This window comes from Cucurbita maxima, unplaced genomic scaffold, assembly GCF_002738345.1.
Source record: "Cucurbita maxima cultivar Rimu unplaced genomic scaffold, Cmax_1.0 Cma_Scf00023, whole genome shotgun sequence".
Classification (NCBI taxonomy): domain Eukaryota; kingdom Viridiplantae; phylum Streptophyta; class Magnoliopsida; order Cucurbitales; family Cucurbitaceae; genus Cucurbita; species Cucurbita maxima.
Window position 1 is genome coordinate 2,530,574 of NW_019272039.1, and position 132,578 is coordinate 2,663,151.

A 132,578-nucleotide genomic window follows, 5' to 3' on the forward strand; every position below is an offset into this window, starting at 1 on the left:
AATTGTAATTCTGAAATCATAATACCAGACAATATGGACTTTCTGAAAATGGACATCATAGAAAATAGTACCTAAAATTTTTACTCTCGTCTCTGCTTATGATTAATTGTAGATGTTTCTCATATAAAATAGTACCTAAAACAATCGCAGGATGGCAGACAATTGACAAAAGTTGTTGCGAAGAATTAGTTACAGTAACGAAATGTTAGTAACCACTCTAATATAATCTTGTATGGATGTAGGCGACAACCCCAGAATACAAAGCGTATCAAGAGCATGTTCTTAGGAATTGCTCAAAATTTGCAGAGGTATCTATATCTATTTCTATGAGATTGTCACCCAAGACATTTTCATACCAGGTACTGAGTTTATTTAACTTGCTGCGATATTTTGGCTGACTATATTCATAAAATAATGCAGTCTCTCGTTGAGAATGGCTATGAACTTGTTTCTGGTGGAACTGAGAATCATTTGGTTCTAGTCAATTTGAAGAATAAGGTAAGAGACACTACTTTCTCTAATCTAGCCACTTGAAGAAACTTTCTTGCTTCGGAGTTCTTGATGAATTGAAATGCTTATAGTTAGCATAGCTCCGTGCTAATAGAGGACTAAAATTAAACTGATAATCTTATGTTTAGTTTTCCCTCAAGAAGATACTCTCAATAGAAAAGTAAACATTAGACTATTATTTAAAATAACTCCGTACAGGGTATTGATGGATCAAGAGTAGAAAAGGTGTTGGAATCAGTTCATATCGCAGCCAACAAAAACACTGTTCCTGGAGACGTCTCAGCTATGGTTCCTGGTGGTATCAGAATGGGTATAATATTCCAAAATTGAGAAACCCTTTTCTGATACGTTTCTATTACTTTAGCTGATATCCATCTATCATTCAGGAACTCCGGCTCTTACTTCCAGAGGATTTGTTGAGGAGGATTTCGCTAAGGTAGCAGAGTTCTTTGATGCTGCAGTGAAGTTAGCTGTAAAGATCAAAGCAGAATCTAAAGGTTCCTAAAGATCTTTTCAATTTAATTTAATTTAATTTTACTGACACTTGGCATTTATTTATTCTAGCCAATTCTGGGGTAACTCTCCTAACATAAGATTTCTAATCTTGTTATACCAGGAACAAAATTGAAGGACTTCTTGACCACTATGCAGTCTACACCTTCCATCCAATCCGAGATTGAAAAGCTACGATATGATGTTGAGGAATATGCAAAGAAATTTCCTACAATTGGTTTCGAAAAGGAAACTATGAAGTACAAGAGCTGAAAAAGATGTCATGTCTGGTATGAGATCATTATAGAAGATAACTGGATAGTTGTTTTCTTTGTTTCAAGAAAGACTTAAAAATTTTGGAAGATTATAAATTCTTATAAAATACCCAAAAACAAAAACTTTATAATTTTTAGTTTTGAAAAGTTAGGCTTAGCTTTTGAAATTTTAAAAGGTTTGATAGCATAACATACAAAGAATAGAATCTGAGTTTGTAAGTTTAATTTTCAAAATTAGAAAATTAAAGACGGCATGGTTATCAAGCTGGGTTTAATTTAATTATCTTTTTAACGAGACAAATATAAAGTGGAATCAATTATAGTTATATATGTTTGCTGAGATCTAAAATGCTGGTGTTCTCTAATATGCATGGAACAGGGATGAAGCAGTCAAGAAATCGAAGCGAAGAAATTCTAGGGCCATATGTCTAAGTGTGTAAGTTCTAATTATTTTGAGTGCTTAAGTTTAGCAGATTTTGATTGGGCCTGAGATGTATATATGCATATTGAAGTTATCAAACAAAATAAACTGGTCGGTACCAGCTACTTTCTTCCTTTCTCAAGAGTTTGTCATCATTCAGAATATGGATATATATATATATATAAAATAAGGAAATGTTTATTTATAGCCTTAACCTTATAAAATAAAAAGTAAAAAATCAAGCGTAAATTATTTTGATTTTAGATTTTTTTAATAAAAATATCCATTGATAATAAATGGGGCTCGGAATCCAGGTTTAAATAAATGGAGAATGAGGAAAAGGGTGTTGTAGAGATTTCTACTCAGATAAATTGGAACAAGGACGAAAAATTATATTTTATTACTTATATATTACAATATCTAAGGTTTTGGCACTCATTAGAATATTTTTTTTAGGTGAAAGATTATATTGTAATATTAAAATTTAATTTTTTTTTTGGTGTGTTACATTAAATTAGATTTTGTTTACATTTTTTTTTAAAAGAACTATGGTGTGAAATGAAAATTATGTTTTAAAAAAGTTTTTATGGAAGAATAATTTTAAAAACTATGGAGAAAAATTTCTTGTGGGAACTTGATCCTTTCGATTGCTCTCATCCTTATAAAACCATATTCATTGTTGAGAAGAATCATTCTGATCTTCACAAAAATAATTGAGAAATATTACAGGGATGAAAAATTAATAAAATAGTAAAAATGGGAATGAAGAATGTTTTTCATCCTTCATTTAAGAAGCTTAAAGTACAAAATAATAATAATAATAATAATAAAATACCCAAATAATATGAGGTTTTATCAAATAGTTTCATTCGATTGTTTTATCTAAATGATATTTTTCTTGTGTTAATTTATTTGTATTTACATAAATATTAATGGTTAGATTTATAGTTACCTTAGACATAGTTCAATATTATACATTCAAGTGAAAGTTTGGTAATGCCCAACGTTTCACCAAATTAAAAGCAAAGTTCTCAAAAAAAAAACGTAAAATCCACTACACGATGGTAGAGCGGCACCGGCCAAAGCAATCACCAATAACAATAAGTTGTTTACAATGCAATTTTCTAAAGATTCATCCACAAAATAAAAATTGAGATAAAATACTTGTCTAAGTACACGTGTCAGTATTTTTTCAATATTTACTCTCTGACTTTTATTTTTAACCTTGTTTTTACTTGCAGAAAAAATAAAAATTAAATACGGTTTTCATGGTAAGGATTAAGTTTTGTTGATGATGGTAAAGCCCGGTCCACTCCTCCAGCACAATCAAGTCGCTTCGGCTGGTGGTGCTGTTGAAACTTGAAGAATCCAAGCGGTTTGCCTCTTGGGATCTGCGCATCTGAGTTCGCGGCATAGATAAAATCTCGGCGGTGGACGAAAAGTACATTGGGCGATGGCTAGAGCTGGAGGAATTACTAACGCCGTAAACGTAGGGATAGCGGTTCAAGCTGATTGGGAGAACCGCGAGTTCATATCCCATATTTCAATTAATATTCGTCGTCTCTTTGATTTTCTCGTCCATTTTGGTAATCATCCTCGTTTCTCTCTATGTTTCTTTTGTGTTCTCTTACATCTATCTGTTATTGAGTGTTAGATCTCGTTATTTGATATTTGAACTTGACATTCTTGGAAATTTCCTTATATGAAATATCTGATTTGCTGATGTTGTTCTAATTAGTTTCCTTTTAAAAACGATGCGTTGGTAGTCTGATTCTGGAACTTTTGATTCCTTCATTTTAAGATTGAGAATTGCATCCCATGGTTCTTGATTTTTTCAATGAAGCGACTGTGATTGTTTTATCTTCCGGAAATTGGTTGGCTGAGCACCAACTTGCCCTACGAAGTTTCAACCTCCGGGAATGATATGGAAATTAGAACTCAGTGGTGCTGTATTTTACTTGATGATCGGTTTCTAGGAACAGGAATATCCAGGTTTCTAACTTATTTCCTTGTTCCATCAGAGGCAACAACAAAGAGCAAGTTGGCATCTTTGAACGAGAAGCTCGATACGCTGGAGCGGCGGCTTGAAATGCTTGAAGTCCAAGTCAGTACTGCATCTGCTAATCCATCTCTTTTTACCACTTAAATGTTTACTCCACCTTGTATAAAAAGAGATAGCCCCCTTGTATCTTTTATCTTGTTATCGTTGGTGCAAACAAAATATTAGGATCTTCCGATCTTGTGTAACCCAGTTTATGAGTTCAAATTGATAGTAAAGCCATATCTGTATGGTGCTCGTGCTTTTATGCTGATCTTCTTGAATTCAGATATATGTTGTGTGCTTAGACTAAGAATATTTACTATTATGATAAGAGGGAAAAGTATATTTGATGTCAATGGAACAAGATGACTGTTCGTTGAGCCTGTTACCATAGCATTGTTGCATTAGAACTTAACATAACTTCTCCAGGATTGACAAGACTTTCATTTTAGTTTCTTTGGCTCAACTTTTTTCATGTTTGTTTCATGGGATGTGATTTCTCAATAGCGATGCATTTCATAAATTCACCCAAAATTAAGTATAGGAATATGCAAGCGACCCAGATCCATTTGAATATGAACCTTCCTAGTATGGATATAGTTTATTATATCTCCTGAATTTGTTTGTCCAAACTCAAGAACTTCATAGCTGTTATTTTAACTTTGGTTTCTCCGAGGAAATAGAGAAGTCATTTCTTTACTGAAGTTTCACTGATGTAAGAACTTGGTTTTCCAATACAAGAAAAACGAGGGCAATTGTAAGAAAATTTCATTCTGAATTGATTCAGCAATATGAAAAAGGAACCAGTTCGTTACCACATCCTTGATTCTTCACGTCCTCTGGTTTTTGGATGCAAAACGAAGTATTAGGTAGAATAAAATCCTATAAAGCACAGCCCAACCAAGCATCACCAGCACATTTTCCCACTTTTTGGTTGAATCAGTTTTGATATGGAGACTCTCCAATATGTTGATACCAGTAATAACAGTTCCGTTCGATTGATTCCCGAAAATAATGGAAGTCTGATACTCATTCATCAAAAGCCCTTCATATGGATATGTCATCGTGGAAATCTTGTTCATCCACTTCCAGTAAGGAGGAAGGTCGTGGCTGTTTAAGAAGTACCCGCAAAACAAGAAAAAGAGGGCAGTGAAAGCAATCACAGCTGCATATCCCAGGATATAGTTCGGTACTACTGAGCTAATGAATACAACGAATGAATTTGTTGAAAGAAGGGACATGTAGAGGACTATCAGGAAATATATGAAAGATCCTCGAAGTTTCAAAGCAAACCAAACTATCCCAGCATAGACCAGAGCTTGCAGGGCAAGAAAAGGCAGGTGAGTAAGCAGCCCAGCTATGGTGTACGATGATGCTCTGTAAGCATTGTGGGAAGTTTCGCGGATGAAAATGAATCGTTCTTGTATGAATGCTGGGACAGCATCATTGGAAGAGAAAAAGAAGAGACAGACGGTAAAGATGAAGAAGCTGAGACGGTCTGTAATTCCTTGGGTATTCTCTTTTGGATTCATAAACATTGTAGCCATCGTAAACCCCATAACTGTGAGGACCATCATCCTTGAGAGGAACAGCTCGGGGGTTCTTGAGATGATATTGAAATTTCTACGCATAAGAATCCAGGTCTCAGAGAAGAATGAGTTTGAAATCTTTTTGCCAAGGTTATTGTGAAGAGTTGGAGCAGATTTTGAACCGATATTTGAAGTCAGGTAGTCATTTTCATTCACTGTGTAATCACTGCTATGAGGTGTTGGTGTGCCATGCAGGACATCAGATGAATATGCATAAGAAGCAGACGAACTGCAAATCAAGAAAAACTAGAGATTATAGTTCTGAGTAGTAGGCTTTGATGCTGTTTTGAATGGATTTTAACAGTAATGTTAATGAAATGCAACTTTTAAGCAATTGAATTGCCGTTGATTGATTTGATGTACCTCATTTGATTATGCAGCTTTGCTCCTTGTTGTCTTTGTGGCAGCCTCAATGCCTGCATAACCACACTATTGTTCGCACTCCATGATCTTGATGTATTATAAGGGCTTCTCAAACTATGACCGTAATCATTCAACGCACGGGAATTAGTTTGCAAGTGGAGCCGTTTTCCAGTTATAATGTTGCTTGTTTTATCTACACCAGACTGAAAAGATGAAGTCGGCGAGGCTTGTATGGTAGAAAGTGAAATCTCTTCATCAGTCAAGTGGGGTGGTTTAGTTCCTGTTCTAGCGAACTCAGCGAGTGCCTCCACTCCAAATTCAGATTGATCATATGCTCGAATAACATCCATAAGATATTCAATTGGGCTTTCTCCTTGAGGTACTTTTCTCTTCATTTGACTGAGATGGTGATTAACATCCTTTGGTGGCCCTTGAAACATAAGCTGCCCTCGAGCAAGGACGATAAGATGGTCAAAGAATGATAGGATTCGAGACGATGGCTGGTGGATTGTAAGGATCACAGTGCTGCCAGTGCGAGCTATGTTATGAACCTTTTCAATGACACTATAAGCACTGGTGGAGTCTAGTCCTGAAGTTGGCTCATCAAGGAAGAGCAGTGATGGCCCATGGATGATGTCCACCCCAATTGATACTCTTCTTCGTTCGCCACCAGACACCCCTCTTGTTCCTTCATCTCCAATATACGTGTTTCTAGCCGACTACAACCAGCAACCAGTAAATTCTTTGGTTAGATATTGAAATATTGCAATAACAGAAAAAGGAAAAAGCCAACGATCTGCTTACAGATAACCCAAGCTGCTCAATCAAGTTCTCCACCCGATGTATTTTTTCATTCGATGGAATTGAACCTAGCCGGAAGTCTGCCGCAAACATCAGAGTCTCATAAACAGTGAGCTTGGGGAAGAGCCTGTCATCTTGCATGATATATGCAGAAGTTCTTTTAATCAAACCTGGGCTCATTTCCATGCCATCCAAAGAAACTCTACCCTTCAGGCTTCCACTTGCAATTCTTCCCGCGAGACCATCCAAAAAGGTAGATTTTCCAGCCCCACTGGGACCTAGTACTGCGGTGACACTTCCTTTTGGTGAATACCCCGAAATTCTGTGCAACAAGTCTACTTCTTGCTTCACAAGTTTCCCTTCGTGTTCCTTGTCTTTTATCACAGTATAAGTAAGGTCGTAAAACTCAAGCCCACCATTAAACTTTGCAGTTCTTCCAATGTCAATCGTTGTATCACGACGTTGACCACCACCACCATGTGCCATGTTTCCTGTTTAGTGTAGCGAGCTTTGTAAGAATGAAAACTAAAACAGCATTGAAAAAGGGAGATGAAGGATTTCAGGTACGTTTTATTTTCCTTCTTTGGGCGTTTCCCAATTTTTTGGCTTTAGGAGGCCGAAGGGGAGTTAAATGGAAGCTAAGGCTAGGTGGGGTCAGCGTAGAAGAGGAGCAAAATCCAAAATGGAAATCAAATTCCATTCTTTGAAGAATCCGTAGGGGATCGTATTGGTTCTCAAAGAACAAGAAACTTTCTAGTTTTCTTCATCGCCTGGTTTTTGGCTTGTGCCTAGCGTCTGTGTTTTTCATTGGAATTCCTGTTGGGATTAACATCCCGACGACAGGTGGGATTTGGAGTTTGTCATTTGTGACCACGACAGCATTGCAACAACGTTTTGTTCTCTGTCATCAGTGTAGGAAAAATCGGTCTACTTGGCAGTAAACAAAAGGAAAATACAGTTTACAATCTTGAAGCAATGAGGTCGTTATTATTTTATCTATTTGATTGTGAAATATTTGTTGCAGTTTAAGTTCTACGGTTAAATCTGTCAGTTTTTGGTAATGTCGAACGTCTGTGAGTTCGTCGTGATTTCACCTAGTTCTTACAGGATTGGACTGCACTTTATTGACTGCTCTACCTAGAGAGGCTTGACTCAGGTAAATATTGAGTTCTTACCTGAACTGAGGATCTAGTATTAAATTTGCTGTAAATGTTGATTTGTATTGTACCTAAATTACATAATGTAGATTACAAATATTATCATATTTACTTGATGTGACAAAAACAATATTTAAGAAATAAATTAAGATGAAGAAGATAAGCTTGATGAACTTTTATATGAATGTTCGGAACCCTAACTTTATTATATAACATCTTTTCCTCATAGATACCTCTAGTTTATGTCTTACATAATGATGAAGTTTAAACAGAGAAAGGTTATCTAGAAGGCGAACAGCCAGAAGGGGTCACAGCACCAGCAGCACTGGTCAACGAGACAGCAGCAGCATAGCGCAGCAAGACTGCAAACCATGAATAACTCCCCAACAAGAGAAAGGAAACGTTAAGTTGGTTAAACAGAGGAAAACGAGTAATATTTTATTTAAGTGGGGTTGGTTGGATTATTGAAATTACCAAGCCTCCAGGCATCCCGGTCCCTGCGGAGGAGCGGCTGCATATTGTGGCGGCGCCACCACCGGAGGCGGTGGCCCCTGGTAGTAACCTCCACTGTAGTAGGGATAAGCGTACTTGCTATGGCTCTGGCTCTGGCTCTGGCTCATCTTAGCAAAGCTTGTTTGGTCTTTTGTTGATCGATCAGTTGATATCAGCATTTGGCTTTATGTTGGTTTCCATCAGAAAGTCGCCCAACGTGGCTATAGTCTATTGAAATGTTGGTGACAGGTACCCATTCTTGCCGCCTCCAGAATAAACGTGTGACATATTTAAAATTAAAAAAAAAAAAAACTATTAGATATAAAATTAAATTACACGGTAAGATTCCATGTCGGTTGGAAAGGAGAACAAAACATTTCTTGTGAGGGTGTAGAAACTTCTCTCAAGCAGACAGATTTTAAAATCGTGAGACTACGATACGTAACAAGTCAAAACACACACAATCGGCTAACGGAGACTTGAGCTATTACAATAATATTGTCACAATTGAGGTAAATTTAGTAGGACCATTACAAGCAACAAATGAACTTACAAGACCTGAATTGACAGAACATGCTCTAAATCTCCCAAGCTTATTATATGATCACCAAGAGGTATCACTCTTGTTCCAGATTCATCAGCCATACTAACATGGTTACAAGGATCCACCAATATGCTGCTTTCAGCTGCTTGCTGTCTCTTTACATGCAAGCGCTCAAAGCCAATCAGCTGCCGTTGAGGAGTGCCTCTCAAGACCTTTGGAAACTCAGAGAACAGCATCACCACATGGCTTCCATCAAACTCACCAATGTTGGCCACTAATAACTTGACGTAGAATTTCAGCAGATCACAGGATTCTACATCCTCAACTTCCATATAACTCACATTCGCTCCATCTCCTACATGAGGAACTCTTTTTCTGCTAGACTTTGCCTTAAAATTCCCTAAAAGACTCAACTTCTGTGGTGCTGATAGCAACTTATACTTGAAACTTGTATAACTCAAGCCTTGTCCGAATCCATAGACTCTATCTCCTGTGTAGAATCGATATGTTCTACCAGGGTAACCACGAGATGGGTCGGCTCTCATGTGCATATCGTTCATAGGAACATTAGTGAATGACTGTGGATACCATGTTACAGGCAATCGTCCACCTGAGAATTCATCAAGAAGAATATCAAGTGGCTTGTGTGCAAACTATCAGTAGTAATCTTGTGAAGATACAAACCTGGGTTGATGTCTCCAAAGATGACTTCAGCTAGAGCTTTTCCACCGGATTCGCCGGGGTACCCGATCCAAAGAATGCTTGCAACTCCTGAGTCCTTTTTAGCTAAAGATATATCGAGTGGCCCACCACCGGTGAGCACGAGAATGATCGGTTTCTTACTTACCGATGCCAAGGAAGATATGAGGGTCATTTGTTTACCGGGTAGTACAAGACTAACTCGGTCTAGATCTTCGTGTTCTTGAGATAAATCAAGTCCAGCCACTACAATAACAAAATCAGCTCTTTTGGCTATAAGAATTGCTTCATCGAATCCATCATCTGATGCACAAGACACATCGAGGCAACCCGATGCGAAGAATATCGTTTCAACATATTCTTGAAATCCCTCAAGAAGACTCATTGGGCTGCAGGGAACTCCTGATCAACAAAACAAATATTGTGAATGCTTTAGCTCACTAAGATGAGTGATTACAGAAGGAACAAAGCAAGCAAGCATGTAAAGAATAACCTACCTACATAATCTCCAAGCAAATTGCTCACATTGTTAGCCAAAGATCCAATAACAGCTAACGAAGAAATGGCATTCTTATTCAATGGAAGAAATCTATTTTCATTCTTCAAGAGCACAATTCCCTGCCTTGCAGCTTCAAGAGCCAGAGTTTTGTGTTGTTCAGTGCAAACATTTTGTGCTCCCAGCTCCCCAAACTTCCCCTCTCTTGGATCCCCATCAAACAGACCAAGACGGATTCGAACCGAAAACAGATTGAGGAGAGCACGATCTATCTCTTCTTCTTTCACCTTCCTCTGATCGACCGCGGATTTAGTATTCCGAAGCATGAATGTTCCACAGTTAATATCCATTCCTACAGGCAATGATGTTCTTATCATCACTTCAATGGCATAGAGGTATCTAATCCATGGCAGGCATAACAATACCTGCTTTGAGAACATCAGCTATAGCATCCTCACGGTTGGTGGTGTAATTTTGATATTCAAAAACTGTAGCTACTGCATCACAGTCTGAGGTGATGTACCTTTATTTGATTGAAACAAAGGATAAACCCAAAATAGCTTATTAACTCGTTCATATAGAGAAGTGGATAGATATTCAAAGTTTCAAATCCAGGGAAGTGTTTACCCTTTGAAGCCCCAATCAGTTCGAGCTTTCTGAAGAAGTTCGGGCTTCGCACATGCAGGCACCCCATTAACCGCATTGTAAGAACACATCAAACAGCTAGCCTTTCCTTGTTGAACACAGCTTCGGAATGGTGGTTGATATGTATCCACAAGGTCTTGCTCTGTTACCTACTAAAACGAGGACATTCAATTATGTTGTACCAATAGCGGAAGGAAGATCGAATGTACACACATCCACAAACAGAAATTAAATAAAGAGACAAAGATTTAGGTGGGTCGGTGAGAAAAAATTCCCCTACATCTACATGTAGCAACCAATCTTTATAATCAAAGTGTTTACCAGTGACATCTATCCAAACTTACTCTAGCAAAGCTCAAATCAGCTGTGGTTTGTCTTTAACCTCACAATAATAATCAAGATGATTATGTATAAACAGTTGAAATCATAGTGGGTTGTTTCAAATCTTGATCAGGAACCAAATTACACGAATGAACAAAGCTAAAATTGGTTGATGAACTGCGAGAAAGAAAGTAAATCTTACCACAGAATTGAAGGTATACCTAGTGAAATTCTTCCATTTCTCCAAGTCGTAAGCAGTAAGATGCTTGCAGCAAGCGGAGACCATTAAACTTTCCATCCCATCATCTTCCTCCATTGGACCAATTTCACGTTCTCTCCTCCAATTCCCGCTCTGAAGGCCTCTCACGAACTCAATCGAATAAGCCGAGGCGACCATGGGGTCTTCACCGGGAGTCTCCTGGCCTCTTCCCCATCTGGGATCCCTAAAATTGTTGATGTTAGGGGCCCAAATTGTTAACCCACATTGCCCAACATTGAACATTGATCTAGCCTCGACTCCGATCGCCGACCCAATTAAGTACCACAGAGTCCTATTAAATGAAGCGGCAGTGACGAGGACTTGTGGAAAGGTCGTGGCCGAACTTATGGGGCCGACGAAGGACACACCGGGACCGTTGGTGGCTATGCCGTGGAGCCCCTCGGACCACCACTCGTATGAAGGAATGCCGAGCCGAGGAATGGCAGAGGCGTTATTTGAGAGCTGTTGGATCTTTTCTTCGAGAGTAAGCAAGGAGACTATGGACTGAGCTCTGGCTGTGACGGAGAGGGATTTGTTGCAGAAGGGATAAGGACTATTAAGAGACGGATTACATGGAAACTGGAGCTCTGAGGATGATATGGAGTTGATGTTGCAGAACTGGAACAAGATGAAGAAGAAGAAGATCGATTTCCGCAAATTTGACATATCTTAGCATGGGATCTTAAGAATTTTGAGCTCCAAGAGAATGAGACAGCCAGTGGAGCTTAATGAGCAGTCATGGCGGCCATTGATTCATTCAATCGCAAGAACAGCGATTTTCCTTTTTTCTTGAAATGGGTCCATTACAGATGATATGATGACTGATTCCACTGAAATTATCTCATTTGGTATATTCATGAAATGTAGAGATGGACGATTGCGTTGAACCATTTGAACTGCAGCGGGCGATGGAACAATCGACTTCATAATTATATCCTAATATAAAAATTTGATGATCCAGATTTCCCAATACGGTGATTTTGAATCTCAAAAAGGCTTAAAATCTTTGATTTGCATCAAAGTATTGATCAGATCGAAAATAAATAATAAGTAGAAGAAAACATTGGATTAACAATATGATCAAAGCCGGAAAGAGAATCTGATAAGGATATGGGCCAATTATATTGTTACTGAAAATGGGCCAAGATTGTGTGAAAACAGGCCAAGATTGGGCCACAATATATTGTTACTAAAAATGGACCAAAGATTATATTGAAAACGGGCCAATATTGGGCCACAATATATTATTAAGTAAAATGGCCCAAAGATTGTGTTGAAAACGGGCCATGATTGGGCCACAATATATGTTACTGAAAATGGGCCGAAGATTATGTTGAAAACGGGCCAAGATGGGCCACAGTATATTGTTAAATGAAAATGGGCCAAAGATTGTGTTGAAAACGGGCCACGATTGGGCCAGCAGTTAGTAAATCAAATCTAACTCACAGGCCCAAGCAGTACACACTTAAAACCGTGAGGCGTATCGGATATTAAAATGATGTGGATAAATACCCATAAATGAGAAGACTTTATAGTTCATTTTTCTTTCCTTATTTTCATTTGCAGCTGATGGAAGAATTAATTTTAAGATTCAAACAATAAACGTTAATTTTACATTATTCTTTTAATAAAAATATAAAAATTGACAAAAGTGCCCTTTTTCTTCTATTATTGCATCTAAAGCTCGCAGTTATCTTATACGATTGGATATAAATTCAAAATTTACAAGTCCTCACCTTCCGATACAAATTCGACGTGCTTAACTCTTACCTCCTTATAAACCCACGATCATTTCTTTAACTAGCCAATGTGACGCTCCTTCCTAACCATCCTTGTAATAACAAGACATGATTTTGAAATGTCATAAATCCATGTCGCTCTCGAAGGCACAGATGCAGAAGAAAACAGTCAAACAAAATGCCAAGATTGAAATCATAATAAAATACAAAACCAGCTGTAAAATTAAATCATTGAATTTGGTGTTGCTTTGTTCAAACAAGGCATACAACTTGTTTGTATCTCAAACTTCAACTACACAATTATTTAATGCCATCTTTTATTTTATTTTGCTCTGCTCCTTCCTTTTTTGTGATGGCTACCGTTCAAAATATCATAATTTTCAGAGATTTTCAACATTAATCATCTCAAGAACACAAACTTAATGCTGAGATAGAAACCCAAACATGTTCATCTAAATTCAATCACAAAATTGCATGAATTCAAGTTTGTCGATCACAAGACTGCTGAACTGTGGATGAGCCAAACTTATGTCTGATCGAGAACTATCTGACATTTTTGTCTTCAAAACTGTTTGGCAGAGTTACTATGATGAAGGCTACGGAAAAGTTGAAGCTAAGCTACTATTGAGCTGACATAAATAATTGGACACACACAACTTCGTGTTTTTTTTTTTTTTTTTTTTTTTTTTTTTTTTTTTTTTTTTTTTTTTTTTTTTTTTTTTTTTTTTTTTTTTTTTTTTTTTTTTTTTTTTTTTTTTTTTTTTTTTTGAGTATTCCAACTTCCAAACGCCGTTTAAAAGATTCAAATCTGAGAGTGAATGAAATATGGGTTTGGGCAAAAGTTAAAAAAGAAAAGGAAATGAGCTTGTTTCTCTTATTGCTGTCAGGTTTGATGCTCTTATTATAACAAAACCCTAAATGTTCTATGCATGTGGTATAACAAATCCCTAAAACCCTAAATATTCTATGCATATTGTATAACAAAACCCTAAAACTCTAAATATTCTATGCATATTGTATAACAAAACCCTAAACCCCTAAATATTCTATGCATATGTCATAACAAAACCCTACAACCCTAAATATTCTATGCATTATGTATAACAAAACCCTAAAACCCTAAATATTCTATGCATTGCATCATTTTGTTTGGATATTGCACATCTTTCCAAACCAATCAATTTCTTGCCAAATTTGTTTGGATTTTTGTTTTTTTTGTTTTCTTCTAGGTCGGGTCAAAGTCAAAGTCAAAGTCAAAGTTCGATGCTAAGTTCCAAAATATTTCTTAAAAAAGTTGCTTTACAAGATTTGTCATTCATGTTTTTAGCATGTTAATAATTATTTTTAAGTCAATATTTGAAATGAGAAATTTAAGCATTTGCTTCTTTGTTCGAGATTATAAATTGATTATGGTTCAGCTATATTCTTTTAACTTAAAATAAAAGGTTTACCCAAAACATGGATTCTATGTTTGTAAAGAAATTTCAATCCAACAAACAGTAATGCTCAAGCTTCTTACCAATGCCACGTGATGCTGACATGGCATCCACGTAAGCATACTAACCTTTTACCCTAAGAATAAATATTTTAAATCTTATTTAACAAGTTGGTTAGAAAAATGAAGTGGATTTTATTTCTGGGGGAAAAAATGGTGAAAAATAATAATAATAATAAAAAAAAGATAATGGAAGAATGCAGTGGGGGTTGGTGATGGCAATTTCAGAGGGCATTATATTAATATTCAAAAAGCCAACGGCCTTTTCTTCTCAATAATGCTCCGCCCGACATAAAATACTTACCTTACCACCTCATCAACTTTACAACATATCAAAATTGCACCTCAAACCATAATATTTTAATGCATCTTTCTACGTAAAAAACCCCACATTTATATCCTACCATATAATATACAGTTTATACATTATTGTTTTCATTCGTTTCGTATTTAAAAAAATGATACTGAATTAAAAGATAAACGTTTTTTCCCGACACTGTCAAAAAGGCATATCGAGAGAGATCTCCTTTGAGATAAATACATAATATTATAAACAATTGAGTTAGGTTAAACTTTTATAATAAATAACATATCCTAGTACGAATATAAATAGTTGTATTATAAAGACGATTTAAAAAAGAAATCAAAATCTTGCCAGATTAAGGTCATCATAATTAAAAAATATTATTAATTGTTTAAAAAATTAAGAAAAATGGAAAAACAACCTGGGACAGGGATACTACTACAGGATGGTGTTTTTTTTTTTTTTTTTCAGATTTGTGGGTCAAAGCTATCTTGAGTTGTTTATTTGAATAAAGAGAACAAAATTTGTCTGATTGATAAGTTGGGTGAAAGAGACATAAATTCACAGACGAGAGAGAAGATCTCAAAAAGCAGATTCCTTTTTTATTTTATTTTTTTTTATTTTATTTTTTTGTTTCCATAGGCCCTAGCCGGCTAGCCCTACCCTCAGTCAGTACATCACCATCATTTTCTTTTTCAAATAACCCTTCCTTTCTCCTTTATATGTTTATAATATTTCCCCAACTTGGTGCAATTCCATGTTCCTACTACTCTGTTTTCCACTTTCTTCACACCCGAAGAGGGAAGAAAATGGAGCTCACTCAGTATGGTTTCTTAGAGGAGTTATTAGCTTCAACGCCTTGGACCTCCTCCTCCTCCTCCTCCACCTATTCAAATGGGTTCAATGATTTCTTCCCAAATGGCTGCAATTTCAGTTCTTTTGATGAAATTCCCCAAATGGGTACCTCTATTTCACCCCATTTTCCCGGTTTCCAAACGCCTACTGACTTTTCTTTCGCCGACCAGCACCTCTACGGCAGTTTTCTTGAAGGGTTTGCATTGCCGGAGGTGGATTCTTCATCGTACACTAAGAACAACGAAACCCCACCATTTGTTTCGGTAGAGGAGATTAGTAATAAGAACAGTGGTTTCCCTCCGACGGCGATGGAGGAGGAGGAGGAAGAACTTGGTTTTATGGAGTGTGAAGCGGCACCAAATGTTTGCAAACAGGAAATGGAGGTAATGGGTGGGCGTGAAACTAATGATTCTAAAATGGGTGTGGCAGAATTGGGGAAAAGAAGAAGCAACAAGGCTAAGAAGCTTGATGGACAGCCTTCGAAGAATTTAATGGCGGAAAGAAGAAGAAGGAGACGGTTGAATGATCGGCTTTCAATGCTTAGAGCAATAGTTCCTAAAATAAGCAAGGTCAAAATGAATCCATACCTTCTTCTTTTTCTGTTCTCTGTGTCTTCATAGAAATTTCCATTGATTTTTTCTGTACTTTTGCATGTAAACCAGATGGATAGAACGTCTATTCTTGGAGACACGATCGATTACGTGAAAGAGCTGCTTGAAAGAATCAATAACTTGAAAGAAGAAGATTCAAATCATGCAAGTCTAAATGGGATCTCCAAGGAAAGGAAGTCCAATCAAGTTCTGGTGAGAAATTCATGTCTGTCACTGTTAAGTTTCAGTCCGCCATTGTTGAGTTAATGATAGCAGTTTTGTTGTCGCACAGTTCGACGTTGAAAGGAAAGAGAGGGAGACTCGGATCGGCATTTGCTGTACGACGAGGCCAGGATTATTGCTATCCACCGTCAACACATTAGAGGCATTGGGCCTAGAGATTCAGCAGTGTGTTATTAGCTGCTTCAATGATTTCTCAATGCAAGCTTCTTGTTCAGAGGTTTTGTTTCTTTCAATATCTTTCAATATCTGGCCGTCTCTTTTTCTGAATGAAAATATGTTGGTTCTATTTCTGTGTCAGCAGGGAAGTTCTCAGAAAGCAGTGCCAAGTTCTGATGATATAAAGGAGGCATTGTTCAGAAATGCAGGCTATGGAGGGAAGTGCTTGTAGTGAAGAACATTCATGGCGTTCTTCAAATAACTGATCCGGAAGGCTTTTTCCAACAATTAATCGCGATTAGACTTTGATATACTGAAAACGTCACTCCAATAATGTACTGAACCAGATGAAGTAAAGAGTTCCATTTCTTATGATAATTTCTTCTTCTTATAGCTGTCGCTTGTTCTTGTTTTCCAGACTCTTTCATTACGCAACTGTACAATCAATTAGCAACGCCCCAACGCCTTCAAAAAACTGTGGCTTACATAGATTACAACTTCTAAAGTCTGATTATACACACATGAATGGATGTTTCATATTTCATCTTCATTTTCACTATCGACATTGTCATATAAATCGTCGTCGAAATCGGGAGAATCGTTTATGCCATTGGCTTGCACGTGTTGTAACTGATGGATGGCATCCCTTGCATCAGAAATCAAAGCATTTTTAGCAGCTCTGAGATCATTAGTTCTTTCAGCATGGACTTCCTTTAAGCCCTTGTCTTCGGAGATGCATTTTTTTGTGCATTTTGCCATTGATTTTCTCTTTGCCTCCCTGCAATGTAACTGGTCGATATACTTCTCGTGCAAGGCTTTGTTCTTGACCTGTTTCAGTACCAGTGGACTAACGACTCTCTCAACTGAGGTGCTAAATCTCGAAAGGGGCTTCTTGTGATTTGACAAGGATCTCTCATGGAGGAATCCTTGGTTTCCCTGCAAATCCTTAGTGATAGAGAGTTGTTTACTAGGTAGAGGAGAATGGTTAGAGCGATTAACATTTGGCTCGAGTTGTGAGAACAAATCGGCCTCACTGCTAACTGCCCTCTGGAACTTCTTCTCCAACAAATATCTCACAGTCTTCTGCGCATTTTGGCTTCTCTGAGTCTTGCGGATAGGCTTTCTAGATTTCGCGCCATTAGGATTTAGAAGTTTATCCTCTGAAAGAGAGGAGAGTTCAATTTGACATGATTTTGAGCCCTGTGTTCTGGAACGAGGTCGAGGTTGAGGAGGGGTCAAATGGTCGGAATGAACTTTATCAAAGCAATCTTGGGCAGACTTTCCAGGTACCTGTGAGTTGCAATCCACATAACACAAGGTTAAAAAGTAGATTTAGTTTCCTTTTTTCAACAGAATGATCAAAAGATGTTGCCAGCCAGAAAAGTAGACTTCACGGACCTACTAACCAACTAAGGCAATGAACGTTCAAGAAGAAATTGGGAAACAGAAAAGAAACGTGGTAAAAAAAAATTATGAACACCCTAGGGCAATACTTAAACAGTGCATTTTTGTATTTACACCCTACGGATCGTGTCATAAATAGAAAAACTACATCAGTTTCCATGCTAGAAATCCTGGCCCATTGCGAACCGAACGTTAAAGGAAAAGGGGAGTTGATATCAGTATCTTCATTGAGTTCATGTCCAAGTTATCATTATCGAAATTAGCCATCGTTAATAAAAGTTCAGGGGCTAAATAGACATGCACTTGATGGTTCAGTAACTAAATTTGTAATTCGCCCAATAAAGCTCTTAAATACTATCAGCACAGTCAAAGTGTACCTTCTGAAGTGCAAAAAAAGAATACTGATACACTAAGTATCAACAGCTGGACATAGCACCACTAAGTATCAACACAATCCTATGCATAGCAACTTTTGTTCTAAAAGAGATCCAACTGGAATCAACCTCTAACACATTTCAATTCTCAATTATTTCTTAGAAAACTGTTCATAATATAATGCAAAAACAGTAGTATATCAAATGTCTATTAGTGAAAACGATAGACAAGCAGTAGACTAAGACGTCAAATCTATTATGAAAAGCTAAAGAAGAGGAAATACCAGTTTGGAAACCTTCTTCCAAAATTGGGGAGTGGGCTTGGCAGCATAATAAGCTCTCTGTAATGCAGCTTCCTGTTCTTTAGTCCACCCTTGTCTAATCCCAACCACACCATCCTCTCGCTTTCTTTTCCTTATAGCCACCGACTTCTTTTCCATTTCACCACCTACTACTTCTGTTCCTCCACCTTCTGTTGCAATACCCTCGTGATCAGCAGAATTTCCTTTCCTCCTCTCTCCTCCTTCTACCAAATTTTCCTCATGTGAGTTTTCCCTCGTAACAACATTCTGGACATTCAATAACACTGTTTTCTTATCCAAACTCCTGGACCTCTCCCGTTTCCGGCTACTTTTCTCAAGAGCATCTTGCTGGCCCAAAACAAGTTGGGATTTAACGATACTTTGATGCCCCTCAACTTCATTATTGAGTCTTGGGTGCTTTAAATCTTTCGAACGCACTCCGGAAGTAATTGAACTTTTCAAAACTTTTGTGTTCTTCCCATCATGCGGATTGTCAATCTTCGGCGCATAGGATAACCTAGAGGACCGTCTTGGAGTTTGCATTCTCTCAATCCCATTTTCGAATGTCGAAGACTTTCTCGACCCTGTATTTGAATGCTTTAAATCTTTCAAATGCCTTTCGAAAGTAATTGAACTCTTTGAAACTTTTGAGTTCTTCCCCTCGTGCACATTGTCAATCTTCGGCGCACAGGATAACCTAGAGGACCGTCTTGGAGTTTGTATTCCTTCAAACCCGTCTTCGAATGTTGAAGACTTTTTCGACCCTGTATTTGAATGCTTCAAATCTCTCGAACGCCCTCCGAAAGTAATTGAATTCTTTGAAACTTTTGCGTCCTTTCCCTCGAAGGCATTGTCAATCTTGGGTGCATATGATAACCTAGATGACCGTCTTGTAGTCTGTATTCCCTCAAACCGGTTTTCGAATGTCGAAGACTCTTTTGATCCTGTATTTGAATGCTTTAAATCTGTCAAACGCCCTTCGAAAGTACTTGAACTCTTTGAAATTTTTGAATTCTTACCCTCGAGCGCACTGTCAATCTTCTGCGCATAGGATAACCTAGAGGACCGTCTTGGAGTTTGTATTCCCTCAGACCCGTCTTCGAATACCGAAGACTTCTTCGATCCTATATTTGAATGCTTCAAATCTCTTGAACGCCCTCCGAAAGTAATTGAACTCTTTGAGACTTCGGCGTTCTTCCTCTCAAGCGCATTATCAGACTTTGGCGCATGTGATAACCTAGAGGACCGTCTTGGAGTTTGTATACCCTCAAGCCCGTCTTCGAATGTGGAATCCCTTTTCGACCCTGCATTTGAATGCTTCAAATCTCTCGAACGCCCTCCAAAATTAATTGAACCCTTTGAAACTTCTGCGTTCTTCCCCTCGCATGCATTGTCAATCTTTGGCGCACATGATAACCTAGAGGACCGTCTTGGAGTTTGTATTCCCTCAAACCCATTTCCAAATGTCGAAGACTTTTTCAACCCAGAGTTTGAATCTTTGTTTTCACTCGAAACAACACTAGGTTTCTTCGATTTTTTCGGGGTATTTACAAGAACCGGCTTGGGAGTTTTAGAAGAAACATTCTTTGAAGGACTGAGACAAGTGTGGGAAGGGTGTACCTGGCGGATTGCAGAGTGAGAGCGGCGGGGCTCCGGGAGCGTGGGAGGTGAAATGTCCTTCTTTTGAAGAAATCTCAGAGATCTTCGTGTAGAAGGGCATTCGTGTTGCCCTGGGGGTGCAGTAGGAGCGAGAAGCCTTGGAGATCTTCGTAGAGCTTTGATATCCACGGAGCTGGCGATGGAGTTTGAGCTGGGCATTCTCACAAACAGTTTGTAGGCATCCTTGGTTTGAATGTGAAGGAAATACGCGCTACCACCAGGAAACTATAAAAATAAAAAATAAAAAATAAAAAATAAAAATCTATCGGCTTTTATCATAAGCCCAATACTGACATTTTGTTGGGCTGATTGAAATTAATTCTAATGGACCAAAATCAATTTTTCTTAATCTTTCAACTAAGTTTAAAAGGATGAGAAAAAATAACAATAGAAAATAAATAGTTTGGGTTCTTTTTTATTATTCGGTATTATTGTATAAAATATTTCAATTTAGTTTCTTATATTTTTAGCATTTTTCTAATTTAGTCTTGTTGAATGTTAAAAAATAAATAATATATAAAAAATTTCAAACATGTTAAAAAGTAAATAATTTTTACGTATTTTCTCTTTTTACTCGTGATACAACTAATATCAGTCATATTGTAATAACCTAAAATAATGATAATATGTATTTTGTATTTATTTGTTGTTGTGTTTGTTAATAATAATAATTTAAAAAACCGAAAAACAAAAACACAGCAGCTACTGTAAAGGAGGATGAGGGGCAATGGACGCATACACTGGAGGCGTGGGAATGATGAAGGGTTTGCTAGATGGTGTCTCTCAGAAAACAGAGGAGGAAAAAAAAAATTCTGAGATTTCGAGTTCGGGTTGGTTAAGTTTGGTTGTCAATCGAGGGTAAGGAAAGAGAGGTTGTTGCTAAGGAATCATTTGAGGAAGGGGATACGGCCACGAGCTGAATCAGATGGTTATTCAAAGGTAACGAAAAACCCATATCACCGAACATTTAAATTTCGATATCTTGGTTCATATTGCATAATAAATTATGAAATAGGGCTTGTGAGAACCGTAATTAGGAAATCTATAAAGTTGTAGAAGAAATCAGAACGAAATCCAAGCTGTAGAGATGGAATATTGCTTCAGGATACAACGGGTATTATTAAAGGAAAAGTTTGGGAAAAAATTGCAAGAAACAGAGGTTGAAGACGAGCGCGTGGGAGGCCGCGAGTGAAAGTGCGACTGTGTGCGGACCAAGCGCGTGAGAAACTATCCCCCGAACTTGTGTTGGTGCGTGAGGGCGCGCGAGAAATTATTTTGGCTCCCGGTTTGTCCCGTTCGACTCCTTTTGACTTGTCTTATCAAAATTGGTTTATACTTATGCTGAAATTGGTAAAATATAGGTCTAATAGGAAGGAATTGTGTTGGAAAACCTATTAAACGTACATTCAAGGGGAAAAAGAGTTTGAAACCAAGTAAGTACATATCGATCTTTGAACTAGTTCTTAATTTGTTTTACAACATGTGAGTAATGTTGTTTACCTGATTAAGAGCTTAGTATGTTAAAATGAGCTTTGATGATATTGAATAATTATTATATTTCGTGATTGCTTGTCTGTGATGTAAGCATGATATAAATGATCACTAAAATGTTCTATGTGTTGAACGTGATAAATGTATGAAAGCATGCAGTAAATGTGAGTATGTTATGCGTGTTAATGGAAAGTTATGACTCTAAGATATGCTTGTTGATTGTTGAACCGTGACTTATTTATATGAGTATGATAGTCTACTAATTCCCGCGGAGTTCCTGGCCAACACGTTGTGTGCTAAGTTAGGGAGCATGAGTACTCCTGACCGTTGGTATATTAGATAAACAGGCCGCCAGAAAAATTAGTAGACGGGCCGTATTTGACTGAGAGCGAGTTTTATATACGAGTTCGAAAATTCTAGATAAGCATATGAAAAGAGAGTCAGTAATGGAGGTAGCTAAGATACTGACCCTAGTAAGAGAAACTAGGAGTTAATGAGTTAATGTGAATAAAACTTAAAAACACCTGGAAAGATTAGTTATGAACTCATGAATGATAAGCTAGCTATTTATGGGTAATCTAATTACTCATTAAAATTATTTTTAACTTTGCAAGCCACTAAACCAGCTCGCTAGAGACTACTGGGAATCCATGTCTGGATCTGTTTATATAATTATGCTTTCGTTATCAAGTATTTATTTTAGTCATTTTAATATTTGAAAAGTACTAGTTTTAAATGTTTTACGGGATGTTTTTTTTTAAAAAATATTTTGAGATTTATGATTGGATATCAGAGTTTGTTATCGTTATCGATGGTAACTTCGGTTAATCGCATTGTCGATGAGCGGGTGTTACACATATACAGATTGACATTAAAAAAATTATATTAGCAATATATTACCAATCATGGAATTAATGACAAAAAAATCATTTATATTTTGGGTTGACATGATATATGAATAATAAACAAACGACAAACACTAATTTCTATTAAATTTTAAGAAATTAATTTCATAAATTTAAAAGATATAATATTATATTCAAGACGAAAAGTTTGAACCATTGAATTCTACAATAATGGAGGTGAAATACAAGTGTACAATAAATAGAGCTTCACATGCACTGATTGAGGCAATGCATTGAAAGGGCATAATTGAAATTCAATATACCCATAGGGGCAAAAATGACATTTTGTAGCTTAAGAAGTTTATAAAATCGTCTTTTTTACTTTTTCTCTTTTTGGAATGCGTTAAAAGAATATATATACACAAAAAAGATTTTTTTTATTTATTTATTTATTTACGGATTATAGAGAATTAATTAAAGATTTAAGCATCTAATAAACTATATGGAATTAGATGCCTACATCATTACTTTTATTCAACCCCAAGAACAACCCATTATTATAATCCACAAAGGAATTTTTTATATTCGTAAATTAAAAAATATTTAAATATAAAAAGAAAATGCAAAGAAAAAGTAGCTTTTTGAATAATATTTGTACCTAATTTGGTCACTAAGAGCTCCCACTACAACTGCTCATATTTGTATGCAAGTGGCTGTTTGAATTCGATATGCTCTGTAGTATCCCACTCTCTCCTATTACCTAATTTCCCTATTTTCCTCTTATTTTATATATTATCTTTATTTTTTTAAAATTTTATTTTTCCAATATGACTTCAACTAAATAGTACCCAGTTTGATGCTTGTCGTTTTCCAATTTTATTTTTTAATTAAATTAGTTCAAACGTCATTAATAAAAAATTCCCAAAAAAGAAAATTCAGAATATTACTTTTTTAAGTGCACGGAATTTTTTTATTGGAAGATGGAGCGGCTGAAATGGATTAAGTGATGACAAAAATAATTACTCAAAAATAATTCTAACCGTCAGAAATGGTGTCGAATTCGACAATACTAATGACGTGGCATGATAACTGCCGAACACTTGGCATGTTCGAGAGTTTCTTAAAAATTTGCAATGTTTGAGTAAGCATCCAAAATAAATTAAGTATTTTGGATCATTATTTGAAAGTGATTTTTACCATTTTAAAAAAAAAAGTATTATTTTATATTAAATAATGTAAAATAAATGAATTGAGCTAAAATGATTTATATTATTATTTTTGAAGATAATGAAAGAAAAAGGGACATATGAAATTGAATGATTTAATTAAGATATGAGATTTGATTTGATTGATTGATTTGTGGGACAATTAATGCGTAGAAATTTGGGAAGAAATGAATAAAAAGAAATTGAGATCCAGAAATTGAAATAAATAAAATGCCAAAACCAGGTTCTAGATGATAAGTGGTCGAAAGCAAGCACCCTGAAATCAAGGTCCTAATTATAATTATTATGACTGGGGACAAGCTTAAGACAAAGTAAGCAATACCATAATTAATAATTAATAATGATTTAAATATAAATGTCTAAAAGAAAAATGAAGAAAATAAAATTATTTAAAATTTTAGTAAAGTGGTTGTTAATTATTAAGGGGTCTTTTAAGTGGTACGAAGGGGTTTGAAATGGCGGTTTGGTTGGGCGGTACATGCGGAAGATGTACTTTGGGAATATGCTCCATTAATCATGAGCATCAGAAAATTATTAAATTGTTTTTTTTTTTTAAAGACGGTTTTATTTTTCCAACTTCCACCTTCGATCAAAATGGTCAATGGTTTGTGCTACGGATCATGAAGACTCCACCAAAGTGCTCGACAATGAAATCTTCTCATGTTCAGAATTATCATTCTATTATGACATTAATAAAATGAAATTTCAATTTAATCATATTTTATTCTCAGATGGGATCGAATTTAATTATTTTGAAGATCACTTTCTTTTGAATATTATCTATTTTTCTCTACGGGTATGTTGATAGGTAAGTGTTTGTCATCATTTTGAACTATGCCTTTTTCCCCACGTCCCATAATCTCATCCTCATCATGTGCATACTTGCACAACGTTCAGTTTAAGATAAGAAAATCTACATAAAATTGCTGTCACAATCTTTCTTTGTTCAAATGATTTGAAACCATGAATTGGTATTTAATATATCAACTAATATGTTTATAGTGCGTGTGTTTTGATTTTCGCCATTTAATTCTGGATCCATTAACTTTGTGACTTAATGATTCGCCACTTCTGACTTCATTTTTTTTTAATTAATTTAATAATAATAATAATAATAATAAAAAGTGGTTGAAATTCAATAAAACTACCGGCTTGGGCTTTACCAGCTTTCATTCTCCTCGTTTTAATTATAGGTTTTACTAAATTAAATAAAATCGAGTTCATTGAATTTTTAAATGTATTAAACATTAAAACGCTTTAATTTAAATAAAATCACATGCTATTCGGCTTTAATTTTTTTTAATTTCCATAAATATTTAAATATGAAGTTAAAAGAAATTATAAGTTTTAAATAAAATGAAGATTCAATGTTTTAAACTTTTTATTTGACCAATTTTAAAAATTAAAACAATTCGAAGGTATCTTGTTCTGTCTGTCTTTTCTGTTTTGGAATATTTTTAGGTTGCTTGTACTTAATGCCCAAGTATGCTAATATTATTGGTTCTATCAAAGATGATACATGACAAAACCTTCTTTTTAACCGTTGATTTTTTTAAAATTTTTGTGATTAGAGAAACATTTATGGTAAGAGTATGAAACAGTGATGCATTTTAAAATTTTGAATAAAAGTTGAGAGGACAATAAATATTAGCAAGAGATTTACTTTTTCAGAAATGTCAAAAATATTTAACTTTTATTATATTTTTTTTATAAATCAAATGAACTAGTGAGTGAGGTTTAATTACTCAGAAAATAAGTTTTAATTATCTTCCTGTAACATTTATTTTTTTATGATTTATCGTATGTAATTTCATTTTATATTTAGGGATTTAATAATGTTTTAAACATATTAAAAAGGGTTTATTGAATATAGTTTAATTTGATTAATCACTTTTTAAAAGTAAGTATTCAGAATTAAAATAGTATGTACGGTGAGAGTTTCACATATTAATCTCTTAATCTCTTAATATCTTAATGCTGATATTAGTTAATTTTGTGTTTTAAAAATGATGAAATAATATTAGGTTAAATTAGCGACGAAACTGGTTGTAATATACACACAACGAAATTGGAGCCGATGAAATTGTATTTCCGGAGGGAAGATGAAAGATGAAACTGAAAAAGAATTAATTTCCTTCTACTATGTACACAGATGAATCAATGGTGATTCTGAATCTGCTAATAGAAAGGAATCGCGATTCGCGGCGGTTTCGGCGGCTTCTCCACTATCACCTGAATCATCTCCGGCCGAGGCGGCTCTCTAGGGCACGGCATCGCGATGAATTTGGGAATCGAATCCCCAGGCATCACCACCGATAAGCTCTCTCTTTGATTCTTCTCCAAATCCTATTCCAACAAATCAATTCCTCGTTTAAACAATCGAAAGAACGAAAGGAAATGATGAAGGAGCAGCGAAATTAAAATTACCAGTGCAGTAGAGTTGGATTTGGATGGAGACGAAGGGAGGAGGTGATGATCGTGATGTAGTGCTTGGGCAGCGGAACGGCGGATGGATCTGAGTTTATCCCAATGGTAACAGCAGGAGAAGATTCCGCTCAAGGTGAAGATGACGAGAAGGAGGAGAGCAGTGCCGAGAGGAAAGCCTAAGGAGGGTCTGGATGCGTCGGCGTGAGGCGGCGAGAAATCGGGAGTCTCCATGTGGAATGTGTCATGTGTTGGGAGAAAGAACAAGAAACGAAAATTGAAAAAAGCTCCAAATGCCAAATCGAGAAGAAAATGAAGAATGGAATGAGAAAATGGGAGCGCACTTGGGGAATTTATAATGGAAAACAGAGCCAAGTGGAGGAAGAAAAGCAAAGAAAAGTATGTGTACATTGCAAGGGTACAGCTAAGTACGGAAAAAAAAAAAAAGGAGGAGAACAAGAAATGGAGCCCACCCACCAGCCTTCTGCACTCGACGCTCACAATTTTGTAAGTGAAAAAAAAATGTTTGTTCTTTAATCTTTGAATCTGTGTAGAAAATGCGATGGAAAAATGAATGTTTAAGATAGGATTTGATTGGGCTTTTTCCTTTGGTTTGAACTGAGATATGTGGCGTGTGGAACTGGGATTTGTTTGAAGAAAGTGGGAAGGATTTGGGTTCTTGAATGTCTTGAGTTTGGTAGGCATAACGAAAAAAGAGTACCAAATGGAAGTGAATGGGAAGGGGGCAAGTTGTTGTGAATGGGCATGACATGGAAAGGATAGGGACGAAAGCGAAAGGCGAAGGGTATCCAGTTGTTGCTGCTGCCTAATGGGCCACACCCTTGGGGAACAAAGACGCCGCTCTGGGTTGGCTCCCAATATCTGACCCTTCGCTCTACCTCCAATTTCACCCTCTCCTATTCCCTTTTTTTTTTTTCTTTTTTCTTCATTTTCTTCCATTTAATCAAACCATGACTTACCCAACCCATTTTTTCAATATGTTAAAAGAACCCGAGTTGATTCTTAAGAATATTTGAGCCATTCGACTCTGAATTTAGGAGTAGAAGTCTAGAAGATATTAGAGCTTATCTATCTTCTTTGTCCACTTTGAACATAATCCCGGGTACTCATCTGTCCAGTTGGCTCTACTTGGTAATATTCTATACTGCTGTGTATGAAATCATATAGTTTTGGATAAAAAGCTGTCATAATGAGAAAAAAAAAAGGTGGTGTTTTCCTCAGAGGGAGAGAATATTTGGAAAAGAAAGAAAAGAAAAGAACGTGCAATTTGGAGTTACAAAGTTTGAAAAGTGAGGTTTGGGCAAAGGCCCATATGCTTCTCGCCCGTGGCTTTATCGAAAGGACTACAATCCTTGATCTGCTTAGGGTCCACTCTAAATATCAACACCAAAAAAGAAAAAAAAAAAAGAAAAAAAAAGTCAGAACTCAAATGACATTTTTCTTTCCACCAAGGGGAATGTGTGGAATTAATTCTTCTGCCGGCACCCTTTCTTGGATATTTTTTTTACAAATATCAATTACATTTAGTGCATTTATTAATTCAAATATATATTTTTTTCTTTTTGACTTAAACAAATTGTCTTTTTCAGTACACTTTCCCTCCCCTTCTTTACTGAAGGATGAGGTGAAGAGAATGGGCCGGGCCGCGGCCCATTCATAAAAATAAACGGGTTCTCAACTTCTTCGGGCTTAGCCTCCTACATTCTAGCAACGGGCAGTTTATGGGTCAGCCCATAATAGTAGTACGTTGCACATATTTTTATCAGATTTTTTTTATATAAATAAATATTAATAATTTTGTTTGATTTTCGCAAATGCTTTGAAAGTATTTATTACACAAGTTAATTAATCAGTTTCATTTAGTATTGGAGATGAATTAAGTGAGCATTTAAATAGATGATTAAATTAAAAAAAAAATTGATTTGTTGTGACACGTGTGGAGGGAGGGAGGGGGGACAAGTAAAAAACGTGTGTAAGAAGTGGACCCCAGGGTGTCGGTGTTCAGAGTGGAGAAGAGAAGCCCAATTTGATTTTCATGTCAGTGGTCACCATCCACCATCCTGCCATGTCACCGTTTTCCAAGCACTGAAAAAATAAAAAATAAAAAATAAAGAAATGGGCTTTGGAATTGGGCCGGCAGTGAATCGGTTGGTTTAGGGTTAGAAAGATAGAGGGTATTTTGGGAAGGACAGAAAAGGAAAAAGGGTGGTTTTAAGAGTTGAAGAGTGAAGAGAAGGATGATGAGAAGGAGAGGGAAGCGTGGAAGAAGAAGGTTTGTAAGTATGGGAGAAACACGCGTGGGAAACCGGTAGCAGCTAAGCTCATCATGCCATGCCGGAGCACCGACCAGCTCTGCCCTCTCTCTCTCTCTTATTTATTTATTTATTAAACAGTCTTATTATTAATAAAAACAAAAGCAATTAAGTAGAGAGAGAAGAGAGAGAGAGGGTAAAATGGGTAATGATGATTGTGGTAAGAAGAAGTGAAGGGTGAGGAACCGGCAAAAGAAGTTGAAAGTAGCGCTTTATTGTCCCCCCAGCAAGTTTCTTCCTCTTGCTTCCCTGTTTTCTTCTGTCCCCCCTTCTCCTCTCTCCATTTAATGCACTCTCCCCCTTTCTTCTTCCATTTTTGCCCTTTCCTTTCTCTCTTCTCCCACCCATTTTTGATATTGACCGCTAATTACATATGGGTGTCAGTCTCATAATTTTAAGAAAAACACATTAATTAGAAAAAAATTTCATGTGAAATCCCACGTTGACATTGGTTAGAGAGAATAATAAAATATTTTTTTTCATAACCGTGTTAAGGCTTCTCTCTAGATATGTTTTAAAATTTTGAAGGAACCTCTAAAAGTAAAAACTCAATTAAGATAATATCTACTAACGATTGGTTTGAGCTGTTACATTTTCCTATCCATATAAAAAAATATTTAGTTTATCCCTTCCTACCCTTATAAAAAATATTATTTACCTTTAAAAATATTGATACAAAAATATATGCCAAGTTTGTGGCTTTTGATAATAATAATTTAGTTGTTTGTTTGTGACAAAAAAAAAAAAAAAATTATGAATACTTAGATTTATTTATAAATGAATTTGTTGGTTATCTTCTGTTAATGAATGTTTTCAAACTGCGAGCCATTATGATTAAAAAATGTTATTAATTATTGTAAAGATATTGAATATCTTTTTAGAAAATGGTATTCGAAATTTAACAAATATCAGTCCAGCGAGGCAATAAATGTCAATCATAAACTATCTTCTTTTTTTTTTTTTTTTTTTTTTTTTGTCCCTCCTAATTAATTACCAAGCAGCACTGAAATTTAATTTATTGCTACAATTCTCACCTTTTTGTTTGCTTTTACATATGATATAATTATAACACGTGTCACGTAAACATTGTGACCAAAAATTCCAAAATAATTAATAATGATAATGGAGATTAAAATGAATAATAAGAAGAAGAAGAAGAAGAAAAGTTGTAAGGTGGCGGTGGGAGAAGAAGGGTAAAGTGGGGATTTTGAGGCGGACAAGCGCATTTTAGGACTCGCCACTGAATTTAGGATTCGAAGATGATTTTTGCTGCCATACCACGGCATACAAAAGGATACACTCTATGATTTATTTCTGCGGGTATCAAGAACCTTCCAACACAGTCACTCCATCTCAGCCGTCCACCTGTTTTTTCTTTTTACATTTAAAAAAAAATATCCTAATATTAATTAAATTTTCTAATGAATTTGACTCTTTGGTTTTACTTTAGCATTTATTATTTTCATTAGTATAATTTAGTAAAACTGGAAATCATCAATTTCTCCATTTTTTTATTCGTCTTTGTAAACTCATTATTATAGTAAAAATTTATTAAGTTTGATGTACTTAACTTAAATAAATATTATTAACTTCAATTAAAATATAAAAAAATATAAATATTTGCTTGTGTTTATGAAGATAAAATTATATAACAAAAATTATTGTTGAGCTATGTCATTTATTTTATTTTTTCAAAAAAATATTTATATTATTTTAACACTCTAATGTTATTTTTAATTTTTGTAAATATTTGAAAATTATCATTGCATTTTTTTAACTTGAGAATGAAAATATTATTTTTAGGAAAAAAAAGAAAAGAATTGGGTGGGAATTATATATATATTCCACATATACACTTTTTGGATATAATGATTATGAACATGTACGTTAATGCTGACAAACTAAAAATGGACAAAATTAATGGAAAAAGAAGGGGCAGAGTTTTAAGACTTATTTTCGAGTTTGCCCCTTCCCTCTTTTTTAATTTTCCGAGCTTCGTGTTTCTCGGGGAACAAACACACAAATACTCTTTTGTTGCTTTCTGCTTAATGGAAGGCCCTTAAACTCTCTCTCTCTCTCTCTCTCTCGCTCTCGCTCTGCGGTTCCTGCAATTTTCTTTCGTTCAGACAGCAAATTAATCACCCTCCCGATCTTCGCCTCTGATCTACGACTCCTTGTAGGTAACTCCTATAGTCTTCTTCCTTCTTTTTCTTCTTCTTCCTTCACCTGCTTCCTTATATTCTTCTTTTTTTATGCTTCAAATGAGCTTGCCTTGCTTATGTTTGGAATCCATTTTCTTCTTCTTTTTCCTTGTCTGCTCGGAGGTGAGTTCTTCAGTGTTCTTATGAGTTTAACTGTTAATCTCTGTCTTTCTGTGCGTCAAGCAACTCAGAATATTGAAGACACCAGCACACTATTTTAATGAAATGAAAAGAAAAATGAACTTTAAGCGTACTACTGGTGTTTTAGCAGTTGCAGATTTCAGATTCTTCTACTTGAAATAAGTGCGTTGAAAATTACTACCTGTACTTTTCTGGAAACAAGAGAAGTTTTATTCACTAGTTTCTTGTATTTTTTTTTTCCATCTGGTAAGCGCCGGCTTGTTGTATTTTACAGGCTGTTTATTGATTTTCTTTCCTTTTACATTTCATTGCGATCAGAAGCTGCTGGTATCTGTTTCTGTTTTTCGTTTGGTTCGTTTTTATTTTCTGCTTTTCTTTTCGAATCAAGCCATGCAGTTGTGGTACTTAGTGGTGTTAAAGTGAAGCCAGTTTTACAGTGTATGCAGGGTCAAAGCATCTTCATCAAATGCTGTTTTTTAGCCGGTTGATTCTCGAATCACAAAATTCTTCTGTAGTTTTTTTTAATAATCGATGCTATTGGCTAGTTTAAAAGGATCTTTGACTTTTTTATCCCGATGAAAGGAGATTGATCCTGTGATCCATTAATTTTGAATAGCTGTTGACCGATTTCAATATTGCTTGCCCTTGTTCTTTTAAACTGTTGAAATTGGATCCTATTTGCCTTAATAACTACGTAGTTTCTTTTTTAATATAGTTTTAATCTTTATGTACTGTTGATCTGGTTTTGCATATTTCAGGCTATAGGATCGTTTGAATATATTGTATCAACCTAGACTCGTCGAGATATTTGAAGTCCATATGTCACTCCCACTGCTCAATTCTGAAGAGGAGGTTCATGGCAATGTCCCTGTAGTGGCTGCTTCATCTTCTATGGACTGTCTTTCCCAAAATGGTGCCAAGTTTAGAGAGCGCAACTACCTCCGGCTATCGCCCTGTTCTTCAGTGGACAGCTCTGCCATGTCAAACTTGTCCGAGGAGAACAAAAGAAATCTCAATTTAAAAGCTACAGAATTGAGACTTGGTCTACCTGGATCTATGTCACCTGAAAGAGAACAGGAAATTAGCTTGATGAGCGCTGGAGAACCTGATGAGAAAACTCTACTTCAATTGCTCCCTTCAAAGGATGGGTATAGTGTGGCTTCACAGAAAAATATTGTTTCTGGCAACAAAAGAGGTTTTTCTGATACCATGGAAGGGTACTCAGAGGTTAAAGGTCCCCTTTACACAGAAAGAAATTGGATGTTTCATGCAGCCAGTTCCGATCCTGAGTCTTCATATCCTGTGAGCCAAGGGAAATTTCATGCTAATTCAGGGCTAAATGCAATGCTATCGTCAAGGCCTTCTGGACCTCAGCCAAATGCAACCAAAGAATTTCCCTTAAAGGGATTACAGGAATGGCCTTGTGAAACTAAAGGAACTGGCCATGTCCATAAAGGTGCTTCAAATGACCACAATAACTCTCCAGCTTCAAGGTAAATGAAACTGGTTGTGGTAGATGGGTCCCCAAAATTTTGATAGTAGGAACTATGGTATTAACTAGGAAAGCAGTCATTTGAGTTCACCTGATGACAGATTGCCAACTCTCCTCCTTTACTTACAGGGCGCAGGTTGTTGGTTGGCCACCTATTAAATCATTCCGCAAGAATTCATTGGTCGCTAACTCTAAAAACAATGATGAGGTTGATGGAAAACCAGGTTCAGGTGCCCTTTTTGTCAAGGTGAGCATGGAGGGTGCTCCATATTTGAGGAAGGTTGATCTGAGAACATACTCCACGTATCAGGAATTATCTTCTGCTCTTGAGAAGATGTTTAGCTGTTTTACTATAGGTGAGCTCCAATTATTTTCAACCTAGTAGCATGCCAGTTTTTTTTTTTTTTTTAACCATGAGACAAATAATATTTAATGTTTTACTGTTGTCAAACTCAGAATATGGATAGTATGGGTGGTTGTGATCTACATTTTCTTGTTGAATAACAAGAATACCATGTTTTTCTATGGATCTCGTGGTGCAGGTCAGTGTGGATCCCATGGAGCTCCAGGGAGAGATATACTAAGTGAGAGCAAGTTGAGGGATCATTTACATGGATCTGAATATGTGCTTACATATGAAGATAGGGATGGTGACTGGATGCTTGTTGGCGAAATCCCCTGGGAGTAAGTTCGTTGACTTCAATCATTTAATTGCGCACTTATTTCTGTCAATGTAAGCTCTTTAGTTAATGTAACAAGAATACTATGTTGAATTAGATGGCACCAGGACATGTTTTTGAAGTTTCATCCTTTTATATCTAGAAAGGATTGTCTGGATTTAGCCCTTTTAATTGCTTTTTGTCTCCATCACAATATCATCCATTTCTACGATTAATTGCATTCAATTGTATTATATGATGTTTCAAGATTCAGGCCAAGTATTCTGCATATAATTTCATGCACTTTTATTGCAGGATGTTCATTGATTCATGCAAAAGGCTGAAAATCATGAAGGGCTCTGATGCAATTGGCTTAGGTACAGTGTAGTAAGTTGATTTATCACAGTACGATAATTTTTATCTGCCAGAACTCAGTCCCTAGGTAGGCTACGTTTTTGCCGTTTTCTCAATTATCTGATTGGAAGGGTAGTTGAGACTATCAATATCACTTCATTCTTTTTATGGGCTTGGGAGTAGTAGGAGGGGTAGAAGAGATACATAGAAGTGACACTAAACAACTAATTTATGCAGTGAAACAAATAAATATATTCTTATTTCTTCCTTAATTCTAGGTCTGAGGTTTCCATCATCTCATGTGACAATAGTTTGTATATACTTTGAACACGTTTTTATCCCTCAGAGTTACTTGAGCATATTGGAATCTATTGCTATAAATATCCATTGGAGTGAAAGTATCCATAATTTCTTATTTCTTTGTACGGTCTCCTTCACTTTAAGTGGTGAAATTTGATCCTTATGTATATGTAATGCATATGGAAGACCCTTTCAATGTCAGTAATTTGAGAAGAACATGACCTCGGTGATCTTAACTCTATAAGCCGAGGACCAATTAATGTGTATAACTTGTTCATTTGCATCGTGTATTAGATCCCTTGGTCTTTTCATCCACTATTAGTTGTTTGACTTCTGTGGGTGTTGTCTGGTTCACATGTCTTGTAGATTGTGGTTGATAAGTTACGGTACTAATTAATTGCACTTTCTTCTGTAGCCCCAAGAGCAATGGAGAAAACCAAAAATAGGATTTAGCTATTGCTGAAGTGACGACTCCTCTACCAAGTTCAGAGTGGTGGTGTGAAGGAGAGATGTGAAAGTTAAAAAGAAGTTAGAAAATGACTGGAATGTTTATGCTGCGCTGGATGGCATTTGTGGTCCAGATGCTTACCTTGTCCTTTTTCATATTTTGACTCCTTGAAATTTGTCCTCTTTGATCTATTTTTGTCTTTGTCCTTTACTATTAACCATTATCTAGTCACTATGATAATTGGTGTTTGTGGATCTGATGAACTATCTATGAATCTTATCGTTCAGATAATTTGTATTTATTGAATGCACTTGTTTAGAAGACTGGATATTTTCTGCTTAATTCACTGTCCAAGTTTCCCTTGCTTTGAAGTTTTAGCTTTGTGTTAGAACAAAGAGTACCCAATTAGCTATGGTTGTCATTGTTTGGTAGTGAAGTGATTAGTTCCATTGCAATCTGAGATATCTGATTGGTATAGAACTTAGTCCAATAGTAATCTGCTAATCTCATTATGCGAATAGAATTTATGAAAGTAACTCTGCTATTAATTGTAATAAATGCAGGTTTAGTTCGTTACTTGAAATTATGATAGATCTTACTTTTTCCATGTTTGATTAGGTCTGTTGACTGTCATTGAATGAATAAGTAAGCATCTAGCTTTACTTATCTGAAATAGTATCCGTGTGAGTGGTAGTAATAGTATCAATCATATTGCCATGTCAACCTTTTTGGTCTGATTATATGTGAATCACATGTCATCTCAACGCTTCCCTCCATCTCCCTTTTTGTTTGATTCGACTATTATATATGAGAACATATTTGGTTTACCTTTCGGCCTTTTCCTTTAGAAATTGCCTAAAAATGTTCAACTCTGCATCATAAACAATTACAATTTCATGGATTTGATTCTTTAATTGTAATTATTGGTTATAAGTTAGTGCAGTGTAAATCATGGCAAGCCCTCTAAAGTTAGTAAGAACAAAAGAATGGGGTCTTTTGATGGGACCTGTTAGCTCTAGATTATACGAACTATTATATATTTCTTTCAATTATTTAGACATTGAACGGTGCCTTTTTGTTGTTTACCATTGAAATCTCAATTTCTGAATCTCTTTCCCAACGCCCACCGGTTGGAGCTTTCTTTTTCAGGGAAACAGTGCCTATCTCCAAGGTGCGTTATATTTTAGTTGACGAAGTTAATGTTTTAGTTCATAAAGCTTTTAATCATGGTAATTTTGACTCTGTGGAAGTGATTTTTTTATCCATCCGACTTGTATCAAGTGGGTACTGTTCGAGTATTGTTTTGGCTGGAGATGCTGACACAACAGGACTTATCGAGGTAGAATTCTTCCATTATTGTGTGGTATTGATTTTTTTTTACCTTTATTTGTGAGTGGTTATATTCCTAGGTTTTGGAAGATTTTGACATTTGAATGGTATCACGTGTCCCAGAACTTACGAGGATGTCTCATTATTGATATCAGTTTTTTAAACTACGTTTGGATACTTGCTTTGGCATGGGGAAATTTGATTCTTCACTTTTGTTTTCTAATTACTTTAGTGAGTCAAGTTTTAACTTTAAAATTTTATTTTCTTCTTATAAATCTTGAACTTGTTTCGAGTGTATTTTGTTTGAGTTTTGAGTTTCATTTCCCTTTTTTTCGTTGAGTTTGAGCATTTTGGTTTCAGAATTGATTTCTTTTAAGGGTTGACTTTTTGGGCAAGATTTTAGTTAATTGATCTTTTATTGTTTTAAATTAAAATTTAATATTATTGATATTAAGTTTGAAATTAAAATTTTAAGGTTAAAATTGGTACGTGTTCTCCATTTTCCCAAAAATTTCTTTGATGTATATTTCATTATTCTATTTTGATACGTATTATTCCTCTTTTTTATAAAGAAAATTCCCCAATAATTTTATAGGACTGATTCCTATTCAATACCTACATCACTTTCAATATATTGTTCTCTCCCTCGAGACGCTTTTACTGTATTATATGTTTCTGCCTACTTTTTGTTATTTTTTATAGCTACTTTTTTATACTATTTTTTATTACTCTTTTCATTCATTTGTCTTCTCAAAAACCCTGAAAAGAAAATAATTTTTAGCCTAAAACGAACATATATGGTTCAACTTTTTTGTTTGTAACCATTATGAACAGAATAAACAAAAGTAGGGTTCAAACAAGTTCTTATTCTCAATTAAAACTCAAACCATAAATTACAAGAAATCATAGTATATCCAACACAAATGGTTCATAAACATATCAAAATAGTTACTTCAAAAGCATATAAATTTACTCAACCCTACAAACTCAAAGATGAACAAGTTGATGAGCAGAAAATAGTAAGGTTCATTTGAAAGAGACCCAACCCTAGAAAATGGGTGGCTGTGGGTATAGATGTTCTTGCTAATCAATTAGAGATCTAACTCTCTAACAACTTGAGGAGCATTTTGTCCATATAAGTAGCAGAATGAAATGGCAATAATAAAACACAATACAAGAAAGAAGCTCCATAAAAAAACCAGAAGAAAAAGACATTAAACTGCAGACAAGGACGCCTAGCAATGGACAGATAATGAAGCAAACACGTTTGTGAAAAATCCCTGATGGAAAACAAGGGCCTTAGGCTTTTTTTTTGTGGACAGTCCCTACAATTCTGATGCCCATATTAACGTCGATGTGTACTCTCATCACTGCAGCATTTAAAAAAAAAAAAAAAAAAAAAAAAAAAAAAAAAAAAAAAAAAAAAAAAAAAAAAAAAAAAAAAAAAAAAAAAAGATGATAATTTTTGAATGGCTTCTGTTCTTCTTCTCTTCACCATGTGCCCCCACATTCCCTTGATGGCTCACAGAGAGAAACCAAAGATTTGACATTCCAAAACCAAAACTTGGCCATCCAATATTTCAATTCAAATAGGTACATGAAAGTTTCTCGTGTTCCTCAGCCACTGCTCCACGCGTTCTTCCCACCACCCCATCCTGTTTGCTAACCTTTCATGTCAATCAATAGAGACTCCACAATGTGTGCTGTTTTTTAATCACTTGATGTCGATGTGTTTCTTAAAGTGTCTGAAGACGAGAAACTTGAGTTTGCAATTCTTTTGAAGATCAGATGCAAATAACTTGGTGAAATAAATATTGCTTGAGAAAAATGAGATGTTTTTTAAGTCACATCCTACCAAAAATTTATTCAATAAAACTATCACAATAGTGTGATAATAGTTGAATGTAGATGTGAATAATTTTTATACTTTCAGAAGCTGGAAAGACAAACCCTTGGAAAAAGGGGCTAAAAGTCATTTTTTATTTACATACCTCTGTTGAAAGAACAATTTAGCTAAACATTCATTTAGTCAACTGGTGAATATATTTAGTCTCTATGAAAAAGTGAGTATTTCAAATCTTTTAACGTTGTTTCGTAGTAAAAATTTAAAAAGTAGACGAGGAAAAAACGTGGTAAACTTTATCTTTTCTCCTGTCATTGTTGAAGTAGGTGCAAGAAATGGCTACGTTGCTGTTCTACATTTATTTCTTCATGTCTCTGATGTTGAGAGATGCTCAAACTACCACCATAGAAAATCACCATCCTCGTAATCATGCAATGGTAAATGCAGTTTATACTGATATTTCCTTTCATTCAATTGCTCCACCTTCTTCCTTTTTATAATCATGAATAATTAATCACTTCTCATCATATATTACTTCATATTTATTTTGTACGAATGTCTGACTTAATTGAACGTTGAGAAACTGAACCTACTTTTTTCTAAGTGTAGATTTTGTTGAGAGGATGAACGGCTCCGAAAGTAGAGGGGTTCTGAGTGGATTCATGGAGTTACCGCTTGAATTCATTGAAAGGTAAGAGAGTCATTTGTCTGGTCTCGTAGTTCACTCACTCCCGTTATGAAAATAAAATGACGTCTCAGCTCAACTCGAGATAAAGACTCTTTATAACTTGGAACATGGAGCAGGTTGATTTATTAATTAAGAGACAGCCAAAGATTGATTAGAAAAACAGCCTACTGCCCCTCAGCCTTAGCTCGATCGAGGTCGACGAGTGTAGTCGAGAAGTGATCTCACGAACTACATACTATCATTAGAAGAACTTCGCCTTGTATACTACGTATTACTTTACAGATCATTAAGCCCAGAATCCAATAAAATGGGTTAGGACTTTGTACAAATCTAGTATACCAACTCCAAACTTCATACATTCAATTTAGAAAAAAGTAAGTCAAACATATCTTTTAAGCACTATGATAATGTCAGTATGTTGCATTGTTTCAGATTCTGGGCATGTCAGGCTTAATCTCAAACTCTGGATTATAGCTCCATTCATGCATCATAATGGGAATCACTCGAAAACCTGTTGGTCTCTCCCAGAGGTAACAGAGGTTAGTGGTTTAATTTCTCAAAAAGCGAATGATATTATTAATGCCCTGTTTTGGGCCTAATGCAGCCAAATTTATGAGTTATATGCTTCTCAAAAACTCTACACTTTTTTACCAAACCATTATTCAAATTCCTCCTCCACCTTCATTTGCAGTACTTTTGAGCCTTCTAGCAATTAAAAATTATTCTTATGCTCCAAAAAATGTAAGCATATTGACAATTTAATGCATAGTTGGAGGGATTGTGTCATGAAACATGGAAGCAGCAAATTAGAAATTTACAGAAATAAATAAAAATGGGTTTAGGAACAAATGAACATTAAGGAAATTTTAATGTTGGGTTTGGTTAAAAAAGATAAATTAAAAAAAGATTCATCCTCGCATGTGTTGTGTGGAGATTTTGTTTATTTAATAATCAAAATCAACTTAAATTCTGGTTGCCATTTGTCTTGGAATCATATGCTTCAATTCACTTCATTGGGCTCTTTTTTTAATTAAAAAGAAAAGAAAAAGAGGCATTTAATTAATTTTTTTAAAAAGAAAGTGGGAAGAATCGCAATGATATTTGGTGGGAAATCAAATCCATTTGAATTAATTAATATATAATTAATTAATGGTGATTTAATGTTTGAGAGGATTAATAATTAGGAGGTGGGTGGGTGCATTTTGCTTTGTATCCCACTGGTTGAGTGGACTTAGCTCCATTTCTTTTTTATCGATTTTATTTCTGCTTTTACATCTTTGTGGATGCAAATCAGATTATTATTAGCCTCTTTCCAAACCACATCAAATCATTATTTTTCTTTTCTTTTCTGTTCTTTTTAATTACCTTTTAAATTAATAATCTTTCACTTAATTAATTGTTTTTGTTCCTTTTACAACACTTTTAATATTATTCTTTTTCTTTTCTCACCCTTCGTCTTGGTCCCTCCACTTTTATACATTTATTTTATTTAAATTCTTAAAATTTTAAAAATATTTATTTTAAGTTTTTAATATTAAACGTAGAAAATGATCTTTGAAATACCATATCGATCGAAAAAAGGAACAAAAACATTTCTTACATTAACAATTGAGCTTAAAATATTAAGGTTTGAATATTTAAAAATTTAAAAATGTATATTTTGAACTATGAATACATGAATATAGCATAATTCAGAAAGAGAGAGAATAAGGGGAAAAAGGGAAATAATGAATTAAAAAAAAAAAAAAGGGATTGTTCCTAAATATGATTGGCAACACTTCTTTTTATATTTATTTGACCTTCTTAATATTGTTTTATATAAAGATGACAAAAACCCTTGTGGGCCCTTCAAATAGGCGCTAAGATTCCTTCTTAAAGTGGGTTAAATTTGGGTAATTTTTTTAATTAAGATTTAAAATTTATATTTGAATTATAATTTAAGTTGGTTTGAACTATCAGATTATTTTAATAAATGTGACATGTATTAACTTATTAAACTATGAGAAAATTAATATATTAATTTAATTTTTGTTCTCCTTTTTGTAAAATCTCTTGTTGTTGTTGAAATAATTATAAAAATGAATTGAATAAATAGATAAAAAAAATTGAAATGTAACGTGACAAATTTGTAGGGACGTTAAAAAAAAAAAAAAAAGATGAGAGCATTGATTGATTGATAGGAGGGACGTGGACACTGAATTTCCATCAATTTCCATCAATCACGTGCTGCCCCAATTTCACGTTGAGTGCAAATAATTGAACTCTAAACTCTGTCCGTTGCCCTTTTTTCTCATTTATTATTGATTTACCTTAAAAACCCGAAAAAGAAAAATAAATAGTGGGGTTCAATTAAAAATAAGTTAAACTATAAAATTTGTAAAACATTGAGTTAATAATTTATTAGGCTTTAGTTTTAACTTTTATAACTAAACTCAAATAGGCATTTAAAGAAGTATTTCATTTTTTACGGTACAATTACTGTTTCAGTCTATTATTAGAAGAGGACAACTGCTAGCTCCTTGATTCTTTTATAGTTAAATTATCAATATATATATATATATATATTTGAAATTTTTATAATCAATACGATTTTAATTTTGTCTGAAATTAATGGAGGTTGATTTAAATTCCATTCCCACCCATTGTTCTATATAATTTATAAATTACGTGATGTTTTAACTATTTTATAATTCGCTAAATACCAATATTGGTTAATTAAATAATGATCACATATTAACAAAATTAATAATTTTTGGATGGAGAATAATGTAATAATAATAATTTATGAAATTTAACGTAATAACCTAACCATGAAAATTAAAACAAGGCTTAAATTAGTGAAGAAATGAATGTTTGAAAGACAAGCTAAGAGTTCGCTGTCAATCCGTACGCACGAGTTAATCTCATGCATGGATTAAAAGTGTAATCATTAGAGAGAGAGAGACAGATCCCAACAGACGCCACGTCATTTACCCCCAGCCGGTAACCGGTAACCGGTCACTCTCTGGAAACACAATCAAACCACGAGGTGAGGATCCACACGAACCCCATTTCCCAATATTAACACAAACCCTAATTATTTTCCACTAATTACCCTCACTTTTTTTTATTTTTTTTACCGTCGCCCACCGTCCCATAGACCGACCCGTTTACCGTCCGTTCCGTTACTAGTGGATCGTGGGTAATTATCTTCTAGAACTCCGTAATACTCTAAGATCCACGGCTGCGATTTCATCTCCTCCAAATTTAAATAAATAAATAAAAGAAAAAGGGTTTTATAGAAAAAAAAAAAAAAAAAAGAGTAAGGTATAAGAAGGGTTTTGCTGCCAATAATGCGACAGCAATAAGTACGCCATGTTACCCCCCACAAATTTTAATCAAACCCATTCTCTTTCTCTCTCTACTCATAAATTTTAATGCATATATATATATATATATTTTTACTTAGTAGCTAATTAAATTGTTAATCTCAGCATAAGCTAAAATGGAATAATTGAATTGGATTGGAATGAATAATTCATATAAATGTGGACACACAGAGAGAGGCGTCAACTGAATAATGGCGGATTCACATTAATGCTTCACCTAAGTTTGCAATACCCCATTACTGAAGCCACCACAAATATATATATATTATATATTTATATGATGTAATAAAATAATATATTGGAAAGTGGCTTGAAAATCAAGCTATTTTCTTTAATAAACATTGTGGATCTCTATCAACTTATTTTAAAAGAAATTGAGGTTTTTGGGTTTAATAATAAGTCAAAATTGGAAAATTGGAATTAATGAGCATTGGAGTTTGGAAATCATGTGAACTCAATCCAATGAGTCAACATCCCCCCTGAACTCTACCAAATTGCAACTATTTCATTTTTATGACTAACATTTTTTATTTTTTAAATTAGTAATTGATTTTTTGTTTTACCTAATGGGTTTTTTATTTTATTTTAAAAAAGTTGTCATTATCTTTTTAAAAGAACAATTAAAAACGGTATAAAACCAAAAAAAGCCAAAAAGTTGTGTAAAACCAATAATTAAAGAGGGAAGCAGCAAACTCAAAAAAGCCAAAAATAAATTATTAATGGAAAACAAAATCTGGAAGATCTCATCAAATTAATGACCTTAAACGTGCAATAGAATGGACTTTTTTTTTTTTTTTTTAAATTTCCTGTCTTTTAAGTAATTTTAAAAAATCATGTAACCAGATTTATTCTTATCGTTCCTAATAGAAAAAAAAAAGTTACATCAAATATCAAATCAAACTATTTTCTAAAGTTTATTATATTTAATATATATATATATATATTTTTTACTGCAAACTAAAATGGGTATAAATTATAATATGTTAATTATTTAATAGAATACTAAATAACGATTAGAACCGAGCGCGTTGACCTGTAATAATAGGCGGTAACCGGCAGAGTTTGGAGAGAGAGAGAGAGAGAGAGAGAGAGTTTGAATTTGGAAGCAACAGTGTGGGCTTTTGATTGCAGGGCCTCTCCTTTGATTGCAGCATCGGCGACTTAGAACATATAGAGAAATCACAGAACAAGAAATATAATATGCTATCCATTTTCTTCTTCTTCTTCTTCTTCTTCTTCGCAACAACCTTTCTGCAATTTCTTCGACCTTCCTTAGTTCGTTCTTCAGCTTTTCTCTGGATTCTGATTCTTCCCTTGCAATGACGGGTTGGAGAAGAGCGTTTTGCACTTCCATTCCTAAGCATACGGACACCAATGAAGCCCAAACCCCACGAATCACCTCCTCTAAATTTGGGTTTTTCTCTAACCCATCAACGCCTCGCTCGCAGCCGGAGCCGCCGGGCCTCGGTCTCCGCTGCAGAACCTCTGTTGCTACTGATTCTGCAGATTCATCCACGCCCAATCTTAACCAGAAGATAAGCAGTGGCTCCAGATTCTTTCAGTTTTCGAACCCTTCTTCACCCAAATCCCCTTCCACTTTCTCCTTTGTTAAAGCTGGATTACGGCTGTCTAAGGTAATTCACCTGTTCTGTATCTCTCTGATATGCTCTGTTCTTTAGGGTTCAATGAAATTGTGTCTAATTCACTCAACTTCTCTCGCTTTCACTTTGCAGAGTAGGTGTGGAATCTGCTTGCAAAGCGTGAAAAGAGGACAAGGAACCGCCATTTTCACGTCAGAATGCTCCCACTCATTTCACTTTCCTTGCATCTCTGCGCACATCAAGAAGCATCGGACTGTGGCTTGTCCTGTTTGCAGCTCCCTATGGAACGATGCTCCGTTGCTTGATAATCAGAACCCACAGAATCAACCAATCCACACGGAGAAGACGAGAGGAGTCCAACCGATCAAACTCGGAGAGATGAAATCGAAGCCGCTGAAAGTTTACAACGATGACGAGCCTTTGATGTCCCCAACTTCCGGTGGTCGATTCAATCCAATACCGGAATCGGACGAAAACGAAGACGATGAAGAGCAGGATAGCGCAGTTGAGTTTCAAGGTTTCTTTGCTACATCTGCACTATTAGCGTCTCCGAGATTACGTAACATTGTGAAAAATGTAGAAGTGAGTTTATTGCCTGAGGCGGCGGTGGTCGCAGCCGGTCGGAGCTATGAGACCTATGCGGTGGTATTGAAGGTGAAGGCGCCGGCAAGATCCGTAACGACGTCGTCTTCGCCGACCAATCGGAACCTTCGTCCGCCGATTGATTTGGTAACCGTTTTAGATGTTAGTGCGAGCGCGAACAGCGCCAAACTCCAGATGGTTAAACGCACTATGCGGTTGATTCTTTCTTCGCTAAGTTGCTCGGATCGCCTATCGATTGTGGCGTTCTCTTCCAGTTCCAAACGGTTGTTGTCTCTACGGAGAATGACATCCAGTGGCCGCCTATCGGCGCGTCGAATCGTCGACTTGCTCTGCGAAGTTGGCCAAGGAGCGTGTGTTAACGACGCAATCAAGAAGGCAGCGAAAGTTCTCGAAGATAGGCGTGAGAGGAATCCCGCCGCCAGTATCATCCTCATTTCTGACGGACAAGATGACCTTGTCGGAGCTTCTTACTCCGGCAATAGCAAACGATCGGCTCCGGTCGTGTGCTCCACGCGCTTCTCGCACCTTGAGATTCCCGTTCACGCCATTTCCTTCGGCGATGGCCCCGCGCCGCCGGAAGACGCGTTGGCAAAATGTGTTAGCGGCTTGTTGAGCGTGGTGGTACAAGATCTCAGACTCCAACTCGGGTTCGTATCCGGTTCATCTCCGGCCGAAATTACAGCGGTCTATTCCCTCTCCACTCGCCCGACGGCTCTCGAACCCGGTTCAATCCGGATTGGAGATCTCTCTTCTGAAGAAGTCCGAGAAATGCTTGTGGAATTGAAAGTGCCAGTTTCGTCGCTAGGGACTTGCCCCCTATTGTCCGTACGATCCACGTTCAGGGACACGTCATCACAATCTCAAGGCCTTATTTGTTCTAAACAAGTAATGCCAGTACCCAGGCCGCGGGCCGTCCGATCATCTGGCTCCAACATTGAACGGTTGAGGAATCTCCACGTTACGATCCGAGCTGTAGCCGAATCGCAGCGGTTGATGGAACACCATGATTTTTCGTCAGCTCAACACTTGCTGTCATCGGCTCGAGCCTTGCTTATGAAACAATCCGGCTCCACATCAGCTAGCGAATACTTAAAAGGCTTGGACGCCGAGTCAGCCGCGGTGAGCCGCCGAAAACAGGTACATATGCAAAGCCAAAGGCAGAACCAGAACATCATGGGAGGACGAGATGCAAGCCGAGTAGACGAAAAGTATGAGCCACTTACGCCGACGTCGGCTTGGCGTGCCGCGGAAAGACTAGCTAAAGTAGCGATTATGAGGAAGTCGATGAACAGAGTCAGCGATTTGCACGGGTTCGAAGATGCCAGATTTTAATTCAAAATCAAAACAATAATAAAAAAAATCATAAATCATTCTTGGAAATAAAAAAATAATTTAAAAAAATTATGATTGGACTAGTGGGAATGGGCCCGGGCCTAGAATATGGACAAGAGTACAAGACGGCTTGGCCCTTTTCCCTTTTTTTTTTTTTTTTTTTAATTTAATTTTTTTCCTTTTCTTTTTATTTCTTTTCTTTTTGGGCATTGGCAGAGGAAAGGAACAGTAAAGTGGGAGTAAAAAAGGGGACCCAGCAAAGAAGAGAGATAGAAGAGTGAGGTGATGGACTGAGTTACCAGAAGAAATTGCATTATTTTGAAGCCTAAGTATCAAAAAACTCGGGCTGCCCCATTCTGTTTGTTTCTTCCTCCTTACAATATTCCCCATCTTTTCTTTCCCCCTCTCCTATGGAGGAGTCTTGTAAAAATTTGAAGATATGATAAAAAGCTATTATATTATCAAATGAACTTCCAGCATCTCTCAAGTTTTGTACGTTTGTTTGGAAATTTGAAGAACTCTTTCCTTGAAACTGGATTTGTTTTCGGAGCATTTAAGAATTTGGGATTAGTTGGAAGCGTGATGAGAAGGGTTTATATTAATCACAAAGGGTATTTGCTTGGACTCATTAATGAAGCAAAGCAAAGTATCTGCTTACACTACACAGCATTTGGATTTGGAAGTGATTGATATGATATTGTCTAAAGGCATATATATGAATGGGTTGATATTTGGATATCAATATCTTGGCCTCACTATCTCACATGTGGCGCACTACCATTTCTTTACTCTCTCAAATGTCAAAAAAGAAGAAAAGGAAACACACTCTGGATAGCCTCAAACATCATCAGTAGAGAGAGAAGAAGAAGTAGAAGAAAATGAAAGTGCTGTATCCATATCCATATCTGTTTCACATCTTTCAGAAGAGACCGAAAGAGGAATTTGAGACCAAAATACAATATAAAAGCTGATCCCCTTCTTTTCTGGAGTCTTCATTTCTTTTCCCCTGTCAAACCCAACCATTTTTCTTGATTTTTACTACCCATTACTTAAATAATATGTATATATATATATATAAACTTAACAAAGACTTGCAATGGGATAAGTGTAATGGACAGGAGTACAGAACAAGGCAAATAAACTATTCCCCATACCAATTATTAAAAATTGATTCAGAAAATTAATTATTTCCATCTCCAACTCGACCATATTTCAAATGGAAATTCACCATGGTCGGAAAAGGACTTACCTATAGTTGGGTTAGTAAGAGCTTTCTGCTACAAATATGAGAGAAATACACAAAAGGAGGGGGGGAAAAAAGCCAGATTTTTAGGGATGGCATTAGCTTGTTAGGTCGAGAGGGAAGTTTTGATCTTCAAGGTACAACCCCACAAGTTTTTAGGGATGATATGAGCTTGTTCGAGGAGAAAAATAATGAATCAGTAAGGTCTATGGCTCTTGGTCTACGACTTCAATAGCTACATTAAACTGCAAGCATTATTATAAGAAAGAATCTTCGTACTATATTATAGGCTTAGAGATGAATAAATTCTAGAGAAAGATTCCCATTCCACCGTCAAAAACATTCCCAGTCCCACTTTTTAAACAAATCACAGGGAGGGACTGAATATCTTTGATATCAAGGCCAGCACAAAACTCAACACATTAATGGGGAAAAAATGCCTTTTCAACGGCCTTTCAAAACTAAAAAAGGAGGGAAGGTAAGAAAAGGATTGGGCTGAGAGGGGAGGCTTTTCTAAGCTTTCATTTCCTGAGGGTTTCTTTACTGCGCTTTTTTGAGGGTAATGACCTCCTTAATTTGCGCAGACTTTTGGAACCAATTATGATGAGTGGTTTAAGCTCTTTTGCTTTAGTTTTGATAATGCATTGGCTGAAGGAGCATGAATCATGTCGGTGAATAATTCAATAATAAGAGTAGTGTGTGTGGGTATCGACATCCCCCTTAGTGCTCACTGCCCATTCTATTTATTCAAATAAAAAAATGGGGAGAGTGCTCCATCATCATCATCCCTACGTCTGTGGGCGCAGACAAGGTCTCCATTTTATGAGACACAACAAGATGAGAAGATGTAAAAGTTGGTAATCAGGAAGTAAATTTTACTCCTCGAGTATTTCATTTTTTCCCTCCAATTTTCATGTGTCCTCCTCTATGGTATGTCACATGAATCATTCTGTTCAGAATATACAATAGTAGAGGAACAAGTAAAATCATTGGCTATAGATTTCAAAGAAATGTATGAACTTTTCAATATACACAGGTAAGAGAAGAATGATCGGTTTTGACATAACTTTCAAAACAGTGGCAATTGGTTTTAGACTTTTGGTTGGTAAGTACCTATAAAAGTTTAAAAAAGTACTCCAAAACATTACTAGAAGAAATAAGCTCTTTCTTCAAAAGTATTGATAAAAAGAATTCCTTCACTTAAAAGTACTATTATGAACTCACCTTCAATATTCTCCTCGGATGTGTTCTGCTGTAGCCCGTCTCTGATTGGAATAGTGGGGTTTACTGGGAGCATGGATCTGTAATGGTCTAACCACAAATCCACCATCGCCATCGTCAAGGCCGAATGATGATGAAATTAGGCCCATGGCCAACCAACACCTGAAGAAAAGGCCACAAAAACACCCAAGAGCTGATATATAAATGTCTCAATTGATAAAAATCTAATATCTAAGATTAGTGCTCATGCTTCCCTGATCTCAATTATACTTTGTAGGAAAGAAAAATGGAGAAAATATATTTATTTGATAGGAGATGAGCTCCAGAAGCAGCTAAGCAAACTCCCATGCTGTAAATCTACCGAACTTAAAAGATGTCTGTGGAGTGAGTTGCTCTAAATTCCCAACACGTAGAAAGAATATGTATTTACAACCAATACAGCAACAAACAGTACACAACTGACCATCATTTCCCCCCATTTCACACCCCCTTTGTTACACCATACAACTAAATCCAGCAAATATCGGTTCAGTTGAAGAGAGAAAGTTTCATACAACATTAACCATGACTTTTGTGTGTGTCAAAAGTACAATTGCCTACACCGTGTAGCATCGATGTCTGTTGGACAATACGGGCACTTAAACGATTTTGTGCTGTTTTTAGACATCTTCATGATAGACTGCTTACAGAGGACATGTCCACACAGCATCAACATTGGTGGATTTTCTTCAGTTGACTGTTCCTTTGACACCGGACAAACAAAGATGGAGTGGAACTGAAATTCTCTGCCCAACTCCACCGGCACAGGCAACTGCTTCATAGATTGCCATTCCTGTTTCTTCCCAGCCATGACATTCATAAATTTCAAGAGGGGAGGCAAGCCCTGGACCCCTGCTGCAACTGTTACGCCCAATGGGCTCTCGTAGGACTGACCAAGAAAATTGCAGAACTGCCTTATAAGCTCCTCAGCAACATTTTCCCAATTGGTTACTGACAATAATTGTGATTGGGAATATGGGGAGCAATCAAGCCTTCCAGTCCACAAGAGGCAAGCCATAAGCTTCTGAAGTTCAGCCAGGTGGTTTGATGCAAGAGGGGCCAGGTACGTCCTAGCATACTTCAAAGCGTCATGTCTATCTCCATTCTGTAGAATCTCCATGAACTGCATGCTATGAAGTTTGAGCAAAAGATCTGACCCACATTCATTAAGTTTATTTGAGTTATTCAGTGCCCAGTTCAGAGCTGGGTCTAGATTCCGGGACTTCATGGCTTCAAGGATCTGATACATTTCCTGAAATGGAGATCTCATCGAGGCAGCAGATTCTGATTCGCCAGCCTCACTAATAAAGCAGTCACCAAGTTCAAACATACCCTGACGATAGAAATGACTAGCAATAATCTGGTTAACAGTATGCCTATCAAAATCAACATTTCTATAAGCTTTTGATATATCTGGATTGAAAGATTTCTCAACAAGCTTTGGATACTTGGTCAGAGCGGTATTCAACTCCTTCTGCGTGCTTTCAAGCTGAGTGAGTGGGGCAATATCTTTTAATTTAGTTTTGAGTTCAGAAAAAACCGACTTAAGATTAACTGGACATTCAGGATTATCAGCCAACTGTATTTTTTGTAGCACTTGCTCCAGTTCCAGATGAATTTGATCAACTACTTCATGACTTTTGGAAGAAGATAATTTCTGCTTCTTCGTCACACGATCAAATGCATCTTTAATGCTGTCCAACTCCATTTCTTAGACTAATTCCTGCAAAGAAATTCCCATGTCAAACAAATTGGAGCAGAAAGATATCAAGAAGCTAAAAAAGCCAGAGACAAAAATGACAAGAAATACTAATAGAAAGGAAAGGAGGGAAAAGAGAAAGCATACAATATGCCATTAATTTATTAGAGTTCTACTAAGGAAAGAGAAGATCAGACTCTAAAGTAGAATCATTTACCTACTTTTTAGCTGAAAATCCAAATAAGTAATAGGAGAAAATCCAGTAGATTGTAATAGACCAAAATGTTTCCACCGCTTCAGTTTCCCATTTTATTTATTTTAGTAAGAGTAGGGGTTCCACAACCCTACTACCTTCAAGGGAGGTTGTGAATGCCTAATTTGTTCAGCTCGGCTAAGTGGACAGTTTTCCGCTTTAATAGACCAATGAGCTCCCAAGTTATTGGGATTCAACTAAGTTATGTACTAATTGAATAAAAAAAAAAAAAAAAAGTAAAGAACCCAAACCTACAGATCACTGGTCATCAAGAGCAAATATAAATATAAAGCGCTAACAGAGCTCAAATACAAGTCTTTCTCTTTGCCACTTTATTAGACTTACAGCTACAAAATCACATCTACAAATCCAAAAGTTAAAGACGTAACATCACTATCCCACTCCCATTTGCCACACCATTCAAATCACTGCCCTCTAAACCTTCCTCTTGGGTCTCATCACCATTATTTTACCAAATCTATTGGAGAGAAGGAGAATCAAGTAAGAGGCTGATTTTCCTTTTCTTGACTCAATTTAACCCTAGTTTAACAACAAATGCTGTAATAAAGCAATAATTGTGAACAATGTGAGGCACCACACCTACTGCCAGGAACAGAAGAGCATAGTTTGCTCGGGCGTTATAAAATAGCGATCAAGACAACCTGGGGTTCTTTACCAAATACTTGCTATGCATTTAATTCAAAAACTTGGACCAATGAGCTCCCAAAATATCTAAACCCAACGGTATTTGCATGTTGTTTGAAGCCAAAATTAAAGAAAGAATCTAAATCTACAGGTCAATAGTCATGAAAAAAAACTCTAAATAAAAATACTTATAAGGATCTTTTGAAAAGCTTGAAGTTCAAACACTTCTGCAGAATATGCATTACTACAGAGATCCTTTCCAATATTGGGAAAAAAAACTCTATTTTCAATTTTCACCTAAGTAAAAGGCAACTGCACATTTAGAATATAATATAGACGATCATTTGCTTAAGACAACAGAAGTAGCAGAGCTGACTGAAGTCTATCCAGTGTCAATCACTTTTTAACATTTTTTTTTTTTTCCTGAGAGTCAATCACTTCTATCTGAAAGATACACTTCAAACACCAGATGAACAATAGATGAGGAGATAAGTGGTGGAAAAAGGGAAGGGAATATAAATCAATTTTCATTCTCAACCACAGTTTTGTTAGGGACCGATTTGGCAGTGGCACAAAATCTTCTGCAACAAGCTTAATGCATAAACAAGATCAAGTAATTGGGAGCCCAAGTGATAGTGAGACCAAATTACGGATGAGGAAAAACAAAGTAATTGTACAGAATATATTAATCGATAATGAAGAGCTGTCATACATGAATATGTGGTATTTGAAGATAAAATACCCTCGCAAAGTGTGTATACTAAAACTATTAAAATGAAATTTGTACCGTGAGAGTGCAACCATCCGAAACACTGGATATAAAGAAAATTAAATGGTAGAAACTGCTCCCTTGAAAATTTATAACGAAAGAAAAAGATACCGATGTCAAATACAATCTATCAGTCGATAATTACCTAGCGATTGAACAGTAGGTTGAACACAGAAACTACTAACATATGCACTAGACGATATCCAAAGTAAGACGATATAAGCCGAGGAAAAGAACTTCGAGGATAATGAACTAACTTGCACAACCCCAAAAATTGGGGAACAAAAGAAAACAAAACACTCAAAGCCAAAAAACACAAAAATCTATAATTCGCACTCCAAAAGAAGTTCCCAACATCTGTAATCACCTCGAAATCTTGATAAATATATGTTCTTATGAAACCGAAACAAGTAAACATATAAAAAAAACAAAACTCAAAGACAAGAAATTGAAGGATTGGAATCAAGGCAAAGAAGAGATGCGAATCTGAAAATAGAAAGCGAGAGCAAATCGATTCAGATAGGAAAAGAAATTTATCCCGAAAAGAAGATGAATCTCGATTCAACAGAAATGCAAGAACATATAAAAATTAGATCTGAATATAGTATGAGGAAAATGAAGGGCATACATAGATCAGCAAGAAGAGGAGAGAAGAAACCTTGGTAGGAAGCAAGGACCCGAATGAGAGGGATTTTTCCCTTTCCGTTTCCGTATACAGCTTTTATATAAAATTGAAGAAAATACGGATAATTATGTTTTATTTATTTAAATAATTAATTTTTGTATACATTATAAAGATTCTTCCAACAAAATAAATCTCAACTTGTCGTTTTCTTTTTATTTATATGCAATTAGATTATTAATGTTCTAATAATTCATATTTTTTTAATAAAAATTTCCGTGGTTTTTATTTTACTTATAATTTTAAAAATCTTATTAAAGTTAGAATTTTAAAATGAATGCGATTAATAGTAAATTCTCATATACTTATTTATATGATATTTAAATTTATTTATTTTTTTTCAAACTATTTTTAAATGTATTTTCTTGTTCATGTTTTTTAAAATATTTTTTTTTTCATAAACACAACTTGAGGCTTAAACATACACCAACGTTATCCGCGAAGTCTAAATTTTTCACGGACAACATGTTTGATGGATTAAAGCAAATGCTGCACAATTATTATCCTGCTGCCGCAAGAGTATTGATTGTGACAAATGGAATTAGAGGCTTGAACACAATTATTGAGCATTCAACTAATGAGTGCTCGCTCCATGGACAAATTAGAAGATTGTAATGGTAATTAGATAGAAAATTTGGCAAACTTATGGTATGGGTCGTGTCAATTTGGTCAAATGTTTACGAGTAAAATGAATTCATGATTGGTGTTTTTATCCCAAGACTAATTTTAAAAGATATTAACCCATTGATTGATTGAATGATTGACTGAAATCAACGAACTGGATGAATTTGGCAACAATAAGCCAAAGCTTTCAACTTGGAACATCCTAGAACCATAAATACGCATTCCAGAAAAGCAAATAAAGCCAGGCATCATGTGCGGCAGCTTAATAACTCTGTGTTTTTTACACGACAAGAATGAAAGGGTAAGAAATATGTTGTTAGTATTGAGCTGCTGTAGAGCACATCCAACTTCTCCATAACTAATAAAATGGGTTTTACTGAGAGAGTACCGAGGTTGTTCGTTTCTCAGTTTCCATGTCGAAGCAATGAGCAGCGCCTCTGATCTGAACGCAGCGCCTCTGATCCGAACTACGAACGACGTCATCTACTTCCATCGAACAAACGCTTCTCTTGAACAAATTGATTGTACTTTTCCTCACCATAAAGTTTCCTATATATCATACATAAAATAAAAGAGGCATGATTAGCTTCCAACTAACGTGCTATATCAGTTCAAATGCAATTAAAATTAAAATGATCACGAAGAACGTCTAGCATCCCACAAGATGGCACTATTAATTATAAATTAACAGCAAAAAAATAAAGAAAAAAACTTACGCTAGATCTGCCAATGTATCAGATTTTATCACGGCCTTTCCTTCTGGCAGTTCAAGGCAAGAATAATGCATTATCATTTCTTTTAGCGTGTGCTTTGTACTTTTGATATCATTGTCCCACAAGATGCTCTGAGTTCAACACAACAAATCAGTCGCTTCAAATTCAGTTCGTGAATGTGTGTCTGCATCTATATATACTTACAAGGGCAGTGTACAGCTCTAAAGCATCAACTCTAATTGATTCATTGACTAAATGTACTGCGTACATGATATGTACCTCACCTTTCTAACATATTCTCTTTTCACCTCTTCCCATGGTAATTTGCCATCTTCAGAGAAGATTGAAGCATTCCAAAGCGCTCCTCGAGCAACCATTACTGACGAAGCACCTTGAGCAATACCAAATTGTTTTAATATATAAAGCAAGAGATCATGAACGGACAACTAAAAACTTTAACGGCTTGAAATAGCATCTCAATCAGCCCAACCATATTATTTGAAACCATCATATTCAAATAATATAGAGTTAAACCATATATGCAAACTTTTTATTATAATATCTTAACCGGTTAAATTATATTTTCAGGTTGGGATCATATTCAAATAATTTTGATCATATTCAAAGAAATTCAGGCATCATCAAGAAATCCATAAAACTGTGCCTTTTGAGCAAACCTGTAGCAACTTTGATATGGTGAAAATCTTCGTACTCAAATATATCACCGTTCGCAATAACCGGGACAGACAATGCTGCCACGACATCTGCAATCTCACTCCACTTAGCTGGATCTCTGGGCCTATCTGCAACTCTTCTGCAAGTTATCGAGCACGACTACAAAGACATATTAAAATAAAATGAAAACAAAGAGCACATACAGAACTTATAGAAGTATCACTTGGAACTAAAAGGTCTGGCCAAATCTAATTTACTCTTTCTCCCTGATGAAATACAACTCGGTATTTTTTATTTTTTATTTTTCCTTTTGTCTTTCTAACTGATGTAATACAATTCAGTGTCAACCCAAAATGATACAATCTGCCTCCTTTACTTATAAACAAGCAGCCTCTCACAGTAGTCTCCTAGAAATCTCTCAAACCTACTATCCCCTTATGAAAAAAAAAATTGTAAGCCTTAAAATGCAAGAGACTCATCCAAATTACTACCCTCCTTAAAGCATGAAATTATATCTAATAGTTTCTAGCTAATGAACGTCCACAAAATTACATCTAAATAACTAGCTAGTGAACGGACATATGACATATCTGCTTCTACCGTTTGAGCCTTTCTTTCATTGTTCTGTACAACAGAATTCAGTCTTTTAAGGTTGATACATATTTATCACCTCCACTCTCAGATAGCATGTTTAAGAAAACGTCAACAATGTCAGTGTGAGCTTAAAATGAAATGGCCATGTTAACATTGAGAACAATGCACTAACATAGACGACCAAACCAATCCAATTTTACCAAGAAAGGGAAAAGGGATCAATTTGCATGAGAAGAACCATTCTCAATCGATTCCAGAAAGCATAAATTTCTTGAAGAAGTTCGCTAGTCCATGATAGTATTAAATAGAAGGAAACTGCAGAAACCAGAAGATCACCTTCCATGAACAGCAAGAGCTGAAACGCCAGTAGTCTCTATTCGCCTAGCTAACTCCACTGTATCCTGAGATGAATTTAAAAGTCGAATCTTACAGGTAATTGGAATGTCCAAATTCCTCCTCAATGTTGTCAAAATCTAAATTAAGAAAACATACAAATAAAAGGTGAATAGGTAAGTAACATGTTACAAATATAGAAGAAAGAGAATAATTTAGAAAACTATATCAATTCGTAACGATAAGAATTGCGTACATCATGAATAAGGTCTGGCTTCTTCAACAGTGCAGCACCCATGCCCCCACTGATGGAAAATGACTTAGGGCAACCCATATTGATATCTATTGCAGCAACGTCTTGACATCTAAAAAGGAAAATTCTCCATCACTTATACAAATATAGCTTCATTAGAAAAAGAAACATTCTTCTCTGACTAAAGACCTAATTCTCTCATATCATAAAAAATGGTAATTAAATCAGCTTGAAATAACTAAGGTCCGGTTTCAAAACAATTTTATTTTTGGTTTTCTGCATTTCAAAAATTACAAGTGTCTCCTCACGAGTTTTTAGTAAGTTTTTCTCCTTCTTTAACAACACATTTGATTTCTAGACAAAATTTCAAAAGCAAAGCAAAATCAAGCTTTTTAACACTACCTTATTTTTGGTTTCCAAAATTTGGGTTGGAACTTCTAAATGTTTTTAGAAAATAGGTGATAAAGAAAAAAAAAAGTACACGTGAAAACAGTGTTTACAAGTTTAATTTTCAAAATCAGAAAACCAAAAACAAAATGATCATCAAATAGGGCCTAAAGAAAGTATAGACTTCAATAACAATATAGTACAATGATGACACATGACTTATAATAAGTAAACCAAGCAAAGCAATAAAACAGAGAACGCTAAAGTACAAATAGCCTGCACCAAAAACCTAGCAATATAATGCAACAGCTCACAGAAATCAACTTTCAATTACTAAGAGAACATTTAAAAGCATCAATAAATAACCCATTCTTACAGTCAAATTGAATAGGAACTCTCTTAATTTGCCAAAATTTTGTACCACAGGTTCGATCTGTTATAATAGCAACCATTGGATGTTGCTTTGGCAGACGAACTGAACAAGTTTGGCTAAACCTTAACTAAAAGCCTATAGCCGAGGGAAAGACAATGAAAACAAACAGTTCTATCAAGGAACAAAAACCTATCATAATGTTTATTCACACAAAATAAGACCATTTACCCACATCCAATCTTGGGTAGCAATCTATGCCTAATCGATTAATAGGTTTCATTTTGTAAGAAATTGGACTGAAAATTTCTTAATTGTTCCCAATTAGTACCTAATCAAAACCTAAAATGAAAGAGAACAGGAAATAATCAACTTAGCCAATAGAATCTCATGAAGTTATCACGAGCATCACATTAAATGAATAAAAAAAGAGAACTAGCGACTAAAAAACAAGTTCTATCCATAACTGAGCCTGTTAAGAAAGAAAAATCAAATCCATCCCGTTAATTGAATAACTTTTTAAAAAATACTAAAATTACTACCAAAATTTAGTTCGATCTATAACAGAGCCTATTAATAAAGACACTTAGTTGCAGAATAAAAAAAATTATTACAAATTTGTGCGGAGTAAGGAACAGGCAGGCTGGGACTTGATACTCGCAGGATCATAAAAGCATCAAAATTGCAAGAATTAGGCTGTATAATCAAAGAAAAATTGGGAGTAACGAACTTACACTAGTTGAGCAGCACTTAAAGCCCTCACAGCATTAGAAGTACCCATTTGAAAAACAACTTGATTTTTTTCTAGGCTGCAAGTCCTGAAAACAACATTGTCTGTCCCCTTTTCTACGAAGTCAACTGCACCGACGTGCTCTAGATGACAAAGAGAAGTATCAGAAGTTTTATAATTGGTGAAGAAAAGGGAAAAGGCTATGCTTATTGTGACCTTCATTTTCTCAGCCACTTACCAAGCACAACATTTTTTCTTCTAATTGAAGTCGTATTTATAGAAGAAAGGTAAAAATTCCAACATATTGTTTGGGCTTTGGATAAATAATTGAAAGATGGATAAATGATAGTGTCCAACAAACACATTCATAAATATCAATAGAATGAGAAAAGGCCTGGATTTCTCCCAATTTCGAAGTTATGGTTGAATTCAACACATCATTTTATCGGATCAAAATTCCATTTTAGTGCCCCTAACATAAAGGCGAGTTTTTCTAGTTGGGTGCATTTCCGCTGCCTGCGTTCATTTTTGAGTCCGTTCGTATTGCAAAGCTTTTCTCAGTGAAAAAGACTTCATACGAAGATAGTAACACTTGTATTTCATGATTTTTGCACTTAGTGAGAAAGTACAATTGAAAACCAATACCTTAAAAAAACTTCAACAATAGAGAGGAGGAAAAGTACCATTTATTCTACGCTCGCATTTGATCATCTTATGGTCAATAATTTCCTCTCCATAGGTGATGTCTGCACCGTATTGTGCAGCTAATAATCTAAACGGCAAAGTCCCCTGAAAACAAGAAGGACCAATCACAAAAGACTACACGAAAAAGATTTAATTGGCGGGAATTTTGCAAGAAATAACTACGATTGAAAGATATACTGATAAAGCAAGCAGAGGAACCTAAACAACACGAACTAAGCTAAATCCCATAACATTGCTTGACGTCGAAACCGAAACAATCGAGCGAGAATTTTGCAAGAAATAACTCCTAAGATTAAGAGAGATACTTGACTAAGTAACAAGAATAACTCAAGCAGTGGATACGATAATTTCGTCGAACTTACAACGCGAACCATAGGAGCAAGGACGAGCTTGTTCTCGTAATCCATCTTAACCGTGAGCGTTCGGACCAGAAAATCAAGCAATTATTTCTACGTCTTCTCCTCCGGCTAACCGTAGGCCGGAAAACTGAAATGTAGAACAGAGTTCACAATGGGCTGGACTCTGACCTGGGCTTTCGGTCTATTTGATCACTCTTTTAAATCTCTATTTCCTTAAATTGTATCTGTGCCATTCCACTAGCGGGACTTTTTTTTTGGGGGGGGGGGTCTACTTTTCATGTTTCATCTCAGGTCCTTCTAAAAAATTATTTCGTACTCTTTTTCGATTAATGTGAGTTTTCACAATTCATCTCTTTATAACTCAATTTCTTCATTGGCTTCTCCAAAAGGTTTTTAATACACAATTGGGAGAGAGTTTCACACTCTTATATAAAGAATTTTTAATTATACTCCCCAACTACAACTAACTTTGAATATCACAATTCACAATTCACCTCTTATGAAACAAAGTTCAAGTTGATACTCATTCATCTCTCTTGATATCTCGTCTATTAATTACACCTTCTTAATATTTTATATAACTATCTATTGGAATTTCTAATATTTTGAACTAATAATCAAAATATCAATATTAAATAAAAATGCTAAATTAACCAACTATTTTTTGTTTAGGGAAAGAAATTCAATCTAAAAATTCAGGGTTAATATAGATACGATTCTAACCATTTTAATTTATGAATTCTTAAAATGTGTGTTATATTGTATCTAAACTCTTTAAGAATTTAATTAGTATGGTTAATTTTGACGACAAAAAAAAAAATAATAATAATAATAATAAAAATAATAAATAAAAAGGGCTGAAAGCAAATAAATAAATAATTTTCGGTTCAACCGAACCAATTTAGCAGGCAAACATGAAAAATTCTGCATCTTCCCAACAATCAGGTGGGTTGACCTTATTTGGCAAAAGACCAAAGAAAGAGATACAATGATTCCGAGACCACCGGATCTTACATTCCCAAAATCCAAACTTTAGGCCCACCCGTGTATGTCGCATGGTTAGAAAGCGGTGTGCTCGTGAAGCCTTTAAAAGGGCATCCATCCCCACGACACTAATCACGCATTCATCAAACTTCTTCACTCTTTTCAAAGCCTCTAAAGAACCGTTCGTAGCAACGAGATGGCCGATAAGAAGATGGCGAACGGGAGCGGGAATGAAGTTTGCCACGACGACAGCTCGTCGCCGATCAAGGCTCAAACCATCGACGAACTTCATTGCCTACAAAAGAAGCGATCGTCACCCAGTACTCCGATCGACTCGTCTCCGGGCGCCGTCGCTGCGCTTTCCGAAGAAGATCGCCAAAGGCAACAGCTCCAGTCAATCAGGTACAGACAAAACCACGATTTGTTTTGCCGTATGATAATATCATTATTTTAATATTTCTTTGGTTGGAATCCAGTGCTTCGTTAGCATCGTTGACAAGAGAAACCGGGCCGAATGTGGTTAAAGGAGACCCGGCCCGGAAAACTGGAAGATCCAAGGTTGCACACATGGCGCAGCATCAACTTGTACCCACTATTAATATCAGCGACAGCTCTATGAAATTCACACACGTGCTTTATAACCTCTCCCCTGCAGGTTTTAAATCAATATTTAATATTATACCGTATGAAATGACGTCATAGTTAAGGTCAACGTAGACGGTGTCGTTTTACAGAGTTGTACGAGCAGGCCATAAGGCATGAGAAGGGGTCGTTTATGACATCCACTGGAGCATTGGCGACGCTGTCGGGAGCGAAGACCGGGCGATCTCCGAGAGACAAGCGAGTTGTTAAGGATGAGAATACCACAAAAGAGCTCTGGTGGGGAAAGTAAGTAAAAACGACGCCGTCTTAGATTGATTTCCTTTACTAAATTAGGTCATGATCTCTTATTTGTTATGGGTTGCAGGGGATCTCCAAACATTGAAATGGATGAGCACACTTTCATGATCAACAGAGAGAGAGCCGTTGATTACTTGAACTCTCTTGACAAGGTCTTTGTCAACGACCAATTCTTGAATTGGGATCCCGAGAACAGAATCAAAGTTCGAATTGTCTCCGCGAGAGCTTACCACTCGCTGTTTATGCACAACATGTAAGTAAATTAGAAATCACGAATTTACAACAATAATATAATATTGTCTACTTTTAAGTATAAGTTTTTTTTATCACAGGTGCATTCGACCAACTGACGCAGAGTTAACGAACTTTGGGCGACCAGATTTCACTATATACAATGCTGGGCAGTTCCCATGCAACCGTTTCACTCATTACATGACATCTTCAACTAGCATAGATATGAATCTGGCAAGGAAGGAAATGGTGATCCTTGGAACCCAATACGCTGGTGAGATGAAGAAAGGGTTGTTTAGTCTCATGCATTATCTCATGCCCAAGCGAGAGATTCTCTCCTTGCATTCTGGCTGCAATATGGGCAAAAACGGCGACGTAGCCCTCTTCTTTGGATTATCGGGTATGCCATAACCTATTAAGCCTCCGAATACCTCAATCCATCTAACGTTTTTTAACGATAATATGTTTGTTTTAGGGACGGGAAAGACTACTTTATCCACAGATCACAACCGATATTTAATTGGTGATGACGAACATTGTTGGACTAACACCGGCGTATCGAACATCGAAGGAGGTTGCTATGCTAAATGCATTGACCTTTCTCGTGAGAAAGAACCTGATATTTGGAACGCCATCAAATTCGGAACCGGTAATAATAATAATAATAATAATAATTTTTGAAGTATTTAATCCTGATAACTAATCCTCGCTAAAATTATTTGGATGAACAGTGTTGGAGAATGTAGTGTTCGAAGAGCACACTAGAGAGGTTGACTATTCGGACAATTCAGTTACAGGTATAACTGAATTAGACGTTAATTAAATTAATTTTATTATTATTAATTATTTAATATTTTTTATACAGAGAACACCCGAGCAGCGTATCCAATCGAGTACATACCGAACGCTAAGATACCATGTGTGGGCCCACACCCAAAGAACGTTATATTATTGGCTTGCGACGCATTTGGTGTTCTTCCTCCCGTGAGCAAGCTCAATTTGGCTCAAACCATGTACCATTTCATCAGTGGATACACTGCATTGGTAAAAAAAAAAATCACTTTTTTTACGGTGACTTTGTTTTTTTTTACTGTTTACTCTTTGTTGGAATTGAGTGAAATTGGAAATTATAGGTGGCTGGAACTGAAGACGGCATAAAAGAGCCACAAGCGACATTCTCGGCTTGCTTTGGGGCGGCTTTCATAATGATGCATCCGACCAAGTACGCCGCCATGCTCGCCGACAAGATGCGGAAGCACGGCGCCACTGGCTGGCTCGTCAACACTGGCTGGTCTGGCGGCCGATATGGCTCCGGTAGCCGTATTAAGCTTTCTTACACCAGAAAAATCATCGACGCCATTCATTCCGGCGAGCTCCTGAAAGCCCAGTTCCGTAAAACTGAAGTTTTTGGACTTGAAATCCCCGCCGCCATTGAAGGAGTTCCCTCCGAGATTTTGGACCCAATGAACACCGTAAGAAAAGTGGCATTCAATTACGCTATGGCTAGTGAAATATTTGCTTACATTTATCGCTGATTTTGATTTTGGGATTTTTGCAGTGGTCGGACAAGGGTGCGTATAAAGAAACGCTACAGAAACTGGCGACTCTGTTCAAGAATAATTTTGAGACATTTACGAATTACAAGATTGGCACAGACAATACTCTGACAGAGGAAATCCTTGCTGCTGGTCCCAAATTTTAATATATATATAGCTTTTGCTGACGTGGAAATCATTCATTTATTACTGTATTTTCTTTTTTGATTCTTCCAATTTTGTTTAGGAAGCTGTTTTGCTTCTGTTTCCATTTGATTCCAGAGGCAAAGAGTTGGGAAATAAGGGAGACATATTTAATGCAATATATTTTATGCAATTTCTGAAGATTTGTTTTCTTCTTCTTATTATTATCGTCTTCGCTGTAATCAGATGAATCGATCAAATGGGTAAAAATAAATTAAATTCAATACCATAAAAAACGTGTCTTGGACATATGATTTGATCCATAAATAATGGAATTCTAATTGATGAGGTATGATAAAAGTGAAAATTATTGTGTCCAGTGTTAGACGAACACGACTCTCCACAATGGTATGATATTGTGCACTTTGAGCATAAGCGCTCATGGTTTTGCTTTGGGCTTCCCCAAAAGGCCTCACCAATGGAGTTAGTATTCCTCACTTATAAACCCATGATCATTCCCTAAATTAGCCGATGTGGGACTTTCATCATCCAACACCTCCCCTCGAACAAAGCACGCCTCCCCTTAATCGAGGCTTGACTCCTTTGGAGTCTTAGTCATTTTTGACTGCCTTCGTACCTTCAAGGAGGCTTGGCTCCTTTTTGGAGTCCTTTGTTCGACATTCGAGGATTTGTCAATCTATTGGCATGGCTAAGTTTAGGGCATGGCTCTGATACCATGTTAGACGAACACGCGACATTCGAGGATTTGTCAATCTATTGGCATGGCTAAGTTTAGGGCATGGCTCTGATACCATGTTAGACGAACACGACTCTCCACAATGGTATGATATTGTCCACTTTGAGCATAAGCTCTCATGATTTTGCTTTGGGCTTCCCCAAAAGGCCTCACCAATGGAGTTAGTATTCCTCACTTATAAACCCATGATCATTCCCTAAATTAGCCGATGTGGGACTTTCATCATCCAACATCCAGAACTTCTACAAACCCATGATCATTCCCTAAATTAGCCGATGTGGGACTTTCATCATCCAACATCCAGAACTTCTACAAACAATGCCGACTGTTCTGTGTATGAGTTTATTTGTCTAAAATTTAGATTTTAAAAGTTGTTATGTGTAATTAAACTAGTAATAGAGAAATTAATAAAAATCAATCATAGTGTTGGTCGCAAATGTTATGAACAGTTTCCAATCTGATCAAATTATATAATTTAATTTCTATAATGTTGCGAAATAATGTGATTGACTTCGATAGGATGCATATTTATAGTATTTTGTTATTAATATAAAAATACCCCAATAGAAAAATAGTGACATTTTTTTTTTTTTGGTAACATTATGAAAAATTTTATATAGCATTCAAATTACAAATTACAAATTACAAAAGAGTGCTATAAAAATCTAGAAATTTAAATACATCGACTACATATTTTTAAATAGTGAAATATCAACAACGATCTAAAGTGTGTTGGATGGTGAAAGTCCCACATCGGCTAATTTAGGAAATGATCATGAATTTATGAGTGAATACTAACTCTTTTAGTATGAGGCTTTTTGAGAAGCCCAAAACAAATCCATGAGAACTTATAAATCGGCCATAAAAAAAAATATCAATAAATAAAATCACTGTTAATGAAAACATTTGGGTGAGAGCTCTAAACTTCAATGTAAAATAAAAATTCAAATTATTTTAAATTATTTATATCAATCCTAATAAGAAAAAATTAAAAGAGTGCAGTTGGTTATTTTTGTTTGAACCCTAACTTGAAAAAAAAAATGATACAAATTTTAAATATGAAATTAAAATAAAAATAAAAAGACAAATTTTCTCCCAAGTTGCATGATAAGCCTTGATATTTTAATTAGGAAAATATATTTTAAATTAACAGAAACTAATTTATAAATTTAAACATAGTTGTTTATGTCGAGGGCAAATTAGTAAACTTGAATACATTGATATAAAGAAAAGTAACGTATCTATAATTAATTAACTTCCGAAAGAAGTTAGGATAACAAGGATAATATTGGGCCGAGCGTGAAAGCAATCCTCGTAAATGGGCCGAGCGTGAGGTCCAAATACTTATACATTTGGGCTAACCAATTGGCCCAATAAGACGCACGTACAGAACAGCGTCCCGCGTAACCCAAACGCGGATTAGCAAACAGCGAGAGAGAGGGAGAAAAATGGAAGTAAAGCGCGCAAAAACTAAAATTACGCGGAAAACGATGAATTATTGGAAGAAGTTAAAGAAGGAAAAAAAGGAGGGATTCCTTTTTGGCTTTAATAATGAATCTTTGGAAACTCATTTTTGTAAACGGACCAACGAGGCCTCCGCATACTCGACTCCCCCGGACTCACAATATGAATAGATCACGACGCCCCCAGCGCACGTTAGTACTGCCCCCTTCGCTTCTCGCCCCTTCTCCTTCCGCTCCCTATTATATCTATCTTACCCCTGCGAAACCCCCGTTTTTCCGTTCGCCATTGGATTTCGTTTACACATCTCCAGACTTCTCCTTTCCCCGCCTTGTTCTCCATTCTTTTTGCTCGATTTCGCTAAGGGTTCCATCCGATTCGAGGCTCTCTTTATCCTTTTTAGGTAATTTTTTTTTTCTTGTTCGATCTGGATCTGGTTTTGATTGTGCGATTCATTGGATCTCGATTTACTTTTTGCTATATTTTTGTGTTACGTTTGTTTTGTTTCAATGACTTTTCATTTTGGTATTAGAGATCTCCCATTCCGATTTCTACTGTGTTTTTTTTTTCTTCCAATGATTAGGGTTATGTTAGGTTTTGGTTTGACTGATTGATTTCGATCTATTCTTTTGTTCTTTTTTTCCGACGCGTTTTTGTTCTTGCAAGATCGATCTCGTTGTTCTTCCGAATTGGCTCTTTCGCGTAATCGACTTCGTTCATTTGAGTTCTATTTTAAATCGAGATTTCTAGTTCAGTTTTCTCTTTTTGGATTGGTTTGGTAAAATAGGCTTAGGGGGTTCTTCCGTCGGATTGAGGAAGCGATATTTCAACGGGCTATAAGGTAATTTTGATTCGAAATTTCGTTATTTATTGTAATGCAGAATGATCTCTACTTTTTTTGAAGCTTTTAAATTTATGTAATTCTGAACCACTCTATGTGTGGAGAATTCTCATTCAGATTCAGAAGACGCTTTTAAATAATCTCATTAATTGACATGTTTATTTATTTTCCCTTTGAGATTATATTTCCTTCTTGTGGTTTTGTATTTGAAAGTGTGAATGTTACTAAGCTCTCATGTTTGATTTTAGAAACATGGGATGACATCTCGAATGATGTTAAAAAATATGCATGTTTCATTTCTTTTGGGGATTCTCAGAAAGTTTATACCATTAATCTTGTTGTGTAGCATAGATGGAACATTCGATGGAAGACTATGAGGATTATGATGAATATGAAGATGATGATCTAATTGATGACGGGGAGGAGGAATATGAAGAGGTAGAGGACCCTAAGCCTACCAAGGAAGAATTAGAATACCTTGCACTAAGGCAACGGCTGAAAGAAAAAATTAGAAAGCAGTCAAAAAAAGATGGTGGGTCTCACTTGAAGTCTCACTACAAGAAGCTTCCTTATGACAAGTAAGTTGCAGCCTGAAGCACGACATGATGGAATTTTGGTCATAACATGTTTGTCCATTTATTTTGTGATGTTTCCATGCTGGTAGCTTATAGTGTTGAAGTTAGTTCAGTATAAAAGTGGTTGTCCTATTACACGATAAGGAACATAGATAATTATGAAGCAAGTGTAATTTACATTTGAATTAGTGGTGCATCTTTGAATTGTAGGTATATCATGTTTTTTTAATGACATGAATAGGAGACTAGTAATTTTTGATCTTATAGATTGCTGGGAAGTTTTTGAAACATCTATTGCAAGGTTTTCTTGTGCATCTTTTTCTCCTTTTATTTTTTATACAGATGTACCAGCAGTTGGTTGCTGTAGCAGTGAAAAGATCTTTTTTTTAAATAATTTTTCATGAACTAAAATGCATATTACTTCCAACTATACACCTTTATACCAACTAAAATTTGATGTTAATTCCTGAAATTTTTATTTTAATCGCTGCAGTTTTGGTTCATTCTTTGGACCTTCTCAACCTGTCATTTCTCAAAGAGTAATTCAAGAAAGCAAATCATTATTAGAAAACCAGCACTTGGCCTCTAGGGTTTCTGACCACGTTCATGATGTAAGTATCTTAACCTCCATAGGTGGTTCTGGTTTCAATTTTGTGTATTTATGTGTGCAAAAGACAGATAGGATATAAAAGTTTTTTTTCCTCAATATAAATATTTTAAAAATCACTTGTCAGTTGACCATGTTTTGATTCTTTTATTACTGAGCTACCTTGAACATTGAAATCATGTATTCATGTATTGGTATACTCTTTCATAACACAAATATTTCTTTTTTTAAATTTGATTCAATTTTCTGTTATTTTTAAAATTGCTGGGTTTGTTAACATATTTATTCCGTGTTATTTGTGACTGGCTGTTTCATCACATGTAGACTTAAATGTTCAACCAATTGTTAGAACTGAATGTGGGAAAAGTTTTTTTTTTACACAATCTTTTGCATTTGCAATTTTTAATTTTAATTGCATTTATTAATGGTCTTTGAAGAATATTAGCCCTGATGATTAGGCTTGTGCTGGCAGAATAGGAAGAGTCCAGGTTCAAACAGTGTAGCTTCAAAGCCTCGGGTACCACCAAAAATCATAAATGAGGTACTTTGGCATTACTTTGTTAGATTATACACACTCACTATTTTCCCCCTCATCCACATTGTTGGATTTGATGGATATTATGAACTATCATACAGAAGAAAACGAAAGTTCAAACGTTGAAGGACACCAGAGACTATTCCTTTCTATTTTCCGAGGACGCAAATGTTCCTGCTCCTGCAAAGGAGTCCTCAACAAGTGTTTTTGCTCCAAGTACTGGTATGTTTCTGTTCAATCGTGTTGATTGTAGTTGTCAGTTTTAATCTTTTAAAAAATTTAAATGTGCATAAAAATGAAAGCTTATTATTGTTTCTTTGACTCTTTATTAGAGGCACGTTCAGCTCATGTTCCCATTAAAAGTAAACAGCCTCAGGGTAATCCTCGTCAGAATATTCATGTCAGTCAAAATGTTAAGAAATCTGTTCCTATGAATGGCCAAATGCAGTCCAAAAACAAGCCAGTATCTTCTGGCAATCCTAATTTGTCAATGATGAAGGCTAAGAGACCATTGGGTAATAGCAACAACGGGAATGGTCCTGGCCGGCCAATGGGTAATAGCAACAACGGGCATGGTCCTGGTCGACCTGTGGGTAATGGCAACAAAGTGAATGGTCCTGGTCGGCCTGTGGGCAATAGCAACAATGGGTATGGTCCTGGTCGGCAAATGGTGGCGCCAAAAGCCCCATCTGCTCTCATGCAGAAGAAACCTTCTCTACCAACTACAAAGAGTCCTGTACCTGGTGTGCACAGACCATTACCGGCCAAAAAGCTTGAAGATAAGAGGAACGAGATGCGACCACCTTCTAAGGCCAAAATAGCACCAAATCGGCCAGTCTCATCATCGAGACCACAGGTTTCATTCTCTCTCATGCTAAGCTCACTTTCAATTTGTTTAAACATGATTTTCTTAGCTGGTGCGGGATGTACTAACTCTTAACTGTGTTATGAAACCAACAGACGAGCAAACCACAGCCACAAAGACAGATTTTGTCTCGTCCAGGTTTGAATGATCAGCGACCCAAGAAAAGACCTGCAAGACCTTATTCTGATGAGGAGGATGACGATGGTGGAGAAGCTATTAGTCTAATCAGAAAAATGTTCGGGTATAGATTTTTATTCTTTGATCTCTTTTGTGTTTAGAAATTAAAGTCAATTTTAGAGGAGAAAAAGCCTGTGACATGATATACCATGGTTGGATGGATGTTTTTGTGTTATATATGGAAATCCAAACCTACTGATCATTAATAGTTATTCCATCTTTATCTTGTAACATGCGATAGTTTCTGACTCTTGTAATTGTTTTAGGATGGCCAACTTATCTTTACAAATATTCTAGTATCATTTCATTTGAACAATCTGTCTCTGGCTTCTCTGCAGATATAATCCTGCAAGATTTTCCGGAGATGATGATGATAGCGATATGGAGGCCAACTTTGATGATATAATGATGGAGGAGAAAAGAAGGTAAAGCTATAATTACTCTATTCCTGTGATTCAGATTTACTTCTTATAATCGAAGGCTGTATTTACACAATCACTTGCCATACAGTGCAAAAATAGCTAGGAAGGAGGATGAAGAGCAACTTCGTCTGATCCAAGAAGAAGAAGAACGGGAGAGGCGTGCGAGAATAAAAAGGCTTAAAAGAGCGAAGGCTTGAAAGAGCAAAGGCCAGCAGTTAGTGATTCTTTGGGAAAACTTTATATGGGCACATTTAAATTTTTTGTTAGTTTGATGAAATCATGGAAGAAGTCCCCCCTTCGCTTCAAGTCTCACGGTTGGTTGTATTTTCATTTCACTTAGCACAAAAAGCTGCTGCCAGCTTAAATTATGGGGATTTCCTTTTTTTTTGTAGGTTCTCGAAATTTAATTTTTAACTTCTCACAACAACATTGAAGTCACACCCTGTATTTACCTAAGGCTCTATGGCGACCCAATTCACCTTCCATTTCTCAATAATATTCTACTACTGATTTTTTATCCATTACGATAGGATTTAAAAATTGAACTTATTTCAAGTAAAAATATAAATTACCTGAAAGACTAAATTAATCATAGCTATAAGATAATCCTCACCAATGTTTTCAATAAGGTATTAGACATTTCATTCCCTAAAATTTATAAACATAGTAGAGAAGGGGAAAAAAAAATCATTTTTAAAACAAAATGTAATTTTGAATATGTTTTAATAGAAAAAAAAAAAAAAAGAAGGAAATCACGTTCCAACTTGCAACTTCCATCCCCTCCTGTATGGCTCTCTTTTTATTTATCATCCTCCTTTCCCGGGAGTGGCCTACGTGTTACGACGGAGAGCTCACTTGACTCAGAGGTCACCGTGTCCACGCAAAGCTGCCAAAGCTGAACTCTGCCTGCCTCCGTCTCCGAGGGCGTTTATTTTGCTCTTTCAGCGCTAATCAGCTTAATCGCCATTCTCTGTAGTCATACACTGTGGGCGAGCTTTTGAGGCTGAGAAGAATGGCTATCCATGCACTTACCACAACTGGTTTCTCTTTCCATCTTCCCTTTCCAAAATGTACCGCTGCTTACTCGAGATCTGCTGGTGATCGAGCTGGAACTCTCTGTTGCTCAAGGTGAGTTTCCTGTTACGGTTTTCAATTCCGTTTTGTTTGTTTCCTCGATTTTAGTTAGTCTCGTTAAATTGTTGTAATCGTGCTGAGTTGCATTTGATTCTTATGCCTGCCACACTGCTATAATATGGTCTCCCCTGTTCAGTTTGTTGTGTTGGAGGTTTGAAGTTGGTGGTGTATTCAATTTAAGAGAAAAGAGCTTTAAAATCACACGATGTTTATCTCGCTCTTGCTTGTGCCTTCCTCGTTGTTTTTCCAGTTCATAGTTTAATGTAAGAGCTAATTTGAGCTTAGGCTGGTGACACTGTCAATGCTTTTACTCCTAGCCGGACAATAATTTAATTGACTCTTTAGTGTTTCTCTTCTTGACTATTTAGGCTCTCTATTTGTTTCAGCGGAGATGGAGATCTTAGCGGCTTGATTAACGTGTCATCGGAATCGGAGTAATTTTTCTTAAACATTCTTGGCTTTCTTTTGCCTTGGCACTTATCTCTAGGTGCTTTTCGTATTTCAGTAGCTTTATCATCTATGGAAACTTGAGTATATGCAATCTAACTTTAGGTTCGAAAGACGCGGGGGTGCACAGATGGCGAAGGTAAGTCCTCATGGCCTCAGATATTGTCTATTTACTTTTTCGTCTAGTCAATTTGATAAATTTTCTCTTTTCTCATTAGTCAGCAGATGGAGAACTTCGGGCAAAAAACAGTGAAATTTGGCAACTCTTCAGAGAAGCTCAGCGAAGTATCTGCTCTAATGTTTCATATTCTTAAATTCGTTGCTTCAAAACTTGCATTTCATGTACTTTTATGAACTCCATTCAAGACCCTTTGCTGGCATTCTTCTCATATAGACTGTGTTACTCAGATATCTTGTCCTTGGATAAACAACGTGCCCTTGCTGTAGAGGAGCTGAATAAAGCTATCAGCGAGAAAAAAGTACTGCTAGAAAGGATCGAGGAATTGGAGATTGAAAAGCAGGCTATGGCTAGAAAAGGTGACAAATATTTCTGACTCAATCCTATGTTACCTAACTAACTGATGTAACTAATCCTCGATTACTTCAAAGTGCTGATTTTGTGTTTTTTATCTCATTGTAATGTGATGCCTTGTTTCTTGTGGATAATATTCTTTTACCTTTTTCGCTTGTCTCTCTCTGTTATTTATTTATACTTCAAAAGTTTGTCATATAGTTAGATAAAATAGTAAAAAACTTTAGGGCAACAGATACATGGAAGATTGAAGTTGTTTTCATGGGGTTGTCGTTTCAACCAGATCAGGTATCAATATGTTGGGAATTACTACTTCGAATTGATTCTATGGTTCTCACTGGCACGATTAGTTCTGGAGCGGCATCTCAAATGAGACAACTGATCATGGATCAAAAAGTCAGCATACTTGATGCTTTCCCCGAAATCCTGCAGAAAAAAGATGCTGAGCTACTAGCAGAGCTACGTCAATTATCTGACAGAAGAAATAAGTATAGCTGTTAATTGAGTTTCTTGTTCATTTTTATCGTCCCTCTTTTCCTCTCACCATCTGAAGATCATGCTTTAAACTGTGAAAATGCATCAGGACTTTCAATATTCTAAACATATTAAAGATGTGTTTTGTTTTTGTGCATGCCTTTTGCTTAAGAACCAACAGAGAATTCCATTGTGCTATTAGGTCAATGCGTCTAAGTTGGTAAACTTTCTCCATAGAATGTCAAGTTTAGTGATTACTGTTTTGAATTTTAGCTTGGTGTTAACCTTTGGAGTAGAGTCTTTATTGCATGTATGATGTTCAGCTTCTTGCTTTGAATTGTAAATATTCATCGGTTGCTGAATTTCATTTGAAGACGCAATTGATAGTGAAATAAAGCAAAGTTATAGATGTTCTTACAACAGCCTTGATATGTTGATGACTTGGTCCTTCAAAGTTATGTAACACGTACATACAATAACTTGACAGAGATTCTTTATTGCAGTTGCTGTGTCGTGTTACCAACACTCCTCAGACTCTTATAGTTTCATTAATCTTCCCTGTATTCCATTTTCCCTCTCCCTTCCAAGTCAAATTTATTTATTTATTATAGTCTATCAATATGCAGTTTTCTCATACAAAAATACTGCGAAGTCATAGATTTTCTTACAACCACCTTTATATATTGATAACTTAATCCTTGAAAGCTATAGCTCATGTATATACTATAATTTGACAAAGTGTTACTTGACTGCAACTGAAATGCTGTGCTTCTAGCACGCCTCAGACAATAGTTTCATTAGTCTTCTATGTGCAACACTTTCCTTCCCCGTCTGAGTCAATTTCTTAATTTTATTTTAAACTAACAATTCACAGCATTCTTTTTAATTCAGGAATGGTTTTCACATCGTTCACATTTGTACTGAAATGGCTCCAATTGCTTCTTTTGGAGCAGTGGCATCATTTGTAACAGGGTTATCTCAAGCTCTACAAAGAAAGGGCAACTTGGTGGAGGTTATCTTACCAAAGTAAAGGCCTCCACTTTGTTAATTGATTTCATCAATTCTTGTTATTATTTGGATTAACCCCTTTTTGTAGTTGTTCTGGCTCCCTTTTCTTTCGGGCCTGTTTTTTGTATGCTTCTGTATTCTTTTATTTGTTCAATGAGAGTTGGGTTTCTTATTGACAAAAAGGTATGGAAGCATGGACCTAAATGAGGTTCAAGGGATACGAGAGACTGAGGTGGAGTACTATTCTTATTATAATGGTCAACTACATGGAAACAAAATATGGACTGGGTGAGTCTGGATTGTCTAATTGATTCTCTTTTTTTTTCTAAAACTACTTGAAATGTAAAATTAGCATGGGCATCGGAAGCTAGTCGTATCTCACATCCTTGAACAGGGTAATCTGTGGCATAGGGGTTACTTTCATTCAACCTTTGTATTACTCATCATTTTTCAACCGGGAGAAGGCATATGGATACTCTGATGATTTTGAACGGTAAGTAGACCTAATCGACAGATTTATTTTCCCACTGTTGTCTGAGGCTGCTTATGGCTACCAAAACAAGACATTCTTATGCAATTTGAGCAATCCGCAGAATACAAAATCTGTCCATTCTTATTGAATGCCTGTATCAGTTTTTAGATATGCATTCAATTGTGTCAAGAAGTGTAGAATATAAAAATTAATGCTATTTCCCTCCTACCGTATTGACATCCCGAGTCTTTGAAAATTAAGGTCTATTGCAAGCCCTACAAAGAATGGAATTTAATTAAGATTGTCATCTCTATGCACAATTATATTATCTCTTACTAAATTTAGGATATCAAACTGATCTAGGATTTAGATTCCGTACCAGAATGGTCATTGACCAGCCTACAAGATAATCGGAGTGATTGTGAAGTTATGTTTCGAATGATCACTGACCTTCGACCATCCATGCTTTAATATAATGTAACTTGAGATGAACGTCAAAAGATTCTAGTCTAAAATCTCATTATGAATCTTAACTAAAGAAACAAATGCATGTTTCTTTATCTCATCTATTTAGTTATTTTCCTGTTTTCAGGTTTATGTACTTTTCTCGGGCAGCATTGGATTATATTGTGAAATCTGGCAAGAAGCCTGATGTGTTGCATATACACAATTGGCAGACTGCTATAATAGGACCGCTTTTCTGGGACATTTTTGTTCAACAGGTTTAACTTGTAATTAGCATCTTTCATTCCCGCTTCTTTTTTTTTTAATTTTCATTTTTTGGTCCAGTTAGGTCTTAGGGCGGAACTCTTGTTTCCATATTAGTATCTTTCTGAATCTACGACATCATATTAGTCTATGTTAGAAACAAAATTGCCTTTGCCCCACAAAACAGGTGGTATATAATCTTTTTACTGTATAAAAGTTAGTTGCACTGATATTTCATGTAACTTGGAATAATTGTAGGAAAGTATGGAGTCATTTTCAAGAATGAAAATATGGAAATGGTGATTTAAAAAGTTGAGTTGTTCTAAAAGGTCAAGATAGATGATCTTTTGAGTACACACAAACATCAAATAAACCCCAAGAGAAACAAACAACCAGACCTGAATGGAAATAGTACTAACCAAACCTCACGCAAATAGCAAAACACAAGAGAAGCAAAGTTGGTATCGTCGAATCCAACGACACAGACAACCAGAAAACTCAAGCTGCTACAAACCCAGGCGACTGAAGGTGGAATGGCGCTCTCTCTCATGCGCCTACACGTGGGATAAAGGGTGGCGGATTCCAGCGATGGGTGGGGATATGCGTGGTTTCTTTGGCTGTCGAATTCTTGGGACTGACAGATTGGCGGCTGGGCTTTCTCTTTGTATGGACTGTGACAAAAAAACGACAAAAGATGGTCAAAGAATTAGAGGAACCAAAATGACAATTTAACCTATCTTTTAATTTGAAGGAGTTTGCATGGAGCTTTTTTGTTGGATGGGTTGTTTTCTGTTCACTTTTTTTTGGATGAAGTACTTGAAGTAATCTACTGCTTTAAATTAAATACGTAGGTGCCTTTTCTTTTACCTTGTTGTTAAACATTGATTTGGGTTATCATAAACAAACAACTTTTTGGTTTTTTGACCTTCCGATTACTGTGATAAAAAATAACTTAATAACTAAATAATATTCATATGCTTACTTACGTAGCTTTGCTAATTTTGTAGGAAATTTCTTTTTCTTATATGGATGTTGTTTACCCATGTTTATAGGGACTTGAAGGTTCTAGAATTCTTTTCACATGTCACGACATCCATGCACAGGCAAGTTAGAAATTATGTTTTTGGCAGTTATTAAAATGTGTTCTCCAAGTTGTAATACGAATGATGAGATTATCCAAAATATCCTAGCCTCTTATACAACCAGAGAAACTGGCACTATGCGGACTTGATCCTACTAAACTTCATCGTCCTGATCGTCTGCAAGACAACTCCAATACACATCTTGCAAACATTATGAAGGTATAGAATGTAGAATATTTGAATTTCTTTGGTAAGGCCAATCTTATAATTTTAGGTGTAGCAATTGTCTAGTTCTTGTTTCTCGTATAAACCAGTCTTGTTTTTGCCTGTTAGAGGAAAATATAAAAAGACTGTCCTGTATTAAGTTCTTGAACAGTTATGCATATTGATTAATATCCTAGGTCTATATTGAGTTTCAAGCTTCCTATCAGTATCATGTACAATGAAATATATTGCCTGTGATTTTACAGGGCGGAATTGTTTACTCCAATAAAGTTGCAATAATGTCATCCACACATTCAAAAGGCCATATAATTCATAGTTCGAGTCATGGTTTGGAAACTACCTTAAACATGCACAAGTAAGTTGTCGTCTTTTGCAATTCCTGAAACTGGATTGCTTGAGTTCTTTCTTGGATTGCGTTTCAAACAAAATTTCCTTCATATAGTTGATTGGAACTTGATAAATGATTGTATAGTAGACAAATGATATAGTTACAGGCACCACACTGTAATATTGCTAAAATGAAAAAGGAAAAAGGTGGTGGACAATTTGAGAGGTCTATTCTCTCCCAAAAGACACGAAATTCAAACCTACCTACTATGTAACTACCCAAGGACCCCACCTACCTCCTGTATAAAATATTTCCTTCCCCCAACTAAACTACTCTGGACTTTGCCCGACCACACCTTTCTTTTCGTAGATCTATATTTTTCCGTATAATGTTTCTTACTTTGCATATCTCATATAAATCTTAAGAATTATATTTGATAGCTTCTACCGATTCTCCAGTTACAAAGTCAAAGTGCAACTGATTATCCTGCATGTAACAAGTTAGGCGGGATGAATTTTTATTTTCTGTTTGTTGCTTATTGCCTTATTGCAGGGACAAATTGCTTGTCTCCCCTTGTGGGTTTGAGAGCTCATCTTGGGATCCTGAAAAAGATAAAATTCTTCCAGAAAATTATAGTGCAGATGATATGAAAGGAAAATTTGTATGCAAAATTGCGTTGCAGCAAAAGCTGAGATTACCTGAGAATGCTTCTATTATCACCGTAAGTATCCTACCGTTCGTCAAGTAGGCTTCAGGATGTTTTCTGGATTTTTATGTTTATAAATCGTGGTGTTATATTACGTTCTGGTGGAGAAAATTTTGTTACCTTTAAAAACTTCTATGCGTCAATGTGTAGTCATAACTTGGATTCTCATATGTTATTTTGTCATGAATTGAAATCACTTAAAGTTCAATAAGCTATAGAATAGGACTTTTTGCTTGCTAGTTTGGAGACTTGCTAAACAGATGATGAAAATTTTATCCATTGACGAAAGCATTACCAATCATACTAAATATTTATACAACCTTTAACACTTCCCGACTGCTAACAGATGCTTCACATGCTTCTTCTTCTTGGATTATAATCATGTCATCAACCTACATAATTTGGAAATGAAAAGTCCCAAGGCATCATTTACAAGGGACTGAATGCAGAAAGAAAACTCTCGAAGTGTATGGGTGCTTATCAGCATATTTACCCATCCACGCGTATATTATATTTGTAGCACCTGATTATTTCTGTTCTCCTTCGAACTACATTTCTGAACCTCTAGGCAGCTTGCCCTAACTTTTTACTTCATCCTTTTTACTTTCATGCTGTATTGCTTCTTCTGCTCTTCCTTGAATACTGCAGCTATAAAGATGCTAATAGACTATTGCCTTTGGCTCTGTACATTTCTAATCCATTGCCGCCCCATCAGGTTGGATGTTTTTTGTCAGATTTGTCAGATGTTGACAAAGAGGACCTGATAGCAATTGTTAAGAATGGTACCAGAATGGCTGTCCAGGTTGTAATCTCCTCTCTAAAACTTACATGCTGAATTCTACTGAAACCTTTTACTTGCCATTGCACTCGAACATGAAGTTATAGTGAAAATTTATGGTCTGTACTCTTGTATTTATGGTGGAAGCAATCAGTTGAGCATATGTAGTTTTTGTAAGCTCGTTCTTTCTCCTACAAAATTCATTTTATGGGATGATGAGTGCTAACCGGTTTCTTATAGTTCATCTTCATGACGACTGGCAAGATGACAAGTGGACAAAAGGAACTAGAATCTCTTCAAGTAAGAATTGAGGTACTTTCTTTTTGTTGATCTCATCTATTTTCCTTTCATCTCACAAATCAAGTCATCTACTGGGGACCACATACAGTAAGGCAAGCATAACAAAAGTGACGATGATAATCTTACTGTTATCTCACATGATAATCAACTCATTTTGGATGTAGTGCATGATTCTGGTAATTGGTTAAATTTTAGATTGCTCATCATCATACTGACTTAATCTAAAACAGTTGCAACCAGTTGATTTTTTTTAGCAACTATCAATCATTGCAGGATGAAAACGTCAGGTTCATAAACAGACACGATGAGACATTGTTGCATCTCATTTTTGGAGGTTCCAACATTATCTTGTGCCAGTCTCTTCACGATCCTATTCTGCAAGTGCCAGTAAGTACTATTCTCTTCTCTTCATCCAGGTGTGGTGATTATTTGTAAACAGTCCAGTTGTAAGCTAAGTCAATTATTTAATTGTAAGTCTTCAAGTTGACCTGTATTTCATCAGTGAGGAAGAGGAGATCTGTGTGGCAAATTTTTAAGTTGAGATTTTCCCCTGAACATATATAAGCAATACTCAACTCTGACAACCATTGTGGGATAATTAAAGGACCTCTAGATTAGGACCAGCAGGGTTTCCTTAGCATTTTAATCTATCGTGGACTGTTCAGAGAATATGTATTAATTTGGAGTTTCATACCATTTGCTGAAGTTAAAGTTTCGTCTACTCCAGAAGGTGGCTCAATACCTGGAACTTAAATGTTTATTAGTGAATTCTACTTCTATAACCACAATGTGGACATGTAGGGCATGAAGGTTAATTGTTCAGTTAATATCTTTGTCAGTTCTACTTTGACTGTATTCTGTCTCAATCCCATCTGTTGTCTGGACTGTTCCATGTCAACCTCTGAACTTGTGTTCCAAGCCCAAGGGCGAATAGTTTGTTACAACTTTTTTCTTTTTTTATCTTTCCTTCGATAATGTAGTTGAAGGCTATGAGATATGGAGCTGCTCCAATTGCAATCACCTCCAATGACAACGGATTCAGGTAACTGTTTTTAGCAAATTGAAGTTCGGATACATGTGAATGGTGATGTACTCTTTGTTAATTTCTTGTGATAAGAAATATAAAAGGATTCATTGATTTCTTTAATTTCCATGTTGCCAGACACTTTCCGGATCATGACTACGAGACTACTAAATTAGCAATGTTCATCAACTCTACCTTCGGATACTTGTCCTTCAGCCAAGCCCTAGATGAAATTGTAAGTGTTAATGAGCTATAAAACCTCATACAAAATAACTTATTAAGGAGTTTGTTATATCATGTAGCTGCTATGCAATGGGCAATACCTTATTTCCTTATGTTCTTTGGGACTGTGTACAGAATAACAATCCATCCGAGTGGAATCATAAAGTGTTTGATGCCATGACCAAGGACTTCTCTTGGGATGCAGAGTGCTGTGATATCTATCTCTCTGCTTACACAGCTATAAAGAGCTTGTAAACCAGGTACAAAGTAGAACGTACAAACATACATATCAACAATATTTGCATCCATCACTGCAGCTTGCACGCCACTGCAGCTATGTGGTGGAGCTTGATTCCAGACTTCCAGTCTATAATGGACAGATTTTAGGTTTGTAAATGAAGAGATAGGTAGTTTTTATTTTTAATAGTAATTTATATGTGAATATAAAGAATGGCGATGTACTGTAAGGCTGAATGTTCAGCTAAAAAGACTCGTTTTTATTTTAATTGTTTTAAAAAGAAACTAGTCAAACTAAACCGTACCACCTACCTGTTATTTTCTCCTCCAAGTGGAGAAATTATTCGAGGTTGGTAAGTGTGGGTGGTTTATGTCGTTGGATTTTGACATGAGAAACTAAAAATTATGATTTTGTCGAGCGAGTTAGAGAGTGACAACTTGTTGACCATGTTGAATGGTTTTGCTTCAAAGTGGTGTGATTCAACCTTCAAGCAAGCTGCAATTATACTCCTCTACTTGCAGTTCATTTTTTTCTCGTGTGCCACCTGCTTCCTGTTTCCCTCAAAATTCATATTTTCTTCAAATTTTCTTCAAGTTTCTCTGTTTCCTCTCATTGGAATTTGGGGTTCAAGGCTTGCATGAGAATAATGTTTAGAAATACATGCTTATGCTTAGATATAAAATATTTGGTTGGTTTAAATCGTATTCTGACTTTTGAATCTCTGCAGTTTATTTATTTTGGTCCGAACTTCAATATGATTTTTTGTTCTCTGGATTCTTTGCTTGTTCTTTCTTGTAGTTAAAGTTATGTTTGCCGAACTCAAAATCTTATGACATTAGGTCTAGAAATAGATGGTCTAGACTAGCTAACTTGATTTATTCGAATCTCCATTTTCTTGCGAGTTAAAACTCAAAATGGATAATCAATAAAACTAAATGTAATCATGTTTAGTTCGATACTTACTATTTGAGTCGTTGAGATTCATTTATTGAAGTTTTGTCTTAGATCTATCCATTTAAAAAAGGTGTCATCATAAGGACCATTACTTATATTTTCTCTAAATCTAAATGGATGTCATTTCTAGTAATGTGCATATTTACAATAACCTACCTATTGGTGGGTTCAAATAAACTTGCCTTAAATGCATGAAAATTGATGGGTGACCAAAAACTCTTTAGAGATCAATTATGAATGATGGTGACCCATAATACGACTCAAATGCAAGATGATTGAATCTAATTAAAGATGAACCAACAGATAATGCCAAGTGTCACGTGTTCATTTCAAATCTTAGAAGCTTTGTGGTTGACAAAGAACGAAGAGGATGCAGGCTGACTTGAATTCATGAGCACCTGCCTGCCATCTTCCAAGGCCCTTGAATGTCGTTGCAGGCGGCGCCACTCGCTGGGAAGCTAACGGGTATGCGCAATTCACAGCTTCGAAGACAGAAAATAAGAAACTGGGTTCACGTTCTAACAACAAATAGGATTCGGGTGATTTTGTTTTTTATTTTAAAAGATTTATTTTTGTTATTAATCTCTTTGGAAATTAAAGTATTTTTCTCAACTCAGATTATGCATTGCTCACACGTGCATCCCACCCTCTATGACCTGTCCTATGGGCCCCATCCTTTTCCATTCCAATTTAAAAAATAGAAATAAAACTTTTTAAACTATATATATACACATTATTTCTTTCTTAGTTTTCAAAATTTAATTTGGTTTCTTTTAAAACATGGATAACAAAACAATAAAATTTATGGAGAATTAGCCTTTTGAGGTATGATTTAAAAATATTTAACAAAAAATTAAATAATTATCAATATTTAATATCCTAACTAATAAAATAAAAAACTATCAAAACTGAGTTGAAACTAAATTTCATTTTCTAAAATGAAATTCAGTATTTTCTTTAAATTTGGTGAAAGAAAAAAAAAAGGAATATTATAAAAAATCAGAAAAGTTTTTTTTTCTTAGAAAGTCGAAATAAAAAGAAAAGGGGAAAAAAAAAAAAAGCATCGGTCTTCAAAAGCTCGTAATTGTTACCCTTATCATAAGCAGATCCAACCTGTTGGTTTCGTTACAAATGGAAAATCAAAATAAAAACCAAGTTCATTTTCAATTCCATTTGCCGTCCATTTCCAAATCAAACCGACGGTCACGATCACTCCAGCAACAAACCAAATTCACTTGCCGTCCATTTCGAAAACCAACCGACGGTCTCGATCAATCCAGTTCTTCTCCAGCTCCTCCACTCCTCCGCCTCTTCTCCGTCGTTACCCCATTTTAATGGCCTTCGCCATTGCATTCCCATTTCTTTCTTTACTTTTTATTGCCACTACCATACGCCATTCAACCACCACATAATTGATCATTCTTTTTCCCTTCATTCACAATAGCCATTCTCTCTCTCTCTTTTCGCCCTTTTGTCTCTTTCTCTCTTGGATGCGGTTTCTTTTTCCACTTCGATCACTACGCTCGCCGTTTTCTCCAGGTTCGATGTTTTGTTTGGTCTTATTATCTTCTGTCGTCTTATGGTCATGGCATTGTTCTCTGGAATGCGTGGCTGTGCGTTTTGTTTCTGATTCTTGACTTTTCTTTTCCAGGATCGGGGGAGTTCTGTTGATCTTCGCGTGTGGGTTCATCAATGCCATTTTAGGGTTAGCGATGTGACAAGAGAGATTCATTTCTTTGCGGTTTTGGAAATGAACTTTTTCTCATGTTTGTTGTAGTTCTTTTTTTGGGTGTTGTATGAGTTTGCAATGCAATGGAAGTAAATGTCCATTTCAGAATGCAAATGTAAGATGTAAAATGTCTTTATAGTTTGTTGACAAGGTGTTTGGGTAGTCTTGGACCCAATGATTTGCATTTGATTGTTTATTGAGTGTTGCGGAAATCGATGTCTGCTGAAAATGCCCAGTATCATAGCACCCGGAGCGAAGAAAACCACGACTCTGACGGTTCGTCTTTTGCCTTTGCCAACAACCAGCTTTCTACGCGTTAATTCCTTCGTGACATCCTTGTCGCATTTTGTTCTTCAGGTTGCAGTGAAATGCCGTCCTCTAAGGGAGAGAGAGCGTGGCCGTGATATTGTCCGCGTGATTGAAAGCAAGGTTAGCTAAGTAGATTGCGGATTTGAAAATTTATTTAGCTTTGCATTTTGTCGATCAAACTATTGCTGAAATTTGGCCTCCCTACAATTTTAGGAGGTGCTTATACTTGATCCTGACCTGTCGAAGGATTACCTCGACCGCGTTCAGAACCGAACGAAGGAGAAGAATTATTGTTTTGATCATGCATTTGGTCCAGAGAGCACTAATCTGGTGCGTACAAGTTTATCTCCATTCTTGATTTTTTTATTTTTTTATTTTTTTGTTCTGTGTCCGATTAGATGACGAATAATTGAGATTGCGCATTGCTGGAACTTGACTATTGGATTTACGGTTTTCTGGCGAATACAAGTTGGATTAAAGTGGAAAAGTTCTTCATAGAGCTCAAAATATGCGAAATATCTTAAACTCTGGATATATTCGTGGATCTTAGTAATGATCACTCAATTCTCTTTGGCATGTTGGTATAACTAATTGTTTTTTATTAATCTGGCCTACCAAATCGTCTATTTTTCTTCGTCTGGATTCTTTCGAGAGGTTCCATTATAGATGAGTTTATTAATTTGAAGACACTGGTGTCACGTTTTAAGACTAGTTCAATTTAAAATTTAAAAGGTCGATACTGGGATTTCTTTATCACCAAGCAAGAACTTAAAATACTGATTAGTATCTGAGTTGATAAAGATTATTTTCTGTGTTGCTAAGAAATGACAGTATCTCATTCGCATCAGCTAAAAAACTTAATTCACACGACTCTTTCATTGGAATGCGTTCTCTTTGCTGATGATTTTGCTATATGGCTAAATTTTTTTTCTAATCCCTGTGCGTTCAGGAAGTCTACACGAAAAGTATATCTTCCATAATACCTGGAATCGTTCAAGGTCTAAATGTTACTGTTTTTGCCTATGGGTCAACTGGAAGGTATTAAAGAGGTGTTTTCTTGTTCTGAAGTTATCTCCATCTTTTCTTTAGATGAGTTAAACTAGCTCTCTTCTTCTTCACCTCTATTTTAACTGCAGGTTATAGTGGACCGTACTTCTAGTTTCAGAGCGTTAGTTAGTCCTTATGTCATTTTATGGACAACCAAGTGTTCAATGAATTAGACTGTGATCAAAGGACTGGAATCACCCACCTGCTAAATGTATATATTCAGTTAATAAAGAATCGTGGCTAATGCTTATATTGCAAAATGTACAGTTTCATGTTTGTAACATTTTGTCCTCTGATGTAATCTTCTTTTAGTAATTATTACTGCTTGGTAAAATGCCTTACACAATGCAATTTAAAAGAGAGAGAGAGAGAGAGAGAGAGAGAGAGAGAGAGAGAGAGAGAGATTAAATCTGATTGCTCTGTGTGGTGAATGCAATCAGTTTAAGAGATTATAGCTTTCTAATGTTATTGTTTAGAGTGAGTACATAATTTAAGCCTGAAGAGCCTATAGCGTTGGTCATTTTTTATTCATTTTAGTATAGATGGGAACCACAAAAGTAGAATTGGAAGACACTGAACTTTTCCTTTATTCTTCTATACTGAATCTATGTTAACCATTCTCAAATTTCCTTTTGAAATCTAACTCCTTTTCCCTGCCAGTGGTAAAACATACACAATGGTTGGGACCAAAGGTGATCCTGGACTCATGGTGCTCAGTTTGAATACTGTATTCGATCTCATAAAAAAAGACAAGCGGTCTGATGAATTTGAAGTTACTTGCTCTTATCTAGAAGTATACAATGAAGTATGCTGACCGTACCTTTTCTTTGGAAATCATACATGTGGGTGGCCTTTTGTTTTGCCTAAACATTATTTTCATCTATTAAAACTATTTTTCAGGTCATCTACGATTTGCTTGAAAAATCATCTGGTCATTTAGAACTTAGAGAGGATCCTGAGCAAGGAATAAGTGTTGCGGGCCTTAGGTGTATCAAGGTTCATTCTTTTTCTAGTATTATTAGATCCTTGAACTCAATATATAATAGTAAATAATGATTTTCACCATCAAGGAAAAGTTACATTTTTTATATACATTGTATCAGAAAATTCTGTAGCTTTTAAACCTGTTCAATATTGTGGTGGGAGTTGTCACCACAGTGGATGACGAAAAATTTGTAGCTTCTTAATAATAATGGTTTGGCCTTAGCTTCAAACTTAAAATCCAACTTGCACAAGATGTTAGAAGTTTATGTGGATTGTTGCCGAGTAATGGTGAAGTTTCTTTTCGAAGTGAGAAGGCCTTTAATTTAGAGGCTAAAATGTGAAGGGAGTCTCAATCTTTGTTTTTTTGCATTAGTTGGCTGATACATGCTACTAATAATTTGTGGTTTGGTGCTGAAATACATAATCTTTTTGATATCTCTTTATTTTTTCTTTCAGTTAAATTACAGACTCCACTTTCCAATAGAAAATGTTTAACAATCTTGAGGTTGTTAATAAACTTCAACTCCCTAATTTCTTTTTGGATCCCTGCATCTCCCTTCCTTTTCTGGCTTAGAGAAGGGGACCCTTTCAAATCTTCTCTAACCTGCATAAATTCGTAATGCTCTTTTTTCCCTTTCTATTTTCTCTTTTCCCAATAAACTAAATGCCCTTTACGGTTTTGGGTCTACTTCAGGTTCATTCTGCGGATAAAATTCTTGAACTCTTGAACATGGGTAATAGTCGAAGAAAAACAGAGAGCACGGAGGTAAATGCCACCTCTTCAAGGTATGTTATCCTATAGTTGCCATAAGCGAAGGGTTCTGATACCAAAATGTCTCATATTCTCTTTGGCTTTTGTATATATTTCTTTTACGTTTGGCTGTTAATTAAGTTTATTTTTTTTTTCATTAAAATATCATTTTGGTCCTTGAACTTTGTGTTTCATTCTATTTTATTCCCTGTACTTTCAAATATCTAATTTCAGTCACCACACTTTGGTCCCTATTTGTTTATTATTAAGTTTTTAAAAAAAATTTCACTTTGTTAGCCTTCTACAAATTTTGGAAATATATTCAAAATAACTTAAAACTAACCCTAGAGACTGGTTTTAAGATTTATTTTTACATGGACTAGGACTAAAATGGAATAAACCTCAAATTACAGGACCAAGATGATATTTTTAACCATAATTTTTGTGCTTTTTTATGTTAAAGCTGAGATTTTTCTATTGGATGCCATTTAAAATTGTATCACTTAGACAACTCAATTTCTTATGTAACCCACCCAAAGGAAGTGCACATTTGCTTCCATTCTAAGTTGCTTATAAAGTTTGATCTTTTGGAAAGCCAAGCCCTTTGCATTCAACAATGGCACTATCCATAATAATGACTCAAGGTGTCTCCAGTTCGTTAAACATGCATAACCGTACCTAGGCATTTGCCTTTTCTATCTTATTTTCATCTTTTTCTTCTTTGAATTAAATCTCCTTAACAAATCCTAACTAATGACTAGTTGTCAAGTACTTCATTGGTTCCTCCATTATATTACACAGAGTATATGGATTTACAGTCGTCATATCACTACCATAAAAAACGTGGTATAACAAATGTGGTTTAGCTAGTTATTTGTCATGCTACTGGTTCTTCTCAGTGAGTGCAACATTTTTAGTTGGCTTTACGTAACATACGCTTACTGCTCGATATAATTTGAATATTAATGACGTAAACAGATCACATGCAGTTTTGGAGATCAGAGTGAAAAGAAAACGAAGAAACAAATATCCAAATCAGGTCTTGCAAGGGAAACTTGCCCTTGTAGATCTTGCTGGTAGTGAACGGGCTACTGAGACAAATAATGCTGGCCAAAAATTGAGGGATGGAGCTAACATTAATCGTTCACTCCTTGCTTTAGCCAACTGCATAAACGCGTTAGGGAAACAACAGAAAAAAGGTCTCGCTTATGTCCCATACCGTAACAGGTATTTATGTCAGTCTGAAAGTTTATATCTAGTCATCATAACTGTTTTTCATCGTTTGCTTATTATTTATTTTTGCAGTAAATTAACACGAATTTTGAAAGATGGTTTAAGTGGAAATTCTCAGACTGTGATGATTGCTACGATATCACCTGCAGACATTCATTATCATCACACTGTGAATACATTGAAATATGCTGACAGAGCAAAGGAAATCAAGACACACGTCCAGGTTAGATTTTAAGTCCCTCCCATCTTACATTTGGACTTGAATTCGGAGTGGGGATATTCTATAATAGTGCCCTTTTCCTTTTACTTTTTTTTTTTTTTTTTTTTTTTTTTTTTTTTTTTTTTTTTTTTTTTTTTTTTTTTTTTTTTTTTTTTTTTTTTTCGTTGTGTGTGTGTGTGTGTGTGTGTGTGTTATGTGATGGAGGCTTTCTTTTTAAAGATCTGTTGCTATGACTTCAATGGTTATAGACGACAATTGTCATTACTCAGATGTTAACACCTTATGTTTCCAGAAAAACATTGGAGCTGTAGACACCCATGTATCAGACTACCAACGGATGATTGATAGTCTTCAGGTGATCCGTTAATTTGAGTTATTTGTTTAAGATGGTTGACCCATTTACTGATCTTTAATTATTTGATTTCTTCAGACTGAGGTTTGTCAATTAAAAAAGGAACTAGCTGAAAAGGAATCCCAGCTTAGTACTAAACCTGCTGAAAAGGCTGCAGACGATGAGCTGTCTCAGTTGAATATTTTAAGTCATGAAATAAGTGAGAATGTTCAGGAAAGAATAAATTTACAGAAGGCTATGTCTGAGCTAGAGGAAACCAACCTTAATAACCGTTCAGAACTCCAACGACTTGATGAAATTATTGCAAGGCATCAGGTCCTTTGTTAGTTTGCAACTGTTCCTTCTGTTTTCTCCATTGATTTTGAATAGTATGATAGAAAATGCACGATTTAGTGTTTGCATGACTGATGGCGCACATTTTCACTCTCACAGGCTATTCAAATGGACGGATCAACTGTAGAGGAGCTGGTTGCCCGACGTCTAGTAATTTTAGATAACATTCGTGACAATGATGAAGCTGGAGTCAATTATCAGAAGGTAATCGGCATATGCGTGAGCCTCCATTAATGTCCGTATGAATTGTATATTACTCATAATACTAACTCCACTTCTTTAGGAAATTGAAGCAAATGAAAAGCAGCGATGTCAACTTCAAGGAATGATTGATGAAGCCGTTAGTAAAAATGGGAATAAAACTTACTTGCGGATACTTAGTCAGTATAGACTTCTGGTTAGTTTATTCTTGATTGATCTTAGCATTGAAAAGTAGATTTGCACGACCATATTTAATATATGATGTTATGATTAAAAGGTTATTTTCTAATATGCCAACATAGCTAATTATTACATTTTAATAGTAAAAATTTAATCAGAATAGTTAATTTTAAGTTTAGCATGAATCAATTTATCTCTTGTGAAGTATGAATTAATTAATAAAGAACAATAAAATTAATTTAACTTCATATAATTAATTAAATTATAAATTATGATTGTTTATAATAAGTAAATGACAATTATTTCACGCTTTGCAAATCACATTTTCTCTTACCAAATTGTTAATGCAACTATTCTATTTCCAAGCATCGTTCTTAAGCTATATTCATCCTAAACGTACTCCGAAAATGCACTAATTTTGATCGAGTAAACAGGTCATAATCGGTCGTTGGGGAATTACTTTTTCCAAACACTTGTCAAGTTATCTTATTAAAGAAGAAAATTGAAACAAATTTGGTTTGATAGTTTTGATGTCTTTATATTGTTGTGTTCGTACACCTGATTTTCTTTACTGGAGTTGAATATATCAGTTGTACAGATCTAGGGGAAAAAAGAAAAGAAATAGAACACGAGTGCTTGTAATATCTGTGAAGAGAGAGAAGAAATCTAATGAATATTGTAGATTTTATGAATGGTTTATATTTTTACGGTTCTGTAATTTTCTTCAGAACCTAACAATTTGAGAAGTATTATAGGGAATGGCCAACTCTGAGCTCCAGTTAGAGATGGCAATGAGAGATCAAGTCATTCACAACCAAAGAGAAGCTCTGAAAAACTTATGGAACTTGCTCATGGGGCTGGGACTGGACGAGAAACAGATATTGCACCTTGCAGCCGAACAAGGTCTGACGATTGAAGGCTGGCCAATGACTTCTCTGGGGCTTTCTGAAAATCAGTCATCTAATCTCTCTTCTTGTAGACCTACATCAGTTTTCCCATCTTCTGGAATAGAGTACTTTTATGCTGGATGTTCATGTTTCTCTTAGCATGATGTTTCTCACGATAGTCACTTATATCGCATTTTTCCGATGTCTCTTTTACAGGGAGGAAAATCAAAACTTCTGCAACTCCTCATGTCCTGACTTTTCACCACCTGCATATTCAAGGCTGAGGAATGCTGATGGGAAACCAAACATGTGGTTTGGTTTACCTGGGAAGCATTCTCAAGATCTTTACAAGTCGTGTCTGGATATGAGAAGTCATGCTTCTTTTGGTGGGAGCTGCATATCAACATCATCTGTAGTTGGCGATTTAGCCAGCAGCAGAAGGTAAATTTCAGTCCTTTTGGATTAATACTATCATTCTGAGATTCCAAAGCTCATCTCAAATCGTAAGCTTGTATTGGATCGTTCTTCACAAGGGATCATTTTGGATTACTCTTCTCACTCATTGAGAGCTTATCTTCTGAGCCTACCTTACAAGTCATTTTCTCCATGTCCCTCCTGACTTCTAACATGCGATTCTTTCTCCTACAGGATTATTAAGGCAACATCTTTTACTAAGAAATTTTAGTGGACGAGGGAATCATATAGCAACATCTATTATTAGAAAATTATCAAGCAACAAGATTTAACGTAGGCTTCATGAATTGTGTTATCGAAAGCAATCACCTGGTGCTTTGCTCCATTTTCTGCTATTGGGTAAGGGTTCTATTTAGTGTTGATTCAATGCCCCTGATCGTAGAGGCTAGGCCTCCTGTTTTGTAGGACCAAGATTGCTTATGCCATTACATTTTGTAGAAAACCAAATGTAAATGTGCAGACTTGCAGCATCTTGTGATGAGGAGATGTATTTGTTATTAGCTCGTAAATTCTTTTTCCGCTTCCATAGTTAAGATATGGGAGAATGGTTTGGGGCAATATTAGCCAAAAATCAGATGTAACATTGGTGCTATTTTGCCTGTATATATCTTTACTATATGATGTAAATACTGTTGGTGAATTGTGAAGTGATCTCTTTTATAATAAGGTATTTATATCATCATTCAACTTAGAGTGGCCCAATTTGATTTAAAGACAATCTCACAATAATTTTATATCCCGCCAAAATTAACCGTCGACCTGCAAGACATTGTTTCGTAGCATCAGGGCCACCAGAATATCGCATTGATCTTTCTTACTATCATCGGAGCCGGAGGACTCCGATCTCCGCCTCCATCTCCGATTTTCTTTCATGTTGGGTTCATCGCTTTCAAAACCCCTCATTTGATTCATTTGAATCGGCTTTTCAGTGATAGATTGAAGAGATGTCATCGGAGCCATCTCAATCAGATTCATATAATCCTTACACTCTGTCCCAGACCTTAACTGGCCACAATCGAGCGATTTCATTCGTCAAATTCTCAGCTGATGGACGTTTTCTTGGTTCTTCCTCCGCCGATAAGACCCTTCGCACCTATGCGTGCTCAAATTCCACTCTGACCCCTCCCCAAGAGTTCAGAGGCCATGAACAGGATGTCTCCGACTTGGCTTTCTCCTCTGATTCTCGTTTTCTTGTATCGGCCTCCGACGATAAGATTTCTCGTCTCTGGGATGTGTCTTCTGGGTCCCTTTATCAAGACGCTTAATGGCCATACTAACCATGTGTTGTGTGTTGTGTGTTACCTTCAATCCCCAATTCAACGTGATATCAGTATGTTGTCACCCCAGCGACAACATGATTGCTTCTGGATCACTGGGCAATGATAACACTGTGAAGATCTGGACCCAGAAGAACCACTCGTTCTGGTTCATCTTCCAAAGCAATTCACGATCAAGGTTTGAACATATAATTAATCATCATTAAATTATGATTGACATCTATTCTCAATCAAAACATCATGAATCGCTACTCCAACCATGGTTAAACTAAAAAAGAGTTAAAATTAATACAATATCTTAGAATCCAATTATGAGATTCTACATCGATTGGAGAGGAAGAAACATTTTTTTTTTAAAGGTGTGGAAACCTATTCTAAGTCTAACTTGGGCGGTTACGAACACTCCATTATAAACATATATTTGCAATCATATAGTTTAGTTCCCCGTTACCAAACTAAATAAAAAAGATGTATTTTTAGATGTATTTGTTGTGAGGGTTAAGAAAATGAGAACCACAAATTGAGTTGGCTTTATACACTTGTTTATGATTCTATGATTGTATTATTATTTATTTATTTATTAATTATTGTTATTGTTCAAAATAAAAACTTGTTTATTCGAAAATTATTTTTAATTAATGAAAAGGGTGTTGGGTGCATCGTGTGGATGCAAGGCCACCTGAGGAAATACATATTGAGGAGGAGGCACATGGGGGCTTCTAAAAATGTGACTAATTTCACGTACATTTGAATAAGAGTAATTTTTAGAATATGATAGTTATGAAATGTTTAAAATAATTGATAGTTAATATACATTTTATTTTTCAGTGACTCAATCATAAAAATTTCAATAGTAAATGTGTTTGACTAGAAACAAATTTATGTCGAATAAAGACAAAAACATGTTATAAACACGAACGTTGATTTATAAGAATAGTTTGGGTGCAATAATTCACATTATGTTAATGATTAGTATAGCAGGGGAACTAATCATAGTTAATTTTAACTGGATGAGTTTGAGTCTGAATTAAATAAAATTATTTATATATTTATAGAAATTGATCAGAGTTTTGATGTGAGAGCACTATTGGATAAATTAAAAAATTGTGCATAATCGGCCTCCTCTATATATTATATAATTATTTAATATTACAGAAAACAAAAGAAAAAAGAAAAACAATAATTGACATAGTTTATTTAATTAGATATAATCCATGAGATCCGAAATAAAAAAAAAATAAAAAAATCCACCCATTCCACCACTAGAACCTTTCCACGTTTGGAAAAACACGGCTCCTTAAATGCTCGTGCTTTTCATCTTATCTTTAATTCATATTATGCAATCAAATTGCCTATTTTAATAATTAATTAACTGAATAAATAACCTCTAATTTCTAGGGTTTTAATTTGTTCACTGTGTTCTTCACGCAAAAAAGGCGCAATTTTTCCAATGGAAATCTCTTCTGCAAAATGGTTATCTGACATGGTAATTTGCTCAACTTAATTATGGGTTTTTTTTTTTTTTTTTATTATTATGAATCTGATATTTTTTGGGGTTTTGATTATCAAGGAATTGGAAGCTCCATTTATGGATGATTTGGAAATGAACCCTTTTGAGTGCACGCTACACGAGCTCGGTTTCCAAGCTTTCTCCGACGAAAGCTACACATCCCACACAGATCTAGACCATTCCGTACAAACCCGGCAGCCGTGTGAGGTGGCGGAGAGGCCGGCCAAACAACCGAGGGCTACCGGCAGCTGGAACAACTCCTGCACTGCTTCCATGGCTGCTTCGTCTTCCTCATCCCACGTCATCTCGTTTGGGAACTCCCATTCTTCTCCACCTTCCAACAAAGTGAAGCCCAATTTTGAGATGGGGTGCGAAACAAACAGAGATTTGATGTCGGTGATCGAACAGGGTTCAAATTGTTCGCCAAAATCTTGTGTGGGAATGAAGAGAAGTGCTGGGGTTGTGAATCGAAGCCCTTTGGTTGGTCAAGATCATGTCATAGCTGAGCGAAAGCGCAGAGAAAAGCTCAGCCAGAGATTTGTTGCTCTTTCAGCTCTCATTCCACGTCTAAAGAAGGTCATTATTTCTTTCTAATTAATTGGGCGAGAATATTCATTAAAACATCATATTCTAATCTAAGTTAAAGATTCTTTAGCAATATCTCCCTTGTACTTATTAAGATTCAAATCAATTCATCTTCTTAGCCGGCAAAGCAACTATACTATTTGGTAGAGTGTGCATCAAGGTATTCTCTGGCTCGTTAGTCCTCTCTTTCCTGACTTTATCTCTAATATACGACAGTGTCACAAGGTTTTGCAACCATTCGTCTCCCTATCTCTTTCCTTCCCTCTCGTTTTCAATGTTTCTGTGTTTTTCTTTTTGGTGGGTAGAACGAGGTAGTTGGACTTAGTGAGAAGGGACGGGCATGTTCTTGAGAGAGGATGCTCGAGAATTCCGGTGAGCCACCGGAATTCTCAAGGATGCTGGATTTTTTTTTTTTTTTTTTTAAACCGTTACAATTTAAAATTTTATTCATATTCTTAGCTTTCAAACGATTTTTATTCTAATTTTGTGGGTAATAGATGGACAAAGCCTCGATTCTTGGGGATGCAATAACATACATAAAAGATCTTGAAGAACGTTTGAAGGCGGCTGACGAAGAAACAGCCAAAGCAACCGTGGAATCAGCGGTGGTTATGAACAGATCGGATGATCTCTCAACCACCGACGACAACATCTGGTCGGACGGCGCAATCCCGGACATAGAAGCAAGAGTCTCCGGCAAGGATGTTCTATTGAGGATTCATGGCAAGAAATGCAAAGGGTGTGTTTCAAATATACTAAAAGAGATAGAGAAGCTCAATCTAACAGTTCTAAACAGCACCGCCATGCCATTTGCCAATTTACACCTTCTTATAACCATCATTGCTCAGGTTCTTAATGTCAAACTCTTTTTAAATCTGTGTCTTATGGGAATTAATTTAATTTAATTTAATTTAATTTAATTTAATTTGCAGATGGATGATGATTTCTGCATCACAGTGAAGGAGCTAGTCCAGAAATTAAGACAGGCTTCTGTTGAATTCATGTAAAATTACAAAACTAAAATTATTGCTAGTTTTTGTATGTGGGCAATCTTGGTTATGGATTAATTAAGTTTGTTGCTACAATTAATAAGATAATTTGAATTAATTATATGAAAGTGACAGCTCCATTGCAACATAATTAAGACAACTGGGAACCAATCCTTAGTATAAACAAACAAGTTATGGGGTTTCGGATAGAGTGGAGTGAGGAAGAAGAGAACACAGCCGATGTCCCACAAAGATTACAAGATCTTCCATTCTCCACCATTGTCAACGCTCCATTTTATCTCTCAAATTTAACGTTCCAAATTGACTTTGACTTTTACGTATCGCCGTCAGTTACACGATTTTAAAACGTATCTAGTTCAGAGAAGTTTCCACACACTTATAAATAATGTTTCGTTCCCTCCTCCAATCGATGTGAGATCTCATAATCTACTCCTTTAAGAACCCAACGTCCTCGCTAACACAACGGCTGGTGTCTGACTATGATATCATTTATAACAGATCAAGTCCACCGCTAGCAGATATTATCTGTTTTAGTCTGTTACGTATTGTCGTCAGGTTCATGATTTTAAAATACATCTATTAAGATGAGGTTTATATACTCTTATAAAAAAATGTTCCGTTTCCCTCTCCAATCAATCTAAAATCTGACGATGATTTCAAACTCTCCCAAATCTTAAACTTATATATAATATTTAGGTTTTATCTCTACCAGAAGTGTTTCAATTAACTAGATGGGATGGTTTAAACGTTCAAAACTAACCAAACATGGCCAACTAGAGTTGAGTCTATATTATATATTATTAGATTTAAAAATAATAAAATATTGATGTGAGTTATGCTCCCAAAATGGAGAATTAACACACATGGGTTTAATGGGTATTAAATTACAATAAATAGGGTGAGGTGTCCCATACATGTTTCTTTAATTTATTTATTATTTATTTTTTTATTGGTTTCTTACTGGCAAAATATTTGGGGACTCCTATGTACACGTGTACATGGTGGCCTTGAATTAAGCTCTACAAATCTTTATAATCTCTCTCTTAATCTCCAAGCTTTCATTAATCATTAAATGCTTTCCATCTAATTACATTCATCATATGCTTTTCTCATCCATACTTCATTCCTTTTATTATTATTATTATATAACTAATTTCTCTTCATTTCTCGAGATGGGAGACAATTTTTTTTTATCAATCAGCTTTTATACTTTAGAGCCAGACAATTTCAGTAACGTTCAATGTCTAGGATTCAAAAGTTGGATTCATAATATGATGACCTTGATATTCTAGTGCATTCTTTGCAACATGGTCACGTTAGTTACGTTTCAATTCTAAGAGTGAAGACTATCTTCCCACATACCAACCCAACATAGAATTGATCCAAATAAAACACATTTATCCATAAAACTCCTATAATTGAGCCAACGTAAGAAGATGCATCTTGTTGATACATATTATAACTTTCCAGTGTTTTAAGCATTTTTTAGCTATTTTATTTTCAGGATTCGTCTCATTCGAATGTGATCTTTGATTCATTCATGTACCTCTTCATTTCTCATATGTCACAATCTCACTTCTAAAAGATATTAACTATAGGATAATTATATTTTATAAGGTGAATTGGATCATAATTCAATTAATTATTGTACATACAAGGTATTAGATTGAATCTCCAAGTCTTTAAAGAATTATATATATTCAATTTAGTAAATCTCAGCCAAATTAAGAATGAATATAAGTATATACCAAACTGATATATATATATATATATAATTCATTTTAATTTTAGAATATAAATATTATTTTAATTTGAATAAGAAATAAATAAGTTTAAAATGATACTCAACCATTCCACTTTTATGTACATTATATAAAATCATGATTTTTGTTTTATTATTATTAAAGGATACATATTGATGATGATCTCCAAAAATGACGCTATTTAAATTATTGAAAACCCATATTATATAGTATTTTTGCCAACTCAGCTTTATAAAATATGATTTTAATATACATACTGTTCTTATCTCCGCATGGGTCCACTCTGGCAATAAATATCCTATATTTACAAAATAATTTAAAAACCCAATAAGAAAATACAATATTTGCAATATTCTAATATTACTTTCATTTCACTACATTAAACTATTCAAATATTCACTAAAAAGTCATTTATTTTATCATTTTCAACTTTGTATTTATAAAACAAAAATGACACTGAGACACCAATCATTCAAAAAATTAAAAATAAATAAATAGTTCAACCAAAATTTAAGAAGGAATTACTCCGTCGTGATGGGTAATATAAAATGAGATCGTTGCATTATAAAATACGAATAAAATCTTGAGATTGATTAGTTTGATTAGTGTTGAATTATTATGTATAGCTTGAAATTCGTATTAGAAAGTGATAATATAATTAATTAAGATGTGGGGTAGTAATGTAATTTGCAGGTCAATCTTAGGGCATGGGAGAATTTTGACCGTAGTCCTTAAGAACTCTAGGACCATGCCCTAATTAACGGCTAAGGTGCTTCGAGTGTAGGGCTCTGCTCTGTGCAGCACCTTCGTGTCTGGTTCGTCAATTCCCACGTGCTATTCTCACCAATTTAATGGGAGGTTGTCTCCACGTATGAACATAAAATAGCCAAAGGTGGGATCTTTGCAGATTTTTTTATTTTTTTTTAATTAAATTTTATTATTCTTTCCTTTCTTTTAATATTCATATTAATTTTTAATTTTTTTTTTTGTTATATAATGTTGGGTCAATCATGTTTTACCTTTTCTCATGGCCCTATATAAACTTAAATTAAAATTAAAAAATATATAATAGATATATGAATGTTTAATTAAAAAAACATTGGGTTCAGAAACAGCCAAAACGTGAGAGAATTCACGGATCCATTGACCAAAACACGAACCCGAAAGCTGACTTAACCACTCTTTCACACAAGCCACCTTCCCTAAAAACGTGTTCCTTAGCCCTATAAAGCCCTTCATCATTTTTCCCTCTCTCTCCCTATCAACAAATCAACCGTCCAATTCCTTCATAGAATTTGATCCCATGGAGATTTCATCAACGAAATGGGTGTCTGAATGGGTAATTACCAAATGTTCTATCGATTTCTTTCATTAATTTTGGTCGGTTTTTTTTTCTAATGGGTTTTTGATTTTTTAGGAAATGGAAGATGCTCCTTACTTTATGGATGAATTCCAGGTGCACCCTTTTGAATTTTCGTTTGATGAGATGAAATTTGAGGAGAATGGGCGGAGGGACTTTTATGGGTCGACGGATCCGCCGTCGGCGGTGGCGGAGAGGGTGGTTAAGCAGTTGATGGTGGAGGTGGAGGGGAAGGGCGCAACATCTCAAGGGTTTGCTCCCAAGGCTGATTCTTCCTCGTCCTCGTCCCATATTATTAGCTTCGAGAAATTGAACTGCAAAGCTGGGAAAGGATGTGATGTGAAGGGCAGTGTGGAGCCTAAGATTGAGATGGCTTATGAGTACGATGGGAATTTAAATTTCTCGACGTTGATTACTGAGAGTTGGAATAATGAGTACAGTCGACAAGGAGTTCAGAAGGCGGCTGGTTCTGCTAATAGAAATCCTTTTCATGCTAGAGAACATGTTTTAGCTGAGCGAAAGCGAAGAGAGAAGCTTAGCCAACGCTTCATTGCTCTTTCAGCTCTCATTCCTGGCCTCAACAAGGTAAATATTTAAACCAATCTTAAAATTTTGCACCCGATCTTCCATGGGTCGAGTTTATCTCCGTCACTATTTCTTCTTCAATCAATGTGGACCCCTAATCCACCCTCATTCGAAGCCGAGCATCTTTGCTGACATACCGACTCGTGTCTGATACTATTTGTAACAACTCTAGCACATATTCTCTGTTTTGACTTGTATAGCCATCAGCCTCACGATTTTAAAACGCGTCAGCTCGAGATAGGTTTCCACTCCCTTGAAAAGAATGTTTCATTCTCTTTCCCAACCGACATGGGACCTCACCATTTATCCTTTAATTATGTTTAATGGACTAAAAAAGCTCTCAAATTTGCTTCTAAAAGACCAATTTAAGATCAAGATCAAAATTTATAGATCTATTAGACGGTGTAAATAGATAGATAGATGGGTTTGTTTTTCTATTACAGATAGACAAAGCTTCAATCTTGGGCGGAGCCGTAAGATATGTAAAAGAGCTTCAAGAGCGTTTGAAAGTGGTGGAGGAACAGGCAGCGATATCCGAAGTGTCGGAGGAGCAATCCACCGTGTATGTGAAAAGAAGGAGCCCAGTTTCCTCCTCGGACGACGACGACACGATATCATCGGAGGAGAACAGCTTTTCGGGCCGACCAGTTCCCGAAATAGAAGCAAGGGTTTCAAACAAGGATGTTCTTATCCGAATCCACTGCCACAAACGCAAAGGTTGTCTCTCCTATTTGCTGGGAAAAATTGAGAATCTTAATCTCACAATCCTCAGCAGTAGTGCCTTGCCATTCGCCCACTCTAAGCTCGATATCACCATTGTGGCTCAGGTACTATATTACATAATTTAGCTTATTTTTATTTGTTGATTTAATTCATAAATTGGAGTTGGGATTTGGAGGATAAATTATATTGTTTATTTAATGCAGGTAGATGATGGTTTTTGTATGAAAGTGGAGGATGTTGTGAAGAATCTAAGACAAGCTTTGCTGGATTTCAACTAAAACTTTAGAAAAAGACAAACTTTGTTTGTTGTTTTAAGATTGACTTTTCTTTTTCCTTCCCCTTTTTTGCCTTAAATTGAGAGAAAATAAATTAGCCTGTGATGATGTAATAAATGAACAAACCCACTTGAGAGGGGTAACTTTTTTTTTTTTAGAGGTTTCGACTTTTGTGTGTCTCACCCCTTTTTTTTATCTCTTTTTACCTCTGTAAAAATGGATTTTTTGTTTTGTTTCTGGGATTTTGCAGGCTGTTTTCTCTCTTGCTAGGGTTTAGGTTTGGTTTTTTGAGGGACCTTGTGTTTGTAATGTAACGTTAGGGTTTTGTGGAGCTAAAACCGACTCGATAATTAGTTTGAAGCGTTCGTGAGGAGGCCTGTGAAGGAAGCGTGCACAATAATAATAATAAGAAGAATCTGCACACGTAACGTTGTGCTAGGGCAACTTAAAATTTACCTTCTCCCGATCGACTAATTTTGAAATAAATTCGGTAATCAATTTTCTAAAATATATGTTGCAATGCCTTCTTTGTGCTCAATCGACTCTCAAACTTAATATTTTTGTTTCCTTTACATTGGGTGACCAATCACACTTCAAGATGATTAATAGTACTTGAAACGTCTTTTCAAAACGTCAATCGTGATGACATTGCAACTATAGAAATGAAAAAATAGACGGTCATGAGGAAGGTCACTACCAATAGAAGGGAAATCCAATAATGCATGTTTATGATAGTCGTAGAGATATAGTCGAGACAACAAGAATGATAACCAAGTTTGATAAGCTAAATCAGAATCATTCCATTTAAAAACAGTTAAGAAGTTTAGGAGAGAAAGTTAATGAGTAATGTGAACATCCAATTGTGAAACGCTGGATGGAATTGAAAACTTGTTTGGGCGAGTGAAAACGCATACAGATTGGTTTCAAAGTTTGTGGTTTAAAAAAATGAAAAGAAGATTATTGAGAAGGAAGAAAGACAGGCATTGTCCCACCAAAGATTATGTGATCTTCGTGAAATTTCATGGTCGGATCTTTAATGCAACATACTTATCCTAAGCTGTTTGGTCCATTTGTTGGCTTACAAATTCAACTATTTTCATTATATATCCATTAGTAATATATGTTGCAAGTAAAGTATTAACCATAAGTATTTTAATAACTTTAGTCCATTAAATATTCTCGTTAGCTTTATTGTTTTAGAATGTTTTATTTCTTCTCTAATCGATGTGAGATCGATATTTTTATTATTATTATTCTTAACATAAACATTTAATTCAACATAATAATATTATTATGTTTGAAATTTGAGTACAAAGTTTGAAACGAAGTGTAGCTTTAAATTGACCCAAAAGATTAGCGGAGACCGACTTTGACAAATAATAAATCGTGGCAATGCCATTCTCACTTTTGCTACTGATTTCCAATTTTTATTTTTGCTTTCATATCCACCTATTTTAAAATTTTTTAAATAATAATATTCTTTCCTATCCAAATTAAGCTTAAGGGCTAAAATCTCAGTTTAAAATCATTTAATATTTTTAATTAATAAAAATAAATACAATCGTTATGAAAATAATTTCTACCTAATTTTTAAGATTGAAGAAACGATTATTTGTTTGTTTATTTAGAAATACGTATTGTGAGAATTGCGGGTCGGCCCAATTGAAGTGATATTGGGTTTAAGAATTACGGGTCGGCCCAATTAGAAAAAATCTTCTGGAACATAGAAGATGGGCCAGGTTGCTGATTGGCGCAGGCAAGTAGACAAAATGGTATATGCTGGAACATAGAAGAGTAAAGCAGTGGGCACATGGTGAAGACCAAGCTAGTGCCTAACAGCTTAAACAAAGGTTAATGGATATTGAAGTGTCGTCGTTTAGTCCCCAAAAAAAAACAAAGAAGAAAATGTTGTTAATGTTAGAAACGAGGTGTTGTTTTGTTTTGCTTTGTTTTGTGGTGCGAGAAGGTGAATTCAGAGAGAGAGAGAGAGAGAGAGAGGGGACAAATTGTGCAGTAACCAAGATACAAAGATTAGGAACTGAGATAACGTGTTTTGTGGTCGAAATTATGGAACCACTTTTCTTTTTGTCTCTTTTTCTTTTTTTTTTAATCCTTCTTTCTCATCCCACCAAAACACCCCTCTATTCAAACTCAATCAGTAGATATTGTTTGCTTTGACTTGACTCATGTTGAGGTTGGTATGTTATATTATTTATACTCTCCCCACAAAGAATCGTCGAGGGGAGGACTGCTTCGTCATTTCACCATTTTAATTAAAAAAAAAAATTGTTTTGATCGGGGACCAATATGGAGTGAGTTTGTCGGGTTGCGATGTGCCGCAAGGATCAGGCTCAGAGGAGTAGGGGTAAATTGAAGGGTAAAAGAGTAATTAAGTAAGGAAGGGGGTGGAGATGGTAATAATGAGGAAAAGAGAAGGGTAGTGGGAGACAAAGAAATTGGATTGGGCCACAATAAGCCGTCTGGTGTCTGTTAACGTGCCTTGGGTTTGTTTGACTTTGACCAACCCTTATACACACACAAATCCACCGCTATTATTACTTTACCTCAAACCCACCCTCGGTTAAATTCAAATTTTTACTGACCTCAATTTCTATTAATTAAATTATTTAAATTAAAAAAAAAGAATTAAAAAAGACAGCTTTATTGTAGATCGTGGTCATAAAAAGTGGGAAGAGAGGGAGCAATGCAGAAAGAAGAAAATAGAAGCAAAGTTATGCAAAAAGTCGTTGAAAAGCTGTGTCTCTTTTTTTACACTATTTTACCATTTCTACCCTCCACTGTTTAATCAAGAAATTAAAATTAAAACGAAAATGCTATTAATAATGAAATGTATTTTAAATGCTTAACAACTCTGAACTAATTATTATTATTATTTATTTATTTTAAAATAATAATAATAATAAAAAAAAAGACATCAACAACTCCACCAAATTCACACCCACTGGGAAGATACAATCCAAATAAAGCAATTATTGCCAAAATCAGTAGCTTCATTACTCTACGTCTAACCCTATTATAAATTAATTTTTTTTTTCGAATTTTATTTATTAGGTTTATTGTTGCACTAAAAATTAATATTATGCTATGTTCACAAATTCCCAGAAAAGTTGAATCTGTAATGCAGAATGGGAAATTATTATTTTAATTCTGTGGAATTAGTATTATAAAAATAGTGTATTCAATCAATTAACATATAATTGTTCGTAGGAGTATTTAATGCCTTCCCTACACCTATATCTATATATATATATATATATATTAGGACATAAATATACGTTATAATGTAAGATATGAAACTTTATATTATAAAGTCAAAAAAGATTCAAATTTTTAAAAACAAAATCAAATGTAAAATGTGCGACATGATTCACTTTATCGAGGTCCCCCCCCCCGCCCCAAACCCACTTGTTCTTCTCACTGAGCTCTCTCGCTCGTCTTCCTCTTCCTCCCAGTACAAACTCACTCTTTAATATTTGCAGAAATCGCTGATTCAGAAACGAATCTGCAACCAAAATGCGTCTTCTTCCTCTTCTTCTCCTTTGTCTTCTGCAACTTCACATTCACCATTGTTGTTCAGCTCGTGTTTCTGAGTATCGAGCTCTGCTCTCGCTTAGAACCTCCATTTCTGGTGACCCCAAATCCTCGCTCTCTTCGTGGAATGCTTCCACCAGTCACTGTACTTGGTTTGGGGTTACTTGCGATGTTCGTCGCCATGTCACTGCCCTTGACCTCTCTGGTCTCGGACTTTCTGGTTCTCTTTCACCTGATGTTGCCTATTTGAGGTTTCTAACTAATCTTTCTCTTGCGTCCAATGATTTCTCTGGTCCAATCCCGCCGGAGATTTCTTCCATTTCTTCTCTTCGGTTCCTTAACCTGTCTAATAATGTCTTCGATGGGTCGTTCCCTACGCAGCTTTCGCAGCTTCGGAATCTGCAGGTTCTTGATTTGTATAACAACAATATGACTGGGGATTTCCCCATTGTCGTTACTGAAATGATGACCCTCCGCCATTTGCATTTGGGTGGAAATTTCTTCGCCGGAGCGATTCCGCCGGAAGTCGGTCGGATGGAGTCCTTGGAGTACTTTGCGGTTTCTGGTAACGAACTCGGCGGTTCCATACCGCCGGAAATCGGGAACTTGACGAATCTTCGTGAGCTTTACATTGGCTACTTCAACGCGTACGTCGGCGGGATTCCGGCTGAGATTGGGAATTTGTCGGAGTTGGTACGGTTGGACGCGGCCAACTGTGGACTCTCTGGTCGGATTCCGCCGGAGCTCGGAAAGCTGAAGAACCTGGATACGCTGTTTCTTCAAGTAAATGGTCTATCTGGGCCATTGACGCCGGAGATTGGAGAGTTGAATGGCTTGAAATCGTTGGATTTGTCGAACAATATGCTTGTGGGTGAGATTCCCAGCTCGTTCTCCGAGCTCAAGAACTTGACGCTGTTGAATCTGTTTAGAAACAAGCTTCATGGAGCGATTCCTTCCTTTATTGGGGACTTGCNAAAGCTGGAGGTGTTGCAGTTATGGGAGAATAATTTCACGGAAGCGATTCCACAGAACCTGGGCAAGAACGGAATGCTTCAGATTTTGGATCTTTCTTCCAACAAGCTCACCGGAAATCTTCCTCCCGATATGTGCTACGGTAATCGCCTTCAAACTCTCATCGCATTGAGCAATTTCTTGTTTGGTCCAATCCCAGAGTCGCTAGGCAAATGTGTTTCGCTTAATCGGATTCGTATGGGGGATAATTTTCTTAATGGATCTATCCCAAAGGGGCTTCTCAGTCTGCCGGACCTCTCTCAGGTCGAGTTACAGGACAATTACCTCTCCGGCGAGTTCCCTGTAACCGATTCAATCTCACTCAATCTGGGCCAGATTAGTCTCTCGAACAACCGCCTCTCCGGGTCGATTCCACCCACCATCGGCAACTTCTCCGGCGTCCAGAAACTGCTCCTCGACGGAAATAAATTCTCCGGTCAAATCCCACCTGAGATTGGGCGGTTACAGCAACTTTCAAAGATTGATTTCAGTAACAACAAGTTTTCAGGTCCAATCGCACCGGAGATTAGCCAATGCAAGCTGCTAACCTTCGTCGATCTCAGTCGGAACGAGCTCTCGGGTGAAATTCCAAACGAGATTACGAGTATGAGAATCTTGAATTACCTAAATCTTTCAAAAAACCATTTAATCGGTGGAATCCCATCTTCCATAGCCAGTATGCAGAGTTTGACCTCTGTGGATTTCTCATACAACAACCTCTCCGGCTTAGTTCCGGGAAGTGGGCAATTCAGCTACTTCAATTACACATCGTTCCTGGGCAATCCTGATCTCTGCGGCCCATATTTAGGACCATGCAAAGATGGGGTCGCCAATAGCAATTACCAACAACATGTAAAAGGTCCCTTCTCTGCTTCCCTCAAGCTCCTCCTTGTAATTGGTCTGCTTCTTTGCTCAATTGCATTTGCAGTGGCTGCAATCATCAAAGCTCGATCATTGAAGAGAGCCAGTGAGTCTCGGGCTTGGAAATTAACATCCTTCCAACGCCTAGATTTCACAGTTGATGATGTTCTTGATTGCTTGAAAGAGGACAACATCATTGGAAAAGGAGGTGCTGGAATTGTGTATAAAGGGGCGATGCCTAGTGGTGACCACGTCGCCGTCAAAAGACTGCCGGTGATGAGCCGAGGGTCTTCCCACGACCATGGATTCAACGCTGAGATACAAACTCTTGGGAGGATTCGACATAGACACATTGTTAGGCTATTGGGATTTTGTTCAAATCATGAGACAAATCTTTTGATTTATGAGTATATGCCTAATGGGAGCTTGGGGGAAGTTCTTCATGGGAAAAAAGGAGGTCACTTACAATGGGACACAAGGTATAAGATTGCCATTGAAGCTGCCAAAGGGCTTTGCTATCTCCATCATGATTGCTCGCCGCTCATTGTTCATCGAGATGTGAAATCAAATAACATACTTCTTGACACTAATTTCGAAGCTCATGTTGCTGATTTTGGCCTGGCCAAGTTCTTGCAGGATTCCGGCACTTCTGAGTGCATGTCTGCCATTGCTGGTTCTTATGGATATATTGCTCCAGGTATGATTCTAAGCTTGAACTTGTTCTGTCAATGATTTAATTTTCTGTGACTCTTAAATATGTTCTATACAACATTAGTGGTGATCAGCATTGGATGTTTTTGACTGATTCTGGACACTTTTCTGGCCTTTTTTTCTTTCAGAATACGCTTACACGCTGAAAGTTGACGAGAAGAGTGACGTGTATAGCTTTGGAGTTGTGCTCTTGGAGCTTGTTAGCGGAAGAAAACCAGTTGGAGAATTCGGGGACGGTGTTGACATAGTCCAATGGGTTAGAAAAATGACAGACTCAAACAAGGAAGAGGTAGTGAAAATCCTTGATCCAAGGCTCTCCTCCATCCCTCTCCATGAAGTGTCACACGTCTTCTACGTTGCAATGCTGTGCGTCGAAGAACAGGCGGTGGAGCGCCCGACGATGCGGGAAGTGATCCAAATCCTGTCGGAGGTCCCACAGCCACCATGTTCAAAACCAGGAGACTCAGCACTCCCAAACTCCTCACCACCACCACCAGCAGCGGCAGTAGCATTGGACCCTCCAACAACAGGAACCACGAACAAAAAGGACCAGCAGCCGCCACCGGATCTTCTTAGCATTTGAAGAAGAAGTTAATTGGGGTTGGTAGTGTGATTAAAAGTAGAAAAAGTCGAAGCAAGTAGTAAGGTTCAGGGGCTTGGTACTGCAATGTTGTTTTATTTGGCTTCCTTTTAATGCTATGCTCGTAATATGTTCAAAAGGTTTGTTTTTTAGTTTGTTTCATGTACAGTTGAGCAGTTGGGGGATATTTTGGTGTGACATTGTTGCTTTTTCCTAGACACAATGTTCAAGCATTTGCCGCACCCATCTTCTTCTTTTACTCAACTACTAAACACTTCCCTGTATTGAGTTTGTGTTTGTGTGGTTGAGCCTGACTTGATTGGCTATAAAACAAACCACCGACAAAAACGATTATTAGCGAGAGGTTTTTACATCCTTAAAGTAATGTTTCGTTTTCCTCTCTCATCGATGTGAGAAATGTTTGGCCCATAGATACAAGATCTCACAAAAACTAAAACAACCACAAATGGAAGCACTATTTTTTTTGGGTATTGATTTAGTTGTTTTTGTAATAATTGGAGTAATAGTCGAATGCGAAGCAACTCACATGGGTGGGAGGTGTCACGTTGCAATCTCATAATTTCAATACCAAAACATTAAATGACCAAAACCCTAAAGGAGAAGGATCAATCGTGGGACTTCAAAGAAGAAAGTTAAATCGCAGCATTCGTATTTCAAATCCTAATACGAAGCTAATAAATGTGTGTATTAAAATTAGAATATGTTAGAATTGGGTTGGTGGTATAAAGTAGGTAAATAAATAGTAAGGGCATTGAAAGGTCTAATAATAATAATAATAATTGATGGTATTAGTTTACATATAAGTTAAAACATTTTTCCATTTCCTCTTACTCATTCAATCAAAAATACCAAAAGGGGACCCAAAGTAAAAGACATAAACAGCAAAATCTGTCCATTCTTGAAAATGAAATATTTGTTGTTTTCATATAATTATCAAACCAGAATGTTAATCAAACATTCAAAGTGAAACAATATCAACCCACATTTTTGTCCGACTCATGAATTAAAAACCGACCAAATTCAATCAATTTATCAAATAAGATACTTCTAATAACTCTCATTTAATCCGTTACATATCACCTTTAATCTCACAATTTAAAAAATGTGGTCTCGATTTAGGTGAGATCCAATGTAAATCCAACTTTCTATTCACTCGTGGGATTCGGGCGGTCTAGGAGGGACCACCTCACCTTCTCTCTTCTCGAGAATCCATACATACCTTATCAGTATATGGACATCTACCTCTCGAGCATAGGTTTAGGTTCAGTATCTTCATAGCTTGAATATTGAAATGCATCAACCGGGAATCAAACCCAAATCTATACTGTAACAAGATACTATTCTACCACTAGACCACTATTACTAGTGTTTTTATAATAATTCACTCACCTTGGAACCCAAAGTTCTCGCAAACACACCTAGCTATAAGCTATCAAAATCTTCATAGCTTGAGTGTGAAACACACTAGCTGAGAACTAAATTTGGGTTTGGACCGTGGCAGGGTACTATTGGTGCGAAATAATATCGATGCTTCAAATTTGGTGGGCGTGGAGTGCATGGCCTACCTTTGAAAAAAATGGAAAGTAGAAAGAAAGTTGAAAGCATGAATACATTGGCATAGGAATTAAAATAAAGCATAAAGTTATAACGTGAATAATAACATTACTTTGAGAAGGCATGATGGAAATGGTAACAAATGGGGGCCACATGGTGTTAATCATAAGGCATCAAATGAAAACAATGATTTATAATATGTGCATGTGTGTGTGTATGGTAATGAAGGGATGAGTGACAGCATCATCATTTATTATGACCTTTAATTAATTATGCTCTTCTTTTTTCTCTCTAATTAAAGTCATAAACTTTACTACTTTTTTTTCTTTTTTCTTTTTTCTTTTTTAAATAATAATAATAATTATTATTATGTTCATTAATTTTTTCTACCTAACTATATAGGAAAAAAAAAATGTCCATTTGGCTATCTCCTTTAGTAGCACGTTATGAGCGTTGCATTTAATAGTTGGTCAACTGACACAATATTGTTAATTCTCTGTCTTATTTATTAGTTTCAATAGCTTGAGGCTTTAAATGGAATGGCTCTTCGGAAGTGGGAGTGATTTGATGGGCCCAACATTGGCCCAAACCAATATTACGAGGGAAACACTAAAGCCCAATACAAAAAGAAGAGAGCCCATTATGGATGGGTATTCGACTTCAACTGGACCACGTAACATGGGCTTCCACAAATACGTCTTCTTTTCAATTCTTTTTTCCATTTCAGCTCAAGAAATTGACAAAGATTTATGTAAGTTTAAAACCCACCAAACTTTCAAAACCCATTTTTCATACAAAAACAGCTAACAAATATATGTCCAAGTGTCTCTGTTCCATGAACATGCTTTATGATATTGTTTACTTTGAGCCTAAAAGTCTCGTGGTTTATAAGCCATTGATTATGGACCCAAATCTTGAAATCTTATATAAGTTATAAAAAATAAAAAAAAATTCAAAGGATGGAGAGGAAAAAGAAATATATAAATATATATAAAGTGAAATTATGAAGGAAGATGAGTTCCCCCTCTTCCTCCTCCTTCCATCTTAAAATCAAAATTCAAAAGAAATGACAAACAGAAAGCATTCAAAATTTGTATGCAAAAAGATGAGATTTTTTGCCATTATTCTCCTTCTGCAGCTGCAAATTCTGCAACTTTACTTTTCCCCTGCCTTCTCTGCATCCCTGACTGAATCACAGGCCCTTCTCTCCTTCAAAAACTCCATCTCCGATGACCCTCGATCTTCTCTATCCTCCTGGAACGCCGACGTCGCCCCCTGTACCTGGGCTCGCGTCACATGCGACGTCCGTGGCCATGTCCTCGCCCTCCACCTCTCTTCTCTCGACCTTTCCGGCACCCTTTCTCCTCATCTTGCCTCTCTTCCATTTCTCACTAATGTTTCCTTCCAACTCAACAAATTCTCCGGCGGAATCCCCCCGGAGTTTGCCTCCATGTCTTCTCTCCGCCATCTTAATCTCTCTAGCAACCTCCTCAACGGCTCGATTCCTCGCGAGTTTTCGCAGCTGAAGAATCTACAAGTTCTCGATGTTTATAACAACAACATGACCGGCGTTTTCCCCAGAGTGGTCACTGAAATCCCCAATCTTCGCCATTTACACCTTGGGGGAAATTTCTTCTCCGGTCGAATCCCTCCGGAGATTGGACGCTTGCAGTTCTTGGAGTTTCTGGCGATTCATGGCAACGACCTTGAAGGTCCGATTCCGGCGACGATCGGAAACTTGACGAACCTTCGACAACTCTTCATTGGTTACTACAACACCTTCGTCGGTGGAATACCAGCGGCGATAGGAAACTTATCGGAGTTAGTTCTGTTAGATGCCGCGAGCTGTGGTTTGTCCGGAAAGTTCCCGCCGGAGCTCGGAAAGTTGCAGAAGCTCACTAAACTATTCCTTCAAGAAAATGCTCTGTCTGGATCATTAACAGACCTAGGAGGATTGAAGAACATACAATCATTGGATATATCATGCAATATGCTTGTTGGTGAAATACCCATCTCTTTTGCAGAGTTCAAGAACTTGACACTATTGCACCTTTTCGACAATAAGCTCTCCGGTGAGATTCCGGGATTCATGGGTGACCTCCCAAACTTAGAGATATTGCAATTATGGAACAATAATTTCACAGGTTCGATTCCTCGGAATTTGGGGAAGAACAGAATGCTTCTGATTCTCGATCTTGCTTTCAACCAGTTGACAGGCACAATTCCTTCTGAAATTTGCCATGGGAATCATCTTGAAGTTTTGATCCTTATGGGCAATTCCTTACATGGTTCCATCCCAGAATCGTTAGGAAATTGTCCATCACTTAGGCGTATACTTCTGTGGGGCAACGCTCTCAATGGATCAATTCCAAAGGGGCTATTGGGTTTGCCAAATCTCACTCAAATTGATTTGCACGACAATTTTCTCTCTGGAGAACTTCCCCTTACCGATTCAGTCTCTGTTAACCTTCTTCAGATTAGTTTATCCAACAATATGATATCTGGATCTTTGCCGCCCACCATCGGCAACCTTCTGGCTGTCCAGAAGCTTCTTCTTGATCGGAATAAGTTTTCCGGTGAGATTCCTTCGACGATTGGGAGATTACAGCAACTATCTCGGATAAATTTCAGCCAGAATAAATTCTCCGGTAGAATTGTGCCGGAGATAAGTGAGTGCAAGCACTTGATCTTCCTTGATCTTAGTGGAAATGAGCTTTCAGGTGAAATTCCTAATAATATTACCAACATGAAATTATTGACATACATGAATCTTTCAAGAAACCATTTGGTTGGGTCAATTCCTGCTTCCATAGTTCATATGCAGAGCTTAACTTCCGTGGATTTTTCATATAACAATCTCTCTGGTTTGGTTTTGGGAACTGGGCAATTTGGTTACTTCAATTACACATCATTTCTTGGCAACCCTTATCTCTGTGGAGCCTATTTAGGGCCTTGCAATCATCAAGAACATATGAAGCTCTCCCTCTCAACTCCTCTCAGGCTCCTCCTAGTTTTTGGATCTTTTTTCTGTTTATTTGCCTTGACTGTTGCTTTGATCTTCAAAGTTCGGTCATTGAGGAGAGCAAGGGAGTTTCAAGGATGGAGATTAACAGCCTTCCAACGCTTGGGTTTCTCGGTTGATGAGGTCTTGAATTGCCTTAAGAAGGAAAATGCTATTGCAAAAGGAGGTTATGGCACAGTATATGAAGGAGTGATGCCTAGTGGTGATCAGGTCACTGTGAAGAGACTTCCAAAGATGAGCGATGGGTGTTCTAATGACGACGGGTTCGATACCGAGATACAAGCTCTTGGGAGGATTCGACACCGTCACGTTGTTAGATTATTGGGTTTTTGTTCAAACCATGACACTGGTCTTTTGGTATATGAGTACATGCCTAATGGGAACCTCTATGAGGTTCTTCATGGCAAGAAAGGAGGCCACTTGCTTTGGGATACAAGGTACAAGATAGCCATTGGAATTGCGAATGGACTCTGCTACCTTCACCACCATTGCTCACCGCCGATCGTTCATCGAGATGTGAAATCGAACAACATTATGCTGGACACCAATTTTGATCCTCAGCTTGCCAATTCTGGGCTCGCGAAGTTCTTACAAGATTCGGGCGCATTGGATCGATCAGCTCTTGCACCAGGTATGACAATAAGTTTGAGCTTACAAAAATTCAGGTATCTGTTGAATCACTTGAAGAGCTTGTCTTATCTTTCAATACAGTGATATCTGCTGAATAATGTCTATACAGCTTATATTTTGAAAACTGAGCTTTTAAGATAGACACGTTTTAAAATCTCGAGAGAAAGCTCATAGGAGAAAGTCCAAAGAAGACAATATTTGCTAGCGGTATACTTGAACGGTTACAAATGGTATCAGAGCAAGATACCAGATGGCGTGCCAGCGAGGATGCTTGACCCTCAAGGAGGGTGGATTGTGAGATCCCACATTAGTTGGAGAGGGGAGCGAAACATTCTTTATAAGGATGTGAAAACCCCTCTCAAGAAGACGCGTTGTAAAAATCTTGAGGAGAAACCCAAAAGGGAAAGTCCAAAGATGACAATATTTGCTAGTGGTGGGTTTAGATGGTTACAATTAGTCTATACACAATCAATCAACAAGTGATTGCTGGTTGATAAATGATGTTGTAGCAGACCTGATGAATGTGATAAATGGGATGATATTCTTTTCTTGCAGAACATGTCGACGAGAAGTGGGATGTATATAGCTTTGGCGTCGTCCTCTTCGAACTTGTTAGCGATAGGAATCCAGTTGGTGAATTAAGTGACGGTGTGGACATAGTCGAATGGGTTAGAAAAATGACGAACTCAGAAGAGGAAGGAATACATAAAATGGTTGATCAAAGACTCTCTTGTGTCCCCCTCGACGAGGTGATGCACGTTCTCAATGTCGCCATGCTCTGCACTGAAGAAGAAGCAGCAAAGCGCCCCACGATGCAGGAAGTCGTGCGAATCTTATCGGAGCATCAGCAACAATGATTCTTAAACGAGGTAGAGATAGCTGAATCACGATCATAGTGTTCAGTTGAACACGAGAAGTTACTGTTTTAGAGTTTCCTGTGCTAGAACAAAAAGCAAGCATTATGCATTCAGAGGCAGCCTTGTCTCTTGAAGCATGTGTCTGCCGGTGTGTGTCTGCTTTTTGGGGTTTTTGTTGGGATGGGACGGGCTATGGCATCCTCCTACTGTGCGATGTACTGCTAGTGGTACCATCTCCCACTACATAAACACACTGCTTTTTCAGTATTGTTCACCTTCTGTACTTGTACTAAAAAACACTCATGAATTTGAATGAATTTGAGTTTTCTTATCCCTTTCATAAGATCCTAACCACTCCAAAGTTAAAAGCATGCTTTAATTAGAGTGATTATATGTTGAACAAATACTTAAAAAATTTCTTAAGAAACATGTAAGTGAAAACAAAACATGAGAATGTATAAAAATATCGGGATGATTGAGTGTCGAATATCGAGATATGAGAAAAAGAAAAATAAAAAATAATATGCTAGTGGAAGCATTATTAGTATTCCACTAAATGGGCCAACAAGCATCATATGAGATGAAGATCGAAGCCACTAAATTGTGCGTTACTCAAGCACACCTTTTATCTTCTAACGTTGATTTCCAAAGGAAAAGTGAACTAAAAAGGATAAGCATTTATGTTCTAGAATGGTCAGCTTGGTTATTAGGTCTAAGTCATGGGAATGGCATTATTGCAAACATCAAGCAGTCTCCTTCCACTTACCGAATAATTTCAACTCCCCTCATCATTCATTTCCTTTACAAAAATCAACAGTCTCATTATACGCAATCATGTTCTATCTTCTATCATATTCTTTGAATCGGATACCAAACTCGAATTCTAAGTACCAAAATGATATATTAAAGACAACCCATCAATCTCATAGACGACATTCTAACCCAACTGTTTTGGTTGTCGACATGGAGGCGATATCACCTGCAGATTGTTTTATTAAATACTTGGTGGTGTGGTTTCATTTCAATCAACTTCAATCTCTAAGAAAGCATACAGTATAAGTACGTACTCGATCTATAAGAGACGAAGTATTTCTATTTAAACTATGGTGATTGGCAACTCTTCAGCTCCTGATGAAGGAAACTCCCTTCTCAATGCTTCCTGCCAACTCTTTCTTCGCTTTCTCCAACCCAATCCTGTCAATCAATATCCCAACTCATTCAAACTCAATGATCCACAATGAGTACTGAAATTTGATTCTTATGTTAAATTTTCATAACTGGCTATCACATACCTCTCGTATTCGTTTAGTGGGCCAAGGGAGTATACTTCTTCGACACCAGTGCGACCGAGTCGTACTTTGGTTGCAAAGAATGGAAGTTCGGTCACCTATACCAACAAACAATCATATAAGATGAATATTATCCAAACTATTAAAGAAAGGAAAATAGCGATAACTTCAACAAAAAATGCATACCTGAGAAGACACAAACGCACATTCGACAACACCAGCATCTCCTCTTAAGCCCCTAAGACAAGCATCTGCAAACTTAACAGCAGCATAAGCCTGCACATTTTAACCATGAACTAGTCAAAACAACATGTCTTAGTTTCTCTATTTTTTAGATTCATGGTAGCCTAAAAATATAGTCCAGTAGACGATGACGAGATTGATCTAATAAGCAACTGACCATTGAGAGAGTTGCTGAACCAGCTCCTGCTTTAGCCTGCAGACAATGTCAAGATTGGTCTAATAAGATGTTTTAGTGTTGATAAGAATACAGCAGGATAGATTCAATGAACGTAAAAATCTCGAAAGAGGTTCGGGCATTTGCAAACAAGTATTGTCAAATTGCAGTTTATGAAGATCAATCTAATTTGTGCCCCATCCAACTAACTATCAGCATATTCGAACTTCACAGATGATAAATAATTATTCTTCCTTCATCAAATGATATCTCATAAAACTTCAGGAAACAAAGAACAAATTAACTTGGAGTGGTGAGAAATACATATATGTGCTTCATGTAGCAGGATCTAACCATTAATGGGAGAATACAAGTCTGATTCTACATGATGAAGCAGATGCTTCATCCAAACCTATATAATATACTCAGTTCATTATTTCCCTGCCATTTATAAATGCATCTAACCGTTTAATGTTGTTTATTGATAATTAATGTGTCGGTACACAAACAAGCACATGCACTGGTACTTCTCCATTTTGCTATTAGGGTTGTTTAATAAAATGCATAGTTGTAGTAGATATTAAGTACCTCGACAACTTCTGTTCCCCCATTTTGGATCCTATCAGTCAGGTAGTTGATCTCTTCTTGTGTGAATGAGCTTGGAGGCTTGACCTATACACAGAGGCACGAACAACTAAATGAAAACTTAGTATGCAGATCAAGAACATTATGAGTTCAAACCAAATCAGAAACCCTCGCAAACCTGAGATAGAAGGGGCAAAATGGTTACACCAGCATGACCACCAACGACTGGAACATCGACATCCCGAGGATCAAGACCCAATACTTCTGCCTGACAAAGACAAAATAACAAGAAGGCATGACATAGGTTATTGAGATAAAACACTGATTCTGTAACATCTCAAGCCTACCACTGGTAGATATTGGCCTCTCTGGGCTTTCCCCTCAAGGTTTTAAAATGCATTTGCTAAAAAGAGGATTCCACACCCATTATAAAGAATGCTCTGTTCTCCTCCACAACCGATGTAGGATCTCACATATCCCAATACTGTTGAATAGATTTCTTAAAGTAGCAACAAGAAAGCCAAAAGTAATGACATCTAAATTCTATTTAAACAGTTAATTAATTGACGAAATGGTTGCAACAGCTACATTGAATTTTAAGTTTCATGCTTATCTATGCTCCAAAATTACAGCATGAACTTAAAAAAATAGAAACGAGATTAGTCGACTATTATTACATACCACAAAGGTATTGGCTCTGACAACATCGAGCATCGTAACTCCCAGAAGTCGCTTTGGATCATAAGTTCCAGCCTTCTTGAAAACTTCAGCTGCAATGGGCACGGTGGAGTTCACAGGATTACTGATCAGGTTGACAATGGCTCTTGGACAACACTTCGCAATCCCTTCACAGAGAGTCTTGACAATTCCAGCATTAATTTTGAACAGATCATCTCTTGTCATTCCTGGTTTTCGGGGAACTCCTGCAGGGATTATAACAAGATCCATGCCAGTAAGCGCAGCCTCCAGCTGCTGCTGCCCCAAGAATCCACGCACCTAAATTTTCAGAAATATTCTCAATATGCTATCTATTTCACTTCAAGAACTCAAAACTTGCAAAGCCACTCGACCAAAACGAATCATAGAAACAAATTTCCTATTTCAAATGAGAAAGAACCACAGTTTCTTCACAGTAACTGAAATCTCTTAAAAGTTCATATCCCATAGTACGTTCTAATTCCAAATTGTACAGGTAAAAAAAAAAAAAAAAAACGCACCACAGCACCAGTGTCCATGTGACTGATATCAGCGGTGACGCCAGGGGCATTGACGACATCATACAGATGTAGAACAGAGACCAGAGGATTCATCTTCATCAGCATGGCAAGGGGCTGGCCAATGCCACCGGCGGCCCCAAGTATTGCGACTCTAAACCCGGGAGCTCCGCCTTTCGCCCGGCAATTCGCCCTCCTCAAAACAGAACCTTCCTCCATCTATCCGAACACAATCAAAATCAAAACAAATAAGCGATAAAAACCAAATTAACCGACCATAACGAGCAAGTACGATCACTTGATCCACATCAAAATCCCAGGTGGGTTGTTGAATTATATCCCAGTGCTTCCAATTTCACAATGACTCGAAAAAACTTCATAAAAATCGGTGAAATCAACAAGGCATAATTAGAACCTGAGACTTGGGAGGTTGAAGATGCGCAGAGATTCGAGCAATGCGTTCGTTGACATCCGGAATCGGCTTCATAATTAATTCCCGAATCAGAAAACAAACCCACCGTCTTAGAATCAGAAACCTTTCGAGATTTGATGTTGCGAAGAGGCAAATACTTGGCGGCTTAAATTATGGAGTACCAAAATAAACAAATGGTTGGGAAACGTGAAGCAAGGCCATGCCCAATCTTATCTTACCCAAATTTCAAACACGTGTCAAGTTCCCAGTTTCTGGACCCCAATAACGGGCCCTTGACAAAACCAGAGCTGGGTCAAATCATCGTCCTAAGTCCAACTTCAATGTGGATCTCTAGGTTGTTTTCCATGGGCCAACGAATCCAATTTATGGGCCGAATAATTTTGTTTGATGGGCCGGCTCGGTCAGTAAGCCCAGATAATTTTACATCCGGTCCATAGTGAAATGAGTTTTTATCTTAAATTTTTAATATGGTTATTAGAAAAAGAAAGAAAGAAAGAAAAACCATATATATTATATATGACATAATAAATAGGTTACAACATGAATTATTTTAGTATAGTGACGTACTAAATATATAATTAGGAATAGATTGGAATTCTTAAATATTATATATGACATAATAAATAGGTTACAAATTATTCCCAACCATCCCACATTGTAATATTATAAATATTTAAATGAATTCGTAGACTTGACCAAGTTAAGTAGCTTCTATTAGTTATTTAATTAGCAATACATACATTAATTTGAAGAAAGCTTTAAATTCAAAATGCAATCATTAAATAAGGTTGTTGCTCTAACAAATTATAAATCATAATCACCTCTTTAAACAGAGATAACTTTCCATCGTAATAAATAAATAAAGTGCGGTTGTTCCCAGGCGAGATGGTGGTGTGTTTCTAGAAGGGTAATTCGTTTTTTCTTAAACCCACTTATTCTCTCTCTCTCTATATATATATGTGTGTGTATATATTATTCGAGTGTGTGCATTTGAGCTGGCTGGCTTATTTGGAATGAACCCCCAAAAGACAAAAACCCATGCTTTTTTTCCCAAACTGAGGCGAGGAACATAGCCTTATAAATTGCATGTGAATTCCATGGCATCTCTCATCAATATCTTATACTCAAAATCGATTTGATTTGATCGATAAAGCGCGTTGCGTTGAAGAGAAAAAATGGTAGAATCGAGAAGCGGCCGTCACCGGGCATATGGAGCGACTTCCATGCCTTTCTCCTCCGTCTATATAAACCAGGTTCTTTTTTGTTCTAATGATCTATGTATGTATGTATGTATGTTTGTGTCTCAATCCCCCCTCATGTTGTTGTGTAATTTTTAGATAGATGGAGCCCATTTCTGCAAAATCAAAAGGGGTTGAGAGAAATGTGAAGATCTTGAGATCCATCTCGGGCATGGCAGACAGGACGAAGCCAGGCAGAAACAGCAAGAACTGGAAGAAGAAAGGGGTTGTATTTTTTCCTTCTTGGGTCATTTAATTTCTTGGAACTTTATTTATTTTTGTTGGGTTTTTGGAATTTAATAATTTTTTTTGGGAGGGAGGATCAATCCCAGAACACAAATGCTTTAATTTGCGTGGATTGATTGTGATCCAACCCAAGATCGATTGCATAAAATTTCAGAATCTGTTTCTTTTTCTCTTTCTATCTCTAAGCTCTAAGCTTTTATTTTGTAGAGAGAATAAGTTGGAAATGGAACAAAGCCTTAGATTGTCAGAAGAACCAATTTTTTTGCATCTGTGGTTGCAGCTGTAATTTATTTATTTTTTTTGTCCTAAAATACTTAATACTGAAAATCTAATTCATAGGTTTTTATTTTCTATAAATGATGGGCTGGAAAAAAAAAAAACTAGGCTTTAATTTATAATTATTGAGAGACATTAAGCCTAATGATAAAGATGTCCGACTTTATATATATTTAAAAAAAAAATACTTATTTGTTCTTTGAATTTATTTTCAAATAATGTCGGGGAGTGATTGCAATGGGCCATTCAATAAATTTAATACAAATTCGGTGTCACGTCTTCATTCACCAACATAGTAACATGAATCAACTGGCTTTAAACGAGATTATTTTCTGTTAAAATAAGTATCATGTGTTGAACAAGATCATCTTTTATGCCTGATTAAGTAAATATCTATATATTATTAAAATACAAAGTAATACTTCTATTTAGTTTGATGTCATTTTAGTGTCAGCATTAATTTAAATATCATATTTATCAAACGCATAATCTTATACACAAATGTGGAGCGTCGAGACATTTCAACCACATATATGTCCGAATTCTTGGTTCAATTAAATTTGGTCTTTCTGTCTAGTTTAAGGGTTGCATCCCTTTCATTTTTGACTTGCGTCCGACCCCATACAACAACCGGCATGTTGTTTATCCATTAAAAAAAAAATGTATTTTTATTACATTTAATTATGGAGGGAAATCTAAATAAATATATATATATATATTACTTCTAACAATATGGATAGGTGGGAACATTAGAATTTATGAGTTTTGGATTAACGGCTGAGATTAGCTTGGCAAATCCAGACAAATATTTAATTTAGTCATACAATTATTATAATGTGTAATAAAATAATATCGCGTCTGGGCGGCCCCACATTACAATACCAACCGAACCCAGCGGTTCAAATCGATTTGAAATTTGAACGTCAGGCACCAACGACAAAGCTACGGCGTGCGGTTAATGTTGAGATATAAAGGTCGAACCCCTGTACTGAACAGCTGAGCTGGCACTCTTTAACCATTTTATTTATTAACCACGGTAAACTAACCAGGGTTGAAACTCCCACGTGCCTCAATCCCAGTCCTACCGCCACTCGCCACTTCCCACCTGCCATTCTTCCCTTTCTATAAAACGCCCCCAACAACGCGCCTCCTATTCACATTTCCGCTCCCTTGGAGAAGCGTCTTCATAAACGCTACTCTGTTTCTCTTCGTTTTCTTCCTCGTCTTCTATTCTCTGTTTCACTTTTCTTCTCCATTTCCAAGCCACAATGAGAGAGTGCATTTCCGTCCACATTGGTCAGGCCGGTATTCAGGTCGGCAATGCCTGCTGGGAACTTTACTGCTTGGAGCATGGCATTCAGGTTTTGATCTCTTCCTTGTTTTTGATTTGAGTGGCTGTCTAGAAATGCTTGGCGTTATCTGTATGTAAATGGTGAGATCTAGAGTTTTGATGTGTGAGTTTATCGGCATTTCCCAGATCTCGTGTTCTTTTGTCTCCTAATTGGTGTAACGGTGTTTTTACTTGAGAATACATCAACGGGCCTTGGCATTAAGTAGATCGACTACATTACACTTCAATTGCTACTTCTTGGAACCCCACTTCGAACATCTGTCTAGATCGTCGCATATTTATGCTCTGTGGTGTGCTTTGTTTTATATCCGAATATATCCGGGTTTTTAGAGTCTTTTGGATATATTCGTAACAATAAAGTTTTAACTGCCCTATTTGAATTGGCTTATGAATTAGTTTGAGGTGTTCTTCGATCAATCTGTTTCTAAAGGGTACCAGTCCTGTTCTGGGTATGCGTGTTTCCATCGACTTCTATTTTCTGAAGGTTTTTTTTCTTTCACCTCATGGGCTCTGTTTAAGTGAGCCTGCCATTGAGGAAGAAGTTTTGGAATTAACTTAACGAGGGATCTGGAATGGCTCTTCAGTTAATCACTGAATGTACTTTGCAACTGTTAACAACTGAAATCTGATGTCTTTCACCTGTCTCCCTTCAGCCCGATGGACAGATGCCAAGTGACAAGACCGTTGGTGGGGGTGATGACGCCTTCAACACCTTCTTCAGTGAGACTGGTGCTGGGAAGCATGTACCTCGCGCTGTCTTTGTAGATCTTGAGCCAACTGTCATTGATGAAGTCAGGACTGGGACATACCGCCAACTCTTCCACCCTGAACAGCTTATCAGTGGCAAGGAAGACGCTGCTAACAACTTTGCTCGTGGCCACTATACCAGTAATTCTTCTTTTCCTCATTACAGTTATAAATTACTCCCCGCTAACCATTCTGTGGTTTAACGTGTTTCTCCATTTGTTCTACAGTCGGTAAAGAGATTGTTGATCTCTGCTTGGATCGTATCAGAAAGCTTGCGGACAATTGCACTGGTCTTCAAGGTTTCCTCGTTTTCAATGCTGTGGGTGGAGGAACGGGTTCTGGTCTTGGATCCCTTCTGTTGGAACGTCTTTCCGTGGACTATGGAAAGAAATCCAAGCTTGGATTTACTGTTTACCCCTCACCGCAGGTGTCGACATCTGTTGTCGAGCCTTACAACAGTGTCCTTTCAACCCATTCGCTTTTGGAGCACACTGATGTTGCTGTGCTCCTTGATAACGAGGCCATCTATGATATATGTAGGCGCTCCCTTGACATTGATCGCCCCACCTACCAGAACCTTAATCGCTTGATTTCTCAGGTAAAAGCATTTTTTTTTTCATTGTCTAAATCATGGAATTTGAAGGCCTAAATACTCACATTATGTTGAAATTCCAGGTGATATCATCTTTGACTGCGTCTCTGAGGTTTGACGGTGCACTGAATGTGGACGTTACTGAATTCCAGACAAATCTGGTCCCATACCCTAGGATTCACTTCATGCTTTCATCTTATGCCCCTGTGATTTCAGCCGAGAAGGCCTATCATGAGCAACTCTCAGTTGCGGAGATCACCAACAGTGCATTCGAGCCCTCATCCATGATGGCCAAGTGTGACCCCCGCCATGGAAAATACATGGCCTGCTGTCTGATGTACAGAGGAGATGTGGTTCCAAAGGATGTGAACGCTGCGGTGGCTACTATAAAGACCAAACGAACCATCCAATTTGTTGACTGGTGCCCAACAGGATTCAAGTGTGGTATCAACTACCAGCCACCAACTGCCGTACCAGGCGGGGATCTGGCTAAGGTTCAGAGAGCTGTATGCATGATCTCAAACTCCACTAGTGTGGCAGAGGTGTTCTCTCGCATTGACCACAAATTTGATCTGATGTATGCAAAGAGAGCTTTCGTGCACTGGTATGTGGGTGAGGGTATGGAAGAAGGTGAGTTCTCTGAGGCGAGGGAGGACCTTGCTGCCTTGGAGAAGGACTATGAGGAAGTTGGTGCAGAGGCTGGTGATGATGAAGATGACGAGGGAGAAGACTATTAAGTTTGAAAACGAGTTGCATGTTTCCCTTTACTTTCTATGATCTGCGGTGTTGTTGCTATATGTTGTAATAGCCATGTGCTTCAGTTTGCAGTTGATGTTAATATTTTGGTAATGTGTCCGCTTGAGTGATGCAGATCATCGGTCATGTTGCTTTTATGGTATGGTATCCCTTAATTAGCAGTGCTGTATGAATAACTCTATTAAAAAACTTGGTTTCTTTCATTTCATGACTTGATGTCGAGTTTTAAGTCATTAGCGCCCACTCTTTATTTAATTCATTGGATTAAAATTAGGGCAGATTAAACTTGCATTAATCTAATCATAAAGTGGTACGGTATTGGGTGCAACGATTAAAAGCATATTCCCATGACGATCTTCTTTCTATTTGCCTCTAACTTTAAATCCTTCCCTCTCCTCTTCCAGTCCTTCGCATATTCATTTTTAATTCAGTTTAAGTGAGGGAAGGCTTAATTAGTTGTTTTACTTTTTAGACTCTGAACTTCCATTAGCTGTTTTCTTTTTCAATGCGATGGAAAAGGAAGAAGAACCCAAGTTTGCTTCTTTCCCCAATCTTGAACTCGACTCCCATGGAGTTTGGTACGTTTTTTCATTGTTTTCAAATGGGTTTTGTCTTTTCGCTTCGTTTCTGCATTTCCCCTATCTCCTTTTGATTGATTGATTGATTGTTTTCCATTAGCCGATCCTCTCTTGAAACGAGATGAGAATGGTTTTTGTTTGTGGGGTTTCGCCATTTTTTCTGGGTCTTTTGAGTTTGATTTGATGGTAATTGAAAATGCCACTGTTGTTAACAGAGTCGGAATGAGAAAAGCGTATCTGATGGGACAGATGAAGCAAAAAGCGCCAAATCTGGGTGCCACTCTTTGGAGAATGCGGCTCCGCAAAATCAGCGCTACACTACGCTTGTTCCAAGGGCACTCTACCAGCAACATGCAAGGGAAAGATCTTCACCGTTAGCCGTTTCTTCCGCCGTGAATGACCGGCTTCAGCCACCGCAAAACCTTGCCAATCTTCAGACCCCGTTGACACAGCAGCAGCAAGTTGTATTCTCCTTGCAACCCTTTTGGGTACAGCCGCACCCGAGCATTGCCCAACCTCAATGTTACCCTGTTGGATATCCAACATACCCTGGCTTTCCAGGTGAGTTTCACTTTCAAATCTCTTGCTTTGGTGGTGCAATTCTGTGGAGATTATTTAATCAATTAATGGGTGTTCTTCAAATCCTGGATTGAATGTGGTAGTAGTGACAGTTTCAGTCTGAACTTAACAGGTTCCTGAGATGCCTCAACATGGGGAGCTCAAACACAACCATTACTGTTTCCTGGGATGTCCAATTGTTCAAGAGCATCATATGGTTTTGTCTCTTCTAAATTTTGGTCTATGCCAGCTTCTAATTGTATTACATCTTCCTCTGTACAACCCCTTTCAAGAGGAGTCATCGAGCCCCTTGAAAAGCTTTCTAAGACTCATCAAAGACTCTGGGAAGCACAGGTTTGGCTTGAGTTTTCTCTTCAGTTTATTTTACACAACCTTTTTGTGACATTCCTCCTCAGTTGAAACATTCCTTATAAGAACGTGGATACCTCTCCTTAGCAGAAAGTGATACGTAGCGGGCTAAAATAAACAATATTCAGCAATACGTAGCGGGCTAAAATAAACAATATTCAGCAGTGGACTTGGGCTGTTACAAATGGCATCAAAGCCAGACAACAAGCGTGTGACAACGAAGACGCTGGCCCCAAGGAGGGTGGATTGTGAGATCCCACATGGGTTGGAGAGGGATACAAAACATTTCTTGTGAAAATATCTCCTTAACAGATGCGTTTTAAAATCGTGAAGCTGACGGTGATACGGGCTAAAACAGAACATGTTAGCGGTAAAGTTGGGGTGTTATAGTTTTTTAAATATTATCGTAATGGTTTTTTCCCTATTTGATGCAGTCTACAGAAAATGTTCAAATGTGGAATATGATTGGGCAGCTGCGAGAGGAATTAGCCGAGTGTAAGGGCAGATTGATCAAACTTGAAGCTGAAATTTCATCTTTCAGGTCAGCAGCAGCTACGGATGAGGCTGCCGTGGGAGTTGGAAATGGTGCCATTATGGTGAAGCGGAGGAGGTCGAAACGAGCAGTAGCCCCAGTTTGTTCACAACATTCATTGCAAACTCGGACTCGGATACGAAAGCCAAGAATGGGAAGAACAAAACCAAATGTTCTTGAAAAAGAAAGCTTGAATAAGGTGGATGATAAAGACAACAAAAATGAAGGCATTTCAGGTAGCATCACTAAAAACAATGGGATCATGGAGATTGGCGATGAACAACAATCTACACCAATGGAAATGTTAGCAGTCGAGGAACAACAAGGCGGAGCTTGAAACACAAAATGGCTCTTCCTGATGTGGAAAGCAAGTTCTAAATGATGAAATGTTGTTCGTTCTTCCTTCAAGAACAAGCAATTCCCAAATGAAACTGCCTGTGAATATGATAACACGGTATGAGGAGTTGTTATCTGGCACTGCATGTGAGTATGATGTCATCAATAATTGGTCATTTTCATGAGTTCATAAATTCTGGAAAAAGTTGGCAAGTTCTTGTGTCTGTGATCCGGGTACGGCGGAAGAATCTTTAATCAATTATTAATCATCGAAGATGACGATGGATAATTTAATTAAATTCCTGAATGAAGGAAATTCCTATGGATTAAAAATAATTATAGCCTTAATTAATGGTACATGAAATGTTTAGGAATCAACCCCTCATTTTGTCCTACTCTAAAGTCTTTCTCCTCTTGAAAATGAAATTCACTTCGAAGATACTCAACATCATCAACAAGTCGAAAACCTAAAGGTCAGTAAAGGTGTTCGATTCCAAGTTAAATTTTGATCGGCTCGATCCAACTCATTTATTGATTGGATTGAATATGAAAAATGACATTGATCAATCATGCTCACCCAATAACTAAACAACCACGAGTCCTTTAAGATTGTTTTGTTCTTTCCAAGATATCATAGAATTGTTTCAAACAAAACATGCTTAACTTTGAATCAGAGAGTCAAATTTAAATGTTGTGTCATAAATTTGACTATTTAAATTTGAGATGACTTGATCTAGACTCAAACAATGTGTAAGGCTTAGACTTGAACCAAGTTTGAATCTTTATCATTTAAAGTCTACCGACTCAATGATGACGAGTAGAAACTTTGTTTGATTTGGATGGCACCAAAACCAAACAAGGTCTTAATTAGAAAAAATAGATACCCATTTTGAAAAATCAAATTTTTATGTATACCCATTTGGTAAAATACAAAAATATCAAATGTTTTTCATAGTGCATCTTACCCATGTTGAATGTTGAAAGATCAAATTTTTATTCATCACATGAAACTTTTAAATCTCATATTACGAAAAAATGAAATGTTAAAATATCATTGAACACGAGCCATTGTATATTTATATTAGTAGAGATTCTAAGAGAGATCTTCATCTTTTATACGTCTAGATTGGTTAGGGTACACTATAAATGCCCTCCACCCTATCTAATTTTAATCTTAAGAAATCGGAAGCAATAGAAACGAGTAGTTTCCATCCTACCTAATTTTTCATCTCAAGAAATCGGAAGCAGTAAAATCTATTGTCTTAATAAAATGTACCAAGTGTTTTACCCATCAGAGATGTGGTCAACGTGTCCAAAGACAAATGCAAGTCAGGGGAGAGCTGCAAAATATAGAAAGAGCCAAATAAAAATGGTAAAAAGAAGAACACCTGAGATCATGACAGGTCAGGAAAACCCCTCATATGTTCTTGGCTTAGACAAGTTAGCCTCTGACTCTCTCGTCATCTCTCACAAAGTCATAGCTTTTCTCGCTCTAATCTGTTAGGCAAACTCCATGTCTCTCCTCCAATCTCTACATTAACCCAACCCTCTCTAATGGCCGCCATCACTGCCACCACCACCGCCACTGCCGCCCTCAAGCCTCCCCGCCCTAAACTCGCCTGTTTCTCCTTCGCCGCCTATGCCAAAACCGTTATCGACCATCTCAAATCCCTCCAAATTCCCGTCCTCCCGGGCCTGTCGGACTTTGAATTCAACTCCGTCGAGTCCACTTTCCAATTCAATTTCCCGCCGGACCTCCGGTCAATTCTCCAAGAGGGGCTCCCTGTTGGCTCTGGGTTTCCCAATTGGCGATCCTCCTCCATTCAACAGCTTCACATTCTCATCAATCTCCCCAAATTCTGTCTTCTCAAGGAAATTTCCCAAAGAAAATTCTGGTGCCAATCTTGGGGGACCCGGCCTAATGATCCCGACACTGCCGTTGCTATGGCCAACCAATTCCTGGACAGAGTCCCTGTTCTTGTCCCCATATATAGAAACTGTTACATCCCTTCCGCCCCCAACATGGCCGGAAACCCTGTATTTCACGTCGACGGTGGGGAGATTCGTGTTTTGAGCTCTGATTTGCCTGGATTCTTTCAAACCCATAAGTATTCTCATCTCAGTGTTTCTGAACTTCACCGATCGGTGATCGAATCGCCGGCTTGGGCCGCGAAGGAGACTCGGGCGGTGGAGTTCTGGACTGAAGTCGCTTCAGGAAAGAAAGCGGCGGCGCGTGAAATAACGGAAGGGTGGTGGAATGAAGGAGAATTCGAAATGGGGTTGGATGGATGCTTGGAAGACGTGTTTTGGAGGTTGCGGGAAGGCGGATGGAGGGAAGAAGAAGTTAAAGATATGATGATGATGAACAGCCATGATCGGAGCTCAGAACAAAACAGGACAACATTCGAGAAACTCAGAGTATCATCAGTGTGCGAGATTTTATTGAGTGGGGGTTGGAGCAGAGACGATGTGTTGTACTCTCTGGATCTTGAAGACGATTCCGCCATTGTTATTCCTGAAGAAAAATCAACGTTTGAAATCAATGTTCATGATCAGCCAATAAGAATCATAATCCCACAGGTTGAACGCAAGAACAAGCCCAAGAGCACTGCCAAGCACGCCCCAATTTTCTTTGCACCACATAAAAACTTAATCCTGTAACTAGTTTTGGCCATTTTCTGGTACTAGCATAGCCACACCTCCCCATGAATAACCCCTTTTTTTTATTATTCATCTCGTAAATTATACAGTGTTCATACGGATTTTTCTTTTGATACACACTTATAGCACTCTCCTACAACTCTGTGCATTTAATATAAGTACAACTTTCCACTTGAAAGTGAGGTGATTGTTGTAATAGAGAAATGACATTGTTAGTAGATATTATCTATTTTAGTACATTAATCGCAGTCAACTCACCGTTTTAAAATGTGTCTATTAGGGAGGTCTTTATGTCTTTATAATAAATATTTTGTTCTCTTCTCCTCTCCAACCGATGTAGGATCTCATAATCCAGTTCCTAGAGATCAACGTCTTCACTGGCACATCGCCCGATGTCTGGCTCTAATACCATTTGTGACAGCCAAAGTCCACCATTAGCCGATATTATTAGCTTTGGTTCATTAGGTATAACTTTTATTTATTAAATATTAATAAAATGATTCATTCTTTTTGTTGAATGCGAAAGATGAGATGTCATGTGGGCAGGCTGGGAAAAGGAGCTTATGAAGTAATATGTCTTTTACGTTACCCAAATAACTATTTCTTCTCCATGTATTGATGGGGGCGGTGGCGTTCTGAAGCAGGCAGCCGGCGTTGACAAAACGGAGAGGGGACCCATTAACGGCGGTGTCAAGTAGAGCTTTGGCGGCGGTGACAGAGGAGTCGTCGGGGACCAGCCACGTTGACGAAAAGTTGGACAAGGTTGAAGAAAAAAGGCAAGGCGTCGGTCCAAAACGGGGTATTAATAACAGTACGTCAGTACGTGACTTTTGTTCTGTATAATTTGGAGGGTGGTTTTAATTATTTGTATTGCCTAATTTGACTTTATTACTACTTTGTCCCTACGCTTTCTAATTCCATTTGGCTCTCAACTAAATTTTGAATGCTAATCTTATAAATTTTATCTCTAATTTTCCCCTTCCAAAATTTCAAATCTTTTAAACCTTTTAAACCTTTTAAACCTTTTAAACCCTAAACCAAATTTAAAATATTTGAAATATTTGAATTTGAATTTGAATTTGAATTTGAATTTCGAAAGAGACTTAGTCTTTGGTTGAGAAGTAGATAAAAACAAAACAACCATTAATTTTCAAAACTTGCTTTTTTCTAAAAAAATTAAATGGTAATTAAATGAGTTCTTAGCTTTACAGCCTCATCAGCAATAAATTCCTAACTGAATTATCAAAAGTGATGTGGGCAAGTCAACATGCATTGGTAAGTCCTTCATGACAAGGCATCTAGTTCTATTATGCCAAACTATGTAGAACTCAACATATTGAAATATTAGCTCATTAATGTGTTTTTTTTTTTTTTTTTTTTTTTTAGGTCGATCCACATCAATTAGAGAGAAGAACAAAACATTTTTTATAAAGATGTGGAAACCTCTCCCATTTTAAAATCTTGAGGGGTGGACTTAAGCTGTTACAAATGGTATTAGAGTCAGACACTAAGACAGTGTGTCAGCGAAGATGTTGAGTCCCTAAGGGGGTGGATGGTGAGATCCCACATCGGTTGGAGAGAGGAACGAAGCATTCCTTATAGGGTGTGAAGACCTCTCCGTAGTGGACGCGATTTAAAACTTTGAGGCAAAGTCCAAAGAAGATAATATCTGCTAGTGGTGGGCTTAAACTGTTACAACACAAAACTCGTAAGGAACCTTCGAATTGGTTTGGGAGGAAAAGAGGAAGGGATAAATTTTTATCTTTAAAGTCGTACATGATTGTTGGGAAGATTAGGTACAAGATTCTTACGGGTTTTGGTTTGAAAGTTTGTCAGAATAGAGCTTGTTCAAAATTTTAATGTCCTTCTCCTCTCCATTTCTCTTATTTGCTATTGATCTACGATTGTTTGTCCAAAGAGAGTAAGATTGTGCATGTTGTTGAACTTCCAATCTCAATATAATATGATTTGATATTAATAATCTAAATGCCTGACAGAGACTTCGAAGCTTATGATTGAGAAAGCGAATCACAAGTTTACCTTCTCTTGGTTAAACTGTTGTTTTCTTCAATTCCATTTTAGATATTGAGTTTTAGTTGTGGGTTTACAGCTAGCTAGCTAATCCTTCAAACTTCAGTAATGGAATCTTTTCAGTTGATGGAGACAAAAGGAATTGAGAAAGATCCTTCTATTAAATATAGACATGCATATGATAGGAGAAAAATGATACCGAGAGGTGTTCCACCAAGCAGCATCATGAGATTACACGAACATTAAGGAAGAGAGAGAAGATTACAAAAAGTGCTACTAAAATTGACTCACAAAAGACCACCGTGTCCTAATCTGAAGCATCAAATGCTCAAAAGTCATCCTAGCTTTCCAAACTTTTTCAGCAGCAAAGCCAAAAAATATATGGGTGTGTTTATATATATATATATATATATATATTTCCGAAACAGAAGCATAAAGATCCTTACAAAACTGAAAACAAACAAAATGACGTAATTCCATGTGAAGAGGATATCGTTACCACAGCTAGCTGGAGATGTCACTTTGCGGCTGTTTCATCATTGTTATTCCCTTCAGTTCTGCTTTCGGGTAAGGTACCCAAATCTGTGCGAGCGTCCTTCTCTTCTTGAGGCAAAGATGAGCCTGAAGAATCACCGGTGTTAGCCAGGTCCTCACTGTTGTTTGTATTAGAAAATGTGACACCCTCATCGTGGGAGTCAAATTGTTCTTTTGGGTGATTGTTATAGTTTCCATTGCTTTGATCAACATTCTCATTGTCATTCTGTCCTGCGCCAGCACCTTCTACAGTGCTCGAGGATGCATTATTGTCTTGGAGGTTTGACACATCTGAAGAATTACCATGATCATTCTGTTGACCTGAAGAATTGTCATTTGAGTTACTATGACCAGCATTTTCATTTTCATTTTCATTGTGGCTCACTTGTCGTTCTGATTCATCTGGCTCAGAAGTATTTGACACTTTGGATCCTTCATTTGAAGTATCTGTGTTATCAGTGACGCTGAGCAATGAATTGAATTGATTTTTTTCTTCAAGTGCAGCATCATGCTTTGAAGTGGAGATATCTTGATCAACAGTGATGCTGTCTGCAGTTTCATTTGTTGTACTTGTACCAGAAGTTTTCTCATTAGAAGTGATTGAATCATCCTGGTGCCGGCCATTATCCGTGGATACTGGCTGCTCTTCATTGTTATTATTGGTCACTTCTTCTGGTACCTCAGATTGATTGTTTCCATTTCTCTCAGCATTACTTCCATTTTGGATTGACTCATTTGTATTGGAATCAACAGCTTCGCTACTCCGCCTCACATCCTCGTGCTGAAACTCGTGGTTTTCTTTATTTTCAACTGACTCTACCTCGTTTAATTTTGCAAAACCATCCTGCTCATTTCCAGTGGTTATGTTTTGAGCTTCATGTATGGCACTGGAAGCATTATCTTCTTTGTATTGTGCTTCTCTTGCATCATCATTACTCCTATCACTCCCATCTTGAACCTGTTCTTCAGCTGAAACTACACCTTCAATACTTCCTTCCTTCTGTCCTTGTGCGTCTGTCTCATTTTCATTGTTTTCCTTGTTGTCGCTACTGTTGTCTCCCAGGGTATCCCTGGAACCTTCCTTTGTGTCTCGGCTGTCCTCTTTGGTTTCTAGATTAACATTCTCTACCTGCTTCTCCTTGGTCTCCTCATTATTGCCTTCTTTTTTCTCAGTCTCTTCACTTCCCCTCTCTTCTTGATTTACCTTTACTTCTTGTTCTTCATTCTTCTCTTCAGTTCCACTCTCTTTTCTCTCATTTTCATTATCTTTGCTTTCTTCAGTCGGCATCTCATTTACCTTAACTTTACCTTCATTTTCTTCTTGATTCTCCTCCACTTTACGTTCTTCATTTCCATTCTCTTCTTGATTCTCCTTCACTTTGCCTTCTTCAGTTCCACTTACTTCTTGAGTTTCCTTCACTTTGCCTTCTTCGTTTTCATTCACTTCTTGATTTTCCTGTTCTTTGCTTTCTTCCTTTCCATTCACGTCTTGATTTTCCTGTTCTTTGCTTTCTTCCTTTCCATTCACTTCTTGATTTTCCTGTTCTTTGCTTTCTTCCTTTCCATTCACTTCTTGGATTTCCTGTTCTTTGCTTTCTTCCTTTCCATTCACTTCTTGGATTTCCTGTTCTTTGCTTTCTTCCTTTCCATTTATTTCTTGATTTTCCTGTCCTTTGCTTTCTTCCTTTCCATTTACTTCTTGATATTCCTGTTCTTCGCTCTCTTCCTTTCCATTCATTTCTTGATTTTCCTGTTCATTGTTTTCATCCTTTCCCTTCACTTCTTGATTTTCCTGTTCTTTGCTTTCTTCGTGTCCAGTTACTTCTTCATTTCCACGTTCTTTGCTTTCTTCGCTTCCATTCTCTTCCTGATTTTCCTTTTTTTGGTATTCTTCATTTCCATTCTCTTCGTTTCCTCCCCCTCTACCCTCCTCTCCATGCTCTTCACCTTGACTCTTTCCGATCTCCCCATTATCATCATTTCCTAACTCTTTAATCTCTTCATTTCCTTTGTTTTCGTTTTCCATTTCTTTGTTCACTTCGATTTTTGTCTCCTCGTTAATCTCACTGGTCTCCTCTCTCTCCTTCTCCACATCCACCATAAAATTTTTATTGTCAGATTCCTCTTGAACTTCTTGCTGATCGTGAAACTCATCATTCCCACTGCCCTTTTCTTCATTATCACTTTCAAACGTACCCTTTTCCAATTCATTCCTGGTTTCTTCCTCATCCTCTCTGTGGTTCTCATTGACTCGAGGATGGAGGTCCTTCCTCCCTAGTTTCACAACATCAAGTTTTGTTCTCTCATCGAAACTAGCTTTTTTACCGCGAGAATGCTGAATTTGGTAAACAAGCCAGACGCAAACCCCAAGCAAAAGACATATCTGTAAGGCATGCTTCACCTTGAAGCCTCTGGATCTCTGATTCCTTCGAGGGGACCTGAACATTATGAATTCCAAGCCTTAATGCTTTCTCCAAACCCCTGCCAACCATGAAAATTGAACGAACATCATTTAACCAAAAAAATATCCACCATGAAAATGAATAACCATAACGCGAACCAGTGCTGCAAATGAATTGGTACCAGATTCAAAGCCTAGTGTAGCGATCACATAAATCCACATTCCAAATTTCCAGAAAATATCACAGATGTATTCTTTACGCATTATCCTAGTAGTTTGGAGCTTGGATCATTCACATTCTAAATTTCTATAATGAGTCCAAAATCTCCATTCCTAAATCTTCAGCAACCTACTCTTTTGAGACCAAAATCGAGAAAAGAGAAGAAATAACGGTACATTGGATTAGGAAACAAGACAGATCTATTAATGCTCCTTCCAAGAAGGAAAGCAAGATCGTATAATTCCACATATTATAAATTGAACGGGAATTGAAACACTGAAGAAGGAAGGAGGCAGACAGAAAAAGAATAAGAACCTGGAAAATGTAGCCGGATCAGAAAGCTGAGCGCGGGGAAACGGTGGGGGTTAATGCTGAAGGAAAAAGGAGAGAAATGATATGCAATTCTTCGCAAGTCCAACGGGACTTTCCGTAGAGAGAAAAAGGTGAGAATTTCGGATCTGATGAATTTCTCCGTCGGTGGTGTTTGCGTATTTATATGCCCCCGCTTAATCATCTCCGATCACATAGTTCATGCCCTCATATTCAAAACTTTCCTCCACACTAATTTCTTTTCTTTTCTATTTCAAACAAAAATTATTTTTTTCTTTTACACGTGTGAAAATATTTAAATTTTATTTTGAACTTTGTTAATTATTTAAAATTTTTGTTCTTATTTTCCTTTTTTAAAAAAAGCCCTTGCCATTATTTTTATTTTAATAAATTAACGACATTAATATTCTACTGTATTTAAAATCGTTCATATCAATTAAAAAATAATATAAAAATGATCAAATTGATGTCTCAATTATATTAAATTGATATTTTATTGTTTTTTTTTTTTTTTTTTTGACAATTAAGTAAGTTATGGCTGAGNTACGATCCAAATGATTGTCATTTTACCGTTGATTAACAAGTCAAATATTGGCTTAGTTCAGAAAAATAAAAGTCAAACCTGGCTTGGCTTGGCTTGGCTTGGCTAAGCCAACCTATCAGAAAATCACCGGATTATAATACTGCCACGTGTCTAACTTTTGGAACATATTCTTTGTAAGTCGGTGGCGATCTCCATTTTGTTGTGCCCTAAATCTCGAAGTGAAGAGCTCGGAATGACGATTATTTTTCTTTTTCCTTTGCGAATTCGCCACTGTATTTAACCATCTCGCACTCACAAAGAGCCTGTATTCAACGCTACCTTCCCACCCTTCGATGGCTTCTAAGATTCTTGCATCCGGTTTACGCCGCACCCTCACGGGATTTTCTCCCGCCGTCTTGCGCTTACGTCATCTCTCCACTGCCGCTGCTGTAGCCACTTCTCCGTCGGAACTCCATGAGGATGAATCTGGGATTTCTATGAAAGGTGTTAAAATCTCTGGACGACCGCTTTATCTTGATATGCAAGCCACATCCCCTGTTGATCCTAGGGTACTCGACGCTATGCTTCCTTACTATCTCTCTCGTTACGGAAATCCACACTCTCGGACGCATCTTTACGGCTGGGAATCGGACCATGCCGTTGAGACGGCTCGCTCCCAAGTTGCTGCTCTTATTGGTGCCTCGCCTAAGGAGATTGTTTTTACCTCTGGAGCTACCGAGTCCAATAACATATCCGTCAAAGGGGTGATGCATTTCTATAAAGAAAAGAAGAAGCACGTGATTACCACTCAGACCGAGCACAAGTGCGTTCTTGATTCGTGCAGACATTTGCAGCAGGAGGGTTTTGATATTACCTATTTACCGGTTGGGACCGATGGGATTGTTGATTTGGAGAAGCTTCGTTCCGCGATTAGACCTGATACTGGCCTTGTTTCGATCATGGCGGTTAATAATGAAATTGGTGTCATTCAGCCAGTAGAGGAAATTGGGAAAATTTGCAAGGAATTCAATGTTCCTTTCCATACTGATGCGGCTCAGGCGCTTGGGAAGATTCCAATTGATGTGGAGAAATGGAATGTAAGCCTGATGTCTTTGAGTGGACATAAGATTTATGGGCCAAAGGGCATTGGGGCTTTGTATTTGCGGAGGAGGCCGAGGATTCGAGTTGAGCCCCAAATGAACGGAGGAGGACAAGAGAGGGGCATTAGGAGTGGGACCGTCCCAACCCCATTGGTCGTGGGAATGGGGGCAGCCTGTGAGCTTGCTATGAAGGAAATGGAATATGATGATAAGCGAATCACTGCACTGCAGGAACGGCTCTTGAATGGCATAAATGCGAAACTTGAAGGAGTTGTGGTAAATGGTAGCATGGAGAAACGTTATCCTGGTAATCTGAACTTGTCATTTGCGTATGTGGAAGGAGAAAGCTTGCTTATGGGTTTGAAGGATGTGGCTGTTTCGAGCGGGAGTGCATGCACGAGCGCCAGCTTGGAGCCTTCATATGTGTTGAGGGCGTTGGGAGTGGATGAGGACATGGCTCACACTTCGATCAGGTTTGGCATTGGGAGGTTCACCACGGAGGCTGAGATTGATCGAGCAGTTGAGTTGACTGTGCATCAGGTGGAAAAGTTAAGGGAAATGAGTCCCCTTTATGAAATGGTAAAGGAGGGGATAAATATCAAGGAAATCCAGTGGGCTCAACACTGATTGCTTTTATTCTCTAGTATAAGATATCCATATGCCGCATGTCTGTTTGGAGTTGTATGGGATACAATGGGTTGTTTGGCAGTAATGGAGAGGCATCTGCGCTATATTACGTTGTACCGTATGGATACCCTTCCAAATTTTCTCCACGTTTTCCTCATCCTCGCCCTTCTAGTGATCCGATGCTCTCAAGAAGCCCCTATATGCTCACGGAAGTTTTTTTTTTAATAATAATACGCAACCATGTCAGCATTTCCACTATTGCTTAATATGCAGATACTTTCCCTAGCCCCTACCCTCACCCCCACAGCAGGATTGTGATTAGAACAAACTCGTAATCTAATGCATACTTCAATGGTTTTGGTTTTTCTGCCTTTGCTTATGCAACTGTGGAAATGGCTTTCATTAGCTTCTCCTGTCATATGTTTTAAATATTAGGGAGAAAAGGCAGGCCGTATGATTCTAGATTTTCCAGCAAAAAATGCTGCAGTGGGCTATTTGTGGTTAGGAAAATATATTTGATGTAGACCCCATGCTACTTCCATGTTTGCACATTTTGATCAAAATTAGTATTATTTCATTTGTGCAATGCTTTTTTATCTAGCCATCAGGCACTTTAGTCGACTGAAGTTTACATGAGCAAGATATCAAAGCTGGTGCTTTGTAGGTTGATCTGCCTGAAATTAGTAGCTGGCATAAAATTGAGCTCATGTCATCACTGCTGTCTGATCCTTCTAATTTACTGTGTCCGTTGCCATCTCCTCGAATCATTATGCGTTTGATCTCTCTGCTGATAGGTTTGATACCATGTATACGTTCTCTAGAATTGTTGGTAGGCCAAGTTTTGTGCTTCTTCATTGCAGTTTCCACCATAACTATGACCGACCCTCTTGTTACTTTTTTACGAAGGTTAATGATTTTATTAAGTTCTTGATTTTTGTCTCTTTATTATTGGTCCACCTAATTCAGCAAAGGACAGTCTACCTTTTTGTTTGTTTTCATTTGATTTTCTTCCCCATTCTTTTTAGTTGAAGAGGGGGAATTTATGGTTTTTCCTCCTCCACTGTGTATAGCAGCAAAGGACAGTCTACATTTTATTTTCAAGTTTTTTAGTTAAGGCATACAATTTTTTATTAAAGATGATAATACCAAGGGTCAGATTAGACATCCTCTCGTCCCAGCTCACTAAGATTACAGAAATTCCTTACCCCAGAAGACAAGAATAGTTGTGAAATCACTTGGACAAAGGAATTACCATCAGTTGGTCTAGATATCAAGATTTTAGTGTCTGCTGTTCAGATTATCACGAATGGATGTGATGGTACCCGCCTTAAGTAATATGGACACTTATGCTCCAATCTCTATTTGATATTGAGGTTCCTCCTGGAGCATGCATGGCAAAAATTTAGAGGCTCTTGGCTGGGTATGTTTATGTGAGTTCTTTCTGAACATCAACATGTGCATTGAGCTTGTAGCTCCATGAATGTGAAACTGTAGCATCTTTTGAAGTTGCTCAAGAGGATTCATAGAAAAAAAAAAAAAATCGAGACCATGTCAAAGTGAAAAACTTATACACGTTCTTGACCGGATATGTCTGGAATTTGAAGTTTTCCAACGATGAACAGCAACTTTATGCAAATAAAATGGCCAGTGCAGTTGAGTAGCCATCTACGGAGACACTATGGAACAAGAAGACTGTCTACATATTAATTTATTCTTCCCCTGCTAGATCAGGACGCTCCTTTTTCTTTATGCAAGGTTTTGCTTCCACAAGGTTTTTCTTTCATTCAAGTTCAACTTCTTGGAGTTGCAATGCTGACCTTCACTCTCATGGTCCTCTCTTAGGTGTATGAGAGGAATGCTAATCTAGTAGACTGAATTAATGTTACTGGTTATAGTATTCTTGGCTGGCTTGAAATTTATGTGTGCCTCTATTGACCACAGGTTCTAAGATGAACTACAAAAAGTGAACATCCTTAATCCACATCTTCTGTTGTTCAAAATGAAGTCGTACTTTTTGTGTACAATCAACAAAGAGTTCCTAAGGAAAGCTCTTAATCAGTAGATTATGTTTTATTATTGTTGTTGCCTATTATTTGATGCAGGATTCTTGGTTGGCTTGAATCCTCTAGAACTAACATCCTAAGTCGACTTCTGCTGTCGAAAATGAAGTGGAACTTTACAGGACTTCTTCCTTCTGGGTTTG

The 132,578-nt window shown here is 36.8% G+C and overlaps 25 protein-coding genes and 2 long non-coding RNA genes across 47 annotated transcripts in view; 19 read left to right on the plus strand and 8 right to left on the minus strand.

Moving 5' to 3' along the window:
* LOC111497199 (serine hydroxymethyltransferase, mitochondrial) overlaps positions 1 to 1,840 on the plus strand; it is a 5,151-nt gene extending 3,311 nt beyond the window's left edge. Inside the window, exons 11-16 of the mRNA XM_023147909.1 lie at positions 243 to 308; positions 421 to 498; positions 709 to 820; positions 897 to 1,007; positions 1,127 to 1,292; positions 1,657 to 1,840. Of these exons, the coding sequence (XP_023003677.1) occupies positions 243 to 308; positions 421 to 498; positions 709 to 820; positions 897 to 1,007; positions 1,127 to 1,275 (516 nt within the window). The 3' untranslated portion in view covers positions 1,276 to 1,292; positions 1,657 to 1,840. The remainder of the gene's footprint in view (positions 1 to 242; positions 309 to 420; positions 499 to 708; positions 821 to 896; positions 1,008 to 1,126; positions 1,293 to 1,656) is intronic.
* Positions 1,841 to 2,966: 1,126 nt separating this feature from the next.
* On the plus strand, positions 2,967 to 4,095 carry LOC111497156 (protein BRICK 1). Its single transcript, XM_023147839.1, has 2 exons — positions 2,967 to 3,284; positions 3,720 to 4,095. Exons 1-2 carry the CDS (start codon positions 3,152 to 3,154, stop codon positions 3,842 to 3,844), a joined length of 258 nt encoding a protein of 85 aa, XP_023003607.1. The 5' UTR covers positions 2,967 to 3,151; the 3' UTR covers positions 3,845 to 4,095.
* Positions 4,096 to 4,419: 324 nt separating this feature from the next.
* Positions 4,420 to 8,425, minus strand: LOC111497155 (ABC transporter G family member 17-like). 2 transcript variants are annotated; one of them, XM_023147838.1, is made up of 5 exons: positions 8,124 to 8,425; positions 7,883 to 8,011; positions 6,496 to 6,983; positions 5,692 to 6,410; positions 4,420 to 5,557 (listed from the first exon to the last, which is right to left on the minus strand). In XM_023147838.1, the coding sequence occupies exons 3-5, from the start codon at positions 6,976 to 6,978 to the stop codon at positions 4,570 to 4,572; spliced, it is 2,190 nt and encodes a 729-aa protein (XP_023003606.1). In that variant the 5' UTR covers positions 6,979 to 6,983; positions 7,883 to 8,011; positions 8,124 to 8,425; the 3' UTR covers positions 4,420 to 4,569. The 2 variants fall into 2 exon arrangements, with proteins under 2 accessions (XP_023003606.1, XP_023003605.1); XM_023147837.1 differs by lacking the exons at positions 7,883 to 8,011; positions 8,124 to 8,425 and having other exon boundaries at positions 6,496 to 6,998.
* Positions 6,654 to 7,542, plus strand: LOC111497157. Its single transcript, XR_002720571.1, has 2 exons — positions 6,654 to 6,745; positions 6,924 to 7,542. It is a non-coding gene; the product is annotated as an uncharacterized LOC111497157 (long non-coding RNA).
* A 160-nt stretch (positions 8,426 to 8,585) lies between the features above and the next one.
* Positions 8,586 to 12,131, minus strand: LOC111497197 (probable beta-D-xylosidase 6). Its single transcript, XM_023147907.1, has 6 exons — positions 11,049 to 12,131; positions 10,508 to 10,674; positions 10,306 to 10,403; positions 9,882 to 10,232; positions 9,370 to 9,786; positions 8,586 to 9,295 (listed from the first exon to the last, which is right to left on the minus strand). Exons 1-6 carry the CDS (start codon positions 11,769 to 11,771, stop codon positions 8,691 to 8,693), a joined length of 2,361 nt encoding a protein of 786 aa, XP_023003675.1. The 5' UTR covers positions 11,772 to 12,131; the 3' UTR covers positions 8,586 to 8,690.
* A 3,161-nt stretch (positions 12,132 to 15,292) lies between these two features.
* Positions 15,293 to 16,937, plus strand: LOC111497242 (transcription factor bHLH93). The gene is made up of 4 exons (XM_023147984.1): positions 15,293 to 16,067; positions 16,161 to 16,301; positions 16,381 to 16,548; positions 16,633 to 16,937. Exons 1-4 carry the CDS (start codon positions 15,366 to 15,368, stop codon positions 16,717 to 16,719), a joined length of 1,098 nt encoding a protein of 365 aa, XP_023003752.1. The 5' UTR covers positions 15,293 to 15,365; the 3' UTR covers positions 16,720 to 16,937.
* On the minus strand, positions 16,824 to 20,455 carry LOC111497241. The gene is made up of 2 exons (XM_023147983.1): positions 18,550 to 20,455; positions 16,824 to 17,777 (listed from the first exon to the last, which is right to left on the minus strand). The coding sequence occupies exons 1-2, from the start codon at positions 20,383 to 20,385 to the stop codon at positions 17,022 to 17,024; spliced, it is 2,592 nt and encodes an 863-aa protein (XP_023003751.1). The 5' UTR covers positions 20,386 to 20,455; the 3' UTR covers positions 16,824 to 17,021.
* A 5,343-nt stretch (positions 20,456 to 25,798) lies between these two features.
* Positions 25,799 to 26,626, minus strand: LOC111497312 (uncharacterized protein At5g65660-like). Its single transcript, XM_023148078.1, has 2 exons — positions 26,216 to 26,626; positions 25,799 to 26,134 (listed from the first exon to the last, which is right to left on the minus strand). The coding sequence occupies exons 1-2, from the start codon at positions 26,621 to 26,623 to the stop codon at positions 25,967 to 25,969; spliced, it is 576 nt and encodes a 191-aa protein (XP_023003846.1). The 5' UTR covers positions 26,624 to 26,626; the 3' UTR covers positions 25,799 to 25,966.
* A 3,928-nt stretch (positions 26,627 to 30,554) lies between these two features.
* Positions 30,555 to 34,482, plus strand: LOC111497208 (auxin-responsive protein IAA9-like). 3 transcript variants are annotated; one of them, XM_023147924.1, is made up of 6 exons: positions 30,555 to 30,725; positions 31,646 to 32,380; positions 32,509 to 32,735; positions 32,922 to 33,063; positions 33,354 to 33,425; positions 34,108 to 34,482. In XM_023147924.1, the coding sequence occupies exons 2-6, from the start codon at positions 31,707 to 31,709 to the stop codon at positions 34,136 to 34,138; spliced, it is 1,146 nt and encodes a 381-aa protein (XP_023003692.1). In that variant the 5' UTR covers positions 30,555 to 30,725; positions 31,646 to 31,706; the 3' UTR covers positions 34,139 to 34,482. The 3 variants fall into 3 exon arrangements, with proteins under 3 accessions (XP_023003692.1, XP_023003694.1, XP_023003693.1); XM_023147926.1 differs by having other exon boundaries at positions 33,354 to 33,415; XM_023147925.1 differs by having other exon boundaries at positions 30,555 to 30,721.
* A 755-nt stretch (positions 34,483 to 35,237) lies between these two features.
* LOC111497210 lies at positions 35,238 to 38,693 on the plus strand. The gene is made up of 5 exons (XR_002720578.1): positions 35,238 to 35,311; positions 35,422 to 35,479; positions 37,639 to 37,749; positions 37,922 to 38,003; positions 38,433 to 38,693. It is a non-coding gene; the product is annotated as an uncharacterized LOC111497210 (long non-coding RNA).
* A 3,671-nt stretch (positions 38,694 to 42,364) lies between these two features.
* LOC111497204 lies at positions 42,365 to 45,395 on the plus strand. Of its 2 annotated transcripts, XM_023147915.1 has the most exons (3): positions 42,365 to 43,002; positions 43,102 to 44,882; positions 45,121 to 45,395. In XM_023147915.1, exons 1-3 carry the CDS (start codon positions 42,688 to 42,690, stop codon positions 45,134 to 45,136), a joined length of 2,112 nt encoding a protein of 703 aa, XP_023003683.1. In that variant the 5' UTR covers positions 42,365 to 42,687; the 3' UTR covers positions 45,137 to 45,395. The 2 variants fall into 2 exon arrangements, with proteins under 2 accessions (XP_023003683.1, XP_023003682.1); XM_023147914.1 differs by having other exon boundaries at positions 43,102 to 45,393.
* A 2,260-nt stretch (positions 45,396 to 47,655) lies between these two features.
* LOC111497206 (protein RMD5 homolog) lies at positions 47,656 to 51,572 on the minus strand. 4 transcript variants are annotated; one of them, XM_023147922.1, is made up of 2 exons: positions 51,432 to 51,572; positions 47,656 to 49,130 (listed from the first exon to the last, which is right to left on the minus strand). In XM_023147922.1, the coding sequence occupies exon 2, from the start codon at positions 49,113 to 49,115 to the stop codon at positions 47,949 to 47,951; it is 1,167 nt and encodes a 388-aa protein (XP_023003690.1). In that variant the 5' UTR covers positions 49,116 to 49,130; positions 51,432 to 51,572; the 3' UTR covers positions 47,656 to 47,948. The 4 variants fall into 4 exon arrangements, with proteins under 4 accessions (XP_023003690.1, XP_023003688.1, XP_023003691.1 ...); XM_023147920.1 differs by having other exon boundaries at positions 51,402 to 51,572; XM_023147923.1 differs by lacking the exon at positions 51,432 to 51,572 and adding an exon at positions 51,141 to 51,407.
* Positions 51,573 to 52,191: 619 nt separating this feature from the next.
* Positions 52,192 to 57,361, minus strand: LOC111497209 (tRNA-dihydrouridine(20) synthase [NAD(P)+]-like). 4 transcript variants are annotated; one of them, XR_002720576.1, is made up of 10 exons: positions 57,202 to 57,361; positions 56,818 to 56,923; positions 56,139 to 56,277; positions 54,651 to 54,759; positions 54,398 to 54,534; positions 53,470 to 53,606; positions 53,077 to 53,183; positions 52,796 to 52,923; positions 52,468 to 52,628; positions 52,192 to 52,350 (listed from the first exon to the last, which is right to left on the minus strand). XR_002720576.1 is itself a non-coding variant. In XM_023147929.1 (9 exons), exons 1-9 carry the CDS (start codon positions 57,244 to 57,246, stop codon positions 52,559 to 52,561), a joined length of 906 nt encoding a protein of 301 aa, XP_023003697.1. In that variant the 5' UTR covers positions 57,247 to 57,361; the 3' UTR covers positions 52,221 to 52,558. The 4 variants fall into 4 exon arrangements, 2 of the variants coding, with proteins under 2 accessions (XP_023003697.1, XP_023003695.1); XM_023147929.1 differs by having other exon boundaries at positions 52,221 to 52,628; positions 54,398 to 54,462; XM_023147927.1 differs by having other exon boundaries at positions 52,221 to 52,628.
* A 1,017-nt stretch (positions 57,362 to 58,378) lies between these two features.
* Positions 58,379 to 61,015, plus strand: LOC111497417 (phosphoenolpyruvate carboxykinase (ATP)-like). The gene is made up of 10 exons (XM_023148201.1): positions 58,379 to 58,584; positions 58,659 to 58,837; positions 58,917 to 59,070; positions 59,150 to 59,335; positions 59,415 to 59,713; positions 59,789 to 59,962; positions 60,045 to 60,110; positions 60,179 to 60,357; positions 60,447 to 60,785; positions 60,872 to 61,015. Exons 1-10 carry the CDS (start codon positions 58,379 to 58,381, stop codon positions 61,013 to 61,015), a joined length of 1,926 nt encoding a protein of 641 aa, XP_023003969.1.
* A 2,310-nt stretch (positions 61,016 to 63,325) lies between these two features.
* On the plus strand, positions 63,326 to 67,736 carry LOC111497205 (protein spt2-like). 4 transcript variants are annotated; one of them, XM_023147918.1, is made up of 10 exons: positions 63,326 to 63,613; positions 63,998 to 64,051; positions 64,403 to 64,629; positions 65,120 to 65,237; positions 65,706 to 65,774; positions 65,870 to 65,990; positions 66,101 to 66,624; positions 66,729 to 66,874; positions 67,149 to 67,235; positions 67,321 to 67,736. In XM_023147918.1, exons 3-10 carry the CDS (start codon positions 64,403 to 64,405, stop codon positions 67,427 to 67,429), a joined length of 1,401 nt encoding a protein of 466 aa, XP_023003686.1. In that variant the 5' UTR covers positions 63,326 to 63,613; positions 63,998 to 64,051; the 3' UTR covers positions 67,430 to 67,736. The 4 variants fall into 4 exon arrangements, with proteins under 4 accessions (XP_023003686.1, XP_023003685.1, XP_023003687.1 ...); XM_023147917.1 differs by lacking the exon at positions 63,998 to 64,051 and having other exon boundaries at positions 64,398 to 64,629; XM_023147919.1 differs by lacking the exon at positions 63,998 to 64,051 and having other exon boundaries at positions 65,873 to 65,990.
* Positions 67,737 to 67,971: 235 nt separating this feature from the next.
* LOC111497101 (glycogen synthase) lies at positions 67,972 to 77,424 on the plus strand. Of its 4 annotated transcripts, none has more exons than XM_023147749.1 (20): positions 67,976 to 68,360; positions 68,753 to 68,800; positions 68,919 to 68,952; positions 69,032 to 69,098; positions 69,222 to 69,350; positions 69,629 to 69,833; positions 70,711 to 70,845; positions 71,011 to 71,115; positions 71,222 to 71,320; positions 71,892 to 72,021; positions 73,060 to 73,110; positions 73,198 to 73,308; positions 73,560 to 73,669; positions 74,195 to 74,363; positions 75,064 to 75,150; positions 75,367 to 75,438; positions 75,691 to 75,813; positions 76,407 to 76,468; positions 76,589 to 76,685; positions 76,808 to 77,424. In XM_023147749.1, the coding sequence occupies exons 1-20, from the start codon at positions 68,245 to 68,247 to the stop codon at positions 76,925 to 76,927; spliced, it is 2,070 nt and encodes a 689-aa protein (XP_023003517.1). In that variant the 5' UTR covers positions 67,976 to 68,244; the 3' UTR covers positions 76,928 to 77,424. The 4 variants fall into 4 exon arrangements, 3 of the variants coding, with proteins under 3 accessions (XP_023003517.1, XP_023003518.1, XP_023003519.1); XM_023147750.1 differs by having other exon boundaries at positions 75,700 to 75,813; XM_023147751.1 differs by lacking the exon at positions 69,629 to 69,833 and having other exon boundaries at positions 67,977 to 68,360; positions 70,773 to 70,845.
* A 1,596-nt stretch (positions 77,425 to 79,020) lies between these two features.
* Positions 79,021 to 87,207, plus strand: LOC111497506 (kinesin-like protein KIN-8B). 2 transcript variants are annotated; one of them, XM_023148323.1, is made up of 17 exons: positions 79,023 to 79,403; positions 79,516 to 79,869; positions 79,951 to 80,022; positions 80,116 to 80,232; positions 80,852 to 80,940; positions 81,610 to 81,754; positions 81,850 to 81,945; positions 82,628 to 82,719; positions 83,663 to 83,911; positions 83,990 to 84,140; positions 84,430 to 84,492; positions 84,568 to 84,804; positions 84,922 to 85,026; positions 85,106 to 85,219; positions 85,959 to 86,215; positions 86,307 to 86,531; positions 86,739 to 87,207. In XM_023148323.1, exons 2-17 carry the CDS (start codon positions 79,822 to 79,824, stop codon positions 86,773 to 86,775), a joined length of 2,097 nt encoding a protein of 698 aa, XP_023004091.1. In that variant the 5' UTR covers positions 79,023 to 79,403; positions 79,516 to 79,821; the 3' UTR covers positions 86,776 to 87,207. The 2 variants fall into 2 exon arrangements, with proteins under 2 accessions (XP_023004093.1, XP_023004091.1); XM_023148325.1 differs by lacking the exon at positions 86,739 to 87,207 and having other exon boundaries at positions 79,021 to 79,403; positions 85,959 to 86,106; positions 86,307 to 86,496.
* A 2,006-nt stretch (positions 87,208 to 89,213) lies between these two features.
* On the plus strand, positions 89,214 to 91,057 carry LOC111497508 (transcription factor NAI1-like). Of its 2 annotated transcripts, none has more exons than XM_023148329.1 (4): positions 89,214 to 89,314; positions 89,412 to 89,927; positions 90,434 to 90,784; positions 90,869 to 91,057. In XM_023148329.1, exons 1-4 carry the CDS (start codon positions 89,312 to 89,314, stop codon positions 90,941 to 90,943), a joined length of 945 nt encoding a protein of 314 aa, XP_023004097.1. In that variant the 5' UTR covers positions 89,214 to 89,311; the 3' UTR covers positions 90,944 to 91,057. The 2 variants fall into 2 exon arrangements, with proteins under 2 accessions (XP_023004097.1, XP_023004096.1); XM_023148328.1 differs by having other exon boundaries at positions 89,232 to 89,327.
* Positions 91,058 to 93,969: 2,912 nt separating this feature from the next.
* LOC111497507 (transcription factor bHLH19-like) lies at positions 93,970 to 95,872 on the plus strand. 2 transcript variants are annotated; one of them, XM_023148327.1, is made up of 5 exons: positions 93,970 to 94,048; positions 94,127 to 94,255; positions 94,286 to 94,654; positions 95,098 to 95,481; positions 95,581 to 95,872. In XM_023148327.1, exons 1-5 carry the CDS (start codon positions 94,013 to 94,015, stop codon positions 95,653 to 95,655), a joined length of 993 nt encoding a protein of 330 aa, XP_023004095.1. In that variant the 5' UTR covers positions 93,970 to 94,012; the 3' UTR covers positions 95,656 to 95,872. The 2 variants fall into 2 exon arrangements, with proteins under 2 accessions (XP_023004095.1, XP_023004094.1); XM_023148326.1 differs by having other exon boundaries at positions 94,127 to 94,654.
* Positions 95,873 to 99,036: 3,164 nt separating this feature from the next.
* LOC111497505 (leucine-rich repeat receptor-like serine/threonine-protein kinase BAM1) lies at positions 99,037 to 102,609 on the plus strand. The gene is made up of 2 exons (XM_023148322.1): positions 99,037 to 101,773; positions 101,916 to 102,609. The coding sequence occupies exons 1-2, from the start codon at positions 99,187 to 99,189 to the stop codon at positions 102,368 to 102,370; spliced, it is 3,042 nt and encodes a 1,013-aa protein (XP_023004090.1). The 5' UTR covers positions 99,037 to 99,186; the 3' UTR covers positions 102,371 to 102,609.
* A 2,339-nt stretch (positions 102,610 to 104,948) lies between these two features.
* LOC111496920 (leucine-rich repeat receptor-like serine/threonine-protein kinase BAM1) lies at positions 104,949 to 119,572 on the plus strand. 2 transcript variants are annotated; one of them, XR_002720534.1, is made up of 4 exons: positions 104,949 to 107,595; positions 108,150 to 108,605; positions 112,704 to 112,706; positions 119,561 to 119,572. XR_002720534.1 is itself a non-coding variant. In XM_023147491.1 (2 exons), exons 1-2 carry the CDS (start codon positions 105,009 to 105,011, stop codon positions 108,449 to 108,451), a joined length of 2,889 nt encoding a protein of 962 aa, XP_023003259.1. In that variant the 5' UTR covers positions 104,949 to 105,008; the 3' UTR covers positions 108,452 to 108,783. The 2 variants fall into 2 exon arrangements, 1 of the variants encoding a protein (XP_023003259.1); XM_023147491.1 differs by lacking the exons at positions 112,704 to 112,706; positions 119,561 to 119,572 and having other exon boundaries at positions 108,150 to 108,783.
* Positions 109,214 to 112,549, minus strand: LOC111496925 (malate dehydrogenase, glyoxysomal). Its single transcript, XM_023147495.1, has 9 exons — positions 112,352 to 112,549; positions 111,940 to 112,155; positions 111,404 to 111,718; positions 110,901 to 110,990; positions 110,726 to 110,809; positions 110,141 to 110,176; positions 109,927 to 110,016; positions 109,744 to 109,838; positions 109,214 to 109,645 (listed from the first exon to the last, which is right to left on the minus strand). Exons 1-9 carry the CDS (start codon positions 112,421 to 112,423, stop codon positions 109,573 to 109,575), a joined length of 1,071 nt encoding a protein of 356 aa, XP_023003263.1. The 5' UTR covers positions 112,424 to 112,549; the 3' UTR covers positions 109,214 to 109,572.
* LOC111496924 (tubulin alpha chain) lies at positions 115,262 to 117,783 on the plus strand. The gene is made up of 4 exons (XM_023147494.1): positions 115,262 to 115,490; positions 116,134 to 116,368; positions 116,455 to 116,825; positions 116,903 to 117,783. The coding sequence occupies exons 1-4, from the start codon at positions 115,398 to 115,400 to the stop codon at positions 117,554 to 117,556; spliced, it is 1,353 nt and encodes a 450-aa protein (XP_023003262.1). The 5' UTR covers positions 115,262 to 115,397; the 3' UTR covers positions 117,557 to 117,783.
* Positions 117,987 to 120,124, plus strand: LOC111496926. Its single transcript, XM_023147497.1, has 5 exons — positions 117,987 to 118,153; positions 118,369 to 118,714; positions 118,845 to 119,065; positions 119,515 to 119,823; positions 119,893 to 120,124. The coding sequence occupies exons 3-5, from the start codon at positions 118,901 to 118,903 to the stop codon at positions 119,947 to 119,949; spliced, it is 531 nt and encodes a 176-aa protein (XP_023003265.1). The 5' UTR covers positions 117,987 to 118,153; positions 118,369 to 118,714; positions 118,845 to 118,900; the 3' UTR covers positions 119,950 to 120,124.
* A 1,378-nt stretch (positions 120,125 to 121,502) lies between these two features.
* Positions 121,503 to 122,609, plus strand: LOC111497418. The gene has a single exon (XM_023148202.1). The coding sequence runs from the start codon at positions 121,503 to 121,505 to the stop codon at positions 122,607 to 122,609; it is 1,107 nt and encodes a 368-aa protein (XP_023003970.1).
* A 2,173-nt stretch (positions 122,610 to 124,782) lies between these two features.
* On the minus strand, positions 124,783 to 128,361 carry LOC111496921 (myb-like protein X). The gene is made up of 2 exons (XM_023147492.1): positions 128,111 to 128,361; positions 124,783 to 127,655 (listed from the first exon to the last, which is right to left on the minus strand). The coding sequence occupies exon 2, from the start codon at positions 127,618 to 127,620 to the stop codon at positions 125,158 to 125,160; it is 2,463 nt and encodes an 820-aa protein (XP_023003260.1). The 5' UTR covers positions 127,621 to 127,655; positions 128,111 to 128,361; the 3' UTR covers positions 124,783 to 125,157.
* A 437-nt stretch (positions 128,362 to 128,798) lies between these two features.
* On the plus strand, positions 128,799 to 130,759 carry LOC111496923 (cysteine desulfurase, mitochondrial). The gene has a single exon (XM_023147493.1). It carries the CDS (start codon positions 129,002 to 129,004, stop codon positions 130,373 to 130,375), a length of 1,374 nt encoding a protein of 457 aa, XP_023003261.1. The 5' UTR covers positions 128,799 to 129,001; the 3' UTR covers positions 130,376 to 130,759.
* Positions 130,760 to 132,578: the final 1,819 nt, after the last annotated feature.

Excerpts from the sequence above, each read along its gene's own strand:
- LOC111497506 (XM_023148323.1), top strand. The coding sequence starts at position 79,822 with ATGCCCAGTATCATAGCACCCGGAGCGAAGAAAACCACGACTCTGACG. Across the intron at positions 84,805-84,921 it reads AAATTATTGCAAGGCATCAG|GCTATTCAAATGGACGGATC; the intron begins GTCCTTTGTTAG and ends TCACTCTCACAG. Across the intron at positions 86,216-86,306 it reads TTCCCATCTTCTGGAATAGA|GGAGGAAAATCAAAACTTCT; the intron begins GTACTTTTATGC and ends TCTCTTTTACAG.
- LOC111497417 (XM_023148201.1), top strand. The coding sequence starts at position 58,379 with ATGGCCGATAAGAAGATGGCGAACGGGAGCGGGAATGAAGTTTGCCAC. Across the intron at positions 59,336-59,414 it reads TCGCTGTTTATGCACAACAT|GTGCATTCGACCAACTGACG; the intron begins GTAAGTAAATTA and ends TTTTTATCACAG. Across the intron at positions 59,714-59,788 it reads CCTCTTCTTTGGATTATCGG|GGACGGGAAAGACTACTTTA; the intron begins GTATGCCATAAC and ends TGTTTGTTTTAG.
- LOC111497312 (XM_023148078.1), bottom strand. The coding sequence starts at position 26,623 with ATGTACACATACTTTTCTTTGCTTTTCTTCCTCCACTTGGCTCTGTTT. Across the intron at positions 26,135-26,215 it reads AATCCAACTCTACTGCACTG|GATTTGGAGAAGAATCAAAG; the intron begins GTAATTTTAATT and ends TTGTTGGAATAG.
- LOC111497208 (XM_023147924.1), top strand. The coding sequence starts at position 31,707 with ATGTCACTCCCACTGCTCAATTCTGAAGAGGAGGTTCATGGCAATGTC. Across the intron at positions 32,736-32,921 it reads GTTTAGCTGTTTTACTATAG|GTCAGTGTGGATCCCATGGA; the intron begins GTGAGCTCCAAT and ends CTCGTGGTGCAG. Across the intron at positions 33,064-33,353 it reads GTTGGCGAAATCCCCTGGGA|GATGTTCATTGATTCATGCA; the intron begins GTAAGTTCGTTG and ends CTTTTATTGCAG.
- LOC111497204 (XM_023147914.1), top strand. The coding sequence starts at position 42,688 with ATGACGGGTTGGAGAAGAGCGTTTTGCACTTCCATTCCTAAGCATACG. Across the intron at positions 43,003-43,101 it reads CTGGATTACGGCTGTCTAAG|AGTAGGTGTGGAATCTGCTT; the intron begins GTAATTCACCTG and ends TTCACTTTGCAG.
- LOC111497206 (XM_023147922.1), bottom strand. The coding sequence starts at position 49,115 with ATGGAGTTGGACAGCATTAAAGATGCATTTGATCGTGTGACGAAGAAG.
- LOC111497156 (XM_023147839.1), top strand. The coding sequence starts at position 3,152 with ATGGCTAGAGCTGGAGGAATTACTAACGCCGTAAACGTAGGGATAGCG. Across the intron at positions 3,285-3,719 it reads TGATTTTCTCGTCCATTTTG|AGGCAACAACAAAGAGCAAG; the intron begins GTAATCATCCTC and ends TTGTTCCATCAG.
- LOC111496926 (XM_023147497.1), top strand. The coding sequence starts at position 118,901 with ATGTCCAATTGTTCAAGAGCATCATATGGTTTTGTCTCTTCTAAATTT. Across the intron at positions 119,066-119,514 it reads AAAGACTCTGGGAAGCACAG|TCTACAGAAAATGTTCAAAT; the intron begins GTTTGGCTTGAG and ends TATTTGATGCAG. Across the intron at positions 119,824-119,892 it reads TGAATAAGGTGGATGATAAA|CAACAATCTACACCAATGGA; the intron begins GACAACAAAAAT and ends ATTGGCGATGAA.
- LOC111497242 (XM_023147984.1), top strand. The coding sequence starts at position 15,366 with ATGTTTATAATATTTCCCCAACTTGGTGCAATTCCATGTTCCTACTAC. Across the intron at positions 16,068-16,160 it reads TAGTTCCTAAAATAAGCAAG|ATGGATAGAACGTCTATTCT; the intron begins GTCAAAATGAAT and ends CATGTAAACCAG. Across the intron at positions 16,302-16,380 it reads GGAAGTCCAATCAAGTTCTG|TTCGACGTTGAAAGGAAAGA; the intron begins GTGAGAAATTCA and ends GTTGTCGCACAG.
- LOC111496925 (XM_023147495.1), bottom strand. The coding sequence starts at position 112,423 with ATGAAGCCGATTCCGGATGTCAACGAACGCATTGCTCGAATCTCTGCG. Across the intron at positions 110,810-110,900 it reads TTTTGCCCCTTCTATCTCAG|GTCAAGCCTCCAAGCTCATT; the intron begins GTTTGCGAGGGT and ends CTCTGTGTATAG. Across the intron at positions 110,017-110,140 it reads GTTCAGCAACTCTCTCAATG|GCTTATGCTGCTGTTAAGTT; the intron begins GTCAGTTGCTTA and ends TAAAATGTGCAG.
- LOC111496924 (XM_023147494.1), top strand. The coding sequence starts at position 115,398 with ATGAGAGAGTGCATTTCCGTCCACATTGGTCAGGCCGGTATTCAGGTC. Across the intron at positions 115,491-116,133 it reads GCTTGGAGCATGGCATTCAG|CCCGATGGACAGATGCCAAG; the intron begins GTTTTGATCTCT and ends GTCTCCCTTCAG. Across the intron at positions 116,369-116,454 it reads TGCTCGTGGCCACTATACCA|TCGGTAAAGAGATTGTTGAT; the intron begins GTAATTCTTCTT and ends TTTGTTCTACAG.
- LOC111496920 (XM_023147491.1), top strand. The coding sequence starts at position 105,009 with ATGACAAACAGAAAGCATTCAAAATTTGTATGCAAAAAGATGAGATTT. Across the intron at positions 107,596-108,149 it reads TCGATCAGCTCTTGCACCAG|AACATGTCGACGAGAAGTGG; the intron begins GTATGACAATAA and ends CTTTTCTTGCAG.
- LOC111496923 (XM_023147493.1), top strand. The coding sequence starts at position 129,002 with ATGGCTTCTAAGATTCTTGCATCCGGTTTACGCCGCACCCTCACGGGA.
- LOC111497197 (XM_023147907.1), bottom strand. The coding sequence starts at position 11,771 with ATGTCAAATTTGCGGAAATCGATCTTCTTCTTCTTCATCTTGTTCCAG. Across the intron at positions 10,404-10,507 it reads ACTGATTGGGGCTTCAAAGG|GTACATCACCTCAGACTGTG; the intron begins GTAAACACTTCC and ends AATCAAATAAAG. Across the intron at positions 10,233-10,305 it reads AGCTGATGTTCTCAAAGCAG|GAATGGATATTAACTGTGGA; the intron begins GTATTGTTATGC and ends CATTGCCTGTAG.
- LOC111497507 (XM_023148326.1), top strand. The coding sequence starts at position 94,013 with ATGGAGATTTCATCAACGAAATGGGTGTCTGAATGG. Across the intron at positions 94,049-94,126 it reads CGAAATGGGTGTCTGAATGG|GAAATGGAAGATGCTCCTTA; the intron begins GTAATTACCAAA and ends TTGATTTTTTAG. Across the intron at positions 94,655-95,097 it reads TCATTCCTGGCCTCAACAAG|ATAGACAAAGCTTCAATCTT; the intron begins GTAAATATTTAA and ends TTTCTATTACAG.
- LOC111497508 (XM_023148328.1), top strand. The coding sequence starts at position 89,292 with ATGGAAATCTCTTCTGCAAAATGGTTATCTGACATG. Across the intron at positions 89,328-89,411 it reads CAAAATGGTTATCTGACATG|GAATTGGAAGCTCCATTTAT; the intron begins GTAATTTGCTCA and ends TTGATTATCAAG. Across the intron at positions 90,785-90,868 it reads TTATAACCATCATTGCTCAG|ATGGATGATGATTTCTGCAT; the intron begins GTTCTTAATGTC and ends TTTAATTTGCAG.
- LOC111497101 (XM_023147749.1), top strand. The coding sequence starts at position 68,245 with ATGGCTATCCATGCACTTACCACAACTGGTTTCTCTTTCCATCTTCCC. Across the intron at positions 68,953-69,031 it reads GGGGTGCACAGATGGCGAAG|TCAGCAGATGGAGAACTTCG; the intron begins GTAAGTCCTCAT and ends TTTTCTCATTAG. Across the intron at positions 71,116-71,221 it reads GGAAACAAAATATGGACTGG|GGTAATCTGTGGCATAGGGG; the intron begins GTGAGTCTGGAT and ends ATCCTTGAACAG.
- LOC111497155 (XM_023147838.1), bottom strand. The coding sequence starts at position 6,978 with ATGGCACATGGTGGTGGTGGTCAACGTCGTGATACAACGATTGACATT. Across the intron at positions 6,411-6,495 it reads TTGAGCAGCTTGGGTTATCT|TCGGCTAGAAACACGTATAT; the intron begins GTAAGCAGATCG and ends TGCTGGTTGTAG. Across the intron at positions 5,558-5,691 it reads AAGCTGCATAATCAAATGAG|TTCGTCTGCTTCTTATGCAT; the intron begins GTACATCAAATC and ends CTTGATTTGCAG.
- LOC111496921 (XM_023147492.1), bottom strand. The coding sequence starts at position 127,620 with ATGTTCAGGTCCCCTCGAAGGAATCAGAGATCCAGAGGCTTCAAGGTG.
- LOC111497205 (XM_023147918.1), top strand. The coding sequence starts at position 64,403 with ATGGAACATTCGATGGAAGACTATGAGGATTATGATGAATATGAAGAT. Across the intron at positions 65,238-65,705 it reads TTTCTGACCACGTTCATGAT|AATAGGAAGAGTCCAGGTTC; the intron begins GTAAGTATCTTA and ends TTGTGCTGGCAG. Across the intron at positions 65,991-66,100 it reads TGTTTTTGCTCCAAGTACTG|AGGCACGTTCAGCTCATGTT; the intron begins GTATGTTTCTGT and ends ACTCTTTATTAG.
- LOC111497418 (XM_023148202.1), top strand. The coding sequence starts at position 121,503 with ATGGCCGCCATCACTGCCACCACCACCGCCACTGCCGCCCTCAAGCCT.
- LOC111497209 (XM_023147927.1), bottom strand. The coding sequence starts at position 57,246 with ATGGATTACGAGAACAAGCTCGTCCTTGCTCCTATGGTTCGCGTT. Across the intron at positions 56,278-56,817 it reads ATGCGAGCGTAGAATAAATG|AGCACGTCGGTGCAGTTGAC; the intron begins GTACTTTTCCTC and ends TTTGTCATCTAG. Across the intron at positions 52,924-53,076 it reads AAAGAGAATATGTTAGAAAG|AGCATCTTGTGGGACAATGA; the intron begins GTGAGGTACATA and ends TGTTGAACTCAG.
- LOC111497241 (XM_023147983.1), bottom strand. The coding sequence starts at position 20,385 with ATGCCCAGCTCAAACTCCATCGCCAGCTCCGTGGATATCAAAGCTCTA. Across the intron at positions 17,778-18,549 it reads GGAAGAAGGTTTCCAAACTG|GTACCTGGAAAGTCTGCCCA; the intron begins GTATTTCCTCTT and ends TGCAACTCACAG.